This window comes from Mobula birostris, chromosome 20 (assembly GCF_030028105.1).
Source record: "Mobula birostris isolate sMobBir1 chromosome 20, sMobBir1.hap1, whole genome shotgun sequence".
In the NCBI taxonomy this organism is placed as follows: Eukaryota; Metazoa; Chordata; class Chondrichthyes; order Myliobatiformes; family Myliobatidae; genus Mobula; species Mobula birostris.
This window is the reverse complement of record NC_092389.1, coordinates 19,382,548-19,526,726: the sequence shown is the minus strand read 5'-3', so window position 1 is coordinate 19,526,726 and position 144,179 is coordinate 19,382,548. Positions and strand designations below refer to the sequence as shown.

The window sequence follows — 144,179 nt, the reverse complement described above, 5'->3', positions numbered from 1 at the left end:
TTTAAGGCAGAGGTTGATAGCTTCTTGATTAACCAGAGTGTGAAAGATTATGGAGAGCAGGCAGGGGAATGGGATTGAGAAGGATAATAAACACACCACCAGGTTCAGCAACAGTTATTACCGCTCAACCATCAGGCTCTTGAACCAGTGGGTGTAACTTCACTCAGCTTCACTCGCCCCATCACTGAACTGTTCCTGCAATGTATAAACTCACTTTTATGAACTCTTTATCACAGGTTCTTGATATTTATTTCCTATTTATTTATTATTATTAATTTTGTTTCTTCTGTATTTGCACAGTTCGTTGTCTTTTGTTGTCTGCCTTGTTGGGTGTGGTCTTACATTGATTTTATTATGGTTATTGTATTTACTGTGATTGCCCGCAAGAAAGTGAATCTCAGGATTGTATATGGTGACATATATGTACTTTGATGTGATAATAAATATACTTTGAACTTTGAAATCAGCCATGATGGAATGCCAGAGAAAACTCGATGGTCTGATTGGCTTAATTATGTTCTGATGTCTTATGATCTTATGGAAATTTATCTGCTAATCAAAAATACCTCTGAACACTTCCTCTCTTATTGATCTATTCCATTCAAAATTTTAACTCCACAATATTCCCTAACCACAAAGTATTAATTAACAAGTTCACCCAGCAACCTCACAAAGATTAATGTTTGCCTTCGCCAAAAGGCCCCTACTCTTTCCTTAACTACCTCACACCTGTCACGTATTAGAACACACTTTTATAATTTTTTACTAAAATTTTATAATTATAAAACACTTCTGGATTGTTTTACTTTATTTAACAGCATTTTCTTACTTGTCTGTTTTTCTGCTTTCATGAATTCCCTTTTAGCTTCACCCCTACATTTTTTTTGTACTCTATGTGATTTTTGTAAGTCTTAAATTTTGAATTCTTTGTATTTTAACTTCACCTTTTTTGGCCATCTTACTGACCAGATTACACAGTATCTCTTGGGAACATATTTGCCCTGAATTCTTTGCACCACTTTCAGGAATGAGTCCCACTTCTCTGTTAGTTTATGTCACAACTAAGTGCTATCACCCAGTTTGTAACCTTAACTCCTATTTCATTTTTAAACTTTTCCATAACGATGACAAAACTTTGATTGCTACCACAAAGGTGCTTCACCACAGTTTCTGGATTACTGCAGATACATTGTAGGGGTTTAGAGTTTAGGGATTGATTTTAAGGCCAAGCTGTAGACAAAATTGGAAAGTAGAATGAAAATGTTAAAATTAAGGAGCCAAACCAGGAGTATAACTAAATCAGTGTCCACAAAGGTCATAGGAGAATGGTTCTTGCTGCAGGCTAAGACTTAGTGAGTAAAATCTCAGACAACAATGTGGACATTTAAATAAGGGAGGCCAATCAAGAATGTGTTGGTCAAATGTGAAGGTGACAGAAGTGTAGTTCAAAGATTAAAGAAATTATCTTAATTTGTCACGTGTACATCCAACATCGAAACATACAGTGAAATACACCTTTTGCGTCAACGGCCAACACAGTCTGAGCTGCGCTGGAGGCAGCCCGCAAGTGTTGTCAACATAGCATGCCCAGAAGTTACTAACCCTAACCCATACATCTTTGGAATGTGGGAGGTAACAGGGCACTTGGAGAAAACCTACATAGTCATGGGGAGAATGTACAAACTCCTTTGAGGCAGAAATTGAAACCACAATCTTACAGCTGGTGCTGTAAAGCATTATGCTAATTGCTGTTAGCATGCCACCTCTTTAATGATCAGATCAGTGTTTAAGGTCATTTAATATGTGTCAAACAGAATAAGCAATATTCGAGTCACATACAGCATAGAAACAGACCCTTTGACCAACCCTATCTATGCTAAGTGTCATGGCTATCTACAGATATCCCACTTACCTGTACAAATTCTTTATTCATCTATAGCTTACTCATTCAAGTATCTTTCTAGATGCCTCTTAAATGTTGTTACTTTTCCTTTTTCCATCCACTCTGGCAGCTCATTCCAAATACTCTTTGTGTGAAAAATGTAATCCTTAGATCCTCCTTAAAGCTTCTCCGGCTCACATTAAACCCAGGTGAGACACCTCCAGCATGAGAAACAGACATTGACTATCCATACAAGAAAATCTACAGATGCTGGAAATCCAAAGCAACACGCACAAAGTGCTGGAGGGACTCAGCAGGCCAGGTGGCATCTATGGAAAAGAGTAAACAGTTGACGTTTTGGGCCGAGACCCTACATCGGGACTGGAGAAAAAAGATGAGAAGTCAAGCAAGAAGGTGGTGGGAGGGGAGGAAGAAGTACAAGGTGGTAGGTGATAAGTAAAACTGGGAGAGGAGACTGGTGAAGTAAAGAGCTGGGAAGTAGATTGGTGAAACAAATATAGGGCGTGAGAAGGGGGAATCTGGTTTTTCAGGGTAGAAGACCATGGAAGAAAGGGAAGGGGGAGCTGCACCAGAGGAAGATGATGAGCAGATAAGGAGATAAGGTGAGAGAGGGAAACAGAAATGGGGGAATGGTGAAGGAAAGAGTTGGGAGGTGGGGGTATCTACTCTAGCAATGCCTGTTATAACTTTGTATTCCTCTATCATGTCACCTCTCAATTTCCTTGGCGTCATATTGAGGTGGAAATAATTGATTTCTGTAACGCTGCACATATAACTGCAAAGTTAAAAATGATCTAGTTCAGTTTAGGTTTACGGTTCAGGTGGAATGCCTATGAAACATTGTTTATGGTAAGGACCAACGACAATGGGAACTGTTTTCCCAATATTTTGTTAGAAGAAATTTCTGCTTATTCAGTACTGGAGGCCAAGAAAACAGTGTAAATATTTAGTAGCAAGGTGAGAAGAGATGGTGGTGAATAGGAGCTTCACAGCATAATGATAGGCCTGAAACTGACTATTTGTGCTCAGATGGTGCTGCTAAGTAATAGCATATAAATTAATAAAATGACAGCAGTAAATAGTCAGAAACATAAGATATTTTTCAGATGCTAGAAATCCAGAGTAACACATACAAAATGCTGGAGGAACATGCATGCATGCATGAAGAGCAATAAAGAGCTGATGTTTCAGGCCAAGACCCTTCATCAGGACTGGAAAGGAAGGGGTAAGAAGCCAGCATAAGGAGGTAGGCAGAAGGGAAGCTGAAAGGTAACAGGAAAGGTTGGCACCTTAACTCCATCCATCACAAGTAGGATTTCCCTGTGGCCAACCATTTTAATTCCAATCCCCACTCCCATTCTGACATGTCATCTATCACATCCTAGCTTGTACTCCTTCCCCTCCCACCCTCCCCACCTTCTTATTCTGGCTTCTTACCCCCTTTCTTCCCAGTCTGAATGAAGGCCTGAGACATCGGCTCTTTATTCTCTCTAAAGATACTGCCTGACATGCTGAGTACCTCCAGCATTTTGTGTGTGTGTAAATTGTCAGAGCTCAAATTTCGCTTCTTAACACATGCCTTTTTATTGTTTATTAATATAATGACATTTTTAGTAGAGAATGTCAAAAGAATTTGCAAGAGTCACAAACAACTATTATTTAAAAACAACTTTACACTATAAATAACAGAAATGTTTACTGCTTATTTCTCTTCATAGATGCTGCCCAACCTGCTGAGTTCCTTCAACATTTTGTGAGGGTTGCTCTTTACTTTAAAGTTCTTTTCTAGTGGCTGGAAAACTTATTGTTTTACATGAAACAAAGAGAACCTTATTTTGCAAAATAAGCTCCATTTGCACTCTACTTGCTTTTGATCTTTGTTGCTGACAGAGCCAGTTTAACATCGGCATAAATGTGTCCATCATCTATTCTCTTTCTGCCCTACTTGATACTTTGATGCAGATCATTTTCAGCCTGATGGCTAGATCAGTATCTTTACTGAAACAACATTTAATCATTTTTTTATGATTCATTTTTCTTCCAGTGAGCATTCAAATGTCAGGCATCAAATTCTTGTCAGATTTTCTGACCTTTCAGAGAATATTTTGGAAACTAGTCTGATTAATGCCCCTGAGCATGTTCTTTAAAAGTTCTCTCATCAAGGAAGAAGTTTATATTCAATGTTATCTTTTCTTTATTACTGGCACACATTTTTATCACCATAAATGAAGCTGCAGAAGATTGATTTCATTAAAGTGAATGATCTCAACTCAGATTAGGGATTGATAGAGAAAAAGCAATAACATTTTGTTTACAGAGAGTAAGGAAAATCTGAAAATCTCACAGTGAACCATTTGAATTGGCATGGACTGAAAATTGATCGGTGAGGGATCAATAAGTATGGAACAAAGGTGGTGAATGTTACTAAGGAGTAGATCGACTATGATCTGCCTGAGTGTCAGTATAGACTGGACACTATCCATCAGAAATAAGTCATTTACAATTTAGTAGGTTTGAAATTCAGCCAGGCTTGCCCACGTAATGCAGAACTGCTTTTTAGTGTAAAATATGAAATCAGCTCGATGAAACTCTAATCCCCTCATTTTTCTGCACCAGCTGTAAAGGAGCATACTGTGGTGAAGCAGATAAGCACTGTGTAAACCGGAACACAGGATGTGGTATGATGGCACACAGCAGGAAATGGTGGTAAACTCGAAGCACATGTAACGGCATTATGAATTATACCTTGACCGGATAACAGTGCCTAGAATTAAAAATCTTCAACTTTTTCTGATGAAATGATTGCACTGAATTATAAATCTGTAGTTAGTGTATCAGGTAACTCAGGCCTTTTCCAGCCTGCGGTGTGCTCTGCAGAACTGCCTGATAGTCCAGTTGCTGAATTGGATACTCCACTTTGTATACAACAGGTCTGTTTCCCAGATTCTGCTACGTTTCTTGATTCTATTCCTCGTGAGAGTGCAGTATATACCGTATATCTTATACTCACATTTTTATATGGCATAGAAGAGGCCATGTGGCCCGTTGACTCTATGTGGGCTCTCAGAGTAATCCCATCATTCTGACACCTCACTTGCTTACAATCTGTTCTCTCACATTAACCATTAACATCCCCTGATTTTCCTACAACCTCCTGCACTGGGGGTAATTTACAGATAACAATTAATCTACCAACATGCACTCCTTTGGAACATGGGAGGAAATCTACACCAGGAGAACATACATTGGATTGATCATTTCATGCAGCTATACAAGAATGATAGTCCTGGGTTTGACTCTAAACTGCAACCAGTGATGAAGCTCTGACTGGGGACTTTCAGAGCTTTGGGGAAAGTGGAGTTACCCCTTAGTCATTCATTGCTCCCAGGGCCGCTCTGACCTGGAACGGTAGCACCTGCAAGGGTTCCTACTCAGGATACGAGCGAAGGCCAATGGCAGATCCGGCAGGTTCAGTAACTACAAAACTTAATTGACATAGTTGTTGAAGAAAGTGCAAAAATGGGTCTATCTATCAATCACAAAAAGACAGAATGTATGGTGATATCCAAAAAGAAGGAGAATCCTATCTGCAGGCTGAGAATAAACAGGGAAGACATAAAACAAGTACAGAACTTTTGCTACTTAGGAAGCTGGGTGACATCAAATGGCAGGTGCGACTTGGACATTAAAAGAAGAATAGGGATGGCAAAAGACACCTTTACAAGAATGAAGAGTATACTGACCAATACTAAACTAGGCATGACAACCTGCCTCAGAGTACTGAAATGTTACATTTATCCAGTTATGTTATATGGTTCAGAACGTTGGACAATATTTAGTAACATGAGGAAATGAATTGAAGCAGCAGAGATGTGATTTTTGAGGAGGATGCTAAGAATATCATGGACAAAGCGAATATTTAACGAGGATGTCTTGAACAGAGCAAACACAAAAAGCGAAATAATGTATCAGATCATGAAAAGGCAATGTAACTTCATTGGACATGTGATTAGAAAAGAGGAGTTAGAATGCACGGTAAATATGGGAAAGATTGAAGGAAAGAAAGCAAGAGGAAGGCAAAGTCAAATGATGATGGAGACAGCAGCCAGAGAACTGGAAATGAATACCAATGAATTGATCCACTTGACCCGAAACAGGAGTGTGTGGGCCGTGGCAGTCAAAGCTCAAACTGGGCACAGCACCTGATAATGATAATACAAGAATGGAAACAGTTCTTCTTCACAACTCTAATCAAGGGCCTATTAATGCTAATTTTATTTGCCTGTGTTTGGACCATATTCCTCTGAACCTTGTCTATCCATGCAACTGTCTAAGTGCCTTTAAAATATTGTTATTGTACCTGCCTCAACCACTTCCTCTGGCAGCTCATTCCATACACATACTGGCCTCTGCATGAAGAAGTTGTCCTTTGAATCCTTTTGAAATCTTTCCCCTCTCACCTGTAGCTGTCCAAAAGCTGTAATTGTATCTACCTTCACCCTTCCTCAAGTTGACTAGAGTTGTGAAACCACTGCACTCTCTGCAGCACCACTTAATTCCATAAGGAATTAAGCCTCTGTAAATTGAGTTCCAGTGTTGTCCGATATCTGAAGAGCGAAGATAGGTTGAATTATTGAGAAACAGGCAGAAAATCTTCATCACCTTGGCTGGCACTGTCAAGAAAGGAAGAGAAATCTGACACCCAGTAAAAACTCTCACCATGGCTCGTCTGTGATTTTTCACACGTGGCGGGAACCTTGTTTCTAATAAGTCGACACCAGAAATTCTGATTACTTTGGAAATGTGAAGCCAGAAACCAATGAAGATTTGAGGTTGCAACAGGTCTGTACATTTCTCATCTTATGTGGATATTACTTTACATATTTTACCTAGAAAATCCTTAACACTTGGTAAGGTTCATATTAACATAACCCTTCAAAAGGAAACCCATGGAATCATGTATATAAATGATTTTCATACTTTTACAATTACATTCTCACTGGCATGAAAAGAGATGGAAGACATAAGGGTAGAAAATCAGTATTGCACCAACCATGTTGAGATCCCAAGGTTCTAAAGAGATTGAAATTTATGTTCTGACCAGTACCCAACCCTCTATTAACAATGCAAAAACTAGGCATTTTGGACAAAACTGCCTCATGATCAATTTTTAGGACTGCATTGATGTCATATTGGCTGTTTTATAGTCACATTAGAAATAAATCAGCTGTAAAACATTTGGCCCTTTGTGACTATTCAATTATTCAGTAATATAATAGTTGTTATTTTACAGCACTGCCAATTTCCTCTATTTAAAACTCTTTGCGAAATTCTCAAATTATGAAAGCTACTAAGTTCCTTCTTTCAAAATTATATTGATATCGATGGGTGGGGGAGGGGAGGGTGTTCTATAATTTCATTTGTGCTAAAGTTATCGATGTTATTCCAAGAGAAGAAAGCAGAGTGTCCAGCTGATTAGGAAGCAAATGGAAGATCCAGTTCAGTCAGGTGAGGAGTAATGGTGCTTTTCCATTTTCCCATTCTTTATTCTCTTTTTCCATTCCTCCTTCTGTCTCCGCTCTTACCCCTTCTCTTCTCCTCACCCGCCCATCACCTTCCTCTGTGCCCCTCTTTCCCTTTCTTCCATGGTTCACTCTCCTTCTTCTTCAGCCCTTTCTCTCTCCCACCTATCCCCACTCAGCTTCTAACTTTATCCCTATACTGTCACCCCACACATCTTCCACCTCGCCTGATTTCATCTGTCACTTGCCAGCTTCTACTCCTTTCCCTTCCGTCAGCTTCTTACTTTGGCTTCCCTCTTGCCCTTTCTTTCCAGTCCCAATGAAATGTCTTGGCCCAAAATGTTGACTGTTTATTCTTCTCCATACACTCTGCATGACCTGCTGACTTCCTCCAGCATCTTGTGTGTTGCTCTGAATTTCCAGCAACTGCAGAACTTTTTGTGTTTGCAATGTTTACAGCATTTTCATAGGGGCAAGTAAACAGTGATCCTTATCAGATTGTGGTTTAGCCCTCAAAGGAAATGGCATTTGTAAATTATGTATAGTACTTAATTACACTTTTGTTATAAGCCTACAACAATTAAGCAATTGATCTTTGCAATAATTTATCATGTATAATCTTCAATTCAGTTGTTGCATTCTTGTATCTGAGTTCATGCTTTGTCGAGCACCTCAGCTCCATCTGCAAAAAGCGGAATTTCCTGGTGGCCAACTATTTCATTTCCTATCCCTAATCTCGATCTAACATGTCAGTCCATGACCTCCTCTTCTGCCATGATGAGGCCACTGTTAGCTTGGAGGAGCAACAGCTCATATTCCATTTAGGTAGCCTCTAACCTGATGGCGTGAACATTGATTTCTCCAACTTCCGGTAATTTTTCCCACTACCCCCTCCCTCTTCTTCATTTCCCCACTCTTGCCTCTTACCTCTTCTCCTCACCTTCCCCAGGTACCCCTCCTTCTTCCCTTTCTCCCATGATCCAGGCTCCTCTACTATCAGATTCCTTCTTCTCCAGCCTGTTGTCTTTTCCATTTATCGTTTCTCAGCTTCTTACTTCATCCCCCCCTCCCCCACCCACGTGGCTTCTAGCTTGTCCTCATTCCCCTCCCCTCCCCCCAACTGTCTTTTTCTGGCACCTTTCTCCTTCCTTTCCTGTCCTGATGAAGGATTTTAGCCCATAATGTCAACTGTTTATTCATCTCCATAGATGCTGCCTGACCTGCTGAGTTCCTCCAGCATTTTGTGTGTGTTACTCTTGAGTTCATGTCTTAGTCAGACGATATGAGGATCAAGTTTATGCGGACACTCCTGGGTGTGCTGCTCTGGATTGTTGTGGAGCCTTTGTAATTTCAAAGCCTATATTGGAAAGTTTCAGAAAGCTGATTTTGATCACAACATCCAGAGATTGTTTTTAATCCCCAAACTTTGACTATCTGAGCTTTGTGAATCAATTCTGGGCATACATCTTCTGACTGTACTTTCTGGATATTTTGTCTATGTCTACCTTATTGGTGTTATGCCTACCTTAACACCAATTGAAGCATTTGCCAGGATGCTATTGGTTAATGTATACTACTTCAGTGAGTACAAGGAAATTATCATAATTGGTATGATGTAACTTATATATTGACACGTTTTTTTTTCCAGGGTAGGTGAAACTATAATAGAGGGCATAGGTTTAAGGTGAGAGGTGAAGCTGACCTTTTGCATCACAACCTGGTATTCCAGCTGCAGTGCTGTCGACAAAAAAGCCTTGCAGAGGGTGGTTAGGGGAGCAGACAAGGTTATTGGGGTCTCCCTACCTTCTGTCCAAGACCTCTTTCAGAGTCGATGCCTCCAGAAGACACGGTACATCATTAAAGACCCCTCACACCCTCTCCATGAACTGTTTGCTCTTCTGCCATCAGGCAAGCATTACAGGAGCATCAAAACTAAAACCACAAGGCTACTAAACAGCTTCCTCCCACAGGTAGTCAGACTGCTAAATAACTGCTCTACCTGACTCTGCTTTGGACACTTTTAACTTGCACTGGACACTTATAACTGATTTTAACTGACATGTGGCTGTTGTGTTTTACTGTTTATTGTTATGTTTATTATTTAGTGTTGCATTTGTTATGTTATGATTGCACTGCCCCTGAGAAACGCTGTCTCATTCTGCCCTGCAGAGCTGATGTATGGTTAGAATGACAATAAAGATTTTTGAATCTTTTGAATCTTGATCTGAGGAACATGTTCCTAAAGAACGCACCACCAGTGGAAGTGGCAAAGTAGGCTTAAAGACATTTGGACAGATATGGGATAGGAAAGAGAGGGACAGTGCCACAGTAGTGTAACGGTTAGTCTGGCACCATTCCAGCTTGAAGTGTCTGAGTTTGGAGTTCAATTCCAATGTCACCTGTAAGGAGCCTGTATATCCTCACTGTGGAATGTGTGGGCTTCTGCTGAGTGCTCTGGATCGCTCGCACAGTCCAAAGGCATACCAGTTAGTAGGTTAACTGGTCATTGTAACTTAGTCCCATGATTAGGCTAGGGTTAAATTGGTGGGGTGGGGTTCTAGGCAGCACAGGTCGAAGGGCCAGAGGGGCCTCATCCGCGCTGTATCTCAATAAATAAATAAATACTAACCAAATACAGGTAACTGCGATTTGCATAGCCAAGCATCTTGAATAGCATGGGTGAGTTGAGCTGAAAGGCATTTTTTCATGCTGTGAATCTATGTGTGAGCATTTAACTCATGGGACTTTTAACAAATTTACTATTTGTGAAACTGAAAAAGAACTATTTTAATAAGTAAGTTGGAAATTGATGCTTATCACAAAAGCAGACAGATGTGTAACATTAAATGTTTTGGTTAGTAAAGGTGGCCACCTTGTTAACCTCAATAATGTCTGTGCAGGTTACGGTCAACCAAGATCAATAACTTGTTAACCTCATTTGATTTTGGCAGAGTGTGATGCCCATGGGAAGCATTTGTTGTTAATCCATCTGAGTTACCTAACAAGCCATTCAGTTCATTGTTGAACAAAATGGCACTTAAGAGTGAATTGCACTGCTGTAGATCAGGAGGGATAATAGGCCAGCGAGGTTGACAGAAATAAATCATATGGAAATTATGGTAATCGTTACTGATATTAGCATTTCATTCCAGATTTGATGAATTAAATGTATTTAAGTTTCTCATGTGTGGTGGTGGAATTTGATCTTGCGTCATGATCATTGTTTAGGGCCTTTCCCAATTGGTTCACCTTTCCAGCCTATTCTCTCACCTTTTTCTCTGTTTTCCCTTTCTTTGCCACTACTATAGCCATACCTTACCCCATTCTCTTCAAAGTTCAAAGTAAACTTATCATTAAAGTATATATGCCACCATATACAACCCCAAGATTCATTTTTGAAGGCATATTCAGTAAATCCATAATAGAATAATAACCATAACAGAATCAATGAAAGACTGCACCAACAGGGTAGACAACTAGTGTGCAAACAACAACAAACTGTGCAAGTACAAAAAGAAAGAAATAATAATAATAACAATAAATAAATAAACAATAATTATCGAGAACATGAGATGAGGAGTCTTTGAAAGTGAGTCCATTGTTTGTAGGAAAATTTCAATGAAGAGGCAGGTGAACTTGAGTGAAGTTATTCACTTTGGTTTCAAGAGCCTGATGGTTGAGGAGTAGTAACTGTTCCTGAAACAGGTACTAGGAGTCTAGAGGTTTCTGTACCTTTTTCCAGATGGCAGCAGCAAGAACGGAGCATGGCCTGGGTGGTGGGGGACCCTGATAATGGATGCTGTCTTCCTGTCTCCATGCAGATGAGCTCCAATGGTAGGGAGGGCTTTACCCATGATGGACTGGGACATGTCCACTACTATTTGTAGGATCTTACGTTCAAGGATTTTGCTTTCTTTGTAATTGCCAGCATATGTTGGGCCCAGAACAAGTCCTCCAATATGATAATGTTGAGAAATGTAAACTTGCTGACCCACTCCACCTCTGATCCTCCAATGAGGACTGACTCATGGACCTCTGGTTTCCTCCTCCTGAACTCAATAATCAGCTCCTTGGTCTTGCAGTCATTGAGTAAAAAGTAACACACACAAAATACGTTTCAGTCCTGCTGAAGGATTTTGGCCTGAAACATCGACTGTACTCTTTTCCATCAATGCTGCCTGGCCTGCTGAGTTCTTCCGGCATTTTGTGTGTGTTGCTTGGATTTCCAGTATCTGCAGATTTTCTCTTGTTTATGATTGAGTGAAAAGTTGGTGTTGTGGTATCAGTCAACCAGATTTTCAATCTCCCTCCTATGTGCTGATTTGTCACCACCACTGATTTGGCCAACAATAGTAGTGTCATCAGCAAACTTGAATATGGCATTTGGAGCTGTGCTTAGCCAAACGGTCATAAGTGTAAAACGAGTAGTACAGGGGACTAAGCACACAGCCTTGTGGTGCAGCTGTGTGATGGAGATTTTGGAGAAGGTGTTACCAGTCAGAGCTGACTGAGGTCTCAAAGTGAAGAATTCGAGGATCCAATTGCACAGGGAGGTATTGAGCTCAAGGATTTGAAGCTTATTGATTAGATGATGGTATTGAGTGCCAAAGTATAGTCAATAAAGAGCATCCTGATGTATGCATCTTTGCTGTCCAGATGTTCCAGGGTTGAGTGAAGAGGCATTGAGATGGCATCTGCTGTGGGCTTGTTGCTCTGGTAGGAAAATTGGAGCGGTTCCAAGTCTTTCTCAGGCAGGAGTTGATATGTTTCAACACTGATCTCTGAAAACACTTCATCACTGTGGATGTAAGTGCTACTGGACGATAGTCATTGAGGCAGGTTACTACATTCTTCCTAGGCACAAGTATAAGTGAATTCTGCTTGAAGCAGGTGGGTACCTCAGACTGCTGAAGTGATCTCAGTGAACACTCCGGGCTACTTGCACGTCGGAGTCAGAGACTGAAATCACAGGATCATCGGGGACTATGGGAGTTCGTGATGGTTCCTCCATGTTTTGACTGTTCGTCCCATTGATTCTTAATCTGTATTGCTCACTGTGATACTTTCATTGTGCACCCCGTGCTCTGCATATCGCACAGCTGAGTATGTTCTCTTCTGTGTCCAGACACTTAACATTTACTTGCTTGTCATTCTTTCCCCTGTCAATGAAATTTCTGTCATAATTTGGAGTGTTCACTTTCTACTATTGAGTTGGATTCCAACTGACCCTTCATTGATCAATCAGTGTTTAGCAAAGTGCTGTATTTTTTGGGTGTGTATAATTTAAGAATGTACGTGACCAACTTGTACCTGAACACCTGAGTACATTTGGGATAAGATAGATCATGGAATGTCAATAACATGGAAGAGCATCTCAGGACCAAAATGATGAGCCAGTGCTCTCAAATAATCTCCCTAATTTCCTTATCAATAAATCAGAATCCAAATCAGATTTATTACCATGATGCACATTGTAAAATTTATTGTTTTACAGCAGTAGTACAATGCAAGACATAAGTTAATACAAAAGTAAATACTGTACAAGATGGATAATGAGGTCGTGTTCATGCATTCATGGGCTGTTCAGAAATCTGACGGCAGAGGGGAGAAAGTTGTTCTTAAAACACTGAGTGTGGGTCTTCAAGCTCCTGTACCTCTAGACAATAGACAATAGACAATAGGTGCAGGAGTAGGCCATTCAGCCCTTCGAGCCAGCACCACCATTCACTGTGATCATGGCTGATCATCCACAATCAGTACCCTTTTCCTGCCTTCTCCCCATATCGCTTCACTCCGCTATCTTTAAGAGCTCTATCTAACTCTTTCTTAAAAGAATCCAGAGAGTTGGCCTCCACTGCCTTCTGAGGCAAAGCATTCGACAGAACCACAACCCTCTGTGTGAAAAAGTTTTTCCTCAACTCCGTTCTAAATTGTCTACCCCTTATTCTTAAACTGTGGCCTATTGTTCTGGACTCCCCCAACATCGGTAGCATGTTTTCTGCCTCTAGCCTGTCCAATCCCTTAATAATCTTAATAATCTACCCCAATGATAGTCTTGCAAAAAGGGCACATTTCAGATGGTGAGGGCCTTTAATGATGGATGCTGCTTTCTTGAGGCATCATCCCTTGAAGATGCTCTCGATAGTGGGGGAAGTTGTGCTCGTGATAGACCTGGCAGAGTCTGCAATCCTCCAAAGCCTCTTGCAATCCTATGTATTGAAGGTTCCATGCCAGGCTGTGATTGAAACCTGTCAGAATACTCTCCACTGTACACTTGTTGACATTTTGCAAGAGCCTTTGCTGACATACCAAATCTCCACAAAGTCCTAATGAAGTAGAGCTGGTGGTGTGCCTTCTTTTTTATTGCATCAATGTGTCGGGCCCAGGATAGATCCTCTGAGGTGCTGACACCCAGGAAAATGAAGCTGCTCACCCTTTCCATTGCTGACTCCTCAATAAGGCCTAGTATGTGTTCTCCCGATTTCCCTTTCCTGAAGACTTATCAGTTCCTTGGTTTTGCTCATATTGAGTGCAAGGTTGTTATTGCAAAGCCACTCAACCAGCTAATCTATCTCACTCCAGTAAATCTCCTTATTGTCATCTGCGATTCCATCAACGACAGTGGTGTCATCAGTAAATTTATAAATGGTGTTTGAGCTGTGCCTAGCCACACAGTCATGAGTGTAGAGAGTGTAGAGCATGGGCTAAGCATAGATCCTTGATTTCTGTGAGGAGGAGATATTATTACCAATTCAAACTGACTGTGGATCAGTTGAGGAGGGAGTTACAGAGGCCCAGGTTTTGAAGCTTGTGAATTAGTACTAAGGGGAGGATGGTGTTAAATGCTAAGCTGTAATTGATAAACAGCAGCCTGAAGCATGTTTTGCTCTTGTCTAGGTGCTCCAAAGCCAAGTTGAGAGCCAGTGATATTGCATCCACTGCAGACCTAGTCCATAGTGCTGATCTATCATGTAAATGTTCATTCTGAGGGTTTAAGCTTAGATCAAGAGGCCAGCACTAGTTGTTTTTAAGTAAGAACATAGAACATCACAGCACAGTACAGGCCCTTTGGTCCTCGACGTTACACCAAACATTTAGCCCCATCATTCTAACCGTTCCCTCCTACATAGCCCTCCACTTTGCTATCATCCATCTGACTATCTACATAGCCAAGAATCCTGCCATTAACTCCGTATTCTGCCTTCAAACTTGACGTTCCAAAGTGAATCACTTCACACTTTTCCGGGTAGAGCTCCATCTGCCACTTCTCAGCCCAGCTCTGCATCCTATCGAGGTCCCGATGTAATCTACAACAACTCCACCAACCTTCATGTCATCTTCAAACTTTCTAACACAACCCTCCACTTCCTCATACAAGTCCTTAATAAGAATCACGAAGAGAAGTGGTCCAAGAATAGATCCCTGTGGAACATAATTGGTTAACAACCTCCAGGCAGAATGCACTTCATCTACTACCACCCTCTGCCTTCTGTGGGCAAGCCAATTCTGTATCCATGCAGCCAAGTTTCACTAGATTCCATGCCTCATGACGTTCTGAATGTGTCTACCATGGGAACTTTATCAAAGGCATTACTAAAATCCTTATGTACTGTAATATATTCAATATTTCAGTAATATTTGAGTAATATTGTAAATATATTGTTTAATTAAATAATTAATTAATTATACCACAACATTGTATGTCAGCACCTCACTAAAAAAAGGGAAATGTAGAAAAAACTAAGTAGACAATTATTCCAGCTCCTGGCCTTTTTCTTTTGAATAGTTTCTTGAGTTATGGAACATAACAGTGGTGACAAGAAAGTTTTAAAATGAACTTGAGATGACCACTTACCTGTTGAAGCGCAGCATGTTTATCTTCGGAAGAGGAGAGATGTTTGAGTTAATAAAAAGGCAGAAAATGGACAAAATTAACAAGCAGCGAGTACCGCTACAGGTTTATAAACAGTGAGTACTAGGTGATAAGAATAATAAAATTAAAAAATTAGAAATGGCTAGCTACATCAAAAAGATAGACGTGTTCGAATGCACAACAGAAAACTGGATGATGTACGCTGAATGAATTGAGCAGTATTTTGAAGGAAATAAATTAGCTGATGAAAAATGGGTGCCAGTGATGCTGAGTATATTGGGTGGAAAAGCATACAGTTTGGTTAGAAGTTTAACTGCTACAACCAAACCAGCTAAAATGAGCTTTACCGATATTGTGAATGTAATGTAAGAACATTTAGAACCAAAACCATTGATGAATACAGAATGATTTAAGTCACATAAGTGGAATCAAAAGAATAGGTCCATTTCAGCTTATGTGGCTGAACTGAAGAAATTATCGGAGCATTGTCAATTCAGTAATGGGCTTAATGATGCATTGAGAGATTCCTTAGTTTGTGTAATTCTTACTGGGAGCATTCAAAAATAGTTCCTAACTGAAGCATTTGAAATCATATCACTGATTCTTGAGACTTTGGCGAAAACATGTCCCACTAAGAAAAGTGCTAATTCTGTTGAAAATGAATAACATTTTCTTATTTAAAATAATCAGGGTTGATCATCTGAGGGTCTTTTGCACAAATGCAACATTTTTTCAAATGTTTGTTTTTAATTTTATAAATTATATGATTATATGATAGCCCAGTACCCACAAAATCATTTGTCCTCAGACAAGAGATTATCATTTCAATTTGATTAAAAAAAAGTGTGGGAAAAAATCATTTAAAATATATAATATATATTCCAGGTGAAAGAGTAGAGTGAAAAACCTCTTTAAAACTAAAAGCAGTGAATTTTCAACAATATTTACTCTTATTTTGTGGTTGCTCAAAATGTGTCCCAAGTTTTTGTCAACACCATCAGATAGTTACAAAAAAAACAATAAAATCAGGCAACCACGTGGTCAACTATATTCCTGAGGACCCCCTTTCCACCCTCTACATCTGCTAAAGGCAACAGGGTCAAACAAGCTCCTGTAAGTTTGCTATTTTTTCAATAATTTCTATGTATTTATTGATGTTGCTACTGTCATGATCATGATGTGTCAACACTGTCTCTTTTGTATTGAAAGAATGATTTTAAATTATGACATAAATTTATGCATTTGAAGTAGAGGCCAGAGGCAGCTAGCAACAGAGGGAAAACAAGATGGCTCCTTTATACATGCATGTCATGTAAAAAAAGTGTGTTTTGTCACCACCGTCAGGTGTTCTGTCTGACGGTGGTGACATGTAGTTTGGCGGTGGTGACAAAAACATCTAAATCATCCTCAATGGCTTGAATATAATATGATCACAATAAATAGTAATATGGCTTGTAATGTTTCATTAACCTCTTTATTTATAGTATATATAATTTCCCCTTTATTTCTTTCACACACAGGCCTATAATATTTCCTTACTATATGTATCCCCAATGACTAAAACATAAATGAATTTAGTTGCACCATTTCAGATTCATTTTTATAAAATTTCACCAAATTGAACATAATTAAATTCATAGTAATTTTGCACAATTTCATAGTAATTCCATTAAATTCTGACTTTCCTTTTATGTATTTTAGGAAGTTATGGCTAGGCAGCAGCTATCAGTGGAGCATTGAAGGAGAAGAAACAGGGAATACCAAAAAAAGCAGAGAGAGAAAATATATAGTGAGCCAGAGTTAAAGGAGGAATACCTGAGAAAGGAAAAGCAAAGATGGAAGAAGAGAGTAGGGGATGGGAAGATAAATACTATCAGTGATTTGAATGAAAGGGAAAAGAGGAGTAAGAGAAAGGTATGGAAACATAGACAGCAAGAGTCAGAGCATAAGAGAAGTGGCCCAGAACACCCAGAAACTCCCCCAGATAGTCCATTGGATCAGACTATACAGGAGCCAGCTCGCAGTAGGCAGTCTTATAGCAGGGGAAAGGGAAAGAAAGAAAACAAGAGCAAGATACTTGAGAGAGATGGAAGTTTTGAAAAATAAACTTCAAGAGATAATAAAAGATAGGAACAAACTGAGAAAGCGTTAGCAACAAGAGCAAGCTAGAAAGTAAAAAAAAAACACAAGTATCACCAAGAAAAAAACCAGAGCAGATGCTACAGGGAAGCAAACTCAAAAACCCTTCCATCAAGAAAACCCTGCTTTTCCACAACTGTCTCATTCAAGAATTTAATTAATCAAAACAAAAATAATTTACAGTCGCCCCACAAGTCTGCTCAAAAATCAAAGAACATGACTCTGTCAGGCAGGGTTCTAAAGAAATATCGCCTGATACACCAGACAAAGCAGTTCGGGCTGACATACAACACACTGCGAAAGAGCAGGACTACTGACAAAAAACCCACTTACATTCAAACAATAATCCAGATGGTTCAGGATTTCTACCATAATGCTGCACAAATGACGACTGACAAACAGGACATGATAACACGGAAGAAAATAAAGCATCAGAGAATGACTCTGACTGACACAATATTCAACCTCCACAGGGAGTTCATCAAAAAGGAACCGACTGTAAAACTCAGTTATTCATCCTTCTGTGTTTTACGTCCATTCTATGTCACAGCACCAAAACCATCAGATCGAAAGACATGCCAATGCCAATACCATGAAAATGCAAAGCTGATGTTTGTGGTCCTAAGAGCATGTGGTATTGTCAAGTCTAGCAAATTGGAGGATAGTTTTGAACTTGTGTGTTGTTCTCAGACAAGCGAGGCATGTCTTCTGCGCTCCCGCACCCGGTGTCTCCACAAACACACACTTCCCACCCCACAACAAGAGTTGACCGATATTGAGTGGCAGCAATAGGAACGAGTTCAGGACCAAACAGCAGATGGAATTCACTACAACACAAGACTTGTGAAGTACAATAGCACACTGGCAGAGCTCATCAAACTGTATGAAGACAAACTAAAGAGTGAAGCAACAACACGTGTGCTTGGTTCAGAGCCAGTCCAGGGAATACAGGAGTATGATACAGAACTGCAATGAAAGCACTGTAATTGTGCATGTGGACTTTTCTGAGGTATGGAAATGCAAATATAGTTCTGAGGTACAGTCATGCCATTTCGGTCAGAACCTCCCACAGCGCAATCTGCACACTGGCATGCACTACACAAAAGAAGAGAAAGCAGGATTTTGTACAATATCAGAATCCAAACGACAGGATGCTTCTGCCATTTGGACTCACATGGAACCAGCCCTCAGTGATATTCGTTTAAAATTTCCAAAAGTTGATACCATTCAGTTTTGGTCAGATGGCCCCACCAAGCAGTACAACAACAAAAAGAATTTCTCTCACCTCGCAATGTCCCTCCAACACTGGGTTTCCAGGGAACAACCTGGAACTTCTTCACCACTTCACATGGAAAGGGAGGTCTAGACGGCATTGGGGGAACTGTGAAAAGAACTGCAGACAGCCTTGTACTATGGGGGAATGACATTGTGGATGGCAAGATCTTCCATGAGATGTTTGGGAGAAGACTTTGCAGTACTCAGCTCTATCATATTGCTGAAGGTGAAATGCAGACATATGATGCACTCCTTTCTCAACCACTAAAACCTGTACCAGCAATGAGGAAAATCCATCAGGTCATACCTTACGGAAACATCAACTATAGGAAGAAGAACAGTCAATGTTTCAGGCCGAGACCTTTCGTCAGAACTAACACTTCTTTCAGATGCTGCCTGGCCTGCTGCATTCCACCAGCATATTGTGTGCATTGCTTGGATTTCCAGCATCTGCAGATTCCTCGTGTTTCCATTGCAGATCATTGTCATGTTTCTGCACTGAGCCACAGATGTGTCAGTGTTTCAGTCCAACAACATTTCAGTTGACTGAAAACACACACGCCAGGGTACAGGCTGAGGAGAATGATGGCCCTACCACAATGGGAAAGAACAGAGGGCCTTTGGCAATGCTGATGGAAGAAATGGAGCAGGAACATCAGAGTGGTCCTGACGGGACTACGACAGATATATCTGCTGGTGTCATTAGTTGTGGAGATTGGCTTGCAGTCCTTTATGACCAAAATTGGTGGTTAGCAGAGGCTGTTACTGTGGATGCTCGTCATCAAAATGTCCAAGTGGAGTTTTTCCACCCTCATGGGGCCCAACACGCGCTTCCATCCAAAAGCAGGTGGAAAGGATATGTGCTTCGTACCAGTTGAAGATATTCTGGTCAAACTGATGGAGTCATCATCACTGGGTCATGCAAGCAGGATGAGGGAGATCTGCCACCTGTCTGCTGAAGTCATGGACTTCATAGAGGAGGAGCATATTGATCGTTTACTTCCTGATAAAGCTGACTGAACGTTTTCGAAGATTTTCAAGCCCAGAAATGGAAGAATTTTTTTTAGTTCCTGGTGTGTTTTCTGATGTTTATGCTTAAATGTTGCAGTTGTACTGTAATTTTTATTTTGCTGTTTACCATTGTTGCTAATATTTACAGAAGGATAAAATGTACATGACAAATTGTTACTTGTTGTACCAAATTGTTAAATAAAGTTGTTCAGCAAGGAAGCATTGACTTGAGTGGTGAAAAGGTTGACAGAGCTCATCAAACTGTATGAAGACAAACTAAAGAGTGAAAAAAACAACACATGTATGCTTGGTTCAGAACCAGTCCATTGTTTGTTGTAATTAGGCCACTGCCACCACCGTCAGATGGAACTTTCTTTGTTTTAAATTAATATGCTTACAATCTGTTCCTCCAAAACGGTTGATTTACTAAAGTAATTGTCTCTTTAAAGTTAAAAATGTGTTTTTATTTCCAAAATTGTTATTTTGTATATTTAATGCTAATGATAAAAGTTGCATGATGTAAGAGTTTTTAAAGGAGTACACGTGAAATAGTATAAAAAATGAACAAAAGTGAATATTCAACATTTAACAGCATATATGTGTAGCCCCCTGGTAAGCCTCAGGCTCGCTCAACTTACTTTCATCTACGGGGAGCAGTCTTCGGCCCCGCCAAACTGGGTAATCAAGCCTGTGGCATCATTCCGGACCGGAAGAATCCTAGGGGACCTAAAATGGCTGTCTTCTCCTTGTCGGCCTCACTCATCGGGATCTGGCAACATCCGCTACTCAGATCCAGCACATTAAACGACGTCGCACCACACAAACAGACCATAGCGTTTGTGGCCCTCAGGACCGTATTCTGGTCAATGACAGTGCGCCTGTTCAAAGTCCTATAATCCACACGCACGCTGCCTACGTCTTCCACGGCAACGGGGTCCGGTCGCCGCGACCTCTCCCTCACCGAGGTGTCTTCAGCGGGCAACTCCCTTCCCTCGTGGTATTTCAGAGCATCTACTAAGAGGGTCTCACCCTCAGATACTTCCCCCAGGCCGTACCACTATCGGCTCTCATTTAAATTCAGTACCGGCCCAAGACTGCTAGACATGTCCTCACAAGCAGCTCGAAACACTGGGTGCACAGACAATGCCCCCATGAACTCCAGTTTCACTGACCAATAATCGTCTTCTGGATAATCATTGGCACTAGTACCCCAAATCTCCAGTGCCTTTAATGTCGTCAAGGGTAAATGCTTCAGAAACCGGTTGTAAAACGAACTGTACAACAACTTGACCTGCACCCCGGGGTCGAGGATGGCTTTAGCATCGCTTCCATCTATCCATAACGACACATGGGGGCGTGGTCCCTCTAAGACTTCAGGAATAGGGTATTTTCCTTTCGGAAGTTCCTTGGTACATTGCTGGGAGCGTGCTCCCCCAGAGACCCCAAGCCGTTCCCCCACTGGGCCTCCACTAAGTTTCCCGACACCTCTCTGATCAGCTGAACAACTGAGGAAGGGGCTGATCCCCCTGACACTGCAAGCAATTTAGCTGCCCTTCTAGCCAGAGAAGATACACAGAAAGCTTTTCCTCAATCTCCTGACACAGGTATGGAAAGCCCCCCAGGCGCTGCATTTCGCTTCCATTGGAACCAGACGCATTTCCCCCTGCTTTCAGATAGCTGTCTGCTGTCACTATGGGGTAATTGACCCTGACAGTTCTAACACCGTCAACAGCCCGCCGACTCAAACTTTCAATCAATCCTTGTCGCTCTCCCTCAACCGAGCACTGCCACTCATCTAACAACTGAGAGATCCACTCCGCCCATGTCTCGTACGCCTCCGCCCCTTATCCCATTTATTCGAAACATTTATTCGCAGACACTACCTCCGAATCAGACCACTCTTTCCTCTCTCTTCTAACAGTATGGACAGCCCATGGTCCCGCCTCACCTGGGGCACCAATAGACACTGGCAGTCCCACCACCAACTCGTCAGTGCTAGTCTGAACTCGAACAAAGACCTCTGGGGTACCAACAGCCACCCCACCCAACACGCATGCAGTAATAACCAGCAATCCCACAGAGACACACATTACTAACCACAGTCCCACAGAGACACAGCAGCACTGATTTAAACAGGGCAATCACACAGCACCCCACTGAATCAAATCTCGGACGAAGCCCCCAAATGTAGCCCCCTGGTAAGCCTCAACTCCCTTTCGTCTAGGGGGAGCAGCCTTCGGCCCCGCCAAACTGGGTAATCAAGTTTGTGTGGATGCTGTGTGATGAACCCCACCCCGCCAAATAACAGACAATACACCATACACGATTAAATGATTACACTTTATTGATCTTGCTGGAACTATGTAATTAATAGAGATAAAATATAAAAGGAAAATTAAAGATGCCAAACTTATCAAAGTTCAACCACTTCGTGCACAACAGTTGGAGCTAAAGTAACGGAGTCTTCTTTCCACCATTCGATCCCCTCCAACCCCCTCGACCCACCACCTGAGACCAACCATGGTGGTCGACCAGATGCTCCACACGAGTCTTTCTTCATCTCCTCTCCTCGCTGAAGACCCTGGACCTCGGACTCCCGCTCAGGGTCACAGCATCACATCTCCTCTCTCTGTCCCCATCACGCCTTCTCCCCCAATGTCTGCGAAACACAATAGCTTACAGACACACAAGAAAGAATAACATCTACCCCAATTGGTTCATTCTTCCTCTTATCAATAATATAACCCAAACAAGCAGAGAGAGAGAGAGAGGGAACTCCTTACATTGCAATTATCATTACAGAAAAGCCATTTTAATTATAACATAACAAAGAAGCCATTTTGTTAGCCTTCACAGTAACATAAAAGAAGAAACCCCTTACATACGTGTATCTATGGTGTAGACACAATGATTTAAAAGCTCTAAATATATATATAAGACTAAATAAATAGGAATAATTAGCTTTTTATCATGTCTGACTGTGTTGACAAAAGCTAAGTAATGACAGGAAAAATACATATTTTATGAAAAAATTACAAAATCAGGAGGTTGCACCAAAATATTGCTTGATTGCTGAGGCCTTGTTCTATATACATATAAGTTTAGATTTCTTAACATTTAAAGTTTTTTCTTTTCAAAATTAAAACCTGTTTTATCCAAATTCTAAAGAATCAGTGACATTTAAAGGAGCAGTTGAAATCACTACAGAAACAGCAGCCATAGATGCAACTCTGGAGGGAAAGTGAGCATGAAGAAAATTGCAACGTCTGAAAGAACTTGCCTGACTGAACAAATTCTGTTGTCATGTAGCAAGGTCTCACCAGACCAATGCGGGTGTAAAGGAGAAACTTGCAGGAAATGCAATATACAAAGAGCGTGCTGGGCAGACAAGACTAAATCGATTGCACAGGGAAGAGAATAAGATAAAAAGCCAAGTTGCAGTTTCAAAAATAGCACTCATCCGTATGCTGTTGGTGAAAAATCCGGTAATGATGAGAATTACATAGGATGGGTAGCCTTGCAATTTACAATGTGAAAACTAACAAGGGACCAGCAATACGGCTTACATCAGAAGTGAATGACAAATTAATTAAAATGGAATTGGACACTAGCTCAGCTATTTCAATCATTCCACAAAATGAGTTTAACCAGCTTCTTAAAGAGACTGAACTGAAGCCTGAAGAAGTCCAACTATTAACTTGTACCGGAGAAAAGATAACTCCTGTGGGAATGACATTTGTAACAGTGAAGTACAAGAACCAACAAGCCAAATTGGGCTTGCATGTGGTAAAAACAGCAAGGCCAGCATTGTGGGGCCATGATTGGCTGAGACAGCTACAACTTGATTGGAGATCCATTCACAATTTGCATGCCACATCCACTACAATAGAGTCAACTGAAAGTGAATTAAGAAATGTCCTGGATGATGCCACAGCATTGTTTAAGGATGACATTGGAAAACTCAAGCATATCAAGGGTAAAATAGTGTTAAATGAAAATGCCACACTCAAGTTTTACAAAGCCTGACTGGTTCCTTGTATGATCTATGATAAAGTAGCCAGTGAGCTAGATTACATGGAGGCTAAAAGAATTCTTTCCAAGGTTGAATAGAGTCCATGTACAATGCCAGTGGTCCCATTAGCCATGAAGGATGGGTCTGTCAGGATCTGTGGTGATTTTAAGGTTACCATCAACCTAGTACTGAAAGTAGATCAATACCCTCTGCCCAGGATAGAGAATATCTTTGCAAACCTTTCTGGAGGAAAACACTTCAGCAAAGTGGATTTAGCTGATGCCTACCTATAGATGGAGATGGAAGAAACGTCCAAAGTGTTTCTCACCATAAACACTCACAAGGGCTTTATCGCTATAACAGGCTTATTTCTGGAGCAGCACCTGCACCTGCACTCTGGCAGAAAGCTTTGGACCAGTTGATGCAAGGCCACGCAGGCACTCGGTGTTACCTGGATGACATCATTGTTACTGGTGGGGATTACAAGAAACATCTCTAAAAACTCAAGCAACACACACAAAATGCTGTTAGAACTCAGAAGGCCAGGCAACATCTATAGAAAAGAGTACAGTCGATGTTTTGGGCCGAGGCCCTTTAGCAGGACTGGAGGTGGAAAGGTGCTGAGTCGGAGTTTAAAGGTGTGGAAAGGAGAAGGGAAAAGACGAATTAAGTATATGTATGTATATCAAATAGTTAAATTAAAAATAATGCAAAAACAGAAATAAAAAAGTAGTGATGTAGTGTTTATGGATTCAACGTCCATTTAGATTCTGGACATTTAGAAATTGGATGGCAGAGTGGAAGTAGTTGTTCCTGAATGGTTGAGTATGTGCATTCAAGCTTCTGTACCTCCTTCCTGATGGTAACAATGAGAAGAGGACATGTCCTTAATAATGGATGCTGCCTTTCTGAGGCACCGCTCCTTGAAGATGTGCAGAGGGTAGTACCCATGATGGAACTGACGAATATTACAACTTTCTGTAGCTTCTTTCGGTCCTGTGCAGTAGCCCCCCCTTGCCCATACCAGACAGTGACGCAGTCTGTCAGAATGCTCTCCACTGTACACCTGTAGAAATCTTTTGAGTGTTTTATGGGACAACTGAATCTCCTAATGAAATATATTCGCTGTCTTGCCTTCTTTATAGCTGCATTGATATGTTGGGACCAGGTTAGATCCTCAAAGATCTTGACACCCAGGAACTTAAAATTGCTCACTCTTTCCACTTCTGATCCCTAATCAGATGAAGCTTCTCCAAATACTCGTAAATCCTGTCTCTAAGAATCTTCTCCAATAATTTATCTAGCACTGACAGAAGACTCACTGGTCTATAATTCCCAAGATTATTCCTATTATTCTTGAAATAGCAATAACATTTGCAACCCTCCAATCTACTCCTGTGGCCAGTGAGGTCACAAAGATCATTGCCAATGGCACAACAATTTCTTCCCTCACTTCCTGTTGTAACCTTGGGTATATCCCATCTGACCTTGGGTACTTATCTATCCGAATATTTTTCAAAAGTTCTAGCACATCCTCTTGCATGTTCTGGCATATCACCTTGTTTTACACTGTCCTCACAAACTTCAAAGTCCCTCTCACTGGTAAATATTGAAGCCATATTCATTAGGGACCTCCCCCACCTCCTATGACCCCAAGCATATGTTTTTTTTCACTCTTCCTGATCAGTCCTCCACTCACTCTGGCTATTGTCCTGTTCTTCACATATCTGTTGAACATCTTGCGGTTTTCCTTAATCCTATTTGTCAAGGCTTTCTCATGCCCCCTTCTAGCTCTCCTAAATCCATTCTTTGACTCTTTCATGGATACCTGGTAACTAACTACAGCCCTGTCTGATTCTTGCTCCCCAACCCTGATGTAAGCTTCTTTCTTCCTCTTCACTCCACATCTCTTGTCAACCATGGTCCTTTCACCCTACCATCCTTTCACTACCTCAATGGGACAAAGCTATCCAGAACTTCCCAGCAAGTGCTCCTTAAACAACATCCACACACTTGCTGTTATATAGTTCCCTGAGTACATCTGTTCCCAATTTCTGCCCCCTATTTCCTGCCTAATAACATGATAATTCCCCCTCTCTCAATTAAATACTTTCACATATGGTCTGCTCCTATCCCTCTCCAAAATCTATAGTAAAGGTCAGGGAGCTGTGGTCATTGTCTGGTTATGGAATGTCCTAACGAATGTTCTTTTTAAAATGCTGGTTACTGAGTTCCAGAATTTTGAGTGATTGTGCATCGAATAATGTGACTATGTTCCCATTTGGATAATGTGAGATTTGTACAGAAACATGGAGGTGACAGTGTTTCCCTGTCCCTGGTGATAGCTACTGCTGCAATACACCATGTTGACTGTGTACATTACACTCATATATGTTGAATAAGATAGATTGTGCTGCTTAAAGGGATGGATAAGCTGCCAATCAAGCAGATTGCTTTGTTATGAATGCTGCCACATTCTTTGAATGTTGTTGAAGATGGATACGACCCAGTTAGGTGAAAAATATCTTTTCCCTTCCTGATGTATCTTGTAGGTTGGAAGCCAAAAAATTATCCTCAGTGCAAACTATCAAGATCTGACACCTATTCATTGCATTTATACAGCTGTGTCTTTGCTAGTATTTGTCAGGCAGCCATTCAGGATGTTAAAGGTCGGGATGCACTGATGCTAATGAATTATCAAGGGGAGATATCTAGACTCCAGTTGTTGGGAGAGTCATTGCCTGGCAGATGTTTTACTTGCTATGTTCAACTTAAGTCTGGGTGTATCAACTGCTTCATTAATGAATGCTGGGTGACCATCAGTCAGAAGCCCTGTTTCTGACCATTTGGATGGAGAGAAGATTGTTGTTAAAGATTTTTAGATCTATGACATTGGCCCTTGGAACTCCTGTAGCGAATGAAGTAATTAATCTGCAACAAAGTTATTCCTGACTATCTCATCTGAAAAAAAAAGCATCTCCATATTGAGAAAATGCTGCATTAAATTCTCAGCCTGGATTTCACGTTCAGATCTATGAAGTGAGTTTAGATCCTTCGGAAACAGTAGTTTGTAAACATTGAGTCAAGCTTAACATTTTGAAGGTTATGTTTTCACCCAAGGTTAACTTAGCATGATCTACAAACAAAAGAAAATCTGCAGATGCTGGAAATCCAAGCAACATGGGTTAACCATGAATGCAAAATCACATTGAGCAAAGTGCCTTTTTTTTCATTCCTTTAAGTTTCCTACCTTCCTATGGCACTAAATTTCCCTCAGTTTTCTGATACTTCATAAACTTGTGTAGCTCCTTTTTAAATGTCTTCATTGCCTTATCTTCCACAATACCTCAGGGTGTAGAATTTCAGAGACTAGACTCTTTCTTCAAGAAGAAATTCCAGCACACTTCATTTTAAAATGACCTACCTATCATCACATAACTAAAACCTCTCATTTGAGACTTTCCTATTAGTGGAAACATCGCAACATCTACCCTATCCTCCCTTAAAGTATACAAATATTTGCTATTTGCAATAGAAGAATTCTCTCATTCCTGGGATTAGTGAATCCATTCTGGACTGCCTACTCAAATAGAATTCTGACAATCCAGTATTCAGAAATCCCAACGGCCTATCACTTGATTCATGAAGTAGGGATTCACCTGCTTCGTTGAAGACAGCAGGGCCGTCATTCCAAAAGTTCAAAGGTTCATTCCCACACTCCTTTGCAACTCACCATTGTCACAGTTTCTGGGCTCCCTTGAAACTCACTAAGGCCCTTACTCCCATTAGTTTTATTTTAATATTTTGTTTCTTATAATTGGGATTGCTACAAGTTTCTTCCTTCTTTTTGGAACAATCCCATCCGATATTAGGATATTTGACTGAGAGATTTGCTAGTAGAAGAGTGATAAGACTGTAGGGAACTGTATAGCATATGAGGATGTTGGCAGCATTGGTAAGGAATGTCATTGCAAACTGAGCTCACTCTCCTTAATCGTTCATGTGAATTCATTATGCTTTGTGAATTGTGTGCAGCATGTTTAATGAGCATCACTCCAAGCATTAATGGGTGCCACTGTTCCTTTTACTTGCAGCTGAGCGTGCATCTGGTAGGTCTCCCTCAGTTCTACCTCCTCTGGCATTTCCATCAATGATTCATCAAAAAATGCTTGACTGTGAGATTCAGCTCATAAAGGACTCCCACCATCTTTTGCAGCTACTCACAGGAGTGTATGCTGCCTTTCAGCAGAATGGTATATTCAGAACATTGGGCCCTTTTCTTAAGGAGAGTGTTGGAACATGTAGAGGAACTGTACCTTGTTGAGGGAACATTATACTTATTTTTAACAGACATTAATATTGCCTCACCTATATTTCCATGGTGTTCGGCAACTCTTTTGCCTGCAGCCCAGTGTCACTGGGTGTTCAGCATTGAATATGAGCACATGAATTTAATTGAGTGCTCAAAGTCAGCATAAGCTCAATGGGCTAAAGTGTCTGTTTCTGTGCAGTACGACTCTATGGCATAGTCACAGGGTCACGGAGCATTCATCTAGTCTAGTCACATTTTAACTGCTTTTAACTAAAGCTATCTTTTTGGATAATAAAGCAATAATTACTGTATGTTCACAACTTGTGGACTAATTTACTTGTAGAGCACGCAATACTCACCGTGCAAATGCTTAAAGTGTTGTTGAATGCAATATGTGTTAAATATACATTACAAGTTCAGCCTTGATCCTATGCACAGAAAACAGCCAACAACCAAATATGTACTGTTGAGATATTGCTTATTGAAGGCATAAAAGAAAGGCACATTTATTGTAAATAGGCCTGTGAATGCAGTGTGGCAGTTGGGTTGCAAAATACCGTTCTCACTTAAAACCACAATTAGTAATTGGTAAAAAAACATGTTAACCTTTTAATTTCATTATTTTGCAAGAAAGACATTTCCAACATAAAAACAAAAAAAAGTGAAAATTAGGTTGGAAATAAATGAATGTGATTGTAAACTGCCTTCACCAATGTTTCCATGGCTTTGCTGATGCTCACTGCCCCCATTATGTCACTTCACGGAGTGGAACCAGAGCCATACACATGATATGTTGATCCACAGTTGAGGTAAACTAAAGTACAATTTATCAGCTTATAGATGAACTATCACAGAATTCCTCAGTGAAGACATAATAACTTCATTTCCACAAATGATTTTTCCTAATTCAGTCATGGAAGTTACCCACCCCTATAGCTGCCATTGACAAGGTGTCTACTGTATGAGTGCCTAGCAATTGGAACAGCTGGTGTGGTGAAGGTACGTGTGTAATGCTGACAGTGCCATAATTATTACCCAAAACAGTGCTTTATATCTAAGGCAGAATGTTACATCGATGGAGAGGAACTTAGAAATGGTGGTGCTCCTGTATGTGCCTATTGCCTTTGATCTACAGTATTTAATAATGGAGGACGGTGGTTTCTGAGGCACTTTAGGAAAAACCATCCATAAACATCACTTCAGACTTAACTCCTGAACAACATAGCACAAATAAATGGGAAGTGTAGACCAGAGTCAATGGAGGGGAACGCAAACACTACTATAAGCCTACTGACTCTCACAGCTATCTGGACTATTCCTCTTCTCACCCTGTCCATTGCAAAAATGCCATCCCCTTCTCGTAATTCCTCCGTCTCCGCCACATCTGCTCTCAGGATGAGGCTTTTCACTCCAGGACGAAGGAGATGTCCTCCTTTTTTAAAGAAAGGGGCTTCCCTTCCTCCACCATCAACTCTGCTCTCAAACGCATCTCCCCCATTTCACACACATCTGCATCCTTCTGCCACCCCACTAGGGATAGGGTTCCCCTTGTCCTCACCTACCACTCCACCATCCTCCGGGTCCAACACATAATTCTCCGTAACTTCCGCCACCTCCAATGGGATCCCACCATTCAGCACACCTTTCCCTCCCCCCCTCTCTCTGCTTTCTGCAGGGATCACTCCCTACGCGACTCCCTTGTCCATTCGTTCCCCCCCATCCCTCCCCACCGATCTCCCTCCTGGCACTTATCCTTGTAAGCGGAACAAGTGCTACACATGCCCTTACACTTCCTCCCTCACCACCATTCAGGGCCCCAGACAGTCCTTCCAGGTGAAGCAATACTTCACCTGTGAGTCGGTTGGGGTGATATACTGCGTCCGGTGCTCCCGATGTGGCCTTTTATATATTGGCGAGACCCGACGCAGACTGGGAGATCATTTCACTGAGCACCTACGCTCTGTCCGCCAGAGAAAGCAGGATCTCCCGGTGGCCACACATTTTAATTCCACATCCCATTCCCATTCTGATATGTCCATCCACGGCCTCCTCTTCTGTAAAGATGAAGCCACACTCAGGTTGGAGGAACAACACCTTATATTCCGTCTGGGTAGCCTCCAACCTGATGGAATGAACATTGACAACTCAAACTTCCATTAATGCCTCACCTCCCCTTCGTACCTCATCTGTTATTTATTTATTTATATTCTCTCTCCCTCTCTCCCTCTCTCCCTCTCTCCCTCTCTCCCTCTCTCCCTCTCTCCCTCTCTCCCTCTCTCCCTCTCTCCCTCTCTCCCTCTCTCCCTCTCTCCCTCTCTCCCTCTCTCCCTCTCTCCCTCTCTCCCTCTCTCCCTCTCTCCCTCTCTCCCTCTCTCCCTCTCTCCCTCTCCTTTTTCTCCCTCTGTCCCCCTCTCTATACCCTTTGCCCATCCTCTGGGCTTTCCCCCCCTCCCCCTTTTCTTTCTCCCTGGGCCTCCTGTCCCATGATCCTCTCATATCCCTTTTGCCAATCACCTGTCCAGCTCTTGGCTCCATCCCTCCCCCTCCTGTCTTCTCCTATCATTTCGGATCTCCCCCTCCCCCTCCAACTTTCAAATCCCTTACTAGCTCTTCTTTCAGTTAGCCCTGATGAAGGGTCTCGGCCCGAAACGTCGACTGTACCTCTTCCTAGAGATGCTGCCTGGCCAGCTGCGTTCACCGGCAACTTTTATGTGTGTTGTTTCAATGGAGGGGAAGCCGGTTTTCATGATGGGCTGTGTTGACAACTCTCTGCAGTATCTTCTGGTCTTGGGCAGAGCAGTTTCCATACCAAGCTCTAATACTTTCATGTAAAAGGCGTTTTATGGTTTCAAATCTTTGGCGGTTTATGTTTCTGCAGAGTTTCTGCAAGAGTCCTCTCGTGAGTGCCAATTACCATTTTATACTTGCTTTGAAGCTCCTCACATAGAAATTTGCAAAACAGCATAACCATCTCCAGCAGTAGAGAAGAATTAGTGAGCATGAGGAGATGCAACAAAGTGTGTGTTACAGTTAGGCATACGATCATAAAACATATAGTAGGAGCAGAATTAGGCCATTCAGCCCATCAAGTCGTCTTCACTATTCTGTCATGGCTGATTTATTCTCCCTCTCAACCCCATTCTCCTGCTTTCTCCCCATAACCTTTGATGCCCTGATTAATCAAGAACCTACCAGCCTCTGCCTTAAATAACCTAATGACTTGTTAGTTCAATTTTGCCTTTGACCTATGCAAATGACCCCAGTTTATAGAAGTGAGAGAAATTGAAAAATGCAATTTTGAGAACTGATTTCTCTGACTCAGAGATGTTTTCTCCGATTTTAAAGGTGATTATAATGTAGGTGCTGCAGAAAATCTACCAATGATCTTAACTGCCCTTCGACAATAATATGAGAATGTAGATTTCCAAAGATAAGAAAAATGTCCCTTGTCTCCATCTGTTTAACTCAAGTGAAAAAGCTGACCTTGATGGAAAGTAGGGTAAATGTCTATGTAGTTATCAAGGTAAATATCTTGAAAAAACAGATTGTGTTAATGTTAACATGATATTCTTTTTAATAGCTCTTAATTCAAAAACACTTAATATCATAGGGACTCTAACATATGAAAACCAAACTGCTTTTCCTTCAGCAATAATTCTAGAAAGAAGTTCACAATGTGCCACATAAAAGATTGGTACCCAGGACAATTAATCATTATATCAGGGGACATAGAAGAATGGTTATCAGATAGAAGAGAGAGTTGGTAAAAATGAGACTTTTTCAGACTGGAAGGAAGTATCTGCTAAAGTACCCCAAGAATCAGTTCCTAGTCCTCAATTATTTACAATTTATATTAGTAACCAAGAGGAGGGGCAAGAGTGCAAGATACCTAAATTTACTGATAATAGGTGGGAGGGCCAATTATGTTAGATTGAGGATATTTGGATTTTTCAATAGAATATAGATGAGGTGACTGAGTAAGTGAAATATGGTTCTATAGAACTTAATGTAGGAAAGTGTGAGGTAAAGGGCTGAAGACGGAACCTAATAGGAGAGGATAGTAAACCATGGATGAAAGTGAAGGAGGGGAACCAGAGGAAAGTGATGGGTAGGTGAGAAGATGAAAAGAGATAGGAGGATAACCAGAATGGGAAATGGGCAAAGAGAGAAAGGGGAGGTGAAGTAATTACTGGAAGTTAGAGTAATTGATGTTTCACCTATCCACCTCTTCCACCTTTCACCAAATTCTTACTTCATCCTCACTCCCCCACTCACTTACCTTCCCCCTCACCTGGTTTCACCGATCATCTGCTAGCTTGTACTTCTTCCTTCCCCGCCCCCCTCATACTTTTCTGGCTTCTGCCCCTTTTCTTCTCAGTCCTGATGAAGGGTCTTGGCCTAAAGTGTTGACTGATGGTGCCTGATTTGCTGAGTCTCTCTAGCATTTTATGTGTGTAGCTCAAAAAGGTTCTTACACCAGATGAAAGTTCAAATTGTTGGGAGCAACATACTGAGCTGGTTTGGCTGAGTTTATCTAGATTGCCTGGACTCACCATGTTCCATACTCAACTTCCTCAGATGCAGAAGGCTGCATAAACTTCCCTTTGCAGTCAGGAGATGCCTGACAGATAGAGTCAGCAAGTGATAATTGTGTAAACTTCACCCACTGTATTCTGAAAGGCCTTGATGGCCTTCTGGTAGCTCATTGCTATCAAATTGACTTGAATTTACTTTATTACTTACACCCTTCACATACATAAGGAGTAAAAATCTTTATGCTTCTTCTCCGTCTAAATGTGCAATGTGCAATTTATAGTCATTTGTAATAAATGGTGTCTACAACAGAACAGACAACAAAACATAGAAATACAATTGTCTCAGTGTGAATTAATCAGTGTAATGGCCTAGTGAAAGAAGCCGTCCCGGAGCCTGTTGGTCCTGGCTTTTATGCGGTGGTACCATTTTTCAGATGGTTGCAGCTGGAACAGTTTGTGTGAAGCACCTTCAATAACTCCAAAAGACTGAGGTTTGGTAAAATACTGAAAGGCTTTTATTCACTGTACAATATGACCTCCACGACCTCCACGGTGAGTGTCTGCCCCCGGACTGAGGGGGAGCGGCAAGGCGAAACACCTTTATACAGGACTCTGTGGGAGGAGCCACAGGAGCAGTCAGCAGAGGGGTGTGTCCAGACAGTTAACCCAGTCACAACATATATGGTTTACCACATTGTGGTTGGGGTGTCTCGGGTCCCCAATGATCCTTTGGGCCCTTTTTACACACCTGTCTTTGTAAATGTCCTGAATAGTGGGAAGTTCACATCTACAGATGCGCTGGGCTATCCGCATCACTCTCTGTAGAGTCCTGCGATTGAAGGAAGTACAGTTCCCATACCAGGCAGTGATGCAGCCAGTCAGGATGCTCTCAATTAAAAGTTTTTGAACTATATTATTAAATGTTTCTGATAAAATTAGATACTTAACAACTATTCAAAGGGACTGAAATAATGAAAATAAAAATGTGGAAAAATTAAATATGTAAAATGTTACTAAATAATATTATGAAATAAATAGTAAAACAACTTCAGCATTTACAAAACCTTCTTTTGATGAGGATTGATAATCATCTTCAAGTTATTGGATCCCTACCTGTGCACAAGTCGTTCCTGGGACAAAGCCAAGATAAATGTGAAACATGTCAGCAGCACTACCGTGCCTTTGAACAGGAAGACAGATGAGCTGGGATAAAGTTCCTTGCAGCTTTCCACCAGGCACACATAAAACTTCAATTAGCTCTCTGGCTGTCTTTCCCTTCTGACCCTGCCTGATACATTTCATCCACGTGACCAGCTGCTCGGTTAGAATAAGCCAGGGTCACTTTTAAATTGACAGTCAATGAGGTGCCACAGAGACAGTACTGGGCCCTCCTACTGTTTGTTACTTACATTTGTGACAGACTAAGAGGAAGTGAGTGACATATCCAGATTCCCACTGATAGTGAAAAGTGAGGTGTAGGTGAAAAGCAAGCTTCTGGAAATTGGAATTCACCCAGTTTCAGTGTGTTAATTTGGCACTGCAAGTAGCATTAGGGCCCAATCAGGAATCCAAAAAAATTTTGTTAAAAAAACCCTTATGAGGATGCTTATCACCAAATCATGTGCAAAGTTTGTACTTGTGCACCTTCCAATCTCAGCTTATAGCTACTCTGTCACTTCCACCCCAACTGTTGGAAAGTGTGTCAGCTCCTGGACAAAACTCTCTCCGGCAGAATTCATGTAGAACTGTTGGAGAATGTCATGAGCTACAGAGGTACGGACAGTCAGGACATTTGGCAGGGATGCAGATGAGGGTGGCAAGAACATGATTGTCTTCTGACTATTTTATTGCTTTAGCTCAATGGGACCCATATTGGGAGTGACCCCTGAGCTGCCGTAAAGTACTAGATCATCAAAAAGCGTTATCAAGGATGCATCTCACCTTAACCATGGACTTTTTACTCTCCTCCCATCCAGTAGGCGCTACAGGAGACTCCGCTCCTGCACCAGCAGGCACAGGAAAAGCTTCTTCCCTGAGGCTGTGACCCTGCTGAACCTCACATCACAGCGCTAAGCACACCCATATTGTACTGTCTCAGTACTTTTATATTTGTGTACTGTAGCACTTACTTCTTATTCACACTTATTTTGTAAATAACACTATTCTTTGCATTTCTGGTTAGATGCTAACTGCATTTCATTGGCTTCGTAACTGTACTCAGCACAATGACAATAAAGTTGAATCCAATCATCAAGGAGTGACTGATCACAACATGTGGCACTGGGCCTAATGTTATGATTATCGCCACTGAAGCTGTGGTGGCCAAAAGCAGATAAAAAATGTGTTTGGCAAAGGCTGTGTGTAAGAGACAACCGTCCAAGTGGGACATACTAATTCATTGCCAACTAGCTGCAGTTACAGCTCACAGAGCAGCATGACTCTTAACCTCCCAAAGTTATTAAAATCCAATCAAATGTAATGAATAAAATAATATAAATACAAACACCATTGATAACATGACATATGGTGTTAGATGAAATTAATTTATATAAAATATTCCAAACTATCATATTCTAGCATTCTTGAGTATGATAGCTTGTAATTCTTGAGACAACTGACACTCTTTGTAACAATTATAAAACCCTTTTCCAGGACGTTCTTTATTTCAGACTTTGCTTCCTCTTCTGTCCAGGATTTGTGTGTTGACCTTCCTGATGATCATTTGAACATTTGAATTCAAAGCATCATGGTGGGTGGGTGGGGGTGTTACCTTGCTTCTTCCCCCAGAGCATAACCAACTTCCTCAATACTCAAACCCTGTATTACAATCAATCAACTTGCCTTTCTCAGTAACTATACCTTAACTCCATTTTCTTTTCTACTTCTCTCATTTCTCCAGTATTCCCTTCCATTTTCTTGCTATTACTATATCCTTCTCCTGCAACCTTTCATTCTGTTCTTGAAGATATTTTGTCTTTTCCAGCTAATGACAACAATTTTATAACTTCATCCATATGTTCCCACAATAATGGATTTCTGTTTATATGCTATCAGCCACATACACTTTCTCCATTTTTGATCTTTCTTAGCCACAGAAGTCTCTCTCCAGCTGTCTGATATTTTTAAAGGGTAAGTGGCAGGCATAGTAACACATATCCATTCCTTCAGATTTTCACACCTATTGCTTTACCTTCTAGTTCAATCATTTCTGCTATACACCAAATATGGAGGTAGCATCTCCTGAGTTATTCGCTGAGTTTGGCCAAACCTCTCTAGGTAGGGAAAACTCAGTTAAGGTACAACTGAGAAGTCTTTTAAAAAGTTTATGAAAACATAACCAAACACAATCTATGAAATAATACGGATACTAACACATTAAATAACATAAGGGCTATGGTCCCAGTGCAGGTTTGATGGGAGTTGGCAGTTTAAATAGTTCATCATGGACTAGACGGGCCAAAGGACCTGTTTATGTGCTGAACTTTACTATGACTATGAAATTATCTAAAGTATTATATAAATATTACAAACACGAGAAATTATGCGGATGTTGGAAATCCAAAGCAACACACACATAAAGCTGGAGGAACTCAGCAGGTCAGGCAGCATCTATGAAAATGAATAAACAGTCGACATTACAGGTTGAGACCATTCATTTCTATAGATGCTGCCTGACCTGCTGAGTTCCTCCAGAATTTTGTGTGTGTTGATATAGAAATTATAAGCTGTCATGTGTGAATATGATACCTGCATTCTGTACCTTACATCACTTTAACCCTTCACTGTAATTCCTGGTCGGTCGGTCGGTCGGTCGGTCGGTCGGTCGGTCGGTCGGTCGGTCTCTCTCTCTCTCTCTCTCTCTCTCTCTCTCTCTCTCTCTCTCTCTCTCTCTCTCTCTCTATTCCTCTTAACACTTCTCTCGCTATTTAACCTTTAACTCTAAATTCTACTTTTCCTTTAACTAGAGACTGAATGCACCATGGCAACCATTCAAGATGTTCTATGACTCTTTGCTCCTCATGTCTCCTTGAGCCCTCTTATAATCAAAAATCATAATCTTGACAAATTAATTGACACAACCTCACCTTCTGACTGCACCTTTATGTTTGACTGATAAAGAAATGCTTGATGGCCAATCAGTAGTACATTAAGATGTTTTAATGGAATATAGGTATCCGTTTGTCTCGTGAGACCATGGATTTATGCCTTGGAAGGTTTCCAGGGTGCAGGCCTGGGCAAGGTTGTATGGAAGACCGGCAGTTGCCCATGCTGCAAGTCTCCCCTCTCCACGCCACCGCTGTTGTCCAAGGGAAGGCCACTAAGGCTGATACAGCTTGGCACCGGTGTCACCACAGAACAATGTGTGGTTAAGTGCCTTGCTTGAGGACACAACACGCTGCCTCAGCTGAGGCTCGAACTAGCAACCTTCAGATCACTAGACCGACACCTTAACCACTTGGCCACTTGGAATGAGTTTGAGATAATTAACAGGCTAAAATTTGTAAGCACATATTTTCCTGAATACCATACCTGTAGATGCTTGTTGAGGACAAGGCCAGACACACTTGAGTCATGTTGTTATTTATACAATTTCTTGTTACGTTGGTTACATTGTCACAGAAACAGAGTGCAGAAAAAAAAACTTGTGTTTGCCTAAAAACAAGTAATTCTGAATAACTATCCCAGTGTATAGCACTTTTGAAAGTGTAGCACTGACTTTGAATTCTCCACAATCAGTCATTTTTGTTTTTGTCAGCATTTGTTTCACCATTCTTAGTGAAGACCATGCCTGAATCTATGGATGTGCAGGCAGAGATTTGAAATATCACTCTGGGGTCACAAGTTTAATGATTGCTCGGAAAATATCACAATTAAATAATTGAAGAATTCACGGATCAAATTTCCAACATATTTGTAAATTTGCTCTGTGTTGTCTCTCCACTACAATCCCATTTTTCTTGTAATGTGGTCCTGTTTCTGTACCTTGATACTGATGTGGTTGGTACAATCAAAAAGTCAGAAACGTAGTTTGCAACCATGAGATTTGTGATGTGTAGATACAAATAACAACATAGGAAACCTGAGAAAGCAAATGGGAGTTTTGTATGCATTTCTAGCATAGCCATTTTGATCCACGCATCACATAAGGTATCTTTTTAACCAGAGTATTGATCTGCTACATACACTATGCATACATGTTCTTTCCACCAGTTAGTATCCTCCCATTTATTGTTCACATGTCTGTTTGCACCTCCTCAAAGGTTCATTTTAAAAGTTCAAAGGTTCAATTAATATCAGAGAATGTATACAGTATACAACCTGAAATTTGTACTCTTCACAGACCAATGCTCCCTCTAATTTGTAATGACCAGTGTGCCCAAAAATCTTGTGCTGTGCAAGTTTTTGCCCAATGACAACATGTGCGCACTGATTTTTTAAGTGGAAGTAAACCATATACAGTTTGCTTGCTAAATGATGCTTTAAAAAGTTAAGTTTCCAAATATCACTCCACTTCTTCCTACTTGCAAATCCTCCAGCAACTTTTGCATCGTGACAATACGCGCTGGTAACACCAGTTTCTGTATTGTACATAACTATTTCTTGTAGCTGCACATTCCTGATTTCATGAGCTTTCGGTGTGACAGTTTCTACTGTTTCATTTAGCCATTCTGCTTTAAATGAGCTAGCAGTTCTTCTGCACTTCACACCCTTTGCTTGTTTGGAACTCGACATAGTGAGTCATCAATTTCTTCAATAAAAACAGTATAAATAAGCCAGTTCTAAAATCTGCAGACAACTCATTGCCAGCTCCATGTTGTCAACACCGTCCACATCAGAAACTGGAAAAGGAAATGTGATTGTGTACAATTGTGAAATAAACTTAACATGCCAATGAGGTAGAAGGCGACATTCTTTTGTGTGCTAGTAGGGAAAAAAAAGATTCAAAAGTTAATTTTATTACCAAAGTATGCAACTCTGAAATTCTTCAGTTCTCCAGGTAGCCACGAAACCAAGAATGAAAAGAAAGGTAGCACAATCACCAACCCCCAGATCCCACCTGTCCCCAAAAAAAAACAAACAAAAAACGGATCAGACACATCGGCCCCCCCCCAAATCTCCCTCTGTGCACAAAAAAAAATGAGAAGATTGGGCCAAAAACCACAGAATATAGAAATGATACAATTGAAAACGAGATTTTATAGTCCAAGTCCACATCCACCTGGGCACCGCTTTCTGCAGCGACAGGCTCTCCCCTCTCTGGTAGCGTAGCAGTGTGATCAAAAGACAGGCAGCCAGTGCTCACCCTCCGCACTTGCTTCGATGCTTCTAATCTCTCTTGTTGCTTTAGTTGACGTTTAGTTTATGGGAGTTTTAACCATTGAAAAGGAGCTAAATATTGGCTTGCGCCCCGTCCTGCAGCTTGCTCGCTACGAGGTTTGCACGCGCTGCCTCTGCCTCTTGGAATCCTCTCGGAGACTGCGGAGCACTGGAACATCCAAATGTTCTCCAAACTTCCGCATTCACCTTGATGTTTCAATAGCCCTTGTCGCTTTAATCAGCAAACAATGGAAGCTGTAATTGGCGAAATGGGGTCAAACTCTGGCTTGCACACCGTTCTACAGACATCTCAGCATGAAGTTCGCTCATGCTGCTTTTGCCTCCCAGAATCTCAGAGACTGCAGAGTGCTGAAGCACACAAACAATCTCCAAACAGCAAAACACAGTCTCCAACCATTCCGGAATCACATCCAAGATGAGAAACAAATGTAAAAGACATAAAAGAAGGGAACATTGTCACAGACATTCACAAAACAATGATAGAAACACAAATACAATCGTTTCAAATACAAAAAATTCAAATACAATAATCTGAACTAAATTCTATTGGCCACATTTCTTTGTTCAATTGTCCATATACATCTTCCACACTGTCAAACTTGCATCTAATTTTTGTTTCATCTGTAAACTTCTAAGCTATTGATAAGGACAAGTAAGGGACAAGTACTAAGATCTGATGAAGTCTCAGTTGTGTGAATATTTGCTTTTTGTGCCAGATTATGCTTTGGTTAATTGCAACGTGTGCACAGAGTAAATCAACAGTAACATGATCAGATAAGGTATAAATGTCATACTTGAATTCAGTTTCACAGTCAACAAAGGTTATATGTGAATGAGATACGGACGGATGCAGAAGCAGTGTAGCTTTGCAAACACTAACCCACACATCGACCTTCTCACTGGCTCACTGAGACTTTTAGGTTGCAAATGATTATGGAGCCGGATGGATATCTTAAAGTTATTGTGCGGGAAGGAATTGTGAGTTACTATGATTTTCATCTTGGAAGCTTCATTTTCCAAAGGATATAAAATTACTGTATACCTCAATTAAAATGTGTTCATGAAATTACACGTGTTTTACCTCATTCACCTACCTCCCTGCTCTGCCCTGCCCTGCACTTCTATAGGTGCGCCATGTCCGGGTGCATCACTGCTTTGCATTGCAACTGCTCTGCGCAAAACACAAGAAATCACAGAGAGTTGTGAACACAGCGAAGTCTATCACAAAAACCAGCCTTCCATCCATTGACTCTGTCCGCACTAACCGCTGCGTCGGGAAAGTAGCCAACATTAAGACCCTTCCCACCCCAGTCCATCAGGCACAAGATAGAAAAGCTTAAAAACATGCACTACCAGACTCAATGACAGCTTCAACACTTTTGAAAGGACCTCTTGAATAATAAAGATGAACTTTTGATTTCTCAATTTGCCTTGCACCTTACTTGTCTGCCTGCACTACACTTTCTCTATAAATGAAACACTATACCTTGCATCTGTATTGCTTTTTGCTTTGTACTTATGTTTCAGAATTATCTGTTGTGGTGACATGCAAAAAAACTCTTTTACTGTATCTTGGTACGAGGTACCAATTACCCCACCCTTGATATCCCAGCCATCATCCCACAAGAGTGCCCTATTTCAAAATGCTGACAAGAGATGATTCCAACACTAATCACCTGGTTACTCTAGCGTAATTGTGTTGTGAACTTGTACGACCTGTGGTTGTTATTAACTTGCAATTGTATTGACGTGCAACTGTTAGGGTCATTAGCCAGTGACAATTGTTATTGCTCTATTTGGTATCTTAATTTAACCAATAATATTTAGATATTTCTTCAAGAAGGAGCTGTAGGGTGGGGGGCATGTTGTAATCAGTTCATTTTCTAATCAAACATATAAATAATGATCAGATGTTCCTTCGTACTGTTCACCAGAAACTATGCTCCCTGACAGGATTCTGTTTTCCGCTTTCATTCACTATAGTATGTACCCAGTCCTTGTTAACTCTCTCCTTTGGCTGTAATATACTTTTTATAGGGTGATGAGAAAGTTAAAGTATTGTAGCTGAAATAAGAACTGCAAAAAAAATAGATGAGGTTTATGGTGTCATCACTTATTCAGATGTCTTTCTCTTGATCCATTTCCCCCAATGACTCATTTTTGATCTGACCAATCTGTCTTTTACAGGATTTCTTCTGGTATTTTTAGATGACTGGGGCTCCTGCCTAGATTAGTTTACATGATTGTTTTTGCGGAGAGTCATACTGCACTTATCAATGATTGCGGGACAGATGTGTCCAAACCTGAAGTTTGCAAAAGTGCAGTTTGGGAGGCATCTGCATTATTCCAGGTTGTTTTAAGTTTGAAAGAATTAAGGTAGAAAGTTTTGTCAAGTATAGAATTTGAGTGCTACACTTCTATTGACATTAATTATGTTCCCCAGAAGGCAGAGAAAAAGCATTAGGTTACACAAATCTCCCACATCAAAAACAAATAACAATACACAAATGGTATTAATTCCCATTAAAACACAAAATTCATCTTTCCGTGTTAGTACACTTGTGTAATATAATGGGCACACAAATATGAAGAACTATTTCTTCTATTGTGCTAACTTCTTTTTGAACTTTTCATTTACAGTTTATATTCTCCAAACTCTGGGAGTACTAGATCCTGACACCAAGAGACAGAGCAAGGATCACAATATTAAGATGAAGTGTAGAGTGCTGGCAAATTATGATTATTCACCTGAAATACGGTGGACTTGTCCATATATGTGGTCCTAGACACATAGGTAAAGAGCAAGATGTCAAAGCTGCAGCTAACCTGACACGAGGCGCAGAGCATTTAACGTAGGAAGGTGAAACGTAATGCATTTTAAAAGGGAGAATTTTCACGAATAAATGATGGAATTCTGAAGGGGAAAATGAAAAGAGTGACTAGAATATATCTCCACAAACTCTAAATTTTACAGGACAATTTGAAAACTGTGATTATTTTCTTCTTCACATTGTTTTTTCTTGGAAGAGTAGGTTACCAGCAGAAAAGAAAACATTCTAACCTGCTAGAAGAGCACAGTTTGGGGCTTACATTGAATCTTGTAATTAATACTTAAAAAAAGAATGACAAAGCTTAGAAATAAGCACAGAAGAGTCTTATTTAGATTGTACCAAATTACGGGGAATGCACTTAATTCAAGAAGTTGTAAAAGCTGGGTTAATTCTTCCTAGAAATTAAGAGGAAATTTCATTGTGTTCAAACTCAAGAATGGAGTAGAACATAGAAACAAAGAAAACCTCCAGCACAATACAGGCCCTTCAGCCCACAATGCTGTGCCAAACATGTGCTTACTTTAGAAATTACCTAGGGTTACCCATAGCCCTCTATTTTTCTAAGCTCCATGTACCTGTCCAGGAGTCTCTTAAAAGACTCTATTGTATCCACCTCCACCACCGTCACTGACAGCCCATTCCATGCACACTCCACTCTCTGCATAAAAAAACATACCCCCTGATATCTCCTCTGTACCTACTTCCAAACACCTTAAAATTGTGCCCTCTCGTGCCAGCCATTTCAGCCCTGGGAAAAAGCCTCTGACTATCCACACAATCAATGCCTCTCATCATCTTATACACCTCTATCAGGTCACCTCTCATCTTCCGTCACTCCAAGGAGAAAAGACCAAGTTCATTCAACCTATTCTCATAAGGCATGCTCTCCAATCCAGGCAACATCCTTGTAAATCTCCTCTGCTCCCCTTCTATAGTTTCCACATCCTTCCTGTAGTGAGGTGACCAGAACTGAACACAGTACTCCACGTGGGGTCTGACCAGGGTCCTATATAGCTGTAACATTACCTCTCGGCTCTTAAACTCACTCCTATGGTTGATGAAGGCCAATGCACCGTATGCCTTCTTAAACACAGAGTCAACCTACGCAGCAGCTTTGAGTGTCCTAGGGACTCAAACCCCAAGATCCCTCTGATCCGCCAAACTGCCAAGAGTCTTACCATTAATACTATATTCTGCCATCATATTTGACCTACCGAAATGAACCACCTCACATTTATCTGGGTTGAACTCCATCTGCCACTTCTCAGCCCAGTTTTGCATCCTATCGATCTCCCACTGTAACATCTGACAGCCCTGCATACTATCCACAATACACCCAAGTTTTGTGTCATCAGCAAATTTACTAATCCATCCCTTCACTTCCTCATCCAGGTCACTTGTAATAATCATGAAGAGGAGGAGTTCCAGAACAGATCCCTGAGGCACTCCACTGGTCAGTGACCTCCGTGCAGAATATGACCCATCTACAGCCACTCTTTGCCTTCTGTGGGCAAGCCAGTTCTGGATCCACAAAGCAAGGTCGCCTTGGATCCCATGCCTCCTTACTTTCTCATTCAGCCTTGCATGGGGTACCTTATCAAATGCCTTGCTGAAATCCATATACACTATATCTACTGCTCTACCTTCTTCAGTGTGTTTAGTCACATCCTCAAAAAATTTAATCAGGCTCGTAAGGCATGACCAGCCTTTGACAAAGCCATGCTGACTATTCCTAATCATATTATGCCTCTCCAAATGTTCATAAATCCTGCCTCTCAGGATCTTCTCCATCAACTTACCAACCACTGAAGTAAGAGTCACTGGTCTATAATTTCCTGGGCTATCTCTACTCCCTTTCTTGAATAAGGGAACAATATTTGCAACCTACCAATCCTCCAGAACTGCTCCCGTCCCCATTGGTAAAGCAAAGATCATCGCCAGAGGATCAGCAATCTCCTCCCTCACCTCCCAGAGTAGCCTGGGGTACACCTTGTCCGGTTTGGGTGACCAATCCAACTTGATGCTTTCAAGCTGGATAAGTAAGCAAGGAGGAACTTTTTCCAGAAGAAGAAATATTAGTTACCAATCTTACAAAAGTGATTTTATTTAGAGTATTTTCCTCTCCCAGAATATTTTAGGGTGCTTCAGTTTTGGATTTCCTGTTTATTTATTTAGAGGTATAGGATGGCCCTTCCAGCCCAATGATCCACATTGCCCAGCAACCCATCTATTTAACCCTAGCCTATTTACAGAACAATTTACAATGACCAATTCACCTCCTAACTGGTACATCTTTGGACTGCGGGAGGAAACCAGATCACCCTGAGGAAACACACGCACTCGCAGGGTGAACGTACAAACTCCTTACAGATAACGCTGGAAATGAACTCTGAACTCTGGAACGCAGCGAGCTCTAATTGCGCCGCGCTTACCACTACAGTGCCGTGGTGCCCCCTTGATTAACAATGTTGCTGATATAACAGATGGAATTTTCCTTAGGATTTCCCTCTTGATGCACATGACTGGTGAAATTACCAAGGAAACTCTAATTCCATCAGTAAACCAAGTTTTGTTATTTTTCTGGTGACGTTTCAACATTAGAGCAGCCACAGTTTCAATTAAGGTATGTCAATTCCTTCTTGATATAGCTTAAAGTAATTAAGTGTATAAAAGCAATGACATGCCCAATAACTACTTCGTATGCACTTTCACTGCCATTTAAAAATTGTGCAAACTAAGAATAGTCATCAGCAGAAAGTTTATACATTTTTTTTTCCATTTTCTGCAGGGGCGGAAATGATGACTATCTAAATATATGCATCCCTGCAGCTCTTCTGCGTTCACTTGGAAAATATTCTGATACACTCTCTGATGTTCACTGAGATCTAGGCCACAATAACTGGTAATTATATGTTTTGAATTTGTTTTTAATTCCGTTGTAACTTAGATGTCATTCTAAATAACTCAGCTGTTATTTTAAATTTAGTCATTGTGTTTTCAGTCATTGAATTCCCACTTAATGGAACAGCACTGCAATCTTATTGTCCGCAGCAATGACAATAAAGCTCTAACTAATCTAACTATTAGCAACTTGGTAATAGGTTGCTAAATGAGGCTGCTAAACAAGAGCCAATGGCTGCTAAAGTGAGTGGTTAAAGATCTCAGTAAACACTCCAGCCAATTGATCACCTTAGGTCTTCAGGTACCCCATCTTGGCCGGATGTTTTTTGTGGGTTGACCCTCCCAAAGGCTGCTCGCACACCGGCCACAGAGACTGAAATCACAGGATCATTGAGGGGCTGTGGGAGTTCATGATGGTCACCCTATGTTTTCACCAGAGCAATAAGTCCACAGCAGATGTCATCTCATTGGCTGTTCACTCAACCCTGGAACATCTGGATAGCAAGGATGCATACATCAGGATGCTCTTTTTTGACTACAGCTCAGCATTCCATATCATCATCCCCTCAAAACTAATCAATAATCTTCAATTACTTGGTCTCAATTCCTCCTTGTGCAATTGGATCCTCAATTCCTCACTTGTAGACCCAGTCAGTTTGGATTGACAACATCTTCTCCATGATCTCCATCAGCACAGGTGTATCACAAGGCTAGGTGCTTCACCCCCTGCTCTACTCACTTCACACCTGTGACTGTGAGGCTAAGCACATCTACAATGTCATATTCAAGTTTGCTGATGATACCACTGTTGTGGGCTGTATCAAAGGTGGTGATGAATCAGCAAATAGGAGGGAGATTGAAAATTTGGCTGAGTGGTGCCATAACAACAACCTCTCACTCAATGTCAGCAAGACCAAGGAGCTGATGATTAACTTCAGGAGAAGGAAACCAGAGGTACCTGAGCTAGTACTCAATAGAAAGTCAGCAACTCTAAATTCCTTGGTGTTTTCATTTTGCAGGACTTGCTATGAAGAAAGTGCGGCAGTGCCTCTACATAGGAGTTTGCAAAGATTCAGCATGACATCTAAAACCTTGACAAACTTCTATAGATGTGCAGTGGAAAGTATATTGAATGGCTGCATCACAGCCTGGTATGGAAATACCAATGCCCTTGAATGGAAAATCCTGTAAAAAGTAATGGATGTGACCCAGTCCATCATGGGTAAAGCCTTTCTCATCAATGAGCACATCTATGTGAAATTCTGTTGCAGGAAAGCAGCATTTTATCATAAGGCCACAAGTCCATAAGATATATGAACAGAATTAGGCTGTTTGGCCCATTGAGTCTGCTCTGCCATTTCATTGTGGCTGATCCAATTTTTCTCTCAGCCCCAATTTCCTGCCTTCCCCCCATCCATATCCCTTCATGCCCTGACCATTCAAGAATCTTGGGATTCCCACCACCCAGGACACGCTTTCTTCTCACTGCTGCTGTCAGGAAGAATGTACAGGAGCCTCAGGACTCACACAACCAATTTCACGAACAGTTATTACCCCTCAACCACCAGGCTCTTGAACCAAAGGGGATACCTTCTCTCAACTTCACTTGTCCCGTCATGGAAGTGTTCCCATAGCCTTTCACTTTCATTTCATGTTCTTGATATTTATTGCTTATTTATTTACTTTTGTTTTTGCACAGTTTGCTGGCTTTTGCACTCTAGTTGAACACCCGAGTCATTGCGGTCTTTCATTGATTTTATTAAGGTTATTATTCCACTTTGAGTTTGTTGAGTATGCCTGCAAGACAATGAATCTCAGGGTTGTATATGATGACATATATTTAGTTTGATACTAAACTTACTTTGAACTTTGGTATTACAGGAAAAATGCTAGCATGGATGGCTGACTGGCAGAAGGCAAAGAGTGGGAATAAAGGGAGCCTTTACTGGTTGGCTGCCAGTGACTAGTGGGTTTTCTGCAGGTGTCAGTTTTGGGTCCACTACTTTTCACATTATATGTTAATGATTTGGATGACGGAATTGATGGCTCTGTGGCTATGTTTGCAGATGATACAAAGATAGGTGGAGGGAGTGGGAATCTGCAGAAGGACGTGGACAAATAAGTGACAGATGGAATACAATGTAGGGAAACGTATAGTCATGCACCTTGGTATAAGGAATAAAGGCACAGACAATTTTCTAAACAGGATCAAAATCAGAAATTGGAAATGCAAAGGGATTTGGGAATCTGAGTGCAAAATTCCATAAAGGTTAACTTGATGATTGAGTCAGTAATAAGAAAAATGTAATGTACTGTTAGCATTCTTTTCAAGAAGACTAGAATATAAAAGCAAGAATGTAATGCTGAAGCTTTATAAGACATTAGTCAGACCACATTTGGAGTAATGTGAGCAGTTTTGGGCCCCGTATCTCAAAAGGGATGTGTTGGCATTGGAGAGGGTCCAGAAGACATTCATTTGAGATTCTGGGTATGAGAGGGTTAACATATGAGCAGCATTTAATACCTCTGCACCTGTCTCACTGGATTTCAGAAGGGGGATCTCATTGAAATCTACCAAATATTGAAAGACCCAGACTGAGTTGACATGGAGTGGTATTTCCAAGAGTGGGAGATTCTAGCACAAGTACACAGCTTCATTATAGAAGGACATCCCTTTAGAACAGAGCTAAGGAGGAATTTCTGTAGCCTGAGAGTGATGGAATTCATTGCCATGGATGGCTGTGGAGGCCAAGTCATTGGGTATATTTAAAGCAGCAGTTGATAGGTTCTTGGTTAGTCTGGGTGTCAAAGGTTTCAGGGAGAAGGCAGAAGAATACAGTTCAGAGCAGACTCGATGGACCGAGTGGCCTAATTCTGCTCCAATGTCTTATAGTTCTATACAAACTTACTTTACTAGTTTGAATGTCCAGGTCAATCCATTATACAACTCTCTGTCAGGAAATGTAGAGGAGGCTTCACCCAAAAGCAGAGCAACAGAGATGATTTAGTGATTAGTGATAACTTTAATAATAAACTGCAAAATAACAAGCCACGAGGGGCCACAAAACAAGAGAGCACAGATACTTAACATGACAAGGCAACAAGGTAACTGAAGGCTAGGAGCAACTGGTTGAGGATGGTTGGTTCAAATGAGTGAACAAGGACTGTGGATGAGAGCTGGGTTTAAATAGGCTGCAGGTGATGAATTGGAAATGAGTTGTGGATGACTCCTGTTAGCTGGTTGGAGACTGGGATGTGAAGGCCTGGCCTGAAACTCTCTTCATCTAGAACTAATTTGGAAATTAAAGATATAATATTTACCTGGTTTTAGACTGATTGCTACAATTCAAGACCCAGACAGGCAGAACAATATTTTCACAACTTCGCTTATAATAACTAGGACAATAATTCTCCTGCTTTTCAGAGCTGGATAGAAGCAAATGCAGAGTGTATTTCAATATTATAGAAGATGGATTACATTACATTTAGGGAAATACTAACAATGTCTCCAAGTAGTCACATTCTATTTTTTTTTTAATTTGGAGCCTGGTTTTGGATTACAATTTGAATTTAAGATAGGCACAAAGCAGCCAAAACACAATGGCAGAAAACTTGCAGTTTACAAGGATAGTCCATGAATATTTGTATGGATTATGACTTCTCAACTTAGACCATAAGACAAAGGAGCAGAAGTCGGCCATTCGGCCCATCGAGTCTGCTCCGCCATTTTATCATGAGCTGATCCATTCTCCTATTTAGTCCCACTCCCCCCGCCTTCTCACCATAACCTTTGATGCCCTGGCTACTCAGATACCCATCAATCTCTGTCTTAAATACACCCAATGACTTGGCCTCCACTGCCGCCTGTGGCAACAAATTCCACAGATTCACCACCCTCTGGCTGAAAAAATTTCTTTGCGTCTCTGTTCCAAATGGACGCCCTTCAATCCTTAAGTCATGCACTCTCGTACTAGACTCCCCCACCATGGGAAACAATTTTGCCACATCCATGCCTTTCAACATTCGCAATGTTTCTAGGAGGTCCCCCCTCATTCTTCTAAACTCTTAGGAATACAGTCCAAGAGCGGACAAACGTCCTTCATATGTTAACCCTCTTATTCCCTGAATCATTCTAGTGAATCTTCTCTGAACCCTCCCCAATGTCAGCGCATCCTTTCTTAGATAAGGAGCCCAAAACTGCCCACAGTACTCCAAGTGAGGTCTTACCAGTGCCTTATAGAGCCTCAACATCACATCCCTGCTCCTATACTCTATTCCTCTAGAAATGAATGCCAACATTGCATTCGCCTTCTTCACCACCGACTCAACCTGGTGGTTAACCTTAAGGGTATCCTGCACGAGGACTCCCAAGTCCCATTGCATCTCAGAACTTTGAATTCTTTCCCCACTTAAATAATAGTCTGCCTGTTTATTTCTTCTGCCAAAGTGCATAACCATACACTTTCCAATATTGTATTTCATTTGCCACTTCTTTGCCCATTCTTCCAATCTATCCAAGTCTCTCTGCAGGCTCCCTGTTTCCTCAGCACTACCGGCCCCTCCACCTATCTTCTAATCATAAGCAAACTTAGCCACAAAGCCATCTATTCCATAATCCAAATCGTTGATGTACAACGTAAAAAGAAGCGGCCCCAACACGGACCCCTGTGGAACACCACTGGTAACCGGCAGCCAACTCTTGGAAACTTGTATGAGCTTTCAGTAATGCTTGCTTTTTTTCAGTTTGAAATAAAAACTTAACCGTCTAGTGATCTGCATAAGGGAGAGTAGACTGTTGACGAAGGCTGAATTTTTATTTTTCCGTCACTTTCTTAATCTAATGCTATATCATTTGAACACTTTAATGTCCAAGAATCTATTTATCTCTATTCAGTATATATTTAGTGACTAAGTCCTCCCTGCCCCCTTGGTAAGAAATGCAAAGATTCACTGACCTCAATGTGAATGCATTTCATTTCATATTAGTCCTGAATGACCAACACTTTTGTTTTGCTATGTGACTTCTGGTTATTGACATACTAGTGGTGGAAAAATCATTCTCAAATCTACTCTATCACACCCGGTAAGAACGTAATATGTTTTATTGAGGTCACTTCTCATTCTTCTAAATTCTTGATGCAGTCTATTTAATCTGTCCCTTAGATGCAAACACCACATTATGAATTAACCAGAATTGTATTAATTACAAGTAATCTTTCCTTAGGTAAGAATATCCTGTGCTTAATATTTCAGATTTGGTCTCATCAGGTCACTGCATTATTGAATTAACATATTTTGAAATTTGTTTTCAAATATCTTGCAATTAGAGCAAGCAAACTATCTGTCTATTTAGTTCTTTGCTGTATCTGCATGTTACCTTTCAGCAATCTATGCAGTAAGGAGGCTGAAGGGACTATATTGAAATAGTTACTGGTCCCTATTCTGGCTAACCACATTCTCAACTGAGTTCATTTCACACCATAAGCTTCAGTTCTGTCTAAACTACCTTTGACATCTTGCCCCCTGTTATTTAATACACTAGGATGATGAGGTGGTGGGAAGGTGGATAACAAACCGATGCACTGAAGTGACAATGTCTAATGTTACGTCTTGACATTAAAGTACAGAATCTCAGCCAATGATGATGATTTAATCAGAGCTAAAACATCATCACTGGAAATGAAGCAGAAGACTCTTGGAAATATTGGTAAGGGCTGGAAGGTGTTCAAATAGATTAATGTATGGTTTGCAGATGTTGTATATTTGTTTTTTTTTATTGCTGACCTAGGTTTCAAAAACTTCTGAAATACTGAGAGGGCTCACAAGTAATAATTGTCAAGTGTGATTTATTGTAAGTTCCGAAGATGAAACAGTTACAATCATACCGTAAAGAAACATAATCCATATAAGCTTCATTCAATTCCAATTCATTGAATTAATTGCCATAGTGGTTTGTTAGAACTTCTACATCAGTGGCTCGGTTTTCTTCTGTTGTTTCAGCCATGATAAGGGTTATCAGATCCATAAATGTGAAAACACTATGCACCACTTCACACTTTTCACATTCACCACTGTCGTTATCTAAAACACAAAGAGAAGTGATTAAAGCTGCTTTGTGGAACCATTGATAGTATTATGGTGAAATTCTATTATCCGGACTGTAATGTAAGTAGTACAGCAATGATGCTCTGAAGCTTGAGGACATCTTACAAGGCACTGGCAATCACCAAAGATTCAAAGTCCATCTATTATCAAAAAATGTATACCTGGAGATTTGTTTGCTTACAGGCAGCTACAAAGCAACAAATCTGAAAGAACCCAATTAAAGAAAAAAAATAAAAGACCAACACCCGATGCAAAAGAGAATAAAAAAAACACAAATCATGCAAATAATTGAAGCAAACAGCAACATTCTGAACCAAACTGAGACCTCAGATACGAACCCCAGAGCATCTCGGAGCCCAAAGCCTTGCTTATCAGTTCATCATATTAGCGAGAACCACAATGTAGTCTTCCCCTTTCTCAACAATGGTTGCAAAAAGTGAAGAAAATGAAATAGAATGGCAACGTAAATAAGAGGCAGCAAGATAAATGGAGTGAGAACAAACTAAAATAGACTAAGGAAGAGCAAAGTAGAGTAGCAGAGAACAAATGAGAATGCAGGAGACGGCACCGGGTTGAGGGAGGAAGAGAGAGTGAGGTAGAGTAAGGGAAAGAGGTAGAGCAAGGGACAAGAAAATGGAGGGAGGAGAGTGATGATAAGTGAGCAAGCAAGAAGGAGAGGAATTACAGAGAGAACAATCACACAAAGGTGAAAGAGGGAGGGATGGAGAGGAAAAAAAATGAAAGAGATTAATTGGGAGGGTAAGTGAAAGACAGCAAATGATGGGAGATTTTTGAACAATTTAAACACCGGCCCAGATAGACTGGAAAGACTGGGTGTCGAGAGTAGGTCGAGGTTGAATCGTTGAAGCTGATTTGGAACAGTCAAGAACGTCTTCTTTGGTAGCAAAATCTAGGTCCGGAGCCCAGGTCCTAATGTGAGATATGATCCGCTGTTCAGACAATTTAAACAGCTCCTTTCTCCACAATGCTAAGGCTGAGAGACTGCCCCCAGCTGCTTTGCTTCGTGTCTTTAAACTTTCTGCGACTTGCCCTGCTAATATGATGAATTGAATACCGAGGCTTTGGAGCTACTCCAGGCTTCTCCGGGGATTTGGATCTAAAGACTCAAATCGGTTCGGAATGCTGTTGTTGTTGCTCACGTCTATTGTTTATATGCTTTGTTTTGTTATTTTTCTTTCTCTGTGGGCATTGGGGGTTAGGGTTTAGTCTTTATTTTTTTTAAATTGGGTTCTTCCAAGTTTCTTGCTTTGCGGCTGCCTGTAAACAAACAGATCTCAAGGTTGTATAATTTATATATTCTTTGATAATAAATGTACTTTGAATCTTTGAAATGTATTATTCCTTTAACCTAGCCAAGGCTTTCTCTTCCGTTTGTTCAAAACTGTCATCCCAATCCCAAATTCTTCTGAATTAAAACCTGCTTTTTCGCTAACTTTTCCCAGCTCTGAAGAAAGTTCATAAGATCATCTTCCCATTTTTCTTCTTTCCGTCTTTCCACAGAGACTGTTAGACCTCCTGAGTATTTCCTGTATTCTCTGTTCAACATCACTTCATAAAATTCCTCTGATAGTCAGTCTGTGGGAATAGATCCCCTTGTATGTCCCATGAAAATGAAGATTATGTAGCACCAGTTAAAACACCAAGGAGCACAGGATACTGGACAAGGACAAAGGATCATGATTGGATTAACTGGATAAACATCATTGCCTTTAGAAAACTAATCAGGGGAAATATAGTTGGAGGAAATCCTTTTAAATTATTTATAAAGCAGTTATGAAACTATCCGATGTAGAAAGCAATTCTGCTTCTAGATCAAACCTCAGAAGTTATTCCTTTTGATCAGGAGGGTATAAACACTTCAAGCCAAGGTAACCTCACACAGTCTTAATAGATTGAATAGATTTGCTCGTGTTCCATTGATGGATCTACATTTTTAAAATATTCTAGCTTATGAGGATAGCCTTGAATGTAGTGATTATTTGAGGATATAATTCAAATCCTACCTACAAGGCTAAAAATACTTTTATGCTCTTTTCATTTTATCACTGCACTAAAAAGCCTTCTTTCTAATTATGTCCATCATATTTTGATGCAGGATAAATTCACTCATACAAGTAGGCCTGCAGTTAAGTAGGTATAAAGTTCCGGAATGTGAGGTGACACTTGTGGGCTTCCCTCAGCACACCCTCAGATTATGCTTGTTATTGACACAAGTGACATATTTCGTTATATGTTTCGATGTTTCCATGTACATGTGACAAATTAGGTAATCTAATCAATTTCCTTTCAAAATCTTTCCTTTCAATTTCCTTTCAAAAGTATTCACTACCGAAAAGATGTCAGGGGTAAGTTTTTTCACAGAGAGAGAGATGAGTGCATGCAATGGGCTGCCGGCGACGGTGGTGGAGACGGATACGATAAGGTCTTTTAAGAGACTCCTGTATAGGTACATGGAGCTTAGAAAAATAGAGGGCTGTGAGTAACTCTAGGTAATTTCTAAAGTAAGTACAAACGGTACATGTTTGGCACAGCACTGTGGGTCGAAGGGCCCATATTGTGCTGTAGGTCTTTTATGTTTCTGTGTTTCAAAGGTCAAAAACGTCTGGAAATGGAAAATAAAAGCAAAGTGTAAAGACATTCTCATCAGAGCAGGCGTATTTCCCAGCCCTGATGAAGAGCCATTGACCTGAATCAGTAACTCTGTCTTGACCCGTCTTGTCAGAGCTGCCCTGTATTCCCAGCATGCTCTGTTTTAGTGCAGCAGAACTTTTAATCCCCATAGATAAAAGTGAAGCACCGGTGCATCATCATGGGTTATTGCATTTTATTTGTGTAAGTTCATGGTAAAGGTCCATGATCATTGGAATAAGTGAAGGTCAATATCCTTTTAGTTCTGCAGAAACCCGAATACTCTTCTAAATTTGCTGCAAAGCTTCAAGAACAGGTGGCCATGGCACTTTATCCATGGGTCTGAATTTCATAAAACATAGACCTTCAAAGAGACAGTTGTGTAATATTTGCTGTAGTTACATTTGCAAATAAGACAATAAAACTTACCCTGGATTTGTTCGACGATTATCACAAAGTGATTTAGTGACAAAGCCTGAGAGATTTTTCCAAGGGTGTCATTTAAATTTACCTATTTGGAGAGGAAAATTAATTGATAAAGGATCTATGTATTGAGCATTACCATATCTTGTTAGAATCCAATAATATTGTTAAATACATCGTATCAAAATTAAAACAAAGAAAATATTTCAATGTACAGTATATTGTGGCTGTGCCTAGGCTAATAGAAGTCTTCATAGATCGAGCCTTTATCTTGACCCACTGAGTAAGAGTGAAATGAATCAGGATACTCATCACATTTTTACCCTGTTGGGAAAAGCACAATGCATGTTTGATTTGATATGAATTATATTTTCATAGATTGGAAGGAAAGGGCAGTTTTAGAGGGAAGATGAACTTCTAATTTTCTTGGCAAAAATGAACTAGTAAATAACTATCTCTGCTAATGAATTTACAAACTGCAAATAAAATTCATAATAAAAATAAATTCTGCTATCAATATGTACTTTCCTAGTCAGTCGGCAATTTTTGTAACTTATGTGGTCATATTACTGTTACACACTTAAAATAACGGCAGCTTAAATATGAAGAGTGATTTAATATTATTGAAATAATTTTGGCATGCCAGTCCTTAATTGGTGACAGTCCTCTCTTAATGTCCAGTGTCAAAGAAAAAAATTAGGAGTACGGGTGTCCCCCGCTTTTTGAACGTTCGCTTTACAAAACCTCACTGTTACGAAAGACCTACATTAGTACCCTGTTTTCGCTTTCAGAAGGTGTTTTCACTGTTACGTAGAAAGGCAGCGTGTGATAAAAAAATCAGCACGCGAAAAAATCAGCGCACGATAAAAAGCCACGCGCGCCCCGAGCAGCCGCTCTCCCCTGGATTCGGAACAGCATTGCTTTAACATGTTGCATTGAGCAGCCATTTGCAAGATGAGTTCTGAGGTATTGGAAAAGCCTGAAAGAGCTCGTAAGGGTGTTACATTTAGCGTAAAACTAGACATAATTAAGCGTTTTGATCGTGGTGAACGAAGTAAGGACAAAGTGAGTTTGACTTGTGGAAGCTGACGAAGATGATGTTGAAGAGGTTTTGGCATCCCATGATCAAGAACTGATAGATGAAGAGCTGATGCAATTGGAAGAGGAAAGGATAACAATCGAAACCGAATGCAGTAGCGAAATGAACGTGAAGCCACTGCGTGAGATTTTCGCTGCAATGATAAAGTACGACTTTAATTTTGAAAGGGTACGTCGGTTTAGGGGATATTTGCAGGATGGTTTCAGTCCTTACAAAGAACTGTATGATAGAAAAATGCGCGAGGCTCAGCAATCAGGCAAGCCTTCCACATCAACCACAGCAGATGACGAACCTCGACCTTCCGACATCGAGGCGGGCAGATGAGCCGCCTGCTCTAATGGAAACAGATGATGAGATGACACCCCAGTGTCCCACCACCCCAACACCCAGGCCGCGGACAGATACAGTACCGATTCACGGAGAATGCAGCAGTAGCCGGGAGACACACAGCACATCTTTAAGAAAAAAGCCAAAATAAACATTCTAATTGATTAGGTGCCGCCCCACACGTAAATGTCGGCCCAGATCAGAGGCGATGCAATTGGCACTGATCTGAGCCGACAATTACGTGTCGGGCGGCACCTAATTAATTAGCAGGTTTATTTTGGCTTTTTTCTTAAATATATGCTGTGTGCCTCCCGGCTACCGCTGGACTCCTGAGTGCCTCGCGGCAATGTATCAGTGGGTGGTCTGGAGGGTGGGGGCCACTGCACCACTCAACCTGCGACGACTCAGTCTAACACACCATCGGCAAGCTGACTTCCTGATTCCGGTAAGTGATACTACACTGTGCATACACTATTTCTACTTTATATCGGCTATGTATTTTTACGTGTTATTGGGTATGATTTGGCAGCTTCATAGCTTAAAGGTTACTGGAGAGCACTTGCGCCATGTTTCTGTGGAGAGCGCGTGCGTGAGATTTTCTGCCGAGAGCGCTTGCGTTAGATTTTCGCTTTGGCGAACAGTGCCGGCAATGATTGTGGAAAAGTATTTCTACTTTATATAGGCTGTGTATTTATCATATCATTCCTACTTTTACTATATGTTACTGTTATTTTAGGTTTTATGTGTTATTTGGCATGATTTGGTAGGTTATTTTTGGGTCTGCCAACGCTCACAAAATTTTCCCATATAAATAAATGGTAATTGCTTCTTCACTTTACGACATTTTGGCTTACGAACCGTTTCATTGGAACGCTCTACCTTCGGATGGCGGGGGAAACCTGTATATCTCAATGGAAAGAATTATAATAAGCTTTCTAAAATATTGGAAAAATATCCACAAAGCAGTGGTATCTTAAGAAGCATGGATCCATCCCCAAACCCTGTTTATATGCTCCACCTGGTGGTATAATGTTGAAATTATTTAATAAAAACACAAGCATAATAATGACTGTGTATTAAGACTGGAAGCATGAGAGCGTTTGATCTGCGGCACAATGTCCCATCCGGTGCAGCAACGTTAGAGAAATATCTTACTCCTCTACAGTTAGTAATATATCTTTCTGTGTAAAACTACTTTAAAATGCACAAATCTTCCCAAATATTGATGTAATCTCATTAAGTACTTAAATTATCTTCATGTATATGAATAAAGAGAACATATCATGCCAAGGTTTGAATAAATTAATCTTTCAATCAAAAGGTATTTTCACTGAAGAGAGTTAACTTAATTCCATCTTAAATTCCTTACATGCACTGGTCTTTTCAGATGTCAGAATTCACATAAATTTTCCTATCCTATATCTAAGCAGTGATAGGTAAATATCATGACAATATTTTTAAATATCATTAAAAGTTTCAGAGATTTCTTAGATATAATTAACGTCAAGCTCATGTAGTATACAAGAAAAATGTCCTACCTTGTTGAACCATTTGTAAATAACTTTAGTCACAGGGTCAGAGAGCTGCAGCTTTCCATCCTTAACCAATGACTCAATGTTCCCTAGTGTGACTATGCCTTGTATCGTGCTGCATATAAATTAAAAATTATTATTATTTACTTTCATGTCAAAGTACCATTGGTATTTTGCAGATACTGGCAATCCGGAGGAATGCACAGAAAATGGTGGGACAACTCAGCAGCTCAGGCATAAGGAGTCGAGGTTTCAGGCTGGGACCCTTCATCGGGATTCTAGAATTTTCTGTTTTTTTAATTTCAGATTTCCAGCATGTTCAGTTTTTTGTTTGAAATTCAGATCTGGTAAAGTGTTGCTTTTTAGACTACGGGATGTTGTCAGTGGTATTCCCTAGGAGTCAGTACCATGGAACATTAAAAATATATCTGTTATCTAGACATGGGAAGGCGGATGAGTTGAGGGCGTGGATTGACACGTGGAATTATGATGTTGTAGCAATTAGTGAAACTTGGCTACAGGAAGGGCAGGACTGGCAGCTTAATATTCCAGGGTTCCGATGTTTCAGATGTGATCGAGGCAGAGGAATGAAAGGTGGGGGAGTAGCATTGCTTGTCAGGGAAAATATTACAGCAGTGCTCAGGCAGGACAGATTAGAGGGCTTGTCTACTGAGTCCTTATGGGTGGAGCTGAGAAACAGGAAAGGTATGGCCACATTAGTGGGATTGTATTACAGACCACCCGATAGTCAACGAGACTTGGAAGAGCAAATCTGCAGAGAGATAGCACGCAACTGCAGGAAACATAAAGTTGTGGTGGTAGGGGATTTTAATTTTCCATACATTGATTGGGACTCCCATACTGTTAGGGGTCTAGATGGTTTAGAGTTTGTAAAATGTGTTCAGGAAAGTTTTCTAAATCAGTATATAGAGGGACCAACTAGAGGGGATGCAATATTGGATCTCCTGTTAGGTAACGAATTAGGGCAAGTGACGGAAGTCTGTGTAGGGGAGCACTTTGGTTCCAGTGATCATAACGCCATTAGTTTCAATTTGATCATGGACAAGGATAGATCTGGTCATAGGGTTGAGGTTCTGAACTGGAAGAAGGCCAAATTTGAAGAAATGAGAAAGGATCTAAAAAGTGTGGATTGGGACAGGTTGTTCTCTGGCAAAGATGTGATTGGTAGGTGGGAAGCCTTCAAAGGGGAAATTTTGAGAGTGCAGAGTTTGTATGTTCCTGTCAGGATTAAAGGCAAATTGAATAGGAATAAGGAACCTTGGTTCTCAAGGGATATTGCAACTCTGATAAAGAAGAAGAGGGAGTTGTATGAAATGTATAGGAAACAGGGGGTAAATCAGGTGCTTGAGGAGTATAAGAAGTGCAAGAAAATACTTAAGAAAGAAATCAGGAGGGCAAAAAGAAGACATGAGGTTGCCTTGGCAGTCAAAGTGAAGGATAATCCAAAGAGCTTTTAGAAGTATATTAAGAGCAAAAGGATTGTAAGGGATAAAATTGGTCCTCTTGAAGATCAGAGTGGTCGGCTTTGTGCGGAACCAAAGGAAATGGGGGAGATCTTAAATAGGTTTTTTGCATCTGTATTTACTAAGGAAGCTGGCATGAAATCTATGGAGTTGAGGGAATCAAGTAGTGAGACCATGGCAACTGTACAGATTGAAAAGGAGAAGGTGCTTGCTGTCTTGAGGAAAACTAAAGTGGATAAATCCCCGGGACCTGACAGGGTGTTCCCTCAGACCTTGAAGGAGACTAGTGTTGAAATTGCAGGGGCCCTGGCAGAAATATTTAAAATGTCGCTGTCTATGGGTGAAGTGCCGGAGGATTGGAGAGTGGCTCATGTTGTTCCGTTGTTTAAAAAAGGATCGAAAAGTAATCCGGGAAATTATAGGCCGGGGAGTTTAACGTCAGTAGTAGGTAAGTTATTGGAGGGAGTACTAAGAGACAGAATCTACAAGCATTTGGATAGACAGGGGCTTATTAGGGAGAGTCAACATGGCTTTGTGCGTGGTAGGTCATGTTTGACCAACCTGTTGGAGTTTTTCGAGGAGGTTATCAGGAAAGTGGATGAAGGGAAGGCAGTGGATATTGTCTACATGGACTTCCGTAAGGCCTTTGACAAGGTCCCGCATGGGAGGTTAGTTAGGAAAATTCAGTCGCTAGGTATACATGGAGAGGTAGTAAATTGGATTGGACATTGGCTCGATGGAAGAAGCCAGAGAGTGGTGGTAGAAAATTGCTTCTCTGAGTGGAGGTCTGTGACTAGTGGTGTGCCACAGGGATCAGTGCTGGGTCCATTGTTATTTGTCATCTATATCAATGATCTGGATGATAATGTGGTAAATTGGATCAGCAAGTTTGCTGATGATACAAAGATTGGAGGTGTAGTAGACAGTGAGGAAGGTTTTCAGAGCCTGCAGAGGGACTTGGACCAGCTGGAAAAATGGGCTGAAAAATGGCAGATGGAGTTTAATACTGACAAGTGTGAGGTATTGCACATTGGAAGGACAAACCAACGTAGAACATACAGGGTTAATGGTAAGGGACTGAGGAGTGCAGTGGAACAGAGGGATCTGGGAATACAGATACAAAATTCCCTAAAAGTGTCATCACAGGTAGATAGGGTCGTAAAGAGAGCTTTTGGTACATTGGCCTTTATTAATCGAAGTATTGAGTATCAGAGCTGGAATGTTATGATGAGGTTGTATAAGGCATTGGTGAGGCCAAATCTGGAGTATTGTGTTCAGTTACAGAGAAAGGTTGAATAGATTAGGACTTTATTCCCTGGAGCGTAGAAGAATGAGGGGAGATTTGATAGAGGTATATAAAATTATGATGGGTATAGATAGAGTGAATGCAAGCAGGCTTTTTCCACTGAGGCAAGGGGAGAAAAAAACCAGAGGACATGGGTTAAGGGTGAGGGGGGAAAAGTTTAAAGGGAACATTAGGGGGGGCTTCTTCACACAGAGAGTGATGGGAGTATGGAATGAGCTGCCAGACGAGGTGGTAAATGCAGATTCTTTTTTAACATTTAAGAATAAATTGGACAGATACATGGATGGGAGGTGTATGGAGGGATATGGTCCGTGTGCAGGTCAGTGGGACTAGGCAGAAAATGGTTCGGCACAGCCAAGAAGGGCCAAGGGGCCTGTTTCTGTGCTGTAGTTTCTATGGTTCTATGGGAAGATAAGATAAAATTCCAAACTCTCTTATTGTCAGAAGCCTAGAAAATACAGTGAAACAATGAGAATGAAAGTAGAGGAAAGAAAGGCGAGTGGAAAGTGCAGCCATGTGGAAGATTAAATTTAATGTAGAGAATTGTGAAAAGCTAAGTTTGGTGAAAAGAATGAGGAGAGGTGATACAGTGTGAATGGTACAATACTAGAAAGAGTGTCCTGGCAAAAGGGGCTGGGGACATTTTTAAATTTTATTTCATTTATTTAGAGATACAGCGTGAAATAGGCCCTTCTGGGTCTTCGAGCCACACCGCCAGCAACCCCAATTTAATCCTAGCCTACTCACAGGACAATTTACAATGACCAATTAGCCTACTAACTGGTACGTCCTTGGACTGTGGGAGCAAACTTGAGGACCTGGAGGAAACCCATGCATTCCACGGGGAGGACGCACAGACTCCTTACAGATGACATCAGAATTCCACTCTGAACTTCGACACTCCGAGCTGTAATAGTGTCACGCTTACCACTATGTTACCATTTATATGAATATCCTTGGATGCAGCTTGCGTGAGGGGTTGTGTTTAGTTTAAATACTCCATTATTGGCTGGTATGTCTTTAACTCTGGAATTCCCTTTTTGATTCCTGTCAGTTCCCCACATCTTTTTTCTCTTTTTGTTCCTTAAATCTCTTCAACCAGGCTTTGGTCACTTGCCTCATTATTTCCCCATGTAAATTGGTAAATTTTGTTTCTTAACTTCTCTTTACAGTGCCTCAGGATAACTAACTTTGTTAAAATAATTCTATAGCATTGATAGCCCACATTCTCCATTCTGCTTGAAGATGTAATAGCCAGGGCATGAATAGAGAAGTGGCCAACTCAGAGAAACACTGGAGAAAACTGGGTAGTATTTTTAATTGGCAGTCTGTGACTAACACAGTATCAAAGGGGTTAATGCTAGGCTCTATATAATTTGTAATCATTATGAATGATTTGAAAATGTAAAGTTATTCATTTTGGAATGGCAAATGAGAAGTCAAATTATTATCTAAATAGAGTGAAACTACAAAAGTACGGAATTCAAAGGATCTGGAGGAATGGAGGTTGTATCTTGATACATGAAACACAAATACTTAGCATGCAGTTACAGCAGAAATTAAGATTACAAATGGAACATTGAACAGAACAATGGAAGAACTCAACAGGTGTGGAAGAATTTAAAACTCTTTGGATATGTAGGGTTTAACCTAATAGCTTGTGAATGCTCTTAAAATTCAGCAAAAGTCCTTGCTCTCAGAATTTAGCTGAAAGTCCTTGATAATATCTAAAAAAAATGTTATAGCGCCGCATTTACGTAATGCTGTTGTTTGTTGAAATTTAGGCCAAGTTCAAAGTCATGTTGTTTGTTACATTCTAGGCCTAAGTTCAGAGTCAAGCAATGTTATTGTTAAGTGCTTTTAGTTACATACGCTGTGTCTATATAATGAAGCGTGTCTGAAAGCTAACCAGAGCTTCTGAACACCGCTTTTAGGAAAAGAGGCTGTCCGTGATATCACGTATAAATAAAGTCTTTTAGTCTGAAACAATTCTCTGAGTCGGCCGGATTTGTTCTGTCTGCTGCTCCTGAGATTTTTCAGCAACAGAATGGCGACGAGGATGGGATCGCTATAGGGTACGCTTGAGCAAAAGCAAGACAGCGGCTCTTTCGCTTGAGCTAAGGCAAGATAGTGGGGAGTACGCTTGAGCGGAAGCAAGACAGCGGCTCTTACGCGATTCTAGGAAAGGAACCCTAGGCAGAAAAGGAGAAGCAAGACAGAAAGGTGCCTTCCAAGTTGGGAAGGAGAATCGGTCTCCTAGCTGAAAGGGGGAGACTGGTGCCCTGCATCCTAGCTGAAAGGGGGACGGCTGGGGGTGCTTATGGGAGTACCAAGGTAGCTACCGACCAATTCCGTGACTGAACTCAGAGACCTGTAGAAAGACAAAGGAAACACACCAGTGAGCGCTCATTGTGTACGTAGTGTGTATGAAGAAGCTTTGTGCTGTCATAACTGAAATTAAAATCCTGAACAGGAAAAATGGGAAGTGCCAGCAGTCGATTGGCTAGTGCTGATCCTGCTAATAAACTGAGGAGTTCCGGAGGTAAGACGAAGGCTTTGAACACTCAACTGCAGGTAGGAAAAAGACTGCCAAAAAGATTAAAAAGATAGAACAAGTAGGAGACCTCTTAGTCCCGCCTGGATCCCCGGCAGATATGGTAATCAGAGAGACCAGAGGTGATCCTTACACGGTAACATACAGTAGTGAGTGGTCACATGGGGATTGGCCATATAGGGGAAGTTTTAATTTGAGACTAATCCAGCACTGGGAGGACACCAACTGAAATGGGGACGGCGACCCAAATTGGGATGCTGATAACATGTTAAGATGTTTTAAACAATGGATGGAGGTAGCTAAAAGACACCAACCTCCAAAGAAAAAGGAGAGTAAGCAGCTTGAAACAGAGAAGGCTGGGGCCGAAATGAAACCTGCCATTTGACAGTGGCCATAAAACCACCAGCGAAGCCTAAAGATATCGGGACGATGGTAAAACGATTGGCGAAAGAAACCAAGGCTGTTTATACTATAACTCTGCTGGTACTGGGACAGGAAGCCCAAATAAAATTCTTTAACGAAAAGGAGGGGAGAATTATGTTAAAGTCCAAGAGCTGGGAAACAACCTTTGAAAAGCAACCGCCACCACTAGAAGACCCTCTACTTCCCCCTAGAGCCATAGCGCAGGTACCAGGGAACCTATGGGCCCAACATAGCAATCATGTGGGAAAGGCCCAAACAGCTCCCGAGCGTAAAGATGCTCTCAAAAGAATGTGCCACTGACCCGTATTAAACTGTACCGTATAGCTACTGAAGCTGAAGAAGGTGTCACTCCAATAATTGACACATTGCAGCAAGGGGTGCTGGTGAAGACTCAAAGCATGTATATATTACCTATCCCAAAAATGGGCTGGAGAAATGAATGGCGTTTTGTGCAGGACCTAAGAGCCATTAATAAGATAGTCATCCCTATCACTCTGCTGGTGCTGGACACCAACATTATGCTTATTTCTATACCTGCGGGAGCGAGTACCTTTTACCGTAATCGATCGGTGCTCAGCGTTTTTCTCCATACCTTTGCATAAGGAAGCCAGTATTTATTTGTCTTTACTTTTAAGAATGAGCAATCTACGTGGACATGTCTGCCCCAGGGATATACCAAAAGCCCCGCAGTTTATGCTGCAGCAGTTAAAAATGATTTGGCCGAATGCCACCTGCCCAAATATTCCACGCTGATTTAGTATGCAGACAACATCCTGTTAGCTTCTGCTACAGGGCCACAATGTCTGACCGATTCTTTAACGCTCCTTGAACTTTTGGCGAGAAGAGGGCACAGGGTGCCTGTGGAGAAAATGCAGTTTTGCCAAGAGACTGTCCAGTACCTCGGATTCCAGCTCAGTAAAGGTTGGCAAAGTTTGGGAAGGGATCGAATAAAAGCAATAAAGAAGGTCTCATGGAATTGTGGAAGAATTTAAGACTCTTTGGATATGTAGGGGTTAACCTAATAGCTTGTGAATGCTCTTAAAATTCAGCTAAAACAGGTCAAGCTGCATCTGTGGAGGCAAAAGGTGTAAGACAATGTTTCAGCTTGAGAGACTGCATCAGGTCTGAGAGGGAAGAGGGAAGATTGCTGATTGCCAGTACCTATCCACTCCTGATCATGGTCCTGTCTCTTCCACCACCCCAAACTCCAGCCCATGTACTGTAATGTACTGGCAACCTTCCCTCTGTCTTTTTAGTCCTGATGCAAAGTCTTGACACAAAGGTTGACTTGCACCTTCTGTTTCCATATCTGGTGTTCTGTTTCTCGTTCTAAATTCCAGAACTTGCCATTGCTTTTGTCTTCATTTTGGGTTACTGATTTCAAACACGGACTGTAGGAGCTAGTGTATCGGCACCCAAAGTATTGTGTACGTGCCTGAACTCCAATTATAAGGAATGCTTCCAGAGAAGATTCATCAGGCTCACTCCTAGGGTTAAGAGATTGATGTATCAAGAAAGGTCGAGCTGATTGGTCATGTGCTCTTTGATGTTTAGAAGGATGAGAGGGATTGGCAACGTGCATTCCGAGAAGATGTTTCCGCAGTTGGGGTTATCTAGAACTAATGGGCACAGCTTCAGAAGAAGGGTTTTCTCATTTCAGATGGAGAAGAAGAGGACTTCTTTTCTCTTAGAGAATTGTGAAGATCTCTAATCCAGTCCAAGGTGGGGAGTGACAGAAAATTGCGCTGCAAGGGAGTCAAGGACTATGAAAAAAGAGCAGTTAAGTGCCTAGCCCAAATTAAACCAGCATCATCTTATGGACTAGCCGGCCAGTGGTGCATCAGCACCAGACTTCAAGGCGAATGGTCCTGGGTTCGAATCCGGCAGGCCCCTTGCACGCTTTCCATCTGCGTTGGGTTGAGCATCGAGCCAGCAAATGCTAAGGAAATGGCAAAAATGCCGCCCAGTGCGCCACAGGGCACAAAAAGGAACAACAATCTTATGGAATGGCAGAACCGATGGAACGGGCTAATAAGCTCACTCTGTGTTCTTTATTGTGTTTTTGTTCTTCTAAGGTGTTGTTGAATGTGCTGAGTGTGATAAAGTTAATTATTCTTTACTTGACCACATCTAATGCTGCTTTCATCACATTAATTTTTATTTTACATTTTATTTTATTTAGAGATAAAGCACAGTAACAAGCCCTTCCATTCCAATTACACCCACGTGATCAATTAGCCTCCTCATCCATACGTCTTTGGGATGAGAGAGAAAACCAGAGCATCTGAAGGAAATAAATCATGGGGAGAACGAATTTGAAACAATGCATACATACCCACTGAAGTCAACAACCACAGCATTGGCCAAGCTGTTTACTCTAAGAATCTGTATGACATCTTGACAGGAAATGGTAGAAGCGATTGTCTGTACTGTGGGCAGCTTCATCTGATTTATTGGTGTATCCCACCAACTACAAAAGATGAAAGAAACTGCAAATCATTTGTTCAAAGATGACATGAGCACTTCATGCATCCCTAAATGCAATATTCCTATGATTTGCTGGTGTTTGTTAAAAAATTTTCATTGTGGCTATAAGTAAGAAATTTCAGTGCTTTTCTAATCATCAAAAAAATGACCCTCCATTTCCATTGTTTACCCTCTACTACTAGTCGTGGAATTCTGATTGTCGCACCAGTGCAGTATACATTTGGAAACCCAGGTAAATATAACAAATACCATCCATAAGACCATAAAATATAGGTGTAGCATCGGTCATTTCGCCCATCGGGTCTGCTCCACCAATTCGTCATGAGTGTAGATGAACAAGTGGGGGTTTTAATGAAACTTATCAAATATTGGAAGCCCTAGATAGAGTGGATGTGGAGTGGATGATTCCTATAGTGGGGGAATCCAAGGCGAGAGGGCATAGCCTCCGAATGCAAGGTCATCCCTTCAGAACAGAGATGAGGAGGAATTTCTTTAGCCAATCAGTGGAATTCGTTGTCACGGATGGCTGTAGAGGTCATGTCACTGGGTATGCTTAAAACAGAGGTTGTAGGATCCTGATTAGTTAGGCTGTCAAAGGTTATAAGGACTAGGCAGGAGAATGGGATTGAGGGGGATAATAAGAAAGACATAATGGAATGGCAGAGAAAACTTGATGGGCCGAATGGCCTAATTCTGCTCCTATGTCTTATGGCCTTTCCTCTGACTTCCCTATTATCCTCAACCCTCCTTTAGATCAAAAGTCTGTCTTACTAGGCCTTGAATGTCAAGGATTGCACCTCCACACTCTTGGATGGATAACTCCAAAGTTGCAGAACTATTTGATAGAATAAACTCCTTCTCCTCTCTGTTATATAGGGATAAATCCTTATTCTGAGATTATACCCTGTAGTTCAGCACTTCATGTACAAGAAGAAACATCCAAGACACAGTAATCTGCTTCTTAGCCCAAAATTACTAAGATCTCAGCAAACGTTGATGTCATACCTTTTTTGGTCATTCTCCACATGCAGAAACCCTTTCTGTTCCATCCAACCATCACTAAGAAATTTTGACCTATATGACAGTAGATTAAACATGAAGCAAAAGAAAACATGAAGTTCAATATTTTAGAAATATTCAGTCCTGGATGTTTATACTGGTTCACGCAACAAACTGTTATTGAAAATCTTCCTGAAACTTCAATTAGTCTAAAATTTAATGGTAATATTTTAGTCAATCATTCGTTATAACTTTTCCATCTTTCAACACTTGCACCAGTGTTTGAGGCTGGCACGGAGGCATGACTGGATTGCTAACCCCTCTATCCACTAACCTGCAGCAAAGTATGAAGCAAGCATTGGTGGTTTCCAGTGCTGACTTACTGGTAAAGATTGCTTTGCTCCAAAATGATGAGGCACTAGGTGCACAAGTAGTGTCAACCAGCATGATGTCATCACAGGAGAGAACTTGAATATAGTAAATGGATGGAAGGAAGCAGTTGGCTAAGGTCTGTCCCAAGACTATGCTGACTGTCAAATGTGAGTACACTGAATGTTTCTGAATGTTCATAACATTGAGTGCATTCAAAACTGTCAAAATTTGATTAAAATGTTGATCTTCCAACATTTTTCAGAGGTCAGATGAAAGTGACAACACTTGACATCAAGGCACCATTTGATACGATGTGACATCAGGGTAGTTGTTGAAACATCAAAAGGAAAATACTCCAATGGTGACAATAATCTCTTGCACAAAGGAAAGTGGTTGTAGTCGTTGGAGATTAAAGATCACAGATTCATGACCTCACTGCAGGAGTATCTCAGTGACATCAGCCAATGACATCATAAGGTCAGAAGTGAGGGTGTTTGCTCAAGCTTGAACAATTTCAGTTCCATTCTCAGCTCATCAGCAAGTGAGACAGTCTAGACTTGCAAGAAGCAAGACTAATCAATATTTGAAATACTCTGAAGAGTGGCAATAAGAACGTGACTGGCAATGGGCATCTTCAGCATGAGAGATGTTTAGGACCCAAGCTAGCGTGGCCCAAGCAAAATCGAAACTAGACATTGGTGAGCAAGTTATTGGTAGATGCTGTGTTAGTGATACCTTCCATCACTTTACTGATGGTTGAAAGAAGAGCAGGTAGTAATATCCAGCCAGAGTGGATTTGCTCTGCTTTTTATAAACAAGAAATACCTGGGCAATTTTCATGTTATTTGGTAGTTGCAAGTGTTTTAAATGCACTGGAATAGGTTGGCCAGATGCAGGTATCATTCTGGAGAACAGGTCTTTGGTACAACAGCTGGGACATTATCCGGTCCCATAGTTTTTGCTGTGTACAGTGCTCTCTGCCACATATTAATATCATATGCAGTGAATCAAGTTGCCTTTGGTTAATGGTAGGGGTCCATGGCATAAGGTGGTTGGGAACCCCTGTTCTAGAGGAACCTGTGTATTTGTCCACAAAGATTCATGACTGAATGTGGTAGGATCTGTCGGTACTGACATTGTATAGCTCTATCTGTTGTTCTATGTCATTGCTTCCATCACAAATCAAATCTGGCAGCTATGTTTAACGTAGAACATAGAACACTACAGCACAATACAGGCCCTTCAGTTGACTTTTTAACCTACTCCAAGATCAATCTAACCTTTCCCTCCCACATAGTCTAGCATTTTTCTTTCTTCCATCCGCCTATCTTAGAGTCTCTTAAATATTCCTCACGTACAGTATCTGCCTTTCTCATCACCCCTGGTAATGTGTTCCACACACTTTGCACTCTGTGTAAAAAAACTACCTCCTGATTCCATGAGAGTTTTAAAGTCACTGTTGAGGATTCCCAGGGCTAGACACCTTGCCTGCATGGTACTGAGTGGGTTAGCCCTTCTGCAGGGAGAAACAAAATATACCCAGGGATTTTGAAGGGGCAATCCAGCATATTGTATGTAATGAATGACAACGTAATAACATGGCCATGTCAGGCTGTTGTTTGGCTAGCTATGGAACGGCTCTGCCGCATTAGGCAGCAGATCCAGTATAATACATAAGTGTTAAGGATGGAAGCATTAGAGGGTCACTAGTTCTGCATTGGAGAATTTGCTTCTGTAACCCCTTCCCCCCACGCTGGCTGGAAGTCCCTTATATTCCAATGCCGGTCTCCTTTGCTCAGCTGAGAGGTAAGATGGAGGATGCTGAACAACGAATACATACATTGGGACCTGTGTAGGACAGTCAGCCTTGTCAGCTTGAATAGCTTCACATTTCCCTACATTTCACTTGCCCTCTCATTTCACCTGGCTGGCTGGTGGCGTAGTGGCAGCAGCAGTGGACTCCAGAGTGAATGGTCCAGAGTTCAAATCCAGCCGGCTCTCTTGCATGCTTTCCCTCCGTGCTGGTATGTGAGTCGAGCTAGCAACTCGACCTCGTAAAAAAACTGGAGAATGCTACAGAAATGCCACATGATGAGCAATCACCAAAAAAAGATCGGTGCAAAAAGCTTGTCATGACGGCAACCCAATGACTCCACCAGGAGTTAAGGGCATTCTTCTTTCTTCTTCTTCTCATTTCACCAAGCCATATTCCTCTGCAGGTTCTCTGTGGTTTCTGCACAATTTGCAAACAATCAATTTAATTCTCATCAGCAAAAGTGGCTGCAGTATACTTGTCCCTTCATCCACAGCATTAACACAGAGTATTAATAGCCCCACAACTAAACACAGCACCAGTTACAGGTTGCCAGAGTTATCTCCCTAAGAGTGCCTCTCCTGCTGCTCCTCCTGCTCACGGCCCTCAGCTTCTGGGTGTCCTTGCCTATCTGCTACTGACTTGGATTGGCAAGGTTGTGCAGCATGAAATCCTTGAGAATGAAGTATTTATGTGTTCTGCAAGGCTGCCACTAATCAGGTGAGTTAAGCAAATGTTAAAGAAGCACGATGCTAGGGAGACTTCGACTGTGCTAATGTGAACTGACCCCAGAAATACCTGGTACAATTTTGTGCGTAGGTGCAGTTCACCTTGAAATGAACTCTGCTGTGACTTATACCAAGTAAGATCAAAGATAATAACTCAAAAGAATTAGCGAAAGTTAACCATTTTCTCAACAGAAATGAAACCATTTGAAATCATCAAAGATAACTGTGACAAGTTAGGAAAAGTTATTTATAATTGTCTTTTTTCCTTCAAAGAATTTCCTCTCCATTCAAATGAAGGGGCTTGCAGTCTTGTGCCAGGTTCAGCAGACAGACCCCTGACCTAATTGGCCGAGGAATCAAGCATTTATGTTCGCCACCATTAGAATCCATATAACAGGCAAAGAATAGCCAATAATTCACTAGATTTGGTTAACTGATTTCCCAGTGTAAATGTAAGTTCAGAATGCAGAAAGCCTCTTCATTCTGAACTCCTTAGTATTTCAAATACAATGCCCCGGAACCGCTGACATTTTCCAGAAAGGCTTAGCCCATTAAATACCTCCAAAATCCCACAACAAGGCTGGAATTAGTGGCACTCTATGGTGCATCATTAAACACCCAGGGCCTTCAAAGGGTATTTGTATTACAATTGTCATACAGATTGTTCTGGGGAGCAAATAATTTTAATGAGTAATAATTTTAACTTGCATGTAATTCCGGATGGTGTCTGGGAGTATCACAACACAGCGCTGCCCTTCATTCAGTTCTTTTGCCACTGAAACAGCAGCACACATCGCACTGCCGGAACTCCCACCTACACAGCAAGAAAGATGAAGCTTAAAGTTACACATTTTAAAGTTAAAGTCTGTCCCGAGCCTTGTGGCCCATCAGGCCGGTGCTTATGCCAGTTTCTGTGGCGTGAAGCGACTGAAAGTACGAGACTCTGCACCCCCCCCCCCCCAGACAGGACGTCAGTCTATCGCGAGGTTAACCCCCAACATTTTGCCGGCACCCATTTTCAGCTGGGTGGACTGGAGCAGTGTGTGGTTAAGTGCCTTGCTCAAGGTCACAACACACTGCCTTGGTCGAGACTCAAACCCACGACCTTCAGATCATGAGCCCAACGCTCTAACTACTTGGCCACGTGCCACACTATTACGCATGGTTATGTTAATCGTACATGGACTCCAATTATCACCAATGCAAAATACTGACATGCGATTCAATTCATTTCAGCACTGCGCTGTGCTTAGGGTTGCCAACTTTCTCACTCCCAAATAAGGGACAAGAGTAGCAGTCAAATACGGGACACTTGTATTTACCCCAAGAGAGACTACCATGACCATGAAGCCTTGCGCGGGCACCTGTGTGCGCATGCGTGACGTGCACATACGTGACGTGCGCATGCGCGTACGTGCCACTTTTTTTTTACAAATTGGTTTTGGCTTAATCTTCCCGGTTCTGTCTGAGTGAAACTACACTGTACCCACATTATTTCTACTTTATATAAGCTGTGTATTTATCATATCATTCCTGCTTTTACTATCTGTTAGTGTTATTTTAGGTTTTATGTGTTATTTAGTATGATTTGGTAGGTTATTTTTTGGGTCTGGGGACGCTCAAAAATTTTTCCCATATAAATTAATGGTAATTTCTTCTTCGCTTTACGCCATTTCGGCACGAAAGGTTTCATAGGAACGCCCTACCTTAGCGGGGGAAACACAGGACAAACCAATTTAGCCCAATATACGGGATGCCCTAGCTAATACGGGACAATTTTCAACCCTAGCTGTGCTGTATCATGACTTTTATTGCATTTACGTGATTCTCATTTCATTTTTTCAAGGAAAAGTTGGAGTGCAGAGTCCATCGTCTAACAGTAGACTGGGGATGGACTCAGGAGGCTGCCCAACATTTGAGGCAATTGCTGGACGCAAAAAGGACATAAGAAAATGCTATTGTTCTTTATTTGTGTAGCCATACGTAGAAATCCTGCATTACAATGATTGGTGCCACATGCAGTGCTGTGCAAAAGACTTAGGCACAGACATATGGCGAGGTACCTAAGACTTTTGCAAGGTACTGCATTTATCAACATGAAGCAGAGAGCAAGTTTGTAAATCAGGTGGGAGCAAAGGATGTTAGAGATGGTGAGGGTGTGGGACAGTTGGCAGAAAAGGAGTGCCAAGGTTGGGTGGGTGATGACATCAGGCAAGGTCTTTTGTTTCCAAACAACTGGTTTATTGATCAAATCAGAATGTCTCCCTGGTGCTTCCCACTCCCTTCCCTTTTTCCTAACCATGATTTCCTTCTCCCTGCCCTCTTCCCACTCTCAGTCCACAATAGAGACCTATATCAGAAGCAGGTTTATCATCACTCACATATATCAAGACATTAGCTTTTTTGTGTCAGCTGTACAGTGCAATACATAAAATTACTATATTACTGAGCAAAGACCTTAGGCACCCTAACTATACTGTATATATGTGCCTAAGATTTTTGCTCAATCCTATATCTCAATAGACTCCTGATCCCATTAGACTGCCTTTAGCCTCAAATGTACATGCAAAGCAGTGGCTTATTTGCAAGACAACACATTAATGACTTTGATATGGATCCTCAGAGATATTGTTGTAAATGAAATGTCAGTGAACTGTTAAGTAACAGGCAAGCAACAGGACTCTGACATTTGATAGGATCATAATATAAACACACAAATATTTTTGAAGAAAACGGCATGATCTTCACTTACAGATGCATAACAAGACAACTGGAGTACTGAAATCAGTCGTGGTAACCAAACTTTGGGAAAGGCACGAGTATGAGTAGACCATCTAGTGTCTCAAGCCAGCTCCACCATTCATCAGGATTCTGTGACTCCACCACATTCCCAATTAATTCCCCAATCCTCATGTCCCCTTAATCCAAAACTCACTTGAGTTTAGACTTGGATATACTCAAGACTGAGCATTCACAGCACTCTGAGGTAGAGAATTCTTAAGATTTATAACCATATACAAAGAAATTTCTCCTCATCTCAGACCAAACTCCTGAAAGTTCCTGGTTCTAACAGCCCAACTGGATGAAACAGACTTTTGGAATCTACCTGCCAATCCCTATCAGGACCTATTTGTGTCCAAAAGATAATGTTTTATTTTTCTAAAATCCATTGATAATAGATCAGACTTCATCAGACTTCACTCACTTCATTTATCAACCCCACCACCCTGGATATGATCAAGGAAACCTCTGCTGCACTAACTCCAAAACAGGTTCATTATACATGGGGACTGAGACAAATCCTAATTCTCAAATGATTCATCAAATTGCAGTATAACCTTCCAAGCGTTTTTCACATAAAATATTATCTGTTCCTCTTATCACAGCCTGATCTGTCCCATGTTTCAAACACTTTCAATTTTTATTTATGACTTTCTAAATCTTAGCAATTTTAACAATGAATTAAGTACCTTGCCCAAAACGAATGTCAGCCCAGCTTGTTCCTAATACACCATATTTTTCACTTCTTCCCTCCTTAAGTAATGCATACAGTTTCTAAATACCAAGATGCTGATCCCAACACTTTGGAAGATGTTCATTAATATACAGTACTTGGCGAAAGTCTTAGGCACATCTATATAGCTAGGGTGCCTAAGACTTTTGCAGAATACTGTGGTAATTTTATATATTATACTGTACTGCTGCCACAAAAAAAACACATTTCATGACATACGTGAGTGACGATAAACTCAATTCTGATATGGGTCTCTGTTGTGGACTGCGAGCAGGAAGGGGTTAGGAAGAGGGAATTCATGACTGGGAAAAGGGGAAGGGAGAGGAGAGGAAGCAGGAACCACCAGAGAGACATTCTGTCTAAACCAATAAACCAATTGTTTGGGATCAAATGACGCTCCTTGGTGTCTCAGGGCTAAGTGTGTCTACACCCGTGCCAACCCTGTCCCTCACTCCTGGCACTCCTTCTCTGCCACCTGTCCCACACTCCACCCTCGTAATTCCCAACTTCCTTTGCTCCTGCCAAAAGTCTCAGTCACCCCGCCTATATATATGCCCAAGAATTTTGCGCAGTTGCAGTATCTGTTGCCTCTGAAGCCTTCTCTTTTCGAATACTGAGAAACAATCTATCAGCAATAGCCCATAAATTTTTCCAATTTTAATCCACTTAATTTCTTCAACACATGTCAAGTTCTTTTTAATCTTCTCTCAGTCTCTGAATCCTTCTTTTCTCCCCCTTATCCACATCTATTGTGTCTTCTGCATTTCTTTAATGCTTCACCTACTTTTCTTATTTCCCACTATTAGTTCTCCTATTATTATTTTCAATGGCACCCATTTTTACAACTAATAATATTAATATCACCACTAACTGTCAAAGAACCACGTAGGGGTCTAAAATGGTGTGAGTGAAAGATTGCTCATTCACCCTTCCAGTTTTCCTTATAACTGGCAAAAAAAACATTCTTATTCAGAATGATACACCCATTGTTCAGGCCAAGGAGTAGTAAATCCCACCATTTTATATTTTAGCATTATTATTCTGGAGAGGCACTTTATGGAAAGTATCATAGAGGAAAAAAAACAAGAAAAAGCTTTAAATATTATTTCAAACATCATTTACCGCAAAGTAATCCTTCCATTCTGATTAACTTCCGTGCCATTGCAAAAGATTCCTTATCATTAGTCTTAATCCATTTGTCAATTACCTGATTGAGAAAGAATAATGTTAATACAATTGTGTTGTGTAGTTACATTTTGAACATTTAAGCTAAACATCAAATTAATAATTTCTTAAAATTTTCAGTCTACATGAGGAAGTGATTATTTAATTAAAAACAAATATAAACTATAATTGGTTTTATCTTTAAAGTCTATAATCTGCTTGGGCTGCTAATTGCTACAAATAGTGTCCATGCCTATGTTCCCCGAACCCCCATGTTCCAATAAAACACAGGTATTTTGTTAAAATATGAATACACTTCAGAGTGAGTATCACAGCCATATTCTGAATTTATTATAAAGCAGAAGATACTTTGCAACAAGTTCTAGATGACTGCTAATTTTTTCTGAGCCTGTGATTGTTTGTTGGAAGAAGCAGATTCACTGTACTGACAGTCTCTGTCAACGGTGTCAACTGTTTGAGACTTGAATCAGTAATGCTATGTCAAAATGAAAAAATTCAAGCTGTGTAGAATACTGAATCCCCAACTTATATTAAACAAAAACAACTTTAAATTTACTTTCAAATCAATTCATCTTAAAATATTGTTTAAATTAAACCACAGTTCAGCTTGACCCAACCAAACATCACATGGCCCATTCATGAGAAAATCAGTGCTGGGACCATTAAAAGGTTATTGAAATAATCAGTGTTCTGAAATGTAAGTTCATACTTTTCTGTCCAGTATTGCAGGTATAAATTTGTGGCCAATCCCTTCCACTTCATACGAATCCTCACTTGTTCTGTTTAGTTCTTTTGGTTCGGCCATAATTGAACCTTCAGGGTCAACAGCAATGATCTAATAATGACAAACAAAAATTATGACATTTTTCAAATGTACTTTCATATTTCTGAATCTGTGAGTAAAACTTAGATAAGATAAAGCAGGTTACTGATAAGGTAAATGACAATTTTTTTTCCCCATTCTCACCATACAATTGGATTTGTGAACTCCTAGATAAGCTTGGAGACATACTGTGCTTTATCTTTTAACTTTTAACTCCATATTTTGAATCAAAGTTCTGCTGGGAGTGTTTTGAAGTGCTTTATTTAAGTTTTCCATAGTGCAGGAAAACACAGCTCTGGTAGTGAATGTGAAATGCAGAAACATTCTTGCTTCACTGACCCATTAGCAAAGCAAAAGGACAATCAAGTCAAAATTAAGGGCATCAAACATGAGCTTCCCTTCTTACTCCATTTAGCTCAGTCAATACATCATTCTTCACACTAGTTTCTTCTGAACAGCATCAAGCCTCCTCAATCGTTCCTTGGATACTGAGACCCACTTTGTCCCTATTTTGTAGAAATAAATGGTCTCCTGATTCTCAGCTGTAACAATCTTACATCTATAAATTTTGTTTTGGTGCCCCTACAAATAGAAACATTATTTCTACTTTTACACAAACCTTTCTTTAATTTCAATGATCATTATTAGGTCATCTTCAATGTTCTCATATCAAGAGAAAATGGCACCAACTTGCCCAGCCTTTGTTAGTGATGGAAATAGGTAATGTAAACCTTTCTGGCTCCTTCAATAAAACCTTTCCTCTCTGTCTATAATATGGACATTTCTCAATCAGTGTTATATTTTTTCGTAGATCATTATAGATAAGTGGACCTCTATAGACATGTTGGATTATATAGACAACAGCTCTGAAGCTCTCTAATTGCAGTTTCATTTTGTATTTCACCAACCCTGGTCTGTTATTAATTGAGGTTAAATGAAATAATTAAGATAATTTTATTGGTTTAACCAAATGGATTTTTTTTTGTTCAGCTGACAGGGGAGGTTGATGAAGAAAGTATTGGTGATATTTTCTCTGTAACTTTTCAGACAACATTTAATGTAACAGGCAGTAGGTAGATTTGAGGAATAAAGGGGTTAGGGGAAACATGGTAGAACAAAAAGCAGAGTACAAGCTTAGTGGCAGGATTGAGTTCAAGAACCGCTCTGTAATGATGCAGATCTATGTAACTGTTCAGACTGCATTTGGAGTACTATGTTCAGTTCTGGTCTCCTCATTACAGGAAGAATGCAGAAGCTTCAAAGAGGGTGCAGAGATTTACCAAGATGCTGCCAGAATTAGAGAACACATGAAGAAAGGTTGAGTGAGCTAGGTCTTTTCTCTTTGGGGTGAAGGAGGATGAGAGGTGACTTGGTAAAGCTGTATAAGATTATGAGAGGTACAGATAGAGTGGACAGACAGCACCTTTTTCCCAAGGTGGCAGTGGCCAAAACTAGAGGACATCCTTTTAAGATGAGTGGAGTAAAGTTTAGGGGAAATGTCAGAGATAGTTTTTTTTTCTGCACAGAGTGGTAGGTGCCTGATAGGCACTGCTGAGAGTGGTGGTAGAGGTTGATGCAACAGGGACATTTAGGTGATTCTTAGATAGGTACATGAATCTAAGAAAAATGGAGGGTTATGGGCTATGTGGAAGGCTAGGGTTAGGTTGATTGTGGAGTAAGTTTATATAGGTCGACACAATGGCAGAAGGACTTGTACTGTGCCGTACTATTCTATGAAGACAGAAAATAGAATCTTGTGTCTCCATAAAATTGGGAGCCTTCCTCTGGAGAGTCATGGAATCACCAGTGTGGAGAAAGCAAGATGATACAGAGGGATCAGTGTTGCAATATTAAGACTGAGTAGTTTCTACCTTTGCTGTCATAGCCTGAGATGATATGAAAGTGATATTAAATGTGTCTATTCCTTTTTCCTGGGGCACTATTGCTTGTTATGATGGAAAAAAGGGGAAACCCTACCAGAAAATGTAATAGAACATATCATAGATTTCGGAATGTTGACTAGATAGAAAACTTAATTTCCTCTATAATTCCTATTGAATTAATTAAAGTCATTGGCAGGCAGGCCAGACTACATTTTAATTTAGCACTCTCACTTTCTAAGTACTAAAAAAAAAGTCAATAGGCTTTATGTTTATTTTTCATGCATTTCTTTCATCTTGAAGGATGATGGTCTATAATGAGAAAACGTTATTCAATCAGCAGCTCTTTGTTCTCCACTACATGACAAACCTGACAGGTGGGACATTTCTCCTTGAACTTCCATGCAATGCCAGTGATGGTACCGCCAGTTCCACAACCTGCTACCAAAGCATCAACTTGCCCTAAGGAGATAGAATTAAGTCTCTTAGTGCTGCAGTATCTCAGATGATGGAATTAGAAATTATTCAGCAATATTTTTGGAACTGCTCTGAAAATAATTATTTCTTGGAATAAAGGACAGGCTTACATAATTTATTATTCACAAGATTTCATAACAAAATTATATCTCTAGATATTTTCAGAGCTGATTGATTTATGTTCACAATTATGGTAAATTGGGACTCTAAACTGATTAATTTAGTCCATAAAATCTACCTGTGCCTCTATGATTGAAATAATTATGTGAAATACCTCACAGGAAATAAAGTAATGAGAAACAAAGGGTAAGATTGAATTAAGGTCATGGCTTCTGTAAGTTGTTCTCTGAAATTAAAGAGAGAAACAGTAATTTTTTTTAAAGTACCAGCAGCTGGAGAGTAGGGAAAGAAAAGTTACCATTGATGAATTAGGGAACACTATTCAGAACCACAGGAAAAAAAACATTGAAATACTGGTCACACAGCCAGGTAATGTAGCAATGTTTCAAGACTGTAGAGATATATTAGGTGAGGATCTGAGTCCAGGAACAAAGGTCTGGGCCAAGACCGGATAAAGACTAAAATCAGCCTGTGGACTAGCAGAAGTATGTGAAGGGTGACCCGTTCTGTTAACTGCAAAGTTAAGCTTCGTTCAGCATAATATAAGGCAGGCTGGCAAATGGTGCAACACCCTGAGGGTGGCCTCATTGTGGCTCAAGAGGAGGCCATAGACAGATGTGTTGGAATAGGAGTGGAAATTGGAATTCAAATGTTGGGCCAGTGGGAAATTCCGCTTTTGGTGAATGGAGCGGAGGTGCTTGACGACGCGGTCCCCTAACTTAAAGGACAAAATGACACAACACCCCATTGCAATGGTGGAGAGATAGAGCTGTATGGATTATCAATTTTCCATGGAAGCAGATAGCAGTGTTTGTAGATTCTTTTGTTAGAGCAGTGGGTGGGTGAAGAGATAGGAATGTTGAAATGACATTGGTACCATCTGTGGTGAGTGACTGAACAAGGAGGAAGAAACTAATTAAAGATTATTGAATTCAATTCATATCATGGTGTCAACGTGCATATTCTGGTGTAAGCAGATTGAAATATAGCATAAATTTAGTTAATTATGAAGACAACTTTCAAAAATATTTTCAGACACATTGGTATTTGGGGTCATGATCATATTCAGGGTTTGCCACTGAATATGAGCATGAAATCACTGCTGGACTAGATGCTACAGCATTCCAGATAATATGAGTATACACATCTTTCCTCTTACTGGGCTAGTGGGATGGGTTCTTGTACTAGCTCTGATACTTTCCACAGGTGTCTATCTCTAACATTACAATATCCAGTCATCCATTTGAGAAATAAGGTGTCTGCTCCATGTTCTTCCTGCCACTCTTGTCAGCTCACTGAAATCAGCCCGACTACTTGAATTAATGGTTCCAGTTGAAGTTGCTTGGTATTTTTCCATTCAACTCTGGAAATTATGTACATATTTATGTGAATTGTGCTTGCACGAAAACCCCTCCCTCCAACTCTAAATGTATCTAATGAGGATTAATTGTATGTTTTCATTTGCTTTCAAATTTCTCACACTGTATGCAGCCTTAGCTCGGTTAAGGATATTTTCTGCAAATAAAAATTTTATTGATTTCACATACCATCACATTGTTCCAGAATTTCCTCTGCCGTTGTGTCATAATGTGCTAATGGGTTGCCTAGATTTTGATACTAAGGACAAAACAAAAGTTGACATTAACGTTTCTCTTTATTTGAAAGCAACATATTTATTGCTAAGACTTACAATTTAACTGGGAAATATTGGGGCATGTTTATAAATTGTAGATACTTTTGTTAGAGCAGTGGGTGGGTGAAGAGATAGGAATGTTGAAATGACATTGGTACCATCTACGGTGAGTGACTGAACAAGGAGGAAGAAACTAATTAAAGATTGTGCTTTAGTGCGCATGCGCCGGTCGTGCATGCAGCCTGTTACAGCTGTTCCGATCAGTATTCTTACTTTTTTCTTCTTACTTTTTAACTTGTTATTTTTTGTATTTTTTTTCCACGGTAACACGTCAAAGCTGCACCCTCTCTAACATGCTGGTAGCGAGAGTTTTATTTGGGTTTTTAGCGCTGGAAATAGTTACACCCCGACACATCTCATTAGCCGGACAGAAACATGGTCGCATTGTTTATTCCAGGGACCAGCTGATTGCGCTTATGCCGGCCAGTTTAGCGAGCAGAGCGGCGGACACCCCTGCTGAAATCTGGAGGAAAACACACAGAGGATGCAGAGGGGGATCACAAAGTCGAGGAAAGAGGACCGGGTCGAAGCAACAGAGACTTATGGAGAAGAGGAGTTCGGTGGGTAATAAAATGGACGAGTTGACGGCGCTAGCCAGGCGTCAGAGAACATTTCGGGAGTGCAATGTTATGTGTTTCACTGGAACGCGGCTGCACGAGGACATACCCGATCAAAACTTCTCCATGGATGGCTTCCAGACCGTTCCGGCTGACCGGAAGTGCACTGAGAGCGGTAAGCATAAAGGAGTTGGGTGCTTACTGCTCTGGTTAGCAACAGATGGTGCAATCCGGGTCATATTACGATCGAGGAACGTGTTTGTAGACCAGATATTGAACTTTTTACTGTTGGACTTTGGCCATATTCCACCGAGATACATCACCGGGCGGCACGGGAGGTTGTTCCTGCCTGTGGCCATCGAACTTGCAGGTCCTCCCGTGGAGGGTCAGACACCCTGAGCCAATAGACTGGTCCTGGACTTATTTTCCATCTGGCATAGTTTGCATTTTGTTGTTTGATTGTTTGTGGTTTTTGTACTGCTATATTTATGCTCTATTCTTGGTTGGTGCAGCTGTAACAAAACCCAATTTCCCTCGGGATCAGTAAAGTATTTCTATCTATCTAAAAGAAGAAACTGAAGCTCTCTGAACATGCCACTGTAGATCAATTGAAATAAAGTAGCTTAGTCCCTGCTGAGGAAATTAAGGTTCCATTTAAAATAGATATTCTATAAGGTGTTGGTGTAATGTGTAGGATGCCAGTAGTTATACTGAAAGATGAGCTTTCACCTGATCAAACACATATGAGTTTGGAATTTCTTTCTTCAGTCTCCAGGCCACTTGAATATGAGAGTCAGGGCCATTGCAGTTTGCAGCATCTGGTGTTCTCACTATTTCAACCCCCAGGGATTTTAACACATCGGCCTACATAAAATGAAGACATTTGAGAAATTGTAGCCAAAACAATGAACCTTGAAGGAAAGATCAGAAGTTAAAAAAGATGCAGCTTTTACCATAAAAATTTACAGATGTAACAAGACACACAAATGAACAAGAACTTCCACAGTTTTGATTTTAACATCAATGGATAATCATTCCACGTCTTTTCTTGGATGTCAATGGAGCAGAAGAAGTTAATGATGATCTAGAGCAGGGGTTCCCAACCCCTCAGTTAATGGTAGGGGTCCATGGCATAAAAAAGGTTGGGAACCCTTAATCTAGAGCAATAAATCAACTCCTCCCAAATATCCAAGCAACACACATCAAAGCTGCTGGTGAACGCAGCAGGCCAGGCAGCATATCTAGGAAGAGGTACAGTCGACGTTTCAGGCCGAGACCCTTCATCAGGACTAACTGAAGGAAGAGTGAGTAAGAGATTTGAAAGTTGGAGGGGGAGGGGGAGATCCAAAATGATAGGAGAAGACAGGAGGGGGAGGGATGGAGCCAAGAGCTGGACAGGTGATTGGCGAAAGGGATATGAGAGGATCATGGGACAGGAGGCCCAGGGAGAAGGAAAAGGGGGAGGGGGGGAAAAAAACACCCAGAGGATGGGCAAGGGGTATAGTCAGAGGGACAGAGGGAGAAAAAGGAGAGGGAAAAAAAGGAGAGAGAGAAAAGAAGAATGTGTGTATATAAATAAATAATAGATGGGGTACGAGGGGGAGGTGGGGAATTAGCGGAAGTTTGAGAAGTCAATGTTCATGCCATCAGGTTGGAGGCTACCTGGACAGAATATAAGGTGTTGTTCCTCCAACCTGAGTGTGGCTTCGTCTTTACAGTAGAGGAGCTGTGGATAGACATATCAGAATGGGAATGGGATGTGGAATTAAAATGTGTGGCCACTGGGAGATCCTGCTTTCTTTGGCGGACAGAGCGTAGGTGTTCAGCAAAACGGTCTCCCAGTCTGCGTTGGGTCTCGCCAATATATAGAAGGCCACATCGGGAGCACCGGACGCAGTATATCACCCCAGCCGACTCATAGGTGAAGTGTCGCCTCACCTGGAAGGACTGTCTGGGGCCCTGAATGGTGGTGAGGGAGGAAGTGTCCCCGAATGGTGTGTATCTCCCAGTGGCCACACATTTTAATTCCACATCCCATTCCCATTCTGACATGTCTATCCACGGCCTCCTCTACTGTAAAGATGAAGCCACATTCAGGTTGGAGGAACAATACCTTATATTCTGTCTGGGTAGCCTCCAACCTGATGACATGAACATTGACTTCTCTAACTTCTGCTAATGCCCCACGTCCCCCTCGTGTCCCATCCGTTATTTATTTATATACACACATTCTTTTTCTCTCTCTCCTTTTTCTCCCTCTGTCCCTCTTACTATACCCCTTGCCCATCCTCTGGGTTCCCCCCCCCCTTTTCTTTCTCCCTAGGCCTCCTGTCCCATGATCCTCTCATATCCCTTTTGCCAATCAACTGTCCAGCTCTTGGCTCCATCCCTCCCCCTCCTGTCTTCTCCTATCATTTTGGATCTCCCCCTCCCCCTCCCACTTTCTAATCTCTTACTAGCTCTTCTTTCAGTTAGTCCTGACGAAGGGTCTCGGCCCGAAACGTCGACTTTACCCCTTCCTATAGATGCTGCCTGGCCTGCTGCGTTCACCAGCAACTTTGATGTGCATTGCTTGAATTTCCAGCATCTGCAGATTTCCTTGTGTTTGCCAAATACCCAAATTTGTTTTTGGAGTGCTGTGTCCTCAGGCAGTTCACCTAAATATATATCATGACAGTCACTGAAAAATAGAAAAAAAAGCAAACAAAATGCCATTATAGACAATCTTTGCCCAGGACAAACCTATTCTGCCAAAGAAGTTTCGAACTATTGTGTACATATTCAAATCTCCTTAACTTCTCTATGTCAGTACCATTCTGTTAGCCTTATTAATGACTAGATCTACCTGTGTACTAACCATCTGTGAAATACACACCCAGACCTCAGGTACCTCTGCATTGCAGAGTTCCATTGTCTCCCATTATCTAGATAACAACATTTCCTCTTTTTATACTTTCCTGTCAAAATGGACAATTTCACACTTTCACACTTGCAACCTGTAAGGTTAAAATTAAGAGAGCAAGGATAGATCAAGTGGGCCCTCAAGCCTGGCCTACCATGTCATAAGACCTTAGATGGAATTCTACATTCCAGCTTCTTCCCCACAACCTTTGATTGCCCCGTAGTTCAGACTCCCAACTATCACAGCCTGTTCATTATGTTCAATGACAGCCTCTTTAACTCTCCAGTGTAATGAGCTTTTTGGACCTGTGCAAGGAACTGGAGAATATTGGGCTCTGAGGTTCCAAGAGCACCTGAATTATTTAATTGGAGGTTAATGAGAGTCATTAATCATTTAGAGTTCCTTTTGTCTTTCTCAAGCTGCTCGCTCTTCATAATACAGTCTCCTGGTACTTTCTGTTTAAACTTAAGTTTATTTTGATAGGATCAGGAATTCCATGATACATGTATTGTTTAAGCAGATTGAATTGACTTTATTACTTATATCCTTCATGTACATGAGGAGTAAAAATCTTTACATCATGTCTCTGTCTAGATGTGCAATGTGCAATTACAGTGATTTACAATAAATATTATGTACAACAGGATAGTCAATATAACATAGAAATACAGTTGTGTCAGCATGAATTAATCAGTCTGATGGCCTGTGGAAGAAGCTGTCCTGGAGCCCGTTGGTCCTGGCTTTTATGCTGCGGTACCGTTTCCCGGATGGTAGCAACTGAACAGTTTGTGGTTGGGGTGACTCAGGTCTCCAATGATCCTTTGGGCCTTTTTTTTTTTACACATCTGTCTTTGTAAATGTCCTGAATAGTGGGAAGTTCACATCTACAGATGTGCTGGACTGACCACACCACTCTCTGCAGAGTCCTGTGATTAAGGGAGGTACAGTTCCCATACCAGGCAGTGATGCAGCCAGTCAGGATGCTCTCAGTTGTGCCCCTATAGAAAGTTCATAGAATTTGGGGGCCCATACCAAACTTCCTCAGCTGTCTGAGGTGAAAGAGGCGCTGTTGTGCCTTTTTCACCACACAGCCGGTATGTACAGACCACTTGAGATCCTTGGTGATGTGGATGCCAAGGATCTGTTCACCCTCTCAACCCCAGATCCATTGATGTCAATAGGGGTTAGCCTGTCTCCAGGCCTCCTGTAGTCCACAACCAGCTCCCTTGTTTTTGTGACATTGAGGGAGAGGTTGTTTTTTTGACATCACTGTGTCAGAGTGATGACTTCTTTGTTGGCTGCTTCATTATTATTTGAGATTAGGCCAATCAGTGTAGTGTAATCAGCAAATTTAATTAGCAGATTAGAGCTGTGGGTGGTGACACAGTCATGGGTATACAGAGAGTAAAGGAGGGGGCTTAGCACACAGCCCTGAGGGGCACCTGTGTTGAGGGTCAGAGGGGCAGAGGTGAGGGAGCCCACTCTTACCACCTGCTGGTGAGCTGACAAGAAGTCCAGAATCCAGCTACATAAGGCAAGATGAAGGCCGAGGTCTCTGAGCTTCTGGAGGGAATTATGGTGTTGAATAGTGAACTGCAGTCCAAGAACAGCGTTCCCACACCTCACATCGGCATCCCTCCTCTCCAGGTGTGTAAGCAGGTGCCTGTTTAGCGCTAATCACAGGGCCCTTGTTTTGAGAATGTTATGACTTGTGGTGTTGCTCGGCTGAGCCACCAAAATTCTGTTGGAATGCTTATGAATAAACTCCGATCGCTGTCACGGGAGTCTGTCTTTCCTCCACACTTGGGTTCCAACCTTGCCAGTGCACATCATGAACTCTAGGGCTGAGAATTCCAAAGATCTATAGCCCTCTGAAAAAGCCTTCCTTGCCATCTCCATTTTAAATGGGCAATCTCTTACTCTAAAACTGCGTCCCAAAACGTTTTCTAAGCCCCCTTAGAATTTTATAATTCAATAGCATCTCATCTCATTCTTCTGAACCAGAACGGATAAAGGTCCAAACTGCTCAGTTGTTCCTCTTAGGACAAATCATTCATCCCAGAAATGAAATTATTTCATCTTCTCTGAACTGTATCCGATGCTGATGTATTTCTCTCCTTAAGTATGTATGGCAAGATAACATTTGTCCAGCTATAGTCTCACCAATCTTCATATAAAATTTCTTCCAGCTAGTCTGCGTGAGCCAGCTGTATAATTCTACCCATATTTTCTCTTTGACTATAAATTAATGACTATGCAAGTTGATGTTAGATGGTACATTCAGTTTGCCAGCAGGATAGGTGATATACCCCTGGTCCTATATTCCTCTTAAAGATATCAGAAAAAAGATTGTGTCAGCTTGAACCTCCTGTCAAATAACAGAGCCGTGCCTCGTCATTTGCTGAACCACTCGTGCTACAAATTTCTGGCAATACTGGCTTTTCAAAGGCTACCCGAACCCAAAGTCTTCCTGTCTCCAGGACATGACCCCTATTTATAAGACCATAAGTATAGGTTGCAGAATTAGGCCATTTGGCCCATCACACCAGCTCTGCAATTTCATCATAGCTGATCTATTTTCCCTCTCAGCCCCAATCTCCTGCCGCCTCCTCGTATCCCTTCATGCCCAGACCAATCAAGAACCTATCAACCTCTATTTACATAAAGACTTGCCCTCCATAGCATCCTGTGGCAAGGAATTCCACAAATTTGCCACTCTCTGGTAAAAGAAATTCCCCCCCATCTCCTTTCTGAAAGGACGCCCCTGTATTCTGAGGCTATGTCCTCTGGTCTGACACTCCCCACTATAGGAAACATCCTCTCAACATCCACTCTGTCACCATGCAATAGGTTTCACCATTTCACTATTTGGTAGGTTTCAATGAGGCCACTCCTCATTCTTCTGAATTCTAGTGAATACGGGCCCAAAGCCACCAAACACTCTTCATATGACAAGCAAATCAATCCTGGAATTAGTTTCGTAAATCTCCTTTGAACCCTCACCATTTCAGCACATCCTTTCTAAGATGAGGGGCCCAAACCTGCTCACAATACTCCAAGTGAGGTCTCACCAGTGCTTTATAAAGATTCAGCATTACATCCTTTCTTTTATATTCTAGTCCTCTTGAAATGAATACTAACATTGCACTCACCTTCCTCACCAGAGACTCAACCTGCAAATTAACCTTTCGGGAATCCTGCACATGGACTCCAAGTCCCTTTACATCTCAGTTTTTTGTATTTTCTCTCCATTTAAAAATATCAACCCTTTCATTTCTTCTTCCAAGGTACATGACCATACACTTCCCAACAATGTATTAAATTGATCTGCCATTTCTTTGCCCATTCTCCTAATCTGTCTAAGTCCTTCTGTAGCCTCTCTACATCCTAAAACTACCTGCTCCTACACCTATCTTCATATCACCTGCGAAATTTGCAACAAAGCCATCAATTCCATCATCCAAATCATTGACATATAATGTAAAAAGAATCACTCCGAACACAGACCCCTGTGGAACACCACTAGTCACTGGCAGCCAGCCAGAAATGGTTCCTTTTATTCCCACTCTTACCCTCCTGCCAATCTGCCACTGCTTTATCCATGCTAGTATCCATCCTGTAATACCATGGGCATGTAGCTTGTTAAGCAGCCTCATGTGTGGCACCTTGTCATAAGCCTTCTGAAAATCCAAGTACACAACATCAACCAATTCTCCTTTGTCTATCCTGCTCGTTATTTCTTCAAAGAATTCCAATAGATTTGTCAGGCAAGATTTTCCCTTGAACAACCATGCTGACTATGACCTTTTTTATTATGTGCCTCCAAATACCCTGAAACCTCATCCTTAATTATCAACTCCAACATCTTCCCAACCACTGAAGTCAGACTAATTGGCTTATAGTTTCCATTCTTCTGCCTCTCCCTTCTTGAAGAGTGGAGTGACATTTTCAATTTTCCAGTCTTCCAGAACCATTCCAGAATCGAAGTGATACTTTAAAGATCAATACTAATGCCTCTGCTATCTCTTTAGCAACCACTTTCAGAACTCTGGGTGTACACCATCTGGTCCAGGTGACTTATCTACCGTCAGACATTTCAGTTTCCCAAGAACCTTCTCTTTAGTTATGGTAACTTCACCCAATTCATGCCTCCGACACCTGGAACTTCCCCCATACTGCTAGTGCACTCCACAGTGAAAATTGATGCAAAATACTTATTCAGTTCATCTGCCATTTCATTGTCCCTCATTACTACCTCTACAGTATTATTTTCTGGCGGTCTGATATCCACTCTTGCCTCTCTTTTGCACTATGTATTTGAAGAATCTTTTGGTATCCTCTTTAATATTATCAGTGACCTTACTTTCATATTCCATCTTTACCTTCTTAATTACATTGTTAGTTGCCTTCTTTTGGTATTTGAAAGCTTTCCAATACTACGCCCCACAAGTTTCACACATATTACCAGATAGGCAAAGCAGTCATCTCATGGAAAATGTTACAACACCATGCCCCACTTTAGCTGGGCACAGCTCAGTTTTTATGCTGTAAATAAAATTACAGCTCATTTGTGTCATGTCTAGCCCATCTTTTTGGAAAATTAGAGACAAAGGGGGAAGTCATTAAGACCATAAGTAGGGATTACAATTTTCCATTATACTGTGATCATATTTTGCCCTTTGCTTCAACATTGCAAGATTAATTCACAACTATAAGAATTGCTGCCTCAAATCAATTGATTGGCTGTTTTTGCCTGGTATGGGCTCATACCACCTCTTACCTTTTCTGAGCTCATCTTTTCTGGCATGACAATAATGCAGCGATAGCCCTTCACTGCAGCCACTAATCCCAGACCAAGTCCTGTGAAAAGATAAAGATATATTTAAATCACCTTCTCTTGACAGAACCTTAAACCCTCCATCCAAAGCTATGATCCCTGTCAATCAAATTACATTTTTTTCTGAAAAAACGTTAAAAGATAACTCTACCTTTTGACTTCTCAACATGTCATGGTTCACTGGAATGGGAGTATGAAAGGAAGTAAATGCTTCCTAAAGTGGGCTCATTTACCTAACTGTAGATTCATTGATTCATGCAGACCAAGACGCCGAGCTAACATAGTCCTTTTTGCCTCTGTTTAACCCATATCCCTCTAAACCATTTCTACCTATATCTTTTAAATGTTATTACTGTAGCTGCCTCAAACTCGCCTACTGGAAAGATTGTATTTAACTCCGAGTGAAGCAACATTGATCAAAAATTGAGCAAGACCTCCATCTGAGTTTCCGTCAATACTTTTTCTTATAAAGAGATTTAAAAAACTGGAGAATCTCAAAAGGAGTCATTTGTAACCCAAATGCATATTTCAGTTCTCTGTTTTCACTCCACAGCTTTAGGGACATGACTTTCCGCAGAATTTCTACATCACTCAATGTGTTGACTCAGGCATACTCTCATCTGGAAGACATGAATACCATGAAGTGCGAGTCCTCTGTGGATCAACATTGCTGTATAGTTCAGGACAGCCAATCAGCTGACAAAATGCCTCCAAAATACACAGGTAATTCTATCAGTTTGCACCTAGGGTGCCTACAAAGAGGCCTCCATGCATTTATCAGTTCGAATAAGAAATAGGAACAGGAGTAGTCCACCTGGCCCAGACCCTGCTCTGCCATTCAAAAAGATCATGATTGATCTGGCCATGGACTCATCTCCACCTTCTTGTATTTTCCCCATAACCCTTAATTCCCCTACTACGCAGAAATCTATCCAACCTTGTCTTAAATATATTTACTGAGATAGCCTTCACTACTTCATTGGGCAGAGAATTCCACAGAATAAAGCTAGCACAGATTGTATATAGTTAAATTACTATATTTTCTGGCCTTTTGCTACAAATAATTTTTTTAGTCATTCACATCTGCTTATGCCTGAAGATACAGGCATTGGAAATGAGATGCTATCGCAACATCTTGGGCATCTCATACTTGGACCACATCACAAACGAGCAGGTCCGCAAGACCATCCAGCACCACATTGGTCCCCATGAAGACCTTCTCACAACGGTGAAGAAAAGAAAGCTGAGATGGTACGGCCACGTAACGAGATCCAGTGGCCTTGCAAAGACCGTTCTACAAGGAACTGTGGAGGGGAAGAGGAGGAGAGGGAGACAGAGGAAAAGATGGACAGACAACATAAAAGAATGGACAGGGAAAACATTTGCGGTGATCTAGGCTCTGGTACACAACCGCAACAGATGGAACAGACTGCGCAAAGCTTGTCATGATGGCACCTGGACGACTCCACCAGGAGTTAAGGATGCAAGGAAGGATCTGCTTATACCCCAAATGTTCTGTAGGTCTTTAGACACACTTCTGGGGTTCAAGATAAGGGCCACGAAATGAGTCAGAACCAGTGTGATCCAAAATCTCAGTTTAAGCTCTACCTGTGTTACCCGATGTCGGTTCGATGATGACAACACCTGGTTTCAGAATCCCCTGTTTCTCAGCATCCTCGATCATCCGTAATGCAATGCGGTCCTTAATGCTCCCGGCGGCACTGAAGAACTCACACTTAGCCACTAGAATAGGCATCAGCAAAATTACACTTAGGGAGAAGGTGTTTCCATGTAATTTCTTTTCAAAGTTTTCTTAATATCAAACACAAAGGAAAAGAAAACATTGAAGCAAGTTCAAATTAAGAACCACCCAAATTAATTGACTTATGATGCTGATGTACAGTATAATGGAAGGGCTTTAATTAATGTCATATTTTCAATGAAAACTTCTCATGAGACAAATTTTATTGCATGCCAGCTGCAGCAATGACTTAACTTTGATTGTATTGTCAAAAGGATGCAAACATAAATGGAAGTAAAAGTGTGATGGTGAGTCTAAGTCCTCCAAGAGGACCACAACCTTGTCATAGGGTTTGGAGGCTTGTGTGCCTCAATGACCCAGAGAGCTGTGTTGGCTAGATTCAGGGCCTGGTGCTTTGGCTCTTGGTATGGTCATTCATGCCAAACAGGTCAAAGGGTAAAGGCCAGATTAAGATAGCCCACTGGTCCTCCCGGTTCTGGGGTTCAACTCAGGGCTAACAACCCTCAATGGTCAAAAAATTGTTATGGAAGCAGCAATGAGGAATCCTTCTACATCTGTGTGCAATGTATGGACAGCAGAATTGGAGGACCTTCATTGTTGCCCTAAACGCCAGTGGTGTAATGGGTAGTAAGATAACTCGAAGTACAGGCTGATACTCTGGTATATTTTAGCAAGAATAATGCTAAAATTTTAGCAAGAGTAAGCTTATTATTCCCCAATAATAGTTTAGACAGTTGGATTTAAAGAACAGTAAAATATAACAGTGAACAATAAAAATAGCAGACAAGTCTTGTACTAAATAACCACAACTCACATAAAGCAAAAACAGCAGGTTGTTTTACTCGTGCAGGTAAAAATATTAGTCCAGACTAAGAGTTGGTTGATAGGTAAAATACAGCGAGGAGGGTAATTTGGTCTATAATTTTGGTATCCAATAATAGAAACAAAATACTATTTGACATTAACGAAGAGCTCTGGTGAGACAATGCCAGGAATATTGTGTACAGTTTTGGTTTTCATTTATAAGAAAGCATTTACTTGTCTGGGAAGAAATGGAACAAATGCTCAGCAAACAATTTTCTGAGATGAGGGAAGCAGTTTATGAGGAGATTTAATACCAGCCTTAAATGTTACATGTTTTAGAAGAATCAGCACTGCTCCAATTGAAATAAAGGCTCGAGAAGGATATTTCTCTTCAACTATTGATTCCAAAACTGAGGTTAATTGTCTCAGAAGAATGGGTCCACTATTTAGAACTGAGAGGAGGAGAGATTTGTGCAGGGCATTCTGAATCTTTAGAATTCGCCACCCTACAAGGCAGTTGATGATCAATTGATGAATATATTCAGGACAGAGATAAATACAGAAATGGGGATCTTGCAGGAAGGCGGCATTGAGATAGAAGATTATCCTTGATCATTCTAAATTATGCAGCAGAGTAGAATTCTGATGACCAATTCCTCCTCCCAATTTACATTTTTCTATGAAATTGTAAGTCTCCTAATAAATGAAAATTCCCTTTTGTTATTACACAATTTATAAATAAGGTAGGGAAATTCTAGTTATTATTCCTAAACAAAATAAAAAGTATATAATTTTTTTAGTGTTGCTAACTCTTCCTGGTGTTTATTATCTTATGACCATTTTAAATATTGGATATTGCTTATTATTCTTGTTTTCACATTTCTCTGCAAAATTTATCAGCATTAAAAAGAATATTTGGAGTGTTCCCTCTAATTTTGATCTATATTGTAATCAGTATATTGTTTGCCTTTTTATTACACAGACACTTGGAATATAGTAACCACACATATAATTAGGATTAATTAAAATGCAGGAATAAACAGGTAAACTAAAGCCCAGGGCCTACCCTTATCACTGCCTATGTTCATATGTTGCATTTCCAAGGAATTGTTAAACATCACAGTCTGGAAATTGGAAGAATCTACAAACGTTTGTATATTAATTCATGAGAGACAGAAATAGTGTTACTTACATAGTTCACATTTGATTCCATACTCTTTTGCAATATTGTTGATTCGAATGAGGGGTGTGTTGCCAATTTGAGCAAGGACATTTGGGAAAATCTTGGGCGAACTCTTGCTGCAAAGAAGATGAATGACATCTATTTTAGCCCAGTGCTGTAAAACACAATAAAACTCTCCAGTAATGAATACAACACTTGATGTGCTGTTGACTCAATTACAATAGTAAGGTCCTTGATTTGGTCTGCAGTCTGTGATGAATTAAGCTCTTGTAGGTAATTTAGAATGGCAACAAAGGGCTACAGCCAGTCAAGCCTCACTGCCCTGCAGCAGCAGAGGTCTAGGTTCAATCCTGCCTTTAGGTGCTGTCTGTGTGGAGTTCATACATTCTCCCTGTGCTTTATTTACAGGGAGATTAGGTTTCTTCCCACATTCTAAAATTGTGTCAGCTGGTAGTTTCATTGGTCACTGTGACTTGCCTCTATTGTGTAGTTGAGTTGTAAGATCTGGGATGTGAATGAAATTGTGGGGAGAATTAAATAAAAACTAAATTAAAGTCAGATTAATGTAAGTTGTGGTTGATGGTTAGTGCAGATTGAGTGGGTTTCTGTGCTGTATCTCTCTATAACTCTGATGTTCTTGTTCTCCAGCCATGATATATTTTGAAAATGGTGCACAGGTAGGAATTAGATAGAAGGAAACAGTGCCCGGACTGCTATTCCAGCCCCAGCCAGCACTCTGAAATAAAACTGAAAACTCTGGTCATTCAGCAATGCAGGCAGCAGTAGCCATGGAAAGGAAAACAAAGCTTACATTTCAGGTCAAAGTCTCTTCATCAGAATGTTTATAGTTTTGGCTTAGTTTCTCTTTCTACAGATGATACTTGACCAGAATTTTACGTCTTTAATTCTCCATGTTCATTTTATATTTTGATTTTTCAGAATCCCAACTTTCACTATACACAGTAGGTTTATTCAATCAGGAGTTTCTTTGGGTAATCTATCATTACAGCTTGCAAAGTTGTAGACTTTCAAAGAAACTGGGTAAAAATTCCATTATACTATGTTGGGAAATCTTCCAATGACTAGGCTAATATCTTTCCTTCGACATTGTCAACAGAATTTGATCTGATCATATATTTTATTGAAGCTTCATGTAATTATTGTTCTATGCAAAACAGCTCATGAATTCATCTGTGTGAGGTGAAAGCAAAGCACTGGGATAACTTTTGATTTGATTACTGGTTTTGGGTGGGTGGCTCACAAAGGGCAACAGTTAGTGAGTGTCCAATTTGGTTTGAGGTCTTAGTTTTGTCAGCAAATGTGGACACTCCGAGACAGCCTGTTACCTCACTGCATAGACAAGATCAGAGGAGGTGGATGCAGGTGCCGAAATTGGATGGGTTGGGAGCGGTGCTAGCTGAAAGTGCACAGCCAAACTTGGAAACCCACTGGATATAGGATTCCAGTAGTTAAAAATTACAAAGGTTGCAAGATTTTCTGAATAAGCTCACAACCATGGTCTTCTCGTTTTCATCTTTGTCTTCAGCAGAAAAGAACTCAAGGCCATCAGGGGTGGCTGTAAAATTGCCTGCAGAGAAAGGACAACCATTCCACATTAAAGGGCCCAAATTCATGAAAGCCTGGAGATGAGTTGAACTTTCATATTCTTCACTCAAGATCATTGGGCAGTTTTTTCAAATGTATTTAGTTCCTCAGTTTATAAATTACAAAACTGTAGTGAGTAGACTAATTATACTTTAAGTACAAGTATTGTGTCAGGTCTAAACATAGTGCTTAAGATAGAAAATGCAATGAAACCAAATGTATGGTGATGAATACAGCCTATATCTTCAGTCAGTATGAGATAAATCAAAGGTGCTCAAAGATGAATTTCTCTTTCTAAAATCCCTTGACTGTCAAGCATGTCTTATACAGCCGCATTATCCAGTGGAGAATTGAGAGATCAGCAGTTTCATAGAAGGGATTAAAATGACAGCTTCCGATGTTTATCAGTATTGTCAAGTACCTCACAAATGTTAGATCTGTGGCCTCCTTCAATTACGATTTTCCTTTATTTTCAGAAGATAAAGCTTCTGAATTAGATAAAGCTTGAAGTTCTCTAGTGTACTTTTGAATCCTGGAATCATTGAAGTTATGGTGTAGAAGAAGGCCATTCAACCCATCGTATTCATGCTAGCCAAAGAATAGATTTTAGGATAATCCCACCCCTTTGTTCTTCATGAAATCTGATATGTTATAGGTCTTCAGGTACTTTTGAAATGTGATGAGTTTTGCCAGTTCTATTATCCTCTCACACTTGTCAAGTAAAACATATTTTTTCTCAATTCTCCTCTAATCTTCCTACCTTTGGCTTACCTTTGCTAACAACCAACCTCAATGCTATGAGCAATAGGTCCTGCTTCTTTATCCTATCTATACCACTTAAGGGGTGTATTGGGTGTCTAGGGAGAGGTAGCACCTCTGGTGGGGGGTCTGCCGTGCCCTTTTTCAGGGCAGCTCGTCCATCTTTGGTCCCCACCTGGCACTCAGCTCCCACCTGTGGCTCCAAGTAGCTGTAACACATGCAGCGGCCACACCCCGGTAAACCGTTTTGGCAGGCGGGCCAAACCAGGTGAGGCTAGCCAACGGGTCTTCGACCCTCGGTAAGGTAGGGGATCTATCTATCCCAACGTGTGAAGTCTGGCCATGGCGGATTGAGCAGAAGAGACCGATTAATGGTCCAACGGTCAAGAAGGCAGGCCAGCAGGCGTTTGTGGAGTGCTAAGAGCACGACAAGGCACTTAGACGTCCTGATCATCCACTGCAAGAGGTGGTGATCTCTTTAAACTCACCCAGCAGAAGGCAAAGGCAAACCACTGCTGTAAGCTGCCGAGTACATGATTTCCCAATATATCAGAGCGGCGTGGAGGGAAATGGTCCGCCAACTGGAATTTCCAGATGCGACCTAAAGCGAGCGATACCACTTAAAATGTTATTTACATCAGTTATGTCTCCCCTCGCTCTCCTTTGTTCTAAGTGAAACAAATCCAACCTGGATAGTTTCTCCTCATGACCATACGACTCTGGCCAAGGCCATTGATACCAAGTAAAGGAAAGCTGCTGTTCTCAGACCTCTGGTCTAGTGGATTTCAGGACAAGTTTCCAAGCCTGAGCATCTGTGGAGATCTTAGCCTCACAATAAAGTAAATTCAGTTGGCCTCATCTCTAGTTGGGCAGCCTCTTGACAGTGCAGATTCTGAATTGTCCACAATTGAGCAGGCCCCTCAGGTCAGGATTCTCATGTTCCACTCTTTGACTTACTGGTGTGTCAATCAGCTGGGCAGAAGCTTAACCACGTGGCCATTTACCCTACAGGACACCAACCAGCATGAAGTGAGCAAAAAAACCGATTGGCACAATGTAGTAAGTTGACAAGGCTCTCCTTTGACAGCCCCTTCCAAACTTTTAGACTTCTGTCATCTAAAAGGACAACATCAACAAAGGTAGAGGAATCTCACCACCTGAAAAATTCCCTTCAAGTACATCCAACCATCTGACTTGGAAATATGCCTCTGGTTCTTTAGGTGTCTGGTACTAAATGGGCTTTGACACTAATTCCCATGTCCTGTGAGTGAATAACAATATAAGTCACAATTCATCTATCATCATTCTTGGAACTCTTAATAATTTACCACTTGAACTGAAGGAGTTTAGGGAAATGCTCACTGCTACTCTCCCAAAGATAGCTAGGAATGGGGAATAAGTATTAATTTTGACAGCGAAGCTTGCATTCTGTAAAAGTATAAATAGAAAATAAAACATGAATCTTATGGAATTCCACAAATAAGAGGAGCTTCTACCTTTGCAGGGTTTATACATCAGGTCTGCTGAACCCTTTGATTAGATTACAGTCTTGCAATCCATTCTGTATTCACTCTTAAGTGTTGGTAAGGATTCCATTAGATGAAGCAGTTGTAGATAATAGATTATCTTCCAGAGAGTTAAGTGAATAACAGCATAAACAAACTGAATGTTTAATCCAGTGTCCTTCATGTTTAAAGATCTTGATAACTCTTTCAGGGTTACGTCAAGTGCTGTTGGACATTAATAGTTAAACTGAATCATCACGTCAATCTTTATCAAGACCACTGACTTTTAAAATACCTGATTGCTATCTACTAAAACATCACTGAGAAATATTTAGTAAGAAAACTTTACCAGAGGCTACAAAGCAAAGTTTTAGTTTATACAGCTTTATGTGTCTCATTTGTTCTGATACTTATAGTATGTAGTACTCACATCACACCGTTGGAGAGTGGAGGTTTAAATGTTGGCATTTCAGGACTCCAGAAACACTGAGATGGGTGGTCTTGCTCCATCTTTCCCCTTGCTTGAAGCCCTTGTATCTCTTTAGATGTCTCCACGTCAACCAAAAAGCTAAGAGCAAATTAAAAATGATAATACTTTTACTTTTATGCTTCCGCATTTTATAAATGGTATATTGAATGTCCATGAAGGACTGAGCTAAATCAAGGCTCCAATTTCAATTGTCTGTGTTCACTACATTAGCCAGTAACATGGAGGTAACAGTAATTATAACATAATGGACCTCACTTCTCTGATTTAAGAAGCAATTCCTCTAATGAATGGGTTCCCAACCTGGGGTCCATGGACCCCTCAGTTAATGGTAGGGGTCCATGGGATGAAAAAAAAGGGTTGGGAACGCCTGGTCTAATGTGTTCTTGATTCTTATCCTACAATCCTGCAGTCAGGAATTCTGCTGCCATGGGACATTGAAAGATTGGGCTTTCAAACACTTTATGGGTGCTTTTTTTGAGGAAACATAGTGACATTGTGAAGAATGAGAGGGGATCTTATCAAAACATACAGAATTTTGAAAGGGATAGATAAGATAGAAGTCGGAAAGTTGTTTTCATTGGTAGGTGAGACTAGAACTAGGGGACATTGCCTCAAGATTCAGGGGAGAAGATTTAGGACGGCGATGAGGAGAAACTGTTTTTCCCCAGGGAGTGGTGAATCTGTGGAATTCTCTGCCCAGGGAAGCAGTTGAGCCTTCTTCACTAAATATAATTTAAGATACAGTTAGGTAGATTTTTACATAGTAGGGGAATTAAGGGTTATGGGGAAAAGGCAGGTAAATGGACAACACACATCAAAGTTGCTGGTGAACGCAGCGGGCCAGGCAGCATCTCTAGGAAGAGGTACAGTCGACGTTTCAGGCCGAGACCCTTCGTCAGGACTAACTGAAGGAAGAGTTACTAAGAGATTTGAAAGTTGGAGGGGGAGGGGGAGATCCAAAATGATAGGAGAAGACAGGAGGGGGGAGGGATGGAGCCAAGAGCTGGACAGGTGATTGGCAAAAGGGGATATGAGAGGATCATGGGACAGGATCAGGATTATATTCTGTCTGGGTAGCTTCCAACCTGATGGCATGAACATTGACTGCTCTAACTTCCGCTAATGTCCCACCTCCCCCTCGTACCCCATCTGTTATTTATTTTTATACACACATTCTTTCTCTCACTCTCCTTTTTCTCCCTCTGTCCCTCTGACTATACCCCTTGCCCATCCTCTGGGTTCCCCCCGCCCCCGTCTTTCTCCCCGGACCTTCTGTCCCATGATCCTCTTGTATCCCCTTTGCCAATCACCTGTCCAGCTCTTGGCTCCATTCCTCCCCCTCCTGTCTTCTCCTATTGTTTTGGATCTCCCCCTCCCCCTTCCACTTTCAAACCTCTTACTAACTCTTCCTTCAGTTAGTCCTGACGAAGGGTCTCGGCCTGAAACGTCGACTGTACCTCTTCCTAGAGATGCTGCCTGGCCTGCTGCGTTCACCAGCAACTTTGATGTGTGTTGCTTGAATTTCCAGCATCTGCAGAATTCCTGTTGTTTGCGTCAGGTAAATGGAGCTGAGTTTACGGACAGATCAGCTATGATCTTATTGAATGGCGGAGCTGGCTCGATGGGCCGGATGGCCTACTCCTGCTCTTATTTCTTATGTTCATTGACTCATTATAAGATAACATTGAACTGATATTAAAGCGGAGAAAATGCATACTGATTATATTTACTGTATTAATTATGAATAAAATATATTTTCAAAAGAAAATTAAAATAGACTGTCAGTACCTAATGATCATGCAGGTTTTCCACAAGATCCTCAATTCTCAGTTTCAATCAGGCTGAAAATTGCAATGCAAAGGCATTCAAATACATTTGACGAATATGTATTGCACAGTAACATTCATTGGCTTAACAGAAGATTAGAAGACACCTCTCAACCATTAAGCTCATAAAACACTCTGCCCATCTTTAAAAGGAGAGAGATGAAAGGCAAGACAGCCTGCTAAAGAGAAGTCCCGCTCTCTCAAACGAAATATTGTTGAAAACAAAAACCCTTAAAAGAGGCAAAGCCAGTAAATTCTAATGCGGACCATTTAATTTGATCTAAAACAATCCAATAAAATGAGTTGGCATCATTGTTCGTTACTTTGGAAATAATTCGGAAGATGTGTAACCCGGGTGGTTGGTGGTTGGGTTGAGTTGTTCTCCGATCTTCGCAATTTACTTGAAAATGTTTTATCAGAATGCATAAGGGAGACCTTTACAGAAAGGCCACGCATTCAGAGGACACACCACTATCAACAGTGCACTGACGATGTCTCCTCGCATGGTGATGAAAAGTTGGCAAGTAAATTGCCAAGGTCAGAGAACAATTGAACCCATTATTTTACATTATTTTTGAAAGGCTCATGTTTTCATTAAATTGTACATCTGATCAAACCCAATGTTCATAAAATATTGCAGATGTTGAAAATCTGGAAAATTAAAAAATATCACAAATACTATACAGTATAAAGCAACTTAATGATTTTAACTAATCCTTGCCCCACCTTGTTTTATCTTTGGAGAGAATTACGTATTTAAATGTGAGATTTGGAGCGCATTGATACAAACCACACACACAAATTTTAATATAAAAGAAACCTATTAGACCTTAAAAATGCATTCAGCAATTTCCAGAAACTAGTTTATCTGTAAATTTTTTAAACTCGGGTTTAACTTTGCTTATTGAATGTAGAGAATTGTTTACTTTTTTCAGATTTCCTTAAATTGAGAAGGTCATATTCAAATGGATATGCTGTGAAATTTTAGTACCTGGGTGTTCCACATCTGGACTCAAAACAGTCCTGTCATAAAATGTACTGACGAGGTTTATCAGCTGGAATCTGTACTCATAATAGGATCTCAGTGTTTGAATATGTGTGTTCTAAAGTCATGAACATCCTAGGGTATAGGCTGGTGGCTTGCTATGGAACTGATGACATCAATCATCAAGACAGAGCCCATCAGCTTTTCAATATAGCTCATTATGTGTACATTGGTTGTGATTTTTGTTATTACAATAGGAACCACACATTAGCTGGAACATAGTTTTGAACGTTCCAAGGATGTCCAGTCAGACTCTCCCTTTTAAAGCATCTTTCACAAATGCTTAAAAGAGTCTGTGAATACTTTTGTAAACTATAGGAATTACCTTATATTTTCTTTGCAAATACCCGTTTTTTGTTGAATAAATTTACATACCCATTTTACACTGAGATGAATGCAAACAAAACAATTCCAGACATTTTCTCCTGTACTGCTTATGTGCAAAAACACTTTTCCAAGCTGCAATTGATTACAATTCCCAGTTTAATCAGCATAATGGCAGTCATTACAAAAACTGATACTACCTTGTTTTTTCCAATTGCTCGACACAGTCATTACTATGAATGCCGTTTTAATATTAAAAGTAGACATTAAGAGATAGATAAAAAATAAATCACATTAAAGCATACCTGTGGAATATCAGCAGTCAAAAAAGCTGATGTGTTTCTCCTGAAGAAGGTAGCTCCTAAGGGGAGGGCAGAGTGAAGTAAGATTTTACTTCAACAGTGCACTGGCAGATTTATTGATAAGACTTAGTGCCTATCTTCGGTGCTATGACCTTATGGCTCATGAACCCTCCTACTTGGTACTTTTCCTTTATATTCATTCCATTTTCTTTACAATTTGAAGGTAATGTTATTTGCAACCAACTTTTTATTTTTACTGTTTTTAAATTTTAAAAGGTTAGAAGGAAGTTATTTTCAGTAACACACGTCAAAGTTGTTGGTGAACGCAGCAGCCATCTCTAGGAAGAGGTACAGTCGATGTTTCAGGCCGAGACGTGAGTCCTGACGAAGGGTCTCGGCCTGAAATGTCGACTGTACCTCTTCCTAGAGATGCTGCCTGGCCTGCTATGTTCACCAGCAACTTTGATGTGTGTTGCTTGAATTTCCAGCATCTGCAGAATTCCTGTTGTTTGAGTTATTTTCAGTACTTCAGTTTGTTGTAGTATCAAATGGATTATATGAATGGATGGTGGATTTGTTTTTTTTTATTGCTCATGGAGGATATGGGCATCTCAGTCAAGACCACGTTTCCCTCATTCCCCCACGTAACCCAGAGTGGCATTCAGCTGTTGCAGAGAATATTCTTTTTTAATCTTTTTCTCAGCGTCCAATGAGATGATGCATTCTGGAGTTCTAGGTAAAGAAGTATAAACAATATTCATTAATCTCCTAATACTAAAGAAGGAGTAACGATTTTTAATAAATCCAGTCTGATCAACAGAAATACTTTGAGGTAATACATTCTCCAGTCTTATTGCCAATATTTTAGAAAAAATCTTAGAATCCGCATTCAGCAAGATATAGGCCTATAAGATGCACATTCAGTAGGATCCTTATCTTTTTTAAGAATTAGGGAAATAGAAGCTCGATAAAAAAATTGAGGTAATTTACCTATAGATACTGCATCCATAAAGGTTCTACATAACCAAGGAGAAAGTATAGTAGAGGAGGATTTTAAAATTTCTGCTGTATAACCGTCTGGACCAGGTGCTTTACCTGAATTCATCGAAGAAATAGCATTTTTTATTTCTTCTACTGTAATAGGTACATCTAGTTTTAAACGTTCATTAGGTGGTAATTTTGGAATATTCAATTTCTTTAAAAATTTGTGCATTAAAGTGGAGTCATCAGGAAATTCTGATTGGTATAAAGAAGTATAAAATTCTTGAAAGGATTTATTTATCTCATCATGATCAACCGTCAGAGTACCACCATTTTTATGAATCTTAACAATCTGGCGTTTAACCGAAGCCGATTTCAGTTGATTAGCCAGTAGTTTCCCAGTTTTATCACCACGTATATAGAATTGACTCCGAGTTTTAATTAATTGATTTTCAATCGAAGATGATAGTAATAGACTATGTTCCATTTGAAGTTCGACTCTCTCTTCAAAAATAATGTTTAAGAGCTAATCAGACTGCTAGTTTTGGAGACAGCAACTTACCCTGAAGAACGTGAATGAAGCAAAGTGGTTAATTGGTTTATTATTCTCACGTGTACCAAGGTACAGCAAAAAACTTGTCTTGTTTACCATTCATACAGATCAGTTCATTACAATGGTGCGTTGAAGTAAAGCAATATCAGAGTGCAGAATAAAGGGTTTACAGAGAAAGAGAACTGCATGTAGACAAAACTATATAGCGGGGTAGATTGAAGTCAAGGGTCCATCTGATTGTACTAGGGATCCCGTCATTTAATAACAGTGGGATAGCTGTCCGTCCTTGAGATTGATGGTACATGCATTCAGGCTTATGTATCATCTGTGTGACAGGAGGGGAGAGAAGGAAGAATGAATGGTATGGGTGGGGCCTTTGATTATGCTGGCTGCTTTAGCAAGGAGTTCGAGCAGAAGTTGGCCGTGCAGGACGAATGTATAGAACACAGAGTAGGGGGCTGATATTGGAGCCATGTGGGGAACCAGTATTGAGGATAGTTGCTGCATATCCTTTCTGATTGCGGTCTGTTGGTCAGGAAGTCAAGGATCCAGATGCAGGGGGAGGTGTTGAGTTGAAGGTCCAGGACAGCTCCAAAATATGACTTGCCAGTAATTTCAGCTGGATACATTCCTGCACACCTGGCTGCCAGGGAGCTACCTTCTCTCATAGTCCAGTTAGAAAACACAGCTTTGAGCTATCCTTTTTCGAAACACCACTAAACTCTCTTTAGTTAATCCTCATAATACTGATCACAAGATGGATTTGTTCCATTCCAAGTACTACTTACCTTAAAGTATTTTCTTTATTTATTCTAATGAACTCTCATAGCAAAAATAGTAGAAATATTCACCTTAGTTTAATTGCCAATCACATTCCCGACCATTGCCAAGCCTCTGTGCTTTCGAGCTCTGTGGGTCGTACTCCTTGCACCCACCTATCCCACTGGCAGAAATATCACACCACTAAACCAGTGGCCAGTGTTCGGACATTCTACAGATCCCCACAGATTCTGTGCATGAAAGCCCAGACACTTACTGAAAACAACACTCTGCACTCCGAGGGCAACTGAGAGATGGAGATTCCTGTTACCCCATTTACAGAGACATCGCTGATTAATTCAGTAGGTTGACAATTTTCATTTGCATCTTTCTGTTTATTCTCAAATTGTCACCTAACAGTTAGGAGGGTTTCATAGACAAAATGAAAAAATAGCAGATAATGAAATTATAAGTCAGGGAACAGAAGTGAGTACATTTTGCACTCAGCAGGCATTTCTGCTGACATCCGAGATGACTTGCTTGAACAATTTGGGCTTGGGGTGATAAGATAGAAGACTGGAGTTTATAGTTAACTGAAGCAATAATCAACAGCAGAAGAGATTAGATTAAAATACAAAGATATAGAACAGCAGCCTTATGTAAAATAGGAGCAGATGGAACATTTCAAAATTTTATATGCAGTGTATTTTTTATCTTAAATTTCAGAATTTAAAATGAAATGTGTAAATGAGAATTGAAGATTAAATTATAGATAGGCTAATAAGAGTGCATTGAATAGGAAAAGGGAAAGAGCGTGATTTATTTTTTAAAATTCACTTTAACATTAGCTGTTTCTGTCAAGCTAATACTTCATTGCTGAAGGAACAGTTGGAATAGGCTATTGTCTCAATATTGGGTTTTGTTTAAATACAGTAGAAAGTTTAAACTAAACTCCTTCAATGTGAAGGTGAGTGAATGAAAGTAATAGTCGAGATCATTTTAATTCAGACCAAAATTTAACGTGCAATGTATCTTGTATTTATATGCCAACATTAACAAAATAAAAGAGTCAAAGGTACTGTAAGAGCAATGTATCTATTTTCTCTTTCTGTATTGTATTTTATGGTGCACATTTTTATTACAATTTACAGTAATTTGTCATGTAGGTCAGGGCATGGTAGAAGTAAATTAGTATAGTCACATATGCACCTTTTGTGCCATTAGTTTAGTTAGTGATAGACGGAGCAAGGGATGTATTTTTTTTGTTGACTGCTCACTTTACTCACTTATATCACTCATTCTGCAAACTTTCATGAATATTGATAATTCCATTATCACTATTTTTGATTGCTCGTCTTTGCTGGTTTCATAGTAAAGATTGAACATTCTTTTTTGACTTGGAACTCAGCTATTTGGAAGTGCATTATACAGTGTTAATTCCCTCAATAAGTCTCTCAGCAGTTTTGGTTTGGTTTTTAAGTAGCTGCTACAGGTTCATCACACCAGGAGCATAAAAGAAAAATTGGACTCAGAGTCTGAAGAAATATTAGGCCAAGTGATCAAATGTGTACAGTTGGTATGGAGTATCTTAAAGTGGGAGTAGGGGTTCAAGAAATTTCAACAGGGAAATCCAGAGCTGCCCAGGCAATAGAATGGACAACCATGAACAAAGGAGTGATGAAAACTGGGGATGTACAAGAGGCCAGACCTAGAGAAACACTGAGATTTTGGAAGGTTTCAGGACTGAAGAAAGTTACAGATAAAAGTGCCTGGCAAGGTCATGGTTGCTTTTGATAACCAGGGTGAGAATTTAAAAACAGAGGCATTCCTAGACTGAGAAGAATGTTGTAATAATGGGTAAGTGGGCCTTGGTGTAACCATTCTAATACAGTAGTATTTCGGATGACCTTGGACTTTGCCATTCAGCACAACAAAGAATATGTAGAACGCCACGCCAATCACATACAGACCACCTATGGATTTTTGCTCATTCGTAATGAAAGGTTAAAAAAAGTGTATGTTCCATGATAATTTCAAAAACTATTAATGTATGATTTTGTTTCTCTGCCCAAAATTTAAAACAAAATTAATTAAAGGAAAAACACAAGAAAATCTGCAGATGCTGGATATCCAACACACAAATATCACACGCAAAATGCTGGAGGAACTCAACAGGCCAGGCAGCATCTATGGAAAAGAGTAAACAATGGGTTTCAGACCAAACGATCAGGACTGGAAAGGAAGAGAGACAAAGTCAGAATAAGAAGGTGGGAGGAAGAAGTCATTGATCGGAGTACTGCGCAGACGCAACAGAAGCGTTCCTGTGCAGGTCCAGTGAAGAGCTTTAAAAAGCAGGAAGTTTTTCGATAGGAGTCGTTGACTGGAGGACTGTGCAGATGCAACAGAAGCACCTGTTTCGGTAAGAACAGACGGAGGGAAGGTAAGTAGGTAAGTTTATTCCTCATTTCTTATTTAAATCTTAGAGACCGTGTTAGAGAACTGGAGCTGCAGCTCGATGACCTTCAACTTGTTAGGGAAAGTGAAGCAGTGATAGATAGGAATGACATGGAAGTGGTCACAGCAAGGCTGCAGGAGACAGATAAATGAATAACTGTTAGAAGAGGGAAGGGAGAACGTCAGTTAGTGGAGAGCACACCTGTGGCTGTCCCCCTTAACAATAGGTACTCCATTTTGAGTATTGTTAGGGAGGGGGGAACCTACCTGGGGAAAGCAACAGCGGCCATGTCTCAGGCACTGAGTCTGGCCCTGTAGGTAAGATGAGTAGGGAACAGAAGAGGCTGGCAGCAGTAATAGGGGACTCTATAGTCAGGGGGACAGATAGGCAATTCTGTGGACACAAGAAGGAAACACGAATAGTAGTTTGCCTTCCAGGTGCCAGAGACCGAGATGTTTCTGGGTGTGTCTACAATATCCTGAAAAGGGAGGATGAGCAGCAGTCGTGGTACATATTGGTACCAATGACATAGGTAGAAAAAGGGAGGAGGTCCTGAAAAAAGAGTACAGGGAGTTAGGAAGGAAGCTGAGAAGCAGGACCTCAGAGGTAGTGATCTCGGGATTGCCGCCTGTGCCACACAACAGTGAGGATTAGGAATAGAATGAGGTGGCAGATAAATTGGAGCAGGGAGCGGGGATTCAGATTTCTGGATAATTGGGACCTCTTCTGGGGCAGATGGGACCTGTAACAAAAGGGACGAGTTGTACTTGAATCTGAGTGGGACCAATACTTTTGTGGGCCGGTTTACTAGAGCTGTTGGGAGTGGTTTAAACCAATATGGCGGGGGGGATGGGAACCAGTATGGTAGAGCTGAGGAAGAGCCAGCAGGTTTACAAGTAGATGATGGATGTAACGTGAATATAAGGAAGGACAAGCCAATGATTGGGTACAAATGCAGACAAAGCAAAGAGTTATATTGTACCACAGAGGCTAAATTCAGAAGATCAAAGAATACTGAACTCAAATTGCTGTATTTAAATGCATGTAGCATTTGAAATTAATGGCTTTGTGGCAAAGTTTGCAGATGATACAAAGATAGGTGTCGGGGTAGGAGGAAGCAATGCGATTGCAGCAGGACTTAGTCAAATTGGAAGGATGGACAAAAAAGTGGCAGATGGAATACAATGTTGGGAAATGTATGATAATGCATTTTGGTAAAAGGAGCAACAGTGCAGACTATTATCTAAATGGGGAGAAAGTTCAAACATCAGAGGTGCAGAGAGACTTAGGAGTCATCGTGCAAGACTCTCAGAAGGTTAATTTACAGGTTGAGCCTGTGGTAAAGAAGGCAAATACAATGTTGGCATTTATTTCAAGGGGAAAGGAGATAATGCTGAGCCTTTATAAGACACTAGTCAGGCCGCACTTGGAGTATTGTCAACAGTTTTGGGCCCCTTATCTTGGAACGGATGTGTCGTCATTGAAGAGAGTCCAGAGGAGGTTCATGTGGATGATTCCAGGAATGAAAGGGTTAACATATGAGGAGCATTTGGCAGCTTTGGGCCTGTACTCACTGGAATTTAGAAGAATGTGTGGGGATCTCATTGAAACCCACCGAATGTTGAAAGGAATAGATAGGGTGGATGTGGAGAGGATGTTTTCTATGGTGGGGTTATCAAGAACTAGAGGGAACAGCTTCAAAATTGAGGGGCGACCCTTTAGAACAGACAGAAGGAGGAATATTTTTAGCCAAAGAGTAGTGATCTGTGGAATGCGCTGCCACAGACTGTGGTGGAGGCCAAGTCCGTGGGTATACTTAAGGTGGAAGTTGATCGTTTTCTGATCGGTCAGGGCATCAGAGGAAATGGCGAGAAGGCAGGTGCATGGGGTTGAGTGGAATCTGGGATCAGCCATGATGGAATGGCGGAGCAAACTCGATGTTGGGCCCAGGATAGACCTCAGATGTTTACTTCCAGGAATATGAAGTTGCTCACTCTTCCCACTTCTGATCCCTCGATGAGGACTGGTGCATGTTCCCTTGTCTTACCCGTTCTGAAGTCCACAATCAATTCTTTGGTCTTGATGTTGAGTGCGATGTTGCTGCTGTGACGCCGCTCAGCCAACTGATCTATCTTGCTCCTGTATGCCTGCTCGTCGCTATCTGAAATTCTGACAAAAATAGTTGTGTCGTCAGCATAGTTATAGATGGCACTTGAGCTGTGCCTGGCCACAGAGTCAAGAATGTAGAGAGAGTAGAGCAGTGGGCTAAGCACACATCCTTGAGGTGCGCCTGAGTTGATTATCAGCGAGATAGAGATGTTATTTCTGATCCGCACAGACTGTGAGGAAGTCGAGGATCTAGTTGTGCAGCGGGAGTTACCCAGGTTGTGGAGCTTTTTGATCAGAAATGTGGGAATAATTGTGTTAAACACTGAGTTGTAGTCAACAAACAGCAGCCTGACATAAGTATTAGTGCTGTCCAGGTGATCCAAGGCTGCATGAAACGATAATGAGATCGCATCTGCTGCAGACCTATTGTGACAATAGGCAAATTGCAGTGGGTCCAGATGGCTGGCAGGCTAGAGCTGGTGATTCATTGGGCTGTTTTGACTACCTGTTGTAAAGCCTTCTTGTGCACCACAGTGCAGTTTCCATGGCATGCAGTGATGCAGCTTGTTAAGATGTGCATTGCCATGACTTTGAAACTTCAGGCCTTGGGTTCTTCTCCCTCCTCTCTGCAGGCTGTCTCTTCGTTGTTGGTGATGAGCCCCACCACTGTCCTGTCATCGGCAAACTTGACAACGTGATTACACGGGTGTTTGGTCGTGCAGTCACGTGTGAGCAGGGTGTACAGCAATCGGCTCAGCACACAGCCCTGGGGGACACCCATGTTGAGGATGACGGGGAGGGAGGAGTGGTTGTGCATCCTGTCCATCTGAGGTCTGCTAGTTACGAAGTCCAACACCCAGCTGCACAGTGGTGTATTTGGACTGTTTGTTCACCAAGGTCTATGACCACAGAATCTCCTACCTGTCTACCTAATTATTGTATCTCCTAACACCAGTTCCTTTCTTGGCTTCACCCTTTCCTGCTGAGGCTCACAACTAGCCGCAGTGCCACTGACCTGGCAATGGCTGTGCCCTGATAGGTCACCACCCCAATGGTATCCAAATAGATATAAGTTGCTAAGAGTACTGGCCACTGGGGAATCCTGCACTATTTGCCTACCCTCTCTAACTTACCTGTTGGTCGCCCAACTACCCGCAGCTTGCACCTTATGTGTGACCACCTTGCTAAAAACCTAATCTATGATGCACTTAGCATCCTGGATGATCCAAAGTACATCAGACTGCAGCTCCATTTCCTTCACACCATCAGTCAGAAGTTGCATCTGGATGCCTTCTGCAGATGATGTAACCATGCACGCTAACAACAGGAATTCTGCAGATGCTGGAAATTCAAGCAACACACATCAAAGTTGCTGGTGAACACAGCAGGTCAGGCAGCATCTCTAGGAAGAGGTACAGTCGACGTTTCAGGCCGAGACCCTTCGTCAGGACTAACTGAAGGAAGAGTTAGTAAGAGATTTGAAAGTGGGAGGTGGAGGGGGAGATCCAAAATGATAGGAGAAGACAGGAGGGGGAGGGATGGAGCCAAGAGCTGGACAGGTGATTGGCAAAGGGGATATGAGAGGATCATGGGACAGGAGAGACGGCGGAAGAAGAGTTCCGCATCATGGCGAACACGGAACTCGCTGAGGTGTGGGCGAAGGGGGACAAAGGTGAGGCCCTTACTGACGACAGAGCGTTCTGCCTCCGACAGTTGAAGGTCGGAGGGGATGGTAAAGACCTGTCCCATGATCCTCTCATATCCCCTTTTCCAATCACCTGTCCAGCTCTTGGCTCCATCCCTCCCCCCTCCTGTCTTCTCCTATCATTTTGGATCTCCCCCTCCCCCTCCAACTTTCAAATCCCTTACTCACTCTTCCTTCAGTTAGTCCTGACGAAGGGTCTCGGCCTGAAACGTCGACTGTACCGCTTCCTAGAGATGCTGCCTGGCCTGCTGTGTTCACCAGAACTTTGATGTGTGTTACCATGCACGCTACATTGGTCCTGCCACTACCTTAACTGCTATTCCAGCTACTCATGTAGGAAGAGCAATTCTAAGGAAAACACTTATAGCCATTATCTGATTCTGCTTAACCTCCTGTCACCGAATACTCTTGAACCAAAGTCTCAGCACCTTGAGTACCACGGTATTGTGGTGGTTACCATGACGCTATTACAGCTCAGGGCATTCCGGAGTTCGGAACTCGACTCTGGCACGGTTCTGTAAGGAGCCTCTGTACGCCCTCCCCGTGGAACGTGTGGGTTTCCTCCATGTTCTCTGGTTTCCCCCCACATCCCAAAGATGAACCAGGTAGGTTATTTGGTCATTGTAAATTGTCCCATGATTAGGTTAGGGTTAATCAGGGTTGTCGGGGGTTGCTGGGCTGACTCAAAGGGCCAGAAGGGCCTACTCCACACTGTATCGCTAAATAATAAAATAAAGTTATTCTCAACCACAACTCAGGCATGGCCACTCACCAAAACAGTCACTCCATAATAGCCACACTGCTAAAGTCTGTTTCCCTTTTACTGTATATCTGTAAACAAATCTTAAGCACTACTGACTCCTTCTCTCTGCTGATCAGATGGCTGGAACTGAAAAATAACAAGTCCTTAGCTTTAAAACAACCTTTAAAAAGTCACTGCTGCTCTGACTGCTGGGACTGGAAATATAGTGGATGCATTTGAGCACAGAATTGGATGTGGATCCAAGGAGTCAAAGTTATCTGATCACTAATATAACCAAGGCATACGGAATGACCAAGTCCAGACATGTGCAGGAGGAAAATGCAGCAAACTTGCTTGCATTCTTCACTGTAACAGAAGCGGACAAATTTTAATGCCCCCGTACTTTCAGTGTGTAATGCAAAGGCAAGGGATCCAGATGGTCCATGAGATTGGCTGCCATTATTTCTGATCATGCATGGGATTGACAAGTAAAAGGTACTCCTACATAAGATTGTGCTGGGTCACTGGTTGGAGGAACAAGTTGAGAATTTAAGGCATATCCTTAGATATTACAACAGTCCGATAAATTGCAAAAGCACTAACAGACACTCCGATAGTTACAGAACAGTTCATTGTGCAGCGATGCCCACATAAACTTGAAGGATTTAAACAAATATATCCATGTATAGATAAGAACTGGACTTACGTATATCTGTAAAATAGGCAATAAAGGACTAAGCAATGTCTGAAGGTATACAAAATAATGTACAAAAATATGCCTTACAAGATAACTCAGGGACTCGGAGGAGAACTCACCGCATCAAACTCCAACAAGGTTCATCTAGAACTGGTGATATCTAAATAACGGAAGTGAGTTTTGGAAGTTGTTAAAGTACACTAACAAATTGTGTAACTTAGACAGTATGAAGCTAAAGAGTTTCACAATGTTTTGAATTATGAGTATGGGGGAAATCCATTGCTTCCCAAGGACTTCTACAGATACATTAATGTTAAAATAGATAGTAAGGGCCAAAATTAGAACTCTAAAGCATCAGAGTGGTGATTTATGTGAGGACCTGAAAGGGATGGGGGAATATTAAATAGCTTTGCTCGGGAGCCAGACACAGGACCAAAAGAAGTGAGTCAACACAGCAGTGAGGTCATGGACTGTATATAGATTACAGCAGAGGAGGAGATGCTTGCTATTTTGAGACAAATTAGGGTAGATAAATCCCCAGGATTTGACAATTGTTCCTCTGGAAGATCAAAGTGAATGGAGCCGAAAGAGATGGGGCAGATCTTAAATGGATTTTTTGCATCTGTGTTTACCTGGGAAATGGACTCAGAGCTATAGAAGTGAGGCAAAGCAACAGTGAGGTCATGAACCTCTCTCTCACACACACACACCCAGGGGCAGCTTTTTCACGCAGAGGATGGTGGGTATATGCCAAAGGAAGATGTAAAGGCAGGTAGAATTAGAATGTTTAAGATTTTGAAACAGGTACCGAGTTAGGAAACGTTCGGAGGGATATGGACCAAGTACAGGCTCATTGAATCACATTGTCAGAATGGAAGAGTTGGAACTGTTTCTGTGCTGACTGATTCTCTGTCTGTATCTCAAAATTAATTCACATGTTGCTATACCTCATTCAACATTTAAAACTCACAGATTGTTTGCATTTCTTCAAAGTTCAAAGTAAATTTATTATCCAAGTACATATATGTCACCACATACAACCGTGAGATTCATTTTCTTGTGGGCATACTCAATAATTCCAATAAACACAATAGAATCATTGAAAGAACTGCACCAACTTGGGCATTCAATCAGTGTGCAAATGTAAAAAGAAAGAAGAAGAAATAATAATAATACATAAATATTGAGAGCAAGAGTCCTTGAAAGTGAGCCCATAGATTGTTAGAACGTTTCAATGATGGGACAAGTGTAGCTGAGTGAAGTTATCCCCTTTCGTTCAAGAGCCTGATTTCTGAGGGGCAATATCCGTTCCTGAACCTGGTGATGTGAGTCCTGAGGTTTCTGTACCTTCTACTTGATGGCAGCAGTGAGAAGAGGGCATGTCCCATGTGGTGGGATCCCTGATGATGGATGCTGCTTTCCAGCGACAACTCTTCATGTAGGCATGCTCAATGGTGGGGAGGGCTTTACCCGTGATGGACTGGGCCTTAACCATTACTTTTTGTAGGATTTTCCATCCAAGGGCATTGGTGTTTCCATACCAGACTGTGATGCAGTCAGTCAATACACATCTATGGAAGTTTGTCAAAGTTTTAGATGTCGTGCCGAATCTTCGCAAACTCCTAAGGAAGTAGAGATGCTGCCATACTTTCTTCATAATGGCACTTACGTGCTGGGCCCAAGACAGATCCTCTGAAATGATAACACTGAGTAATTTAAAGTTGCTGACCCTCTCCACTTCTGATTCCCCGACAAGGACTGTCTCATAGATGTCCGGTTTCCTCCTCCTGAAGTCAATAATCAGCTCCTTGGTCTTGCTGACATTGAGTAAGAGGTTGTTGTTGTGGCACCATTCAGCCAGATTTTCAATCTCACTCCTAAATGCTGATTCATCACCATCTTTGATTCGGCATACAACGTGGTTTGTCATCGAACTTGAATATGGCATTGGAGCTGTGCTTAGCCACACAGTCATAGGTGTAAAGTGAGTAGAGCAGGGGGCTATGTACACAGCCCTGTGGGTGCACCTGAGCTGATGGAGGAGATGTTGTTGCCAATCCAAACTGACAGGGGTCTGCAAGTGAGGAAATCTCAGATCCATTTGCACAAGGAGGTACTGAGGCCAAAGACTTGAAGCTTATTGATTAGTTTTGAGGGGATGATGGTATTGAATGCTGAGCTGTAGTCGATAAAGACCATTCTTATTGACGCACCTTTGCTGCCCAGGTGTTCAGGGTTGAGTGAAGAGCCAATGAAAAGGCATCTGCTGTGGATCGGTTGGCAAACTGAAGTGGATCTAAGACACTTCTCAGGCAGAAGTTGATATGCTTCATCACCAACCTCTCAAAATACTTCATCACTGTAGATGTAAGTGCTACGTCCCAGTTCTGTAACCAGTTCTATAAATGACTTACTCTTCTAGGGTTGAACTGTTCACAAACTATGTTAAAGAACAATCTTACAATCTTTATGGAAACATAACCGTTAAGACTTTAAAACAAACAAATGCTTATTGATCAGGGAAAAAACAATCTGTCAAACATCCAACTGCACCAGCTTCTAGGATTCCTCACATTTCAAATCCTGATCAATGCCGTGTCTCAGATTATGTGACCTCTTTGTTTTACAATTCTCAGCATGATGACCCACGTGGCCACAGCTGAACCAATGAATTTGTGAACCCTCTTGGGATAGCATATTTCCTGGGGATCCCATTGCTAGTGTATCTCATTTACCTGAAACTTCTACCCATTTGGACAATTTTTAATTGACTACTGTCACAGAACTATCCACCACAATCCCTTGACTCCTGTTATTGTCTCATGTTTACGGTTATAGTGCAACAACCTAGCAATAACACAAATAAATATTCCAGTACTGACGGTGGCAGTGCAACCATGAGGATAGGTAAACGTGAAATCATAGAGTTCTAGAACACTATTACACAGAACCAGGCCCTTCAGTCCATCTAGTTCATGCTGAAACTTTAATCTGACAAGTCCCATTGACCTGCACCTGGACCATAGCCCTCCATACCCCTCCTATCCATGTACTCATCCAAATTTTTCTTAAGTGTTGAAATCAACCCCGCATCCACCACTTCTGCTAGCAGCTCGTTCCACATTATCACCACACTTTCTATACACCACATAATTTTGCATACATCGATCAAATCTCCCCTCAATTTTCTACGTTCTAGGAAATAAAGTTCTAATCTATTCAAGTCCTGCAACATCGTTGTAAATTTTCTCTGCACTCTCTCAATCTTATTTATATCTTTCCTGTTGGTAGGTCACCAAAACTTCACAAAATACTCCAAATTAGGCCTCAGCAACATCTTATACAAATTCAAGATACTATCCCATTTACTTTACTCAACACTTTGATTTTGAAGGTCATTGTGCAAAGAGCTCCCTTTATAAACCTATCTAACTGTGATGCCACGTTGAAGGAATTATGGATCAGTATTCTCAGATCCCTCTGTTCTACAGCATTCCTCAGTGCTCTACCACTCACCATAGAAAACTTACCCTGATTTGTCCTCCCAAAGTGCAACACCTCACACTTGTCTGCATTAAGTTCCAACTGCCATTTTTCAGGCCATTTTCCCAGCTGGTCCGGATCCTGCTGCAAACTTTGACAGTCTTCCTCGACATCCACTACATCCCCAATCTTGGTGTCATCTGCAAATTTGCTGATCTAGTTAACCACATTATCATCCAGATGATTGATATTGGTAACAAACAACAACGGACCCAGCACTGGTTCCCTGCAGCACACCACTAGTCACAGGCCTCCAGTTAGAGAGGCAACCATCTACTACCACTCTCTGGCTTCTCCAGCAAGGCCAATGTCTAATCCAATTTACTGCTTCATCTTGAATGCCAATCGACTGAACCTTCTTGACCAACCTCCCACGTGGGACCATGTAGACAACATTCACTGCCTTGCCTTCATCAGTTTCCTGGTAACTTCCTCAAAAAAAACTGTATACGATTGGTTAGACGTGAATTACCATGCACAAAGCCTCGTTGACTATCCCAAATCAGTTCCTGTCTATCCAAATATTTGTATTATATATCCGGCCCCTTAGAATACTTTCCAATAACTTTTCCACTGCTGATGTCAGGCTATATTTTCCTGGCTTATTCTTAGAATCTTTCTTAAACAACAGAACAACATTAGGTATCCCCCAATCCTCCGGCACCTCACCTGTGGTTAAGGATGTTTTAAATATTTTTGCTAGGGCCCCTTCAGTTTTTGCACTAGCCTCCCACACAGTCTGAGGGAATACCTTGTTCGGCCCTGGGGAATTAACCATCTTAATTTGCCTCAAGACAGCAGACTCTCCCTCCTCTGTAATCTGTATAGAGTCTATGACCTTGCTGCTGCATTGCCTCACATCTATAGATCACGTGTCTATCTCCTGAGTAAATACAGATGCAAAAAGTCCATTTAAGATCTTCCCCATCTCTTTTGGCTCCTTGCATAGATTACCACTCTGATCTTCTGGATGAGCAATTTTGACCTTTGCTATCCTTTTGCTCTTAATATATCTGTAGAAGCCCTTAGGACTCTTCTTCACCTTGTTTGCTAGAGCAACCTAGTGTCCTCTTTTAGCCCTCCTGATTTCCTTCTTATACTCCTCAAGTACCTCAATTGTCCCTGCCTGCCTATACACGCTATGCTCTACCTTCCTTTTCTTAAACTGGGCCTCAATATCCCTCAAAAACCAAAGTTCCCTACAGCTGTAATCTTTGCCATTTATTCTGATAGGAATAATCAAACTCTTTACTCTCAAAATTTAACTTTTGAAGGCCTCCCATGTACTAAGTACACCTTAGATAGAAAACAACCTATCCCAATCCACACTTGCCAAATACTTTCTGATACCATCAAAGTGGGACTTTCTTCAATTTAGAATCTCAACCTGAGGACCAGACCTATCCTTTTCCATAACTACCTTGAAACCAATGGCTTTATGTTCACTAGTTGCAAAGTCTCCCCTACAGAAACTTCTGTCATTTGTCCTGTCTCATACCCTAATAGGAAATCTAGTATCACTCTCTCTCTAGTTGGGACTTCTATATTCTAATTAAGGAAACTTTTCTGAACACATTTGACAAACTCTTTCCCATCCAGCCCTTTTACAGTGTGGGAATCCTAATCAATATGTGGAAAGTTAAATCAGCTACTATCAGAGCCTTATGTTTCTTGCAACAGTCTGCGATCTCTGTACAAATTTGTTCCTCTAGATCCAGCACATTGTTGGGTGGGGTTAATTAATATTTAGTTACCTTTTATTCACGCTATTGGGAGCATTTAATTGGCTGTGAGAGATTGTCCCCACTACCACTCCCTGCTATAACAACCTTAAGGAACCAGAAGGACTCAAATAGCCTCTGTATCGATCTCCTTTGGGTTCATCACATCAGTGGAGAGGTGGAGCTTGCTACATGGGCAACAGCTTGTTCTCCTTATCGCACTGCACAGGGTCACATATTATGTAGACAGCTAGGACACAGCATTCATGGTCAACTGTGATCGATGGAGGCCCTCATCAAGTTTATTCATTTCTTAGAAAAGAGAAATTACCTCACAGTTACATGTGGCATTTAAATTACTTAAATAAACCTGTTGATTGAGTGTAGTTACTGAATGGATTTGATGAATGTACACTATTTAGTTGTACCACAACTTTCAAAGGTACGTTGCCTGTGCTTGGATTTACCTTCTTAGATAACTTGTGTGATCCATTAACCATGTTGGTCATGGATCAAAGGGAGGGTTCACAGCAGTCAGGGAGAGATGTCGAGTACCCATCAGGCTCTGGCTAGAACGGAAGATGTTAGAAGCCAAGACCAACAAAGTACAGTGAAGGGAAGGAAGACCACGCAATGGACAACTGGTCAGAATTGATGTGAGGACATAGCTGGGATCGCACCGTGAATTATCTCACTGTGTGCCATCCAGAGAAGCAAATGGAAATATTTTGAGAATTAACATCTTGTGAAATGGGTAGCCTTATAAATTGCAAAAATGAAACAGACACTCTGATAATTACAGAACTGGCAGTTGAGGTAATTGTGTAACAGTGTCCACAGAAATTTGAAGAAGTTAGAGAAACACAGATGTTAATGTGTGAGGAATGGACTTATAGCTGTATAATTGGCAAAAGGAACTCACCAATGTCTGTCAAGTATCCAATAAAAAAGATAACTTGCTGCAGCAATCACTCTGGAGACTAACCCCTGAAGAGAAAGACCCTGAGTCACTAAATCACTATTGTTAAGGCCATTCAGACAAGCAATTGAACAGGCAAGGCATAGAAGGGTACGGGTACAATATAGGCAAAAGAGATTAGTATTGATGGGCATGATGGCTGACATTGACATGATGGGTCAAAGGGACCTGTTGGTGTACTGTATGACTCTAAGACCACAATTTATTCTGACAGTAGTGAGAGTGAGAAAATAGAATTGAAATGTTATTGCCATGAGGGTTAGCTTTACATATCTCTTTAGTACAGGGAAATTTCCATACAGCGATTGTAGCATCCTGCCGGAGTCTCTTAATTAAACGTTTTTGTAAAACTGTTCGAGGAATACTTCCTCTCATTAAACATCCTGGGGTATCAGTGATGAAATCCAAAGGTTCAAAGTTCAAAGTAAATTTATTGTCAAAAGACATATTTGTCACCATATACTACCCTGAGATTCATTTTCTTGTGAGCATTTACAGTAAGTACAAAGAAACACAATGGAATTAATGGAAAACTGCACATGAAGAAAAATGGACAAACAAGCAATGTGCAAAAGACAACAAATTGTGCAAATACAAAAGAAAAAAAACAAAACAATAATATCAAATAAATAAGTGATAAATATTGAGAACACAAGTTGTAGAGTCCTTAAAAGTAAGTCCATAGATTATAGAATCAGATCAGTGTAGGGATGAGTGAAGGTATCCACACTGGTTCAAGAGCCTGATGGCTGAGGGGTAATAACTGGTCCTGGACCTGGTGGTGTAGATCCTAAGGCTCCTGTACCTCCTTCCTGATGGCAGCAGTGAATAAAGAGCATGGCCTGGATGGTAGGGGTCCTTGATGATGGATGCTGCTTTCCTGCTACAGTGCTCCTTGTAAATAAAGGCATCCGTTAGTCTTGCGAGACCATGGATCTGCGCCTGGAAAGTCTTCACTCTCCAGGGCGCAGGCCTGGGCAAGGTTGTATAGAAGACCAGCAGTTGCCCATGCTGCAAGTCTCCCCTCTCCACGACACCGATGTTGTCCAAGGGAAGGGCATTAGGACCCATACAGCTTGGCACCAGTGTCGTCACAGAGCAATGTGTGATTAAGTGCCTTGCTCAAGGACACAACACATTCCCTCTGCTGGGGCTCGACCTCACGACCTTCAGGTAGCTAGTCCAATTCCTTAACGACTTGGCCACGTGCCCACAGTGCTCCTTGTAGATGTGTTCAATAGTGGGAAGGGCTCTACCTGCGATAAAGAGGGCTTATTTGCCCCAACTTCGTCTGACTACACTGCAACTTGCTTTTCATTATTCAGGAACCTCACTCTACAATTCTTGAACCAGACTAACAGTTCTTTGCAATAATCATGACACCCTCTGCCTGCATTCATCTTTAAATTCTGCATCTAATAACACTGGATAATAAAGGTTTGGCTTCATGACTAATTTTGGGTGTATCTTATAGATTTCGGGCTCCTGATCATGAAAATCACCATGAAATTTCCCTGCCATGCACCATTTTTTAAAAATCGCTGATATTTGTTATTTCAATTCATAACTTAAGTTAGAATAACTGATGCCAAGATTAAGGAAGGCATTTTTTGTTGGTCCACAAATCAAACAAGTCATAATGACAGGTAATTCAGTGAACTTCTTGTGGGACTGGAGAAAAAAGCATGGAAGGCATTCAAGGATGTTTTCTTGCAAGTACAGAGCACCAAACTAATTCAGCTGGTTGATAACATGCAAAACCATAAAGTACAACATGTCACTAAAGATTCACTTTCTGCATTCCCATTTAGATTTCTTCCCTGCAAATCTTGGCGCTGTCAGTGACGACCATGTTGAAAGCTTTCACCAGGACTTTGCAGTCATGGAGAAACGGTATCAGGGCAACTGGAATCCATCAATGCTGGCTGATTATTGTTGGACACTTAAACGAGAAGTCTCAGACACTAAGTACAAATTAAAATCATCAACAAAATATTTTAGCATAGTAGAACTATTACAAAGCGTCAGTACCATTATGTAATTAAACACATTATATTTCTACGTGATACAAATAGTCTGACATCAGATTTGTGTTCAGCTGCAAGCAGTCTATCATAAACAAACAAAATTTCTGAGGAAGCAATACTTTTGAAAAAAATTGTTGTCCAGTGTTGCCCTTCGAAGATTTTGAAATTTGGTTATAGTCAAAATAATTGTGTATAATTATACAACAGAGTAGAAGTGAACATGCAGATATCATTGTGTAGTTTGATAAATCATTCGACAAATTTCAATATTTTTAATTTCAAATTTGCTAAAATAATTACTAGACATTACATAAAACTGTCAGGAATACTTAACTGTGTCATGGTCCAGTCCGTGAAGTCCGCATTCCGGTTCACAGTCCGGTCCGTGGATTCAGGGCTCTGGGTATTCCAGCTGTCCCTTGTTTGAGTTAATCATAGGCACCTCATTCCCATCTTTGGGCTTGCAATATAAGTAGCCTTGGGCGTGAGTGTGGGCTGCTGGTTAGTTTTGTTAAGATCCCCTGGGAGTAACCTGCTGGTGGAAGGCTAGATCAGCCAATTGCCATCTTTAGGCTGTGTTGGGGAACCATCCCCTCATGGAGCCTTGCTGTCAGTAGTTGGAACGGACTCTGTGGTATGGATTTAGCTGTTTCCTGGGCCAGCTGAGTGGCTGTCAGCCTCTCCAAGCTAGGTAGGGATCTGGTTGTTTCTGTAGCCAGCTGAGGTTGCTGGCTAAACTGAGACTTGGAGCTTCCCTGGAGCAGAGATGGAACTGTCTGTTGTTCTTTGGTGTTTTTCTCTTCTTGTCCTTGCCTCCGTGGGGTAAGCCAGGCTGTTTTGCTGTTGCCCTGCAGGGGGATCTGTCTTGTCTTGTCCTTGTCTCTGTGGGGTAAGCCAGGCCATTTTGCTGTTGCCCTGCGGGGGGGGGGAATCTGTCTTGTCTTGTCCTCGCCTCCGTGGGGTAAGCCAGGCCGTTTTGCCGTTGCCCTGCAGGGGTACCTGTCTTGTCTTGTCCTTGCCTCTTGGGTAAGTCTGGCCGTTCTGCTGTTACCTGACCTCCGGAGAGACCTGTCCCACCTTGGTGTGGAGATGAAGTTGAGTCCCGGCTTGTCGTAGGATAAGTCCCGGCTCTATGTCTATGTTCTGTCCTGTCTCATGTTTGTGTTGTGTTAAAGATGAGTCCTGGCTTGTCGAAGGATGAGTCCTGGCTCTATGTTGATGTTCAGTTCCCAGTTTGTCTCTCAGCTCCAGTCTCTGAGTTATCAGCCTCCGCATTTCTAGACAAAGATCCCGCAGCCAAGCTCCAAGAACCTGAGCCTCGAGGATCCCGCAGCCAAGCTCCAAGAACCCGAGCCTCGAGGATCCCGCAGCCAAGCTCCAAGAACCCGAGCCTCGAGGATCCCACAGCCAAGCTCAAGACCCAAGACCCCAAGCCTCGAGGATCCCAAGCCAAGCTCGGGCCTCTAGACCCCGGCCATGTCTTGTCCTGAAACCATGTCATGTCCTTGCCTGGTTCTGGGGTCCGAGCCCAAGGCAAGACCCAGGTTCTCTGTCCTTGTCCAGTCTCGGGCTCGGAGACCAAGCCTTGTCTCCTAGTCCACGGTTCCTAGTCCTGGTCCTGCTTTCCCTAGCCCAAGTCTGCGTTCTTGTCCCTGCTCCTTGCCTGTATCCTGTCACGTCCCTACTCCAGTCAAGTCCTGTTCCTTGTACTTCAGTGTCTGTGTCTTGCATTTGGGTCCGTTCCCAGCACCCCATTGTGACAAACTGAAAATAAGTAAATCAATTACAATGATTTCATTGTGTCTCAAAGCAGCTTCTATTGGAGATGTTTTATTTTTAAGACACAAAGCATACACAAGAGAATTTAGAAAAATCTAGATCTTGTGTGTTTAATACAGATGGTCAACAGGGATCTTTAACCCTAGGCTTGGCTGTGATGTGCTTGAATCCTTTTAAAATTCATGTTCATGTTGGGCTTCTTGTTAGAATTAGTTAAAACACACAATTCATTTATCTTAGATGGTTCTGAACAGACTCTTTATACTAATCAATTTTATTTGTTAATTTGTTATTTTCACATTCCATATTTTGCCTACTCAACTCAAAAAATAATGTTTATGACATTAATGAACAAATATATAACATTGTTTTTATTTTACGTTCCTGTCCCAATATTTTAACATAGATATTAATCTTTTTTTACTTGAAATGGCTGAAGTCTCTAGTAAAGCAGCATTTGTACAATGTGATAAGAATAAGTGAAGTGTTTGAGATTACAGCAGTCAAGGAGTAATTCACACTGAAGCATAAGATTGTGGGTTCAAGCCCAAAGGATCATTTGGGGTGATAATTCCACTCAATAGAAGGGAATGCTGCTATTTTGGAAATTCAAGGGATTGAGTAAGACGTTAAAGCAAAACTCCCAGGTTCAACCCTGTCGTTGTGTCAATATGTGGACTTTGGCGAGTACTAGCCTTTCAGTGAAGAGGGAAAGCAGCATTAAGATAAGACAAGGTAAGCTTCTTCCTTTTTCTTAAATCACTAGTTTTTTTAAATGGGCAGTAAAGGCAGTCATTGGAGTGGAATGCTCCTCCTGTGAGTTTAGTGCCTGCTCACATTACCTGCAAGCATAGTCATTAGGGCATGAGAGCAGCGATTTGACCTCAAAGGAGCCCTTCTCAAAATGGCTGTTCCATAGAAACCATTTCCGTTTTTCTTGCTTCTAAGCCTGGCAGCTGCTTACTTGTAATGGATGTTTTAGACTTCCACTGCTTCCCCTCTTTTTTTTCTTCTTAAGATATTCTCATTGATTTAATATACTTGACATAATACAATAAGACATCTAGCAGTGTCCATCTGAACAATATTAGTTATTATATAATGGAATAATTTGCTTGTGCATAGCTGATACGGGACTGTTGAAATGGTACAAGCATCAATTAAATTCTAATGGAACAAACACTAAAAAATATTTGGTTGTCACAGATGCATTCTAAGAGCAAATTATTTAAAGAGATGATTGAAATATTTAATATGATTTATCAAATTACCAATAAGGAATATATTGATGTAACCAACAATATGCCATGTTGGGATGTAATAAAACACACCCAAGCTTTTCATTTTGAAGTAGAAAAGATATTTTGCTCATGAAATTAGTTCCATATGGCAGACTTTTAATTTTTCTCAAATGTAATACCAGCCCAAATTTTTCTTTACTCAAACTAGCCACAAACTTTCCATCTGCACTTGCAGTTGGGAAGAAAGTTGACAAAATGAAGTAAGAAGGCAGAGCATACTGCCACCCTTTTCAATCCTTCACTATTTTCATCGAGATCTTGTTTTTCAAAGGTATGTAGTTGGATGTCCCACCTGAATCAGGCAGGAGCCATCTGAAAATGCAAATCAACTTATGAATTTTGGGGGGAAAATATCGACTTCAGACATGGGCTAAAATTTGCAGAGGAATATTGAAGGTTTAGAACTAGAGGAGACACTTACTGAGATAAGCACACCTCCAACAACTCTGAAGCAGTGAGGTGAATGTGTTGCCAAGATTGCCTTAGATCAATATTCTAAGTAACATTATGAATATGTTTTTTCAAAATGCAGTTAAAATTTCATTAATGTCACCAGAGACCACAGTTATCGTGCTACAGTAAAGCCGTTTTCACATCACGGATGCAATGTACCAGAAAGTGATCTACTTTGATATTGTAGCTCATTTTACATGGACCAGCTGGCATCCTGGATGAATAGAATCACGATTCTTAATGGGATGTTTGTGCTTTGCCTAGGCTTCAATCTTATACATGCAGTAAACGTGGACAAATCATCCTATTATAAGTGCAAATCTTTAACGATTTTTCACATTGAAAATTTGTTACTGTAATATCCTACATGAAGCGCTCAGGTAATTAATTAATAATAATGGGAACATTTTGTTCTGAACTAATCTGACCATTAACAACTATTATTTAATCAGAATGAATTAGAATATTTCCCACCTTTACAGTATTGTATACATCTATTATTATAAAACACTCTATTACTCTCTTTGCTTGAAGTTAACTCTATATACTTTACCTTGTTTGTCTCATTGAAACCATCAGAACATGTGTTATTAAGATCCATATACATAAAGAAACCAAAAAGAAATAAATCTTCAGCAATTAAATCATAGCAATGTCCTTTCCTCCATAGGCAAAAAAATCCACACAATGAGGGTTTCTGTTTCTGTCCAGATTATAGTCATTAATTCCAGACTTGTTGAAGCAGTTGTAATCAGACTAGTGGTACAGGGGGCTCTTTCAAAAATACTCGCAGAAGTTCAATTACAAAGCAGAAAAAAATAGTTAGGGTGAAAGGTTCATAATGAGGCAAATCAGTTATCTTCAGTGTGGCCGGTAATATTTGTGAATGCCCACTGGCCAAGGATTCATGTGCAGATAATGTACAAAGAATTTTATTAATTAACATTCAAGTCTCAATCCTTTTCATGTTTCAGGCACACTCTGCAGGAATCTTTCAGCCAGTGTCAGAAGTACCACCATATTTAGGAATCAGACAATTCTATAAATAAGTACTGATTGGTTGTTTAATTGCTCCCAATATGCAGCTGAGTGGTGGTAATTTTGGGGGAGTCGATGGAAATGCTGGGAAGAAACAAATGGGTTATTGTAGGATTAACATAAAAGCCCTGCAATTGATTTACACTTCCTTGTGAATGTCTCTTGGCTGAATTGATGATCTTCCCCTCTGCTCTTTCGCTCTGTGTCTCTCTCTGGGTTCTTGCCTTTAACAAAGAGCAGAATTAGAACATCTTTCACCAATCTGCAATAGTGCTGCACAGAGAAAATAAACAAAACAATAATGACAACCAAAAATATTCAAATGCTAGGTCCTTAATAAAAGCAGAAAATGCTTACAATCCACATCAGGTCAAACAGCATCTGGAAAAGACAAGGCAAACAACAATTAGGAGGTCAGTTATTCAAAAAATTAATGCAAAATATTAGCCAATCTCTTTCTTCCATTGCTGTAGATTTTGACCATTTTCCAGTTCAATTCAGATTATTCATTTTTTTTTCCTCTTTGCTCATTTGGACTCTAAACTTTGGTTCCTTCTATCTTCACCCAATAACTGTTGATTGTTTTTTATCTGTAAAACTGGTCAACTCAGCAAACACCATTTAATCCTTGGAATCCCTAATTAAAGTCAATATTCTACATTTGGGAATGCAGGGAGGAGGTGGGTGGGATAGAAAGTAACTAATTAATCCTTAAACTCCAACTACCATGATGTGAAAAAAATACAAGTAATGTGAACCCACCTCATGGTGTTGGTGGTTTGGTATACAATTCATGTTAAAATGAGCAGTGTTGTATAGATGTACATCAAATACGAATTGGAGAATACCACAGAGGAAAGGAACCAGCAGCTATTCAGAGCAGAACAGAGGTGAAATGACAGCAGTAACTAGGAGTGGGTGGAGAAGCTACAAATAACACCAGTTTGATCCTACCTGTCAATCTTATGAGCATACATGTTTCATGCTCTTCTCAAGTGTATGTCCTCCTTTATAGACTTCACAGAAGAGGAAAGTCTACGAGGACAATAAGTATAAAAATGAAGATGACAGAAATATAAACAAAAACAAACACTGGGCAGATAAAGCATGACAAAGCTGTGAAATACTCATGCTTATTTTACATCTCAATAGCAATACTAAGTTGATATCTAGAATTGTGATGGATATTCACTTCCTCTGTCAGAGGGTTTCATGTTTTGCCAAGCTGGCTTTCTAAACACAGCAGCTCCACTTGTCTAGATCGAACAATTGTAGGTAAACTTCTAAGTAGCATTGTTTCATTTCTGGTCTTAAACAGGAGCCAGTCTTCAGTTCTTAAAATATAAATGGAAAGCAGTAATCAGCTTGAAGTTTGATAACACAGTTTTGTAAACAAGTCCTGTACAGAGCCTCTGACTTGCTGGCTCATACCATGAAGCTAATTGCTCAAGAGGTCCAGTATAAGACACTGGGTCATTTAATTTAACTTGTTTCAAAACAGACAAGCTGACTAAGTTGCTTAGTTCAAGGAAGCTTGCAAACCAGATGGATTGTACCATTTAGCATATCAAGTAACTGATCTATTAATAAGTTGGTAGTTTTATGTACTCAAGGAAGTTAGCTTCACAGCATTTGTTATGGGTACCTGAGATCTGTGTCTAAAAAGCTTTTAGACCATTTGTGTAAAAAGAGTATCTGAAGAAATATCATTGTGTGAAGTCAGCCAAGTGGCAAAGGAACTGCATACATGTAGAGAGCAATTCAGGCACATTTGGAATAGGGTAAGGAACATCAAAGAGCATGAAAGAAACACAGGGTGAACTGGAGACCATTCCTCTGGCATTGGTTTCTGCAACAGACTTGTTCATCTGCATCATTGGTATGTCCTTTTAGTTTAAAGGAATTGTATCTGTGTTTTGGAAACTCTTTGTGCTTTAGAAATGGTTTGTAATTTTGAACTGTCTAAAATAGAAATCCTCTGAGTTTTAAATCTGTTTTAAGAATGTTGTTTGGATTTAAATGTGTTTCACTGAAAATAAAAGAACTGTATCTCCAAGTACTTTGTTAGCTGGAAGTATCTTATCTTTGGTAGGGAGAGGGAACCCACCACTTGAATAGTGGGTATTGGCAGCGAAATGCACTGTGGAGAATAAACTGGGAAGTGAACAAACATATTAAATATTTATATCCGATAAGGCTTAAGTTCCTCATTTTAGTTTAGAACTGCATTGTCAGCAAACCTAATACTATCACAAAATGCACTGCCAGAGCAGGTGGTAGAATCAGATGCCATTACTATGCTTAAAGAGGCATTTAAATGGTATAGGCATAGAAATTTATGATTCTAATGCAGAGAAATGAGATTAGTTCAGATGGACAGAAAGATCACTATGACATGGTGGACCAAAGGATCTATGTCTGCCTAACTTTGAAATCCTACAGCATGTTTCCCAAGCAGATGTCAGCAGTTCAAAGGTTCATTTATTATCAAAGCATGTATCCATATACAACTCTGAAATTTGTCTTTCCCAGATAGCCATGAAACAAGGAAAGAACACGAAACTTGTTCAGAGAGAAGCATCAAACCCACATCCCTGCACAAAAAAGAATGGCATCCCAATCATCAACCGCCCCCCCCCCCCAAACTCCCTTCGCTCCACAGAAAACGGAACAGGAACATCGATTCCCAAAAAAAACCCTTCCCCCGCACAAAAAACTAACAGAACATTAACCCCCAAACTCCCTCCCCTCACACAACAAAATGGAAAAGAAATGGGCAATAAAAACACAGAATATAAAAACCATAAGTCTGAAAAAGTCCACAGTCCAAAATCACAAAAGTCCAACCCATAAATGCAGAGCCGCAATACCATCCAACGATATCATCGACATTCATTGAAAGAGACGGACACCATACGAGGCAGACAGGCCTAACCACCATGCAGCGATAGGCTGTTCACTGACTCCTTCTGCAGCAGTGATCAAAAGGAAGGCAGACTGTGCTGAACTCTCACTTGCCTTCTGCATATGCTTCGATGTCTCAATCTTCCTCAGTGCTTTAATCGGCAATTAATGGATGCCTTAACCAGTGAAATGGAGTCAAACAATGGCTTGAGGGCTGTTTTGAAGTTACTTCACATTGAGGCCATCCGAGTATGTGTTCACTTCCCGGAATCTTCTTGCAGTCAGCAAAGCACTGGATCACTCAAACAATCTCCAAACTGTAAATTGCAGGCTCTAACAGTCTCAGAAACACATCTAAGGTGAAAAACATATGTAAACAAAGTAAAAAAGACATTTTTGAGAGTTGTCTGGAAGATGTTGATCGAGGGAGCGTTGTACGCTGGCGCGATCTTAACCAGAAGATGCTATCGGTCCCTTTAAGAACTCCTGGCTTAATTACTTTCCAGATATTTCAATGAGCTGCACTTATGAAATTCACCCTCTGCCCAAGGCGAGTTCTAAATTTTAGCAAGGGTTAAAAAACATCCTGTGACCTTGATTTGTAGGTACATGCAAACCTCTTGCATGCTGACTGCAAAGATTGTGGCCTGATGGAAAATCCCCACCTTTGTTATTTTCTGACATTACTTGCATTGGAAAATGAGACTCAATCATTTGCAAAGAATTATGGAAGGGAAATACGATAACCTAAATGTCTTTGCTGTCTATTTAACAGTAAATTATTCGCATTTGTTGGAGCAAGTCATGAGATTCAAAGCTCAGAGATAATATATTTCAGGAAAGGAGCAAAAGGCTGGACAACATCAGAATATGGGGAGCTGTGCAGGTGTTTAACATGTTAGATACGTGGATTGAGATGGATGCATTAAGTAATCAAAGTTCTGACTTTGGCCTGTCAGCATGGGTCATGTGAATCACAAAGACCATAAGAGACATGTGTATATTCAAATTCTCAGCCTGCTTGAATGATTAGTATATCTGAAACATTAGTTGGCTTACATTGGCAAGAGAAAGCAGAGGGAGAGGTGGTAAGGGGGTAATGGGGAAAATGGGTGAAAGGAGGAGATTGAAAGAGGGAGGTAAAGAAAGGGGCTGAGAACTGGTTGAGGGGAAAAACAGATACAAGAAAAACAGGAGATACAAGAGGCACGAGAGAGAGAGAGAGAGAGAGAGAGAGAGAGAAGAGAGAAACAGCCATCTGCCTCAGAGTAAAGATATATCTATAATCTGTATAACATTCTTAAACATTGCTCACATATACCCTGTTATTAAAGTTAGCATCAAATAGTAACGGTGACCAGATGAAACATACTGTATGTTTTCAACAACCTCCCTCCCTCATTAAAACAGAAAATAATTACTTTCATGCTTTCTTAATCCCTGCCGAAGCAAATGAGCTAAAGGTTTTAGATGGTATCTGATGCCAGACAATCATTAGTCAAAGCTCAGCATTTAAGGTTCGGCTAAACCTATCAGATGTACAACTGAAATTAATTGAAACTGGAGTTAGATTAAGCAGTGAGACCTTTCTCATCCCTTTCAGAAATTGCCACTGAAGAAAAGAAAATGAGGATTAGTTGCTGTTTAGTGATTCCTTACAATTGTGGACAATGAGTCTCCTTTATTCATTAGACACAGAAAAAATAGCTTGTGCATCACTCACCATGTACAAACAGAAGCTTAAAGATTATAAATGAGATGACCTCCTCTCTAGAAATCATGCTTTTGAGAAGAATCAAAAGCTTGGAATTAAATGATGTGAACTTCTGTTACCTACTCTTTCAAGGCCAACAATTCTGTGAAACACTAATTTCTTGTTCTACAAAGAGTCAGATATGGATTCTATACCAGAATTCTTCATGTGATGACTTACCATATTCAGTCAGGGCTAACAAGGGAGTTATTGTTCTGAGGCGTGATTTTCCTTTTTACAGAATTAGGGAAAATAAACAGAAGTTCAGTTCTCTGGTCTGCTGAGTAATTGGTTATAGATTAGTTAATGTGATTTCAAGTTAGTCATTATCTGGTATTTCTCAGCCATTCTGTTCAGCCTCTGGCCTGTTAAGACGCAGGTGGCAACAATTGCAGGGAGAGATTGACCTATGGAGCTCATTCTCCAACATCCTGTGTGAGTGAATAAATGGGTAGATGGTGTGAGGACCTTTTTGAGTTCAATACTGTATTTTGAAATCAATATAAGGAAATTCACAGAAAATGTATCTTGCCTTTACATACTGCCTTTAATAAACTTAAATGGCCAACTCTTCTCTTGAGATAGGTGCTTTAGTCTCATCTCTAAAATTGCCAATCAAATGCATCAGCTTTCTTCGAGTGAAAAGCAAAAGCAGAACAATCCAAGGAACTTAAAGCATAGGAAGGAACTACATTCTTACCATGAGTACTGGGAATTGTATAATCTTGTATTCAGGCTAGTAGATGACATGAATAGTGAGACTAATATTTGTTAGAGAAGCGCTAATGAATATCAAAATACTATGTTTGAATTTAGGCGACTCTGTCAAAAGCATTCCTGCATTTACCACCCCCATCCTGTAAGTTAAATGAGTGATAGGGCCTGGATGTGGAAATCAAGGTGCACCCAAGATAAAAGACAACAATTGTACTCTAAGAAAACAATGTGCTGCCAGATGCTGATCATATGAATTTACTTTTATTCCTGTATAATGTGGTGACTCTTGACTCATCTGCAAAACAGAGTAACTAAGGGATTGCTGTCAATTTGTTTGAAATTCAGCCATCCTCTCAACAATTCTCTGTGCCATTTTGGCTTCCCAGATCTTGAATACAAGAAAAGGAGAGAACAATCTATTTGTAAGGCCCAACACTGCACAACACTGGTCCACATGCCAGAGTTCCAGGGAAGAATCTGCAGACCTTTACCATTGTGTTACCATGACCAAAACCATTACCACACCCAAAAGTGTAGACAGTAACCTTTATCAAGCTAGGGTTAGGGATTGAAAGAAACATTGTTTTCGATCGGTTCATTGCAATGCTTTGGTTATTTGATTCCAGGTTTTGTGGGTATTAGTGAATAAAAATTTAAGAACCAATGCCTCAGATAGTTTGCATGTACTCCCTGTGACTAAATGGGTTTCCTCCCACAGTCCAAAGACATACCAGTTGATAGGTTAATTGGTTATTGTAGATTGTCCAATGATTAGGCTAGGGCAGGGGTTCCCAACTTGGGTTCACAGACCCCTTGTTCAATACTAAGGGTCCGTGGCATAAAAAAGGTTGGGAACCACTTGGCTAGGGTTATAATGGGGATTGCTGGCCAGCATGACTCAAAGAGCTGGAAGGGTCTATTCCACACTGTATCTCAATAAATAAATAAATACAATAAAAAATGTTCAGTCACTTCCACTCAGCATGCTCCCCAACTGTCCCTCCCACACCTTTACTGGCAGCCACCACCTAGGTCCCATTGTCCTTTTTGTGGGATTCCCTCTCTAAAAGAGCAAATTTCCAAATCATTAACAAATTTGGATGTTACCTTCTGATGTTAGTTACGTCTATGTTCAAATCATCAATCAAAGTTGGGACCCAGGAAAGAACTCTTGGGTACATTACTTCAAACTCTTGTGTCAAGCCAAGTATTTTACCTTTAACTCTGCTTCCAGTTTAGCATATAATGTTCCATAAATAATATTGCATTTCTTCCTATTGCATCCATTTTAATTATGACCATCTTACTGAACACCATTACTTTGCAATGAACTCACTTTACACATCCAGAATCTATTGGTTGCTAAAGATTATCATTGTTTCAAGCTAATTATGATTTGACACCTAGGAACTCTGCCAGGTAATACAACCCATTATAACTTCCATAAAACTAAACATGTTGATTACTGGTTGTTTAAGTCACAAGTTTATTTGATCCTCATTCTAATTATGGACACTGTTGTTTCCACTCTCAGAGGGACACCAGTCAACCTGCATGCCATTCATAGAAACATAGAAAACCTACAGCACAATACGGACCCTTCGGCCCACAAAGTTGTGCCTAATATGTCTTTACCTTGGAAATTACCTAGGGTTACCCATAGCCCTCTATTTTTCTGAGCTCCATGTACCTGTCCAGGAGTCTCTTAAAAGATCCTATTGTATCCGCCTCCACCACTGTCGCTGGCAGCCCATTCCACGCACTCACCACTCTCTGCGTAAAAAACTTACCCCTGACATCTCCTCTGTACCTACTTCCAAGCACCTTAAAACTGCCCTCTCGTGCTAGCCATTTCAGCCCAGGGAAAAAGCCTCTGACTATCCACATGATCAATGCTTCTCATCATCTTATACACCTCTATCAGGTCACCTCTCATCCCTCGTCGCTCCAAGGATAAAAGGCCGACTTCACTCAACCTATTCTCATAAGGCCCCAATTCAGGCAACCTCCTTGTAATTCTCCTCTGTACCCTTTCAATGGTTTCCACATCCTTCCTATAGTGAGGCGAGCAGAACTGAGCAGAGTACTCCAAGTGGGGTCTGACCAGGGTCCTATATAGCTGCAACATTACCTCTCAGCTCCTAAACTCAATCCCACGATTGATGAAGACCAATGCATCGTATGCTTTCTTAACCACAGAGTCAACCTGCGCAGCAGCTTTGAGTGTCCTATGGACTCAGACCCCAAGATCTCTCTGATCCTCCACTTTGCCAAGAGTCTTACCATTAATACTATATTCTGCCATCATATTTGACCTACCAAAATGAACCACTTCACACTTATCTGGGTTGAACTCCATCTGCCACTTCTCAGCCCAGTTTTGCAACCTATCAATTTCCCGATGTAACCTCTGACAGCCCTCCACACTATCCACACCACCTCCAACCTTTGTGTCATCAGCAAATTTACTAACCCATCCCTCCACTTCTTCATACAGGTCATCCATAAAAATCACGGAGAGAAAGGGTCCCAGAACACATCAGGCACACCACTGGTGACCGACCTCCATACAGAATATGACCCCTCTACAACCACTCTTTGCCTTCTGTGGGCAAGCCAGTTCTGGATCCACAAAGCAATGTTCCCTTGGATCCCATACCTCCTTACTTTCTCAATAAACCTTGCATGGGGTACCTTGGCAAATGCCTTGCTGAAATCCATATACACTACATCTACCGCTCTACCTTCATCAATATGTTTAGTCACATCCTCAAAAAATTCAATCAGGCTCATAAGGCACCATCTACCTTTGACAAAGCCATGCCGACTATTCCTAATCATATTATGCCTCTCCAAATGTTGATAAATCCTGCATCTCAGGATTTTCTCCATCAACTTACCAACCACTGAAGTAAGACTCACTGGTCTATAATTTCCTGGACTATCTGCACTCCCTTTCTTGAATAAGGGAACAATATCCGCAACCCTTTGAAACCTCTCCCGTCCCCATTGATGATGCAAAGATCATTGCCAGAAGATCAGCAATCTCCTCCCTCGCCTCACACAGTAGCCTGGGGTACATCTCGTTCGGTCCTGGTGGCTTATCCAACTTGATGCTTTCCAAATGCTCCAGCACATCCTCTTCCTTAATATCTACATGCTCAAGCTTTTCAGTCCACTGTAAGGCATCCCTACATTGCCAAGATCCTTTTCCATATTGAATTCTGAAGCAAAGTACTCATTAAGTACCTCTGCTATCTCCTCCGGTTCCATACACACTTTTCCACTGTCACACTTGATTGGTGCTATTCTGTCACATCCTATCCTCTTGCTCTTCACATACTTGTAGAATGCCTCGGGGTTTTCTTTAATCCTGTCCGCCAAGGCCTTCTCATGGCCCCTTCTGGCTCTCCTAATTTCATTCTTAAGCTCCTTCCTGCTGGCCTTATAATCTTCTAGATCGCTATCTTTACCTAGTTTTTTGTATCTTTCATAAGCCCTTTTCTTCTTGACTACATTTACAACAGCCTTTGTACATCATGGCTCCTGTTCCCTACTATCCTTTCCCTGTCTCATTGGAACACATCTATGCAGAACTCCACGCAAATATCCTCTGAACATTTGCCACATTTCTTCCGTACATTTCCCTGAGAGCATCTCTTCCCAACTTATGCTTCCAAGTTCCTGCCTGATAGCCTCATGTTTCTTCTTACTCCAATTAAACACTTTCCTAACTTGTCTGTTCCTATCCCTGTTCCTATCCCTCTCCAATGCTATGGTTAAGGAGATAGAATTATGATCACTATCTACAAAATGCTCTCCCACTGAGAGACCTGACACCTGACCAGGTTCATTTCCCAATATCAGATCAAGTACAGCCTCTGTCCTTGTAGACTTATCTACATATTGTGTCAAGAAACCTTCCTGAACACACGTAACAAACTCCACCCCATCTGAACCCCTCGCTCTAGGGACATGCCAATCGATATTTGGGAAATTAAAATTTCCCACCACGACAACCCTGTTATTATTACACCTTTCCAGAATCTGTCTCCCTATCTCTGTTACTATTGGGTGGTCTATAAAAAACATCCAGTATAGTTATTGACTCCTTCCTGTTCCTAACTTCCACCCACAGAGACTCTGTAGACAATCCCTCCATGTCTTCCTCCTTTTCTACGGCCGTGACACTATCTCTGATCAACAGTGCCATGCCTCCAACTCTTTTGCCTCCTTCCCTGTCATTTCTGAAACATCTAAAGCCTGGCACTCGAAGTAGCCATTCCTGCCCCTGAGCCATCCAAGTCTCTGTAATGACCACAACATCATAGCTCCAAGTACTGATCCATGCTCTAAGCTAATCCGCTTTGTTCATAATACTCCTTGAATTAAAATAGACACATCTCAAACCATTGGTCTGAGCGCCTCCCTTCTCTATCACCTGCCTATCCTCCGTCTCGCACTGTCTCCAAGCTTTCTCTATTTGTGAGCCAACTGCCTCTTCCTCTGTCTCTTTAGTTTGGCTCCCACCCCCCCCCCAACAATTCTAGTTTAAACTCTCTCCAATAGCCTTAGCAAACCTCCCCGCCAGGATATTGGTCCCCCTGGGATTCAGGTGCAACCCTTCCTTTTTGTACAGGTCACTCCTGCCCCAAAAGTAGTCCCAATGATCCAGAAATCTGAATCCCTGCTCCCTGCTCCAATCCCTCAGCCACGCATTTATCCTCCACCTCATTCTATTCCTATTCTCACTGTCCTGTGGCACAGGCAGTAATCCCAAGATGACTACCTTTGTAGTCCTGCTTCTCAACTTCCCTCCTAACTCCCTGTAGTCTGCTTTCAGGACTTCTTCCCTTTTCCTGCCTATGTCATTGGTACCAATATGTACCACAACCTCTGGCTTTTCTCCTTCCGGATATCGTGGACACGATCAAAAAACACCCCGGACCCTAGCACCCGGGAGGCAAACTGCCATCCATGCTTTTTGCCTGTGTCCACAGAATCGCCTGTCTGACTCCCTAACTATAGAGTCCCCTATCACTGCTGCCATCCTCTTCTTTTCCCTACCCTTCTGAGCCACAGGGCCAGACTCTGTGCCCAATTCACCCAATTTGCTGCTGCATACGACCAAATATCAATGGGGACTTAATGTTTTTCATCGCCACATTTCAGTCTAGAGGCTTGGGTCGAAACCTCACTGTGAAAGCCTCTGACATAAGATTTATTAGATTTGATAACCACAAAAAATAAACTGAAAGTTATGAGATTTTGCAGATGGTTAAGGATACTCAATTGCACTTTAATTTCATTCAAAAAGATATAATGTGTGTATGATTTCAGTTCCACTTAACATGGTTAAATTTCACAGATTTTGAAGGGTCTAGCATATTACTCATCACAAGATGCACGCAAGATAAATAGTGTCTTCCGGCTGTTCACCACATCCTGAAAAATAATAAGAAATGCAACCTTGGATTTTTGCAGTATGCATAAAATTTTTGCAGAATTACCACTGAGCACAAAGATTGAGTCCAAGATCAGAGTACCAGCAGAGGAGTCCAGCTGGCAAGTTCAGGACTTCTGCTCCTGTGATGAGTCTCAAACATCCCGCCATTTATTGGGATTAAAGCTGCAACAATTCAGCACTGAAGTAACTGCAATTCAACACTGACAATTGATATTTACAGTATTATTCAATTTATTTATAACAGGATTCTTTTAATTACCTCGTTTTTCTTTGTTGACAATCACATAAGCAGTTAGAAATACCCTGGGCAGGGAACCAGAATATAAAATATTTTATAGCTCTGGAGGAAAGAAAAGTTGAAATAACTTTCCTACTGATAAGTGAGAATTTTGTAACTATACCAACGTTTAAAAAAGCTATGTCCATTTATTGTCCAAAGCATAGAAAACAATAATCATTATTCCAAGTTTCAGTAAATATAGGCTAGAGCTGCTTAAAATATTAGTTCAACCACACTAGATTGCTGTGTACAGTTCTGGTCACCTTGCTGAGAAGGGTGTAATAGAACTAAGGTGCAAAGAGGATTTGCAGGCATGTCATTAGGACAGAGGAATTGTGATTTCCATTTGAATTAAGGAGACTGAGTTAAGAGAAAGGACCTGGATCCCTTGGCACAGATGTCAGTAAATTGGGGTTATGGACTTAAATTATTCAATAATAGTCATAGTCATACTTTATTGATCCCAGGGGTAAATTGGTTTTCATTACAGTTGCACCATAAACTGTTGGAGGGAACAAAAAAATCTCTCAGTGAAAATAGGAGCATTTTACCTGAAATGAAGTTGAAGGAACCTTCACCATTTTGTCATACGTACCTGAAGAACTCTAAGAACTATAATCTGCAGAGCTATGGACTAAAGCTAGGGAATGATACTAACTTAAAGTCCATTTTGATAGTCATAAAGTTTTATGATTCTATGGAACAGATTCCATAAAAGGCTTCAGATTTATGATGCCCTACCTTGTTAGGTGACCCAAGTAGAACTGACATCCTCCTCTGTCCTACACACTGTATACACACAACTAGTAATTTAATTATGTTTGTGGTGATACATCTGATTCTGATGACTAATTGTGCAGTTATCCTAGCCGGGGATTTTAGTAAACAGCAGAAAACCAGAATTCCTTTATTCCTGGTAAATTGCATTTATTTAAATACAATAAAATAACCATAATGCAATGACTAACAATAAGGTATGCTAATCTTCGAGTGCATGAGCTGAGTTCAACATACTTTAACAAATGTAACAGGAGTAAATCCATAGATGACTTCTGGTGACTGACTGTAGCTGTAGTACACATGGTTGTGCAGTTTCACGGGTAAAACACTACTATTGTTAACAGCAGAATTGCAGTTTTCCCTTTGATCTAACACCAAGTGCTGCACTTCATTCCTCTCACTGGTCTGAGAAACCAGAACTTCAACTCATTCCCCCTCTCCCAGCTGGCATCCATTTCATATTAAAAGTCACAATTTTGAGTTACCTTACAGCAGGTTTTCACAGCTTGTACACTTAGAGTCTGTTTTCTGAAAACGAGAGAACACAGATTTATGGTAAGGGGTAAAAAAAAGAATTAGAGGAGCTCTCAGGGAGAACTTTCAAAGTTCAAAAATTTAAAGTAGATTTTATTTATCAAAGTACATATATGTCACCATATACAATCTTGAGATTCATTTTCTTGTGGGCATACTCAACAAATCTATAGAATAGTAACTATAACAGAATCGCTAAGAGCATAAGGCACAAGATATTGGAGCAGAAGTCTGTTCCGCCATTCCATTATGGCTGATCCCAGATCCCACTCAACTCTATACACCTGCCTTCTCGCCATATCCTTTGATGTCCTGACCGATCAGGAAACGATCAACTTCTGCCTTAAATATACACACAGACTTGGCCTGCATCGCAGCCTGTGGTAGAGCATTCCACAGATTCACTACTCTCTGGATAAAAAATGCCTCCTTACCTCTGTTCTAAAGGGTCGCTCCTCAATTTAGAGGCTGTGCCCTCTAGCTCCGGATAGCTCCACCATAGGAAACATCCTCTCCACATCCACCCTATCTAGTCCTTTCAACATTCGGTAGGTTTCAATGAGATACCTCAGCATTCTACTAAATTCCAGTCAGTACAGGCCCAAAGCTCCTCATATGTTAAACCCTTCATTCCTAGAATCATCCTCGTGAATCTCCTCTAGACTCTCTCCAATGACAACACGTCCTTTCCGATATAAGGGGCACAAAACTGTTGACAATACTCCAAGTGCGACCTGACTAATGGCTTATAAAGGCTAGGCATTATCTCCTTCATTTTATATTCTATTCCCCCTGAAATAACTGCCAACATTGCAGTTACCTTCTTTACCACAGACTCAACCTATAAATTAGCCTTTTGGGAATCTTGTATGAGGACTCCTACTCCCTCTGCACCTCTGATGTTTAAACCTTTTCCCCATTTAGATAATAGTCCACACTATTGTTCCTTTTACCAAAATGCATTATCATACATTTCCCAACAGTGTATTCCATCTGCCACATTTTAGCCCATTCTTCCAATTTGTCTAAGTCCTGCTGCAATTGCATTGCTTCCTCAGCACTACCCACCCCTCCACCTTTCTTTGTATCATCCGCAAACTTTGCCACAAAGCCATCAATTCCATTATCCAAATCACTGACAAACAATGTGAAAAGTTGCGGTCCTAATACTAACCCCTGAAGAACACCACTAGTCACCGGCAGCCAACCAGAAAAGGCCCCCTTTATTTCAACTCACTACCTCCTGCCTGTCAGCCATTCAGCTATCCATGCCAGTATGTTTCATGTAATGCCATAGCATCTTATCCTGTTAAGCAGCTTCATGTGTGGCACCTTATCAAATGCCTTCTGAAAATCCAACTAAATGACATCCACTGCCTCCCCTTTGTCCACCCTGCTTTTTACTTCCTTAAATAACTCTAATAGATTTGTCAGGCAAGATTACCCTTTACAGAAACCATGCTGACTTTGGCTTTTTTTGATCATTAGTCTCCAAGTACCTCAAAACCTCATCCTTAATCAATGAACAACTGCCCAACGAGGGCTTTCAACCAGAGCGCAGAAAACAACAAACTATGCAAATACAAAAAAAAATATGAAAAATAAGCAATAAATATTGAAAATATGAGATGAAGAGTCCTTGGAAGTGAGTCCACTGGTTGTGGGAATATTTCAATGATGGGGCAAGTGAAACTGATCAAAGTTATCCCCTTTGTTCAAGAGCCTGATGGCTGAAGGGTAGTAACTGTTCCGAAACCTGGTGGTAAAAGTCCTAAGGCTCTTGTACTTTCTTTCTGACGGCAGCAACGAGAAGAGAGCAGGTACTGGGTGGTGGAGGTTCCTGATGTTGGATACTGCACATAGAGAGTGCAATACACTGCCCGAGAGAGAAATAGAAGCAGAGTCACTGACAGCATTAAAGAAGTATCCAGACAAGCACTTGAGCTACCTGGGTATAGATGGCAATGCACTAAGAGCTGGAGATAAGATTAATAAAGATGGGTGCCCACTGTTCAGCATAGACATGAAGGGCTGAATAGCCTGTTCCCTACTCTACGAGTGTGCTGGTATATCAAACTTGGGTCAGCTTCTGGATCTGCGGACCACAGCCATCTATAACTATACACCTGTCCAGTCCTTTTAAACTGCAGATAACCACTTCTTTTGCAAATATTGAGGACATTTTTCTGCAGCAGAACTGATAATTTCTTTCTTTGTTAAGAATATGTAATTACACAATAAGGACTCTGGAGGACACTATATCACTGCAAATATAGAATGATGCTGAGCAAGTGAGAATATGGTGAAATGAACTGCAAAATATCATTTATTTTAACGTCTGCAGAAACACCAGGTAGTTTGATTCAGCAAAGTGAGTATCTGAACAGTGGATATTTCTAATTGATTGAGTGGGGAACGAAAGTGCAAGTACTTCCTCTTTTCTCTTGTGTTCACTCTTACTATGTCTCATGTTAACTATTCTTTTGCAATGGGATATTGCAACTTGCTTGCTCTGCGCTCTTTAAAGAAACTGTATATCTACCTTTGTTGAAGACAATGGAAATCCGCTATTGGAGAGCCACCTACTAACAGAGAAAGCATATATTGGTTTCCATTTCATGTACATCATTTTCAAACACAAAAATTCAAATTCTTGTTTATTGTCAATTGATTGTACCTACTGAAAAAGGGCAGAGCTACAACAGCAGTTAACAGCAACTCCTTCAAGCTCATTTGCGGAAACAGCTTAATTTCTACCTTTGATGTCTCTTTTTTTCCCCTTTTCAGGGTGGATGTCAGAGACCGGCCGGCTGCTTTGCGAAAACCTGACAACGCAGCCCAGAAGATGCGTGTGCCTTCAGGGTTCTCAGTCTTTGCGGCCCTGTGGACAAACTGACTCTATGCTATTGCCACCAACTAAAGCATCATGGGAGAAAATGGAACATCGGAAACAGTGGCTCAGATGTTGCGACTCTGTACTCAGCAAATTTTGCTCTCTCTCTCTCTCTCTCGTTGATGAGGAAGAGTTTGCTGCCAATTCTCTAGTCAGGGAACTTGGGAAAAAAGCGATGTGGCAGAGTTTATCATCGCAAATCAGCAAGTTGTTTTGTTTATGTCTCCCCTCTTGAAGAGTGGCACCTCTCTGGCCCTTTATTAGGGGGAGAGAGAGAGCCTATGATATGTCGAATATGTCAGGTTAGCAATTAGTTTTTGTTATACTGCGGATCATGGTCTTTCTTGGGAGCTTTGCTATTGCTTGCTTAGTGGGTGGAGGGTGAGGCTGATGGCTTTTGCTGAAGCAAATGGGGGAGGGGAAGTCGATGCTTTGCTGCTGCTTGTACGTTGGAGGGGGGAATAGGGCAGCTTTGGGGTTCTAACATTTTTACTGTCACATCCTTTGAGGCACTCTTATGTTTTCATGGATGTCTGTGAAGAACAAGAATTTCAGGATGTATATTGTATACATTTCTTAAATGGAATTTATTAAATGGAACTATTGAACTATTCTGTATGTACAAACAAGTAAAACAACATTCCTCCAGAACACAGTGCAGCCACAAAACATATATCACACAAAACACATAAACCAAAATATTACCATAAATCTAAAATATAATTGGTAAAATATCATTCAAAGTGCACATGGTGTGCAGCACAGGTAAACAGTCAACAGTACAGTAACCAGCTCGCTGTCCTAGTGACGGGATCTCGGTGGTGGCAGTAGTCTCAAAGTCTAAGGGAAGAAGCTGCTACCCAGTCTGGCAATCCAAGTCCTGACTGTGTACTTTCTTCCTGACATCAGTGAGTCAAAGAGATCGTAAGGGGTAGGGATCCTCAACCATGCTTCGAGCCCTTCTTCTGCAATACTCATGGTAGATATCACAAATGGGTGAGGGAAGCCCCAGTTATTTTCTTAGTGGTTTTTACTATCCTCTGTACGATCTTGCAGTCTGATGCCTCGCAACTTCTGGACCACACAATGATGCAGCCAGACAGGACATTCTCAATGGTGCTGCTATGGAAAGTTGTTAGAATGGGGATGGGGTGCCTTGCATGCCTCAATCTCCTCAGAAAGTGTAGACGTTGACCTTTTTGACTCGTGAGGAGGTGTTATGGGGTCAGGTTATATCATCCATTATGTGTACACCAAGGAACTTTGTGTTTTTCACTCTCTCTATGGCAGAGCCATTGCTGTGTAATGGAGAGTGGTCAACCTGTTCCTTCCTGAAGTCCACAGTCATCTCTTTTGCCTCGTCCACATTGAGGCTCAGGTTGTTGTTCTCACACCATTTGACAAACCTCGCTACCTCCTCTCTGTATGCCGACTCACCTTTGTTGCTGATGAGGCCAACCATCAGCGAACTTGATGACGCACTTTGAGTTGGATCTGGCAGGGCAGTCATGAGTCAGCAGCATGAGCAACAGCGGGCTGAACTCACAGCCCTGGGGGGCACCAGTGCTTCTTGACATGTTACTGCCATTTTTTAAATATAGTCTGCAGGAAGTTTCTAAGTCACATGAAGATGTTATGATGAATGAAGTAATCTTGCAGGATATATGTAGTTATGATCAAAGCAAAGAGAAACTGTCGATGGCCAGTAATGTAGTGGCATCAGCACCAGACTTCAAGGCCAGTGGTCCTGGGTTCAAACCCAGCCAGCTGCTTGCATGCTTTCCATCCATACCGGGTTGAGGGCCTCATAAAAAAAACAGACAAATGCTAAGGAAATGGCAAAAAATGCCACCTATTGTGCCACAAAAAGAAACAATAAAAAAAAAGAAAATCTGCCCCAATTAAAGTAGCACTTAAAGAATTTCTAAAGTAACGGCCTGGTTACAAAATAATTTAAAACGATGAAAAGGTTGGATAATAGTTCACTGATGTACAGAGGTTGGGTAATGCAGTCACATGGAATATAATTGTAATTCTCTCTACTCAGTATTACAGACATTAGCATCAGTGGTTAACATGCTTTATGCACCATTTCCCCACACAAAAGCTGCAGAGCAAACCACTTTTCCCTATCTTAACAGTGCACTTTAACTCTAATGTTAGAAGCACATTTCTTTGTCAAATTACACAATTCAAACTACAAAACAGAAGACAGCATACTACTCCATAAACAAAAGATGACAACGAAACTGTGCAAAAACTATTTTCTTGAGTTTAATTTTACTGATTTTTTTTTAGTATTCAAAGCTTCTTCAATATTGCCACTTTAGTGCCATATTTCACTTTGTTACTGCCACTGTTCCATCCATTATTTTTCATATTTTCAGACAAGGTTCAGAATGCAAGGTGGCTAAGTTGGCAAATGAGGAGGGAAGAGCTAAGATAGCACCAGACGACAACTTCTTCGAGTTCATCTGCGAAACAGCTTAAGTTCCTCTCTTTAATGGCTCTTCTTTCCTTTACAAGGTAGCTGGGGTTCTGTCATACCTCCCTCTTGCTCATTAGTGAGAGAGAGAGAGAGAGCCTGTGGCATATCAAAATGCTGGGCTTTGGACTATAGTTTTTGATGGACTCTAGATCATGGTCTCTTTGGGGGCTTAGCTATTGCTTGCATGGCAGCTGGCGGAGGGTGCTGATGCTTCCTGCTGGAGCAAGTGGGAGGAGGGTTAATGTTTTGCTGCTGCTAGTGCATGGGAGGGAGGAGCAGGGCTTTGGGGTTCTAACATTTTTCTGTCATTCATTCTTTGTGGTTTTCTTCTGTTAAATGGATCTGTGAGGAGTAAGAATCTCAGGTTGTAAACTGCATACATTCTCTGATATTAAACTGAACCTTTGAACCACTAATACAAAATACCTGGAAAGTTGAATCAAAGGAGACAAAGTAACAATTTGGAATGTGCTGAGAAAATCTATATAACCTCAGTGTAATGTCAGATAAAATTTAATTCAGAGAGGAGAAAAACACTGCAGGCAGAAAGCACTTCACCTTTATACTTCACCAATGGTGTTGAATTAGCTTACGATGAAGCTGAAATATCCTGAGTGTCAGTACATTGGGCAGTAAGCATCCGGTCAGTGCAAAACAGCAAAGGCAATATTTTCAGAAAATGCTGGAACCACTCGCCAACTTCAGCTATACTGTCTCTATGGAAATGGAGGCTGAGTGAGAATATGATGGTTGAAAACCCATTAGAGCTCAGAAAGAATAAAAACGTTATTTTTTGTTGCAGAGGTGCTTGGAGAAGGTGAAGGGATAGGGGGAGCAGCAGATGTGGAAAAAGGAATGATGCCAATAGGGTAAGGCCAGAGTTGGTGTGGTGATAGTGAAGGAGGTGGGGCAGGGCAGTGACAAATAAGGCAAAGGGAATATCTCCAATTGTGCAGACCATGATTGATGTGGAGACTGCTATGGTATTCTGATCCCTCTCTATCACAGATACTTTTTCTTCCTTGTTCAGCTCTTCTGTACTTTATCTGAAACTGAAAACAAACTGGAGAAAAAATGTGTGATGCAAGAACTTTGAGCTGAAATTAGCCCTGCTTTCTGCCCACCAATGCTGCCCAATCCACTGTACATAACCACCATTTTCAGCTTCTATTTCAGACTTCGAACTGCTCAATAGATTTGTTTTCGATTTTCAAATGTTGAGGGAGCACAGTCAAATAAATGGCAGCGGAGGCAATAGTAATGCTCCCTGGCGCATTAGTAAGGAGACATTTTGAATGTAACACCCATTTCTCAAAAAAACTATTCTTAGACACATTCAAGTACTGGATGCCATAAGATAAAGGAAAGAGCTACTAGACTGATTTACACAGTCTGAGATGTGGCTTAGAGTCAGATTTGATTTGGTCTGAGGAGATACTGGATGAAAGATCTCAAGGGTGGTAATCTCTGGATAGCTGCCTGTGCCACGCACCAGTGAGGGTAAGAATAGAATGATCTGGCAGATGAATGCACGGCTGAGGAATTGGTGTATGGTGCAAGGTGTCAGTTTTGTTGATCATTGGGATCTCTTATGCGGAAGGTATGACCTTTACAAAATGGACAAGTTACACCTGACTCAAAGGAGAGCAATATCCTTGCAGACAGATCTTCTAGAGTTGTTGGGGAGGGTTTAAGTTATGTAGGTTGGCAAGGGATGGGAACCAGAGTGATAGGTCAAAGGATGGAGCAATTGGCGTAAAGATAAATGCAGCCTGTAGAGAGACTGTGAGTAAGGAGGCAGTAGAAAGGGTATAATTGCAGTAAGTTGGATGTTTATTTTAATGTGGGAAGTATCAGGAACAAAAGGTGAAAAACTTAGAGCATAGGTCAGTATATGAAACTATAACATTCTGGTTATTAGATAGACTTGTTTGTCATAAGTGCATGAATGGCTGCTGGATGCTCTGGGGTTTAGATGTTTCAGAAGGGACAGGGAGGGAGGTAAAAGAGGTGGGGCCGTGGCATTGCTAATCAGGGATAGTATCACGGCTGCAGAAAAGGAGGACGGTGTGGAAGGATTGTCTGCTGTTGGTTGTTGAACCTCTGGTCTACTGAGTCATTATGGGTGGAACTCTGAAAGAGACAGGGAGCAATCACTCTATTGGAGCAATTCCATACACCTCTCAATAACATCAAGAGAGATACTGAGGGAAAATTTTGGAAAGATGCAAGAATACCAAGGATTTTGTTAAAGGTGATTTTCAGCTTCCCCAATATTGGTTGGCACCTCCTTAGTGCAAAAGGTTTAGATGGCGTCAGATTTTTGGGATAGATTCCTGATCCAATATTTAGACAGGCCAGCTAGAGGACAGTCCATGCTGGATCTGTACAAGGCAATGGACCTAGTCAGGTGAGAGATCTCTCAGTGGGTCAGAATTTTGGAGACAGTGGCTATAACTCCCTAACCTTTATCATAGCTTTGGACAGGGATAGGAGCAGACAGTGTGGGAAAGTATTTAATTGGAGGAATCATGATGCTATTAGGCAGGAAGCATTATATTTGAGAGCATAAATTGGGAACGGATGTACTCAGGAAGATGCACAATGGAAATGGATTTTAAAAATGCAAGGCATCCTGCATGTAAATGAAGAATGGGAGGATGACCAGAGGGAGGGTAGGACCAATTAGGGATAAAAGAATTATGTACCTGGAGTTGAAGGAGGTAGGGGAGGTCCTTAATGAATATGTTGCTTCAGTGTTCACCTGTGAGAGGGACTTTGACAAATATGAAATCAGCATAGAACAAGCTGATTTGCTGGAACATGTCAACGTAAGATGATGTGGTGAACTTCTGAAAAGCACAAGATTGACAAGTCCCCACAGCCAGACAGGTTACTACAGGAAGCAAGGGAAGAGATTGCTGCACCTTTGGTGATGATCTTTGCATCTGCATTGGGCACAGGAGTAGATTGGAGGGTGGCAAAAGTTATTCCTTTGTTCAAGAAAGGTAATAGGGATAACCCTGGGAATTATAGACCTGTGAGTTGTACATCAGTGGTGGGCAAACTATTGAAGAGGATTCTTAGAGACAGGATTTATGAGCATTTGGAGAAGTATACTCTGATTAGCGATAGTCAGCGTGGCTTTGTGAGGGACAGATCATGCCTCTCAAGCCTGAATTCTTTGAGAAAGTGACAAAACATATTGATTAAGGTAGAGCAGTAAATGTGGTGTATATAGACTTTAGTAAGGCATTTGACAAGGTTCCCCATGGCAGGTTTATTTAGAACATTAGGATGCATAGGATCCAGGGAAAATTGGCTTGCCCACAGAAGGCAGAAGGTGGTAGTAGATGGAATTTATTCTGCCTGAACGTGAGTGACCTGTTGTGCTCTGCAGAGATCTGTTCTGGAATCCCTGCTTTATGTGATTTTGAGAAACGACTTGTGGAATTGGAAGGGATGGATTAGTAAGTTTTCAGATGACACAAAGGTTGGTGGAGTTTTGGATAGTGTGAAGGGTTAAAATGGGACAGTGATAGGATACAGAGCTGGGCTGACAAGCGGCAGATGGAGTTCAATCCAGAAAAGCGTGAAGTGATTCACTTGGAAGGTTGAACTTGAAGGCAGAATACATGGTTAATGTATATACAAAATACAGTGTGGATGAATAGAGAGATCTTTGTGTTCATGTCCATAGATCCCTCAAAGTTACAGCACATTGATAGAGTGATTGAGAATGCATATGGTGTGTTGACCTTCATTAATTTGTAATCAGTTCTGGTCATCTTATTATAGAAAAGATGTGGAAGCTTAAGAGAAGGTGCAGAGGAGATTTACCAGGGTGCTGCCTGGATTAGAAAGGTTGTCTTATGAGGATAATTGAGCGAACTAGGGCTTTTCTCTTTGGAGTAAAGGAGGATGGGAGGTGACTTGATGGAGGTGTGCAAGATGATAAGGAGCATAGATTGGATAGCTGGAGACTTTTTCCCAGGGCGGAAATGGCTAATACTATAGCTTTAACCTGATTGGAGGAAAGTATAGGAGGGATGTCAGAGGTAGGTATTTTATGCAAACAGTGGTTGGTGCTTGGGATGCACTGCCAGAGGTGGTGGGAGAGGCAGATACTTTAGGATATTTATGAGACTCTTGGTTAGGTGTTTGGATGAAAGAAAACGGAGGGCTATGTGGGAGGAAAGGGTTAGATTGATCTTTGAGTCGGTTAAAGGGTCAGTACAACTTTGTGGGCCAAAGGGCCTGTCCTATGTTTTAATGCAAATGTACAAGATTGAGGTATCAACTGGTTATCTTGGAATGAGACTTGAAGCTCAACAATAGGAATAGAATCAGAATCAATTTAGGATTCCTATTAAAGCAATCAATTTGTGGAATATATCCTCATATAGAGTTTAAGAGAAGTAATTCCTCACATAATATAAACAACAATTAAATGCTACAACAAGGTATGTTAGAATTTTATTGGGTTATTAAATTGACTTCTTCGTCCATGGCTATTTTGTGCTTATCTATCAGACTGAATACTAAAGTTGGTCTAGAAAGTATAACAATACACAAAGGAGAACATAGAGATAGTCACAGCAAAAATTATCCTTCAATGTTAACCATCAAAACCAATTACTCAGCCATTCAAGAGCAAAATAGCACCAATTTGAACTGAAAACTAGAAAGGCTTGAAATCACCAGCAGGTCAGGCAGCATCTGTATAGCGAGAGTAAATGTTTCAGAGCTTTATAATGAAAGGACATCAAGTCAGAACAGTAATCAGCTTCATCCTTGATAGATGTTGCCTGACTTGTATACTTACAGCATTTTCTTTTTGTTTTACTGAATACCTGCTTACACTAGTTATAGTAAGAACAATCACTCCTCAAAAAATAATCCTTAGTTATAAAGGGCTTATGGATGTTCTGAAATTGAAGGCAAGTGTAATATAATGGAATGGAGGATACCGGA

At 41.0% G+C, this 144,179-nt stretch overlaps 1 protein-coding gene across 4 annotated transcripts; it reads right to left on the bottom strand.

Moving 5' to 3' along the window:
- Positions 1 to 50,482: 50,482 nt before the first annotated feature.
- On the bottom strand, positions 50,483 to 108,704 carry LOC140185519 (cystathionine beta-synthase-like). 4 transcript variants are annotated; one of them, XM_072238849.1, is made up of 19 exons: positions 108,668 to 108,704; positions 105,343 to 105,464; positions 98,551 to 98,606; positions 96,839 to 96,891; positions 94,991 to 95,128; positions 90,701 to 90,807; positions 88,551 to 88,685; positions 86,886 to 86,965; positions 79,933 to 80,067; positions 78,501 to 78,570; positions 76,727 to 76,818; positions 74,363 to 74,488; positions 73,591 to 73,675; positions 69,663 to 69,768; positions 66,048 to 66,116; positions 64,891 to 65,025; positions 56,795 to 56,903; positions 53,837 to 53,918; positions 50,483 to 50,734 (listed from the first exon to the last, which is right to left on the bottom strand). In XM_072238849.1, the coding sequence occupies exons 4-19, from the start codon at positions 96,847 to 96,849 to the stop codon at positions 50,589 to 50,591; spliced, it is 1,626 nt and encodes a 541-aa protein (XP_072094950.1). In that variant the 5' UTR covers positions 96,850 to 96,891; positions 98,551 to 98,606; positions 105,343 to 105,464; positions 108,668 to 108,704; the 3' UTR covers positions 50,483 to 50,588. The 4 variants fall into 4 exon arrangements, with proteins under 4 accessions (XP_072094950.1, XP_072094951.1, XP_072094952.1 ...); XM_072238850.1 differs by lacking the exon at positions 96,839 to 96,891; XM_072238851.1 differs by lacking the exons at positions 96,839 to 96,891; positions 98,551 to 98,606.
- Positions 108,705 to 144,179: the final 35,475 nt, after the last annotated feature.

Bases quoted from the DNA above. Each gene is read 5' to 3' on its own strand.
- LOC140185519 (XM_072238849.1), bottom strand. The intron at 65,026-66,047 runs GTATGACATCAA...CATCTTTTGTAG, and splicing joins GTGGAGAATGACCAAAAAAG to TTGGTGGGATACACCAATAA. The intron at 53,919-56,794 runs GTAGGACATTTT...CTCTCCAAATAG, and splicing joins TTTACAAATGGTTCAACAAG to GTAAATTTAAATGACACCCT.